Source organism: Tenrec ecaudatus, chromosome 12 (genome assembly GCF_050624435.1).
Source record: "Tenrec ecaudatus isolate mTenEca1 chromosome 12, mTenEca1.hap1, whole genome shotgun sequence".
NCBI classification, from domain to species: domain Eukaryota; kingdom Metazoa; phylum Chordata; class Mammalia; order Afrosoricida; family Tenrecidae; genus Tenrec; species Tenrec ecaudatus.
This window is the reverse complement of record NC_134541.1, coordinates 110568000-110697885: the sequence shown is the minus strand read 5'-3', so window position 1 is coordinate 110697885 and position 129886 is coordinate 110568000. Positions and strand designations below refer to the sequence as shown.

The 129886-nt window shown below is 61.8% G+C and overlaps 13 protein-coding genes and 2 non-coding genes across 34 annotated transcripts in view; 8 read left to right on the top strand and 7 right to left on the bottom strand.

Moving 5' to 3' along the window:
• RPL3L (ribosomal protein L3 like) overlaps positions 1–1088 on the bottom strand; it is an 11578-nt gene extending 10490 nt beyond the window's left edge. The window contains exon 1 of the mRNA XM_075528083.1: positions 907–1088. Coding sequence (XP_075384198.1) covers positions 907–1088 — 182 coding nt within the window. The remainder of the gene's footprint in view (positions 1–906) is intronic.
• Positions 999–4063, top strand: NDUFB10 (NADH:ubiquinone oxidoreductase subunit B10). The gene is made up of 4 exons (XM_075528266.1): positions 999–1234; positions 2795–2933; positions 3555–3694; positions 3886–4063. The coding sequence occupies exons 1-4, from the start codon at positions 1087–1089 to the stop codon at positions 3999–4001; spliced, it is 543 nt and encodes a 180-aa protein (XP_075384381.1). The 5' UTR covers positions 999–1086; the 3' UTR covers positions 4002–4063.
• Positions 4064–4170: 107 nt separating this feature from the next.
• On the bottom strand, positions 4171–5836 carry RPS2 (ribosomal protein S2). Its single transcript, XM_075564488.1, has 6 exons — positions 5621–5836; positions 5443–5532; positions 5145–5252; positions 4556–4889; positions 4385–4476; positions 4171–4297 (listed from the first exon to the last, which is right to left on the bottom strand). The coding sequence occupies exons 1-6, from the start codon at positions 5795–5797 to the stop codon at positions 4217–4219; spliced, it is 882 nt and encodes a 293-aa protein (XP_075420603.1). The 5' UTR covers positions 5798–5836; the 3' UTR covers positions 4171–4216.
• LOC142423614 (small nucleolar RNA SNORA64/SNORA10 family) lies at positions 4956–5087 on the bottom strand. Its single transcript, XR_012779225.1, has one exon. It is a non-coding gene; the product is annotated as a small nucleolar RNA SNORA64/SNORA10 family (small nucleolar RNA).
• A 461-nt stretch (positions 5837–6297) lies between the features above and the next one.
• Positions 6298–6425, top strand: LOC142423714 (small nucleolar RNA ACA64). The gene has a single exon (XR_012779315.1). It is a non-coding gene; the product is annotated as a small nucleolar RNA ACA64 (small nucleolar RNA).
• Positions 6426–7318: 893 nt separating this feature from the next.
• On the top strand, positions 7319–9577 carry RNF151 (ring finger protein 151). The gene is made up of 4 exons (XM_075528082.1): positions 7319–7375; positions 7691–7836; positions 8130–8226; positions 8618–9577. Exons 1-4 carry the CDS (start codon positions 7319–7321, stop codon positions 9119–9121), a joined length of 804 nt encoding a protein of 267 aa, XP_075384197.1. The 3' UTR covers positions 9122–9577.
• Positions 9578–10198: 621 nt separating this feature from the next.
• On the top strand, positions 10199–16099 carry TBL3 (transducin beta like 3). The gene is made up of 22 exons (XM_075564487.1): positions 10199–10347; positions 11841–11892; positions 11980–12075; positions 12169–12216; positions 12300–12441; positions 12513–12597; positions 12668–12838; positions 12928–13003; positions 13080–13173; positions 13271–13452; positions 13537–13678; positions 13758–13816; positions 13897–14000; positions 14180–14327; positions 14409–14639; positions 14775–14845; positions 14939–15095; positions 15167–15225; positions 15396–15499; positions 15583–15654; positions 15732–15890; positions 15970–16099. Exons 1-22 carry the CDS (start codon positions 10307–10309, stop codon positions 16083–16085), a joined length of 2409 nt encoding a protein of 802 aa, XP_075420602.1. The 5' UTR covers positions 10199–10306; the 3' UTR covers positions 16086–16099.
• A 371-nt stretch (positions 16100–16470) lies between these two features.
• On the bottom strand, positions 16471–18182 carry NOXO1 (NADPH oxidase organizer 1). The gene is made up of 8 exons (XM_075528081.1): positions 18114–18182; positions 17946–18026; positions 17714–17789; positions 17456–17630; positions 17135–17316; positions 16947–17051; positions 16653–16770; positions 16471–16573 (listed from the first exon to the last, which is right to left on the bottom strand). Exons 1-8 carry the CDS (start codon positions 18180–18182, stop codon positions 16471–16473), a joined length of 909 nt encoding a protein of 302 aa, XP_075384196.1.
• A 3451-nt stretch (positions 18183–21633) lies between these two features.
• Positions 21634–24230, top strand: GFER (growth factor, augmenter of liver regeneration). Its single transcript, XM_075564486.1, has 3 exons — positions 21634–21944; positions 22199–22395; positions 23615–24230. The coding sequence occupies exons 1-3, from the start codon at positions 21705–21707 to the stop codon at positions 23775–23777; spliced, it is 600 nt and encodes a 199-aa protein (XP_075420601.1). The 5' UTR covers positions 21634–21704; the 3' UTR covers positions 23778–24230.
• A 2300-nt stretch (positions 24231–26530) lies between these two features.
• SYNGR3 (synaptogyrin 3) lies at positions 26531–30360 on the top strand. Its single transcript, XM_075528265.1, has 4 exons — positions 26531–26694; positions 28255–28492; positions 28874–29016; positions 29095–30360. Exons 1-4 carry the CDS (start codon positions 26596–26598, stop codon positions 29302–29304), a joined length of 690 nt encoding a protein of 229 aa, XP_075384380.1. The 5' UTR covers positions 26531–26595; the 3' UTR covers positions 29305–30360.
• A 2597-nt stretch (positions 30361–32957) lies between these two features.
• Positions 32958–39447, bottom strand: ZNF598 (zinc finger protein 598, E3 ubiquitin ligase). 2 transcript variants are annotated; one of them, XM_075564484.1, is made up of 12 exons: positions 39208–39447; positions 37001–37113; positions 36732–36861; positions 36430–36641; positions 36129–36346; positions 35786–35894; positions 35456–35634; positions 35237–35321; positions 34396–35129; positions 34060–34210; positions 33828–33978; positions 32958–33743 (listed from the first exon to the last, which is right to left on the bottom strand). In XM_075564484.1, exons 1-12 carry the CDS (start codon positions 39424–39426, stop codon positions 33405–33407), a joined length of 2640 nt encoding a protein of 879 aa, XP_075420599.1. In that variant the 5' UTR covers positions 39427–39447; the 3' UTR covers positions 32958–33404. The 2 variants fall into 2 exon arrangements, with proteins under 2 accessions (XP_075420599.1, XP_075420598.1); XM_075564483.1 differs by having other exon boundaries at positions 35777–35894; positions 39208–39445.
• Positions 39448–49766: 10319 nt separating this feature from the next.
• On the top strand, positions 49767–61384 carry NHERF2 (NHERF family PDZ scaffold protein 2). Of its 2 annotated transcripts, XM_075564481.1 has the most exons (7): positions 49767–50115; positions 52305–52505; positions 58874–59053; positions 59529–59682; positions 59857–59900; positions 60161–60223; positions 60376–61384. In XM_075564481.1, exons 1-7 carry the CDS (start codon positions 49903–49905, stop codon positions 60532–60534), a joined length of 1014 nt encoding a protein of 337 aa, XP_075420596.1. In that variant the 5' UTR covers positions 49767–49902; the 3' UTR covers positions 60535–61384. The 2 variants fall into 2 exon arrangements, with proteins under 2 accessions (XP_075420596.1, XP_075420597.1); XM_075564482.1 differs by lacking the exons at positions 49767–50115; positions 52305–52505 and adding an exon at positions 54889–55675.
• Positions 61385–62397: 1013 nt separating this feature from the next.
• On the bottom strand, positions 62398–67766 carry NTHL1 (nth like DNA glycosylase 1). Of its 4 annotated transcripts, none has more exons than XM_075564479.1 (6): positions 67605–67766; positions 66048–66292; positions 65356–65529; positions 64494–64653; positions 62701–62806; positions 62398–62608 (listed from the first exon to the last, which is right to left on the bottom strand). In XM_075564479.1, the coding sequence occupies exons 2-6, from the start codon at positions 66120–66122 to the stop codon at positions 62485–62487; spliced, it is 639 nt and encodes a 212-aa protein (XP_075420594.1). In that variant the 5' UTR covers positions 66123–66292; positions 67605–67766; the 3' UTR covers positions 62398–62484. The 4 variants fall into 4 exon arrangements, with proteins under 4 accessions (XP_075420594.1, XP_075420592.1, XP_075420593.1 ...); XM_075564477.1 differs by lacking the exon at positions 67605–67766 and adding an exon at positions 67239–67392; XM_075564478.1 differs by lacking the exon at positions 67605–67766 and adding an exon at positions 67239–67392 and having other exon boundaries at positions 65356–65526.
• On the top strand, positions 67475–93680 carry TSC2 (TSC complex subunit 2). 13 transcript variants are annotated; one of them, XM_075564467.1, is made up of 42 exons: positions 67475–67580; positions 67940–68108; positions 72978–73064; positions 73824–73934; positions 74250–74394; positions 77047–77164; positions 78079–78127; positions 78673–78798; positions 78910–78983; positions 80282–80408; positions 80875–81018; positions 81601–81738; positions 81850–81953; positions 82042–82123; positions 82209–82364; positions 82528–82644; positions 82745–82867; positions 83251–83357; positions 83460–83610; positions 84589–84711; positions 84969–85103; positions 85370–85559; positions 86075–86168; positions 86253–86355; positions 86442–86536; positions 87206–87334; positions 88227–88388; positions 88480–88632; positions 88718–88830; positions 89020–89205; positions 89374–89583; positions 89817–89885; positions 90586–90716; positions 90893–91386; positions 91512–91587; positions 91768–91854; positions 92174–92360; positions 92442–92581; positions 92899–92977; positions 93058–93149; positions 93226–93324; positions 93410–93680. In XM_075564467.1, exons 2-42 carry the CDS (start codon positions 67971–67973, stop codon positions 93566–93568), a joined length of 5403 nt encoding a protein of 1800 aa, XP_075420582.1. In that variant the 5' UTR covers positions 67475–67580; positions 67940–67970; the 3' UTR covers positions 93569–93680. The 13 variants fall into 13 exon arrangements, with proteins under 13 accessions (XP_075420582.1, XP_075420581.1, XP_075420580.1 ...); XM_075564466.1 differs by having other exon boundaries at positions 88224–88388; XM_075564465.1 differs by having other exon boundaries at positions 87173–87334.
• A 2-nt stretch (positions 93681–93682) lies between these two features.
• PKD1 (polycystin 1, transient receptor potential channel interacting) lies at positions 93683–127052 on the bottom strand. Of its 3 annotated transcripts, none has more exons than XM_075564459.1 (45): positions 126712–127052; positions 117117–117188; positions 116943–117014; positions 116602–116771; positions 115727–116392; positions 115374–115557; positions 114334–114557; positions 114013–114128; positions 113779–113905; positions 113367–113605; positions 112146–112907; positions 111755–111886; positions 111234–111409; positions 111011–111144; positions 107294–110928; positions 107034–107183; positions 106647–106790; positions 106234–106513; positions 105950–106163; positions 105720–105882; positions 105403–105555; positions 105047–105191; positions 104220–104843; positions 103970–104126; positions 103635–103887; positions 103343–103538; positions 102695–102865; positions 102322–102465; positions 102030–102240; positions 101818–101944; positions 100469–100518; positions 100148–100332; positions 99969–100062; positions 98153–98271; positions 97794–97996; positions 97530–97724; positions 97224–97363; positions 96670–96782; positions 96390–96534; positions 96182–96307; positions 95864–96038; positions 95481–95771; positions 95275–95409; positions 94861–95139; positions 93683–94770 (listed from the first exon to the last, which is right to left on the bottom strand). In XM_075564459.1, exons 1-45 carry the CDS (start codon positions 126915–126917, stop codon positions 94339–94341), a joined length of 12729 nt encoding a protein of 4242 aa, XP_075420574.1. In that variant the 5' UTR covers positions 126918–127052; the 3' UTR covers positions 93683–94338. The 3 variants fall into 3 exon arrangements, with proteins under 3 accessions (XP_075420574.1, XP_075420577.1, XP_075420575.1); XM_075564462.1 differs by having other exon boundaries at positions 96390–96513; XM_075564460.1 differs by having other exon boundaries at positions 101818–101941.
• Positions 127053–129886: the final 2834 nt, after the last annotated feature.

Here is a 129886-nt window from a genome sequence, read left to right as displayed (position 1 = left end):
ACGTCAAGACAATGGGACAGTCCTTCCCAGAAGGGCCACAGTGATGAACAACACAACTATCCTGTAGTCCTTTAAGATTTCTTCCCCTTATGTGTTATACCTCACTAATCATGTTCGATTTGCATTTGCTCATTTGTATATTTAAGATTGCTTGGTGCGTGGTAGTCAAGATAGATGAGCCCTCAGTCAGTGACAGGAGTAATGGTTCCCTGAGGGTGCGAGAAGTAAGGGGGGCGATGAGGGGAAAGGGGTGTTGGTAGAATAGATGATTGTAAAACTCCACTCAATGGGATTGAACTACAGAACTGTATGTGAATGGATATATTAGACTGAGTAAGTGATGTCAATAAAAAATATTGTGTTTTTTTTTTAAAAAAGACAGGGTAGAACTGCCTCGGTGGGTTTAGAGACTGTAACTCTTCACTGGAGTAGAAAACCCGGTCTTTCTCCAGAGGAGCAGCTAGCAGTTTTGAACTGGTGACTTTTCGACATCTCCAGCCAACTTGTTACCATTACGTCCCTGGGGCTTGGAGTAGGACATCCAGGAGGGCTTAGTGGAGGAGTAGGGATTTCGCTCTGCCTGTTGCGCGTTGACTTATTGCTCGTGTCTGCCCCACTAGCATGTTCACCATATAGGCAGGGTTCCGCCCAGTCCCTGGGTGATTAGCACCCTCCTGTCCCTGGGTCCCTGGGTGCTAGCAAACGGTTAGCACACTCAGCTCTAAACAGGGTTCAAGTTCGCCCTGCGGCACCCCAGAAGAAAGTCCTGGCGATCTACTTCTGAAGGGTCACAGCCCGATTCTGCCACTGACGGAATCATTTCTGGGGTAAAGTGCCCTCTGTGCCCAGAGGAGCGCCCAGAACATAGGCTTTGGGAGGAGGCGCGGTGCAGCGGCGCCAAGCAACCACACGGCGGCGCACGCGCGGCGAGGCGCGTAGGGCTCAAGAACTACAGGTCCCGTGGTGCCCCGCGCCGCCGCCCGCCGACGCGCAGGCGCGTCCGGCCCGGCGTCCTTCGCAGCGGGCGAAGTAGGCCGCGGGAGTAAGCCTGAGACCCGGGAGTGGAACCTGCGCCCCGCCGCAGCCATGCCGGACAGCTGGGACAAGGACGTGTACCCCGAACCCCCACGCCGCACGCCGGCGCCCTCCCCGCAGACCTCGCTGCCCAACCCCATCACCTACGTGACCAAGGCCTTCGAACTCCTCGTGGACCGGCCCGTGACCCTCGTGAGAGGTACGACTCCCAGACGGCCCCGGGCCATGGCGCACCCCGGCCTCGCCGCCCGGACTATGCCCTTGACGCCCCTCCCCGGAGAAGCACGGGTCTTGCGCGGCCTCACTAGGATCCTCCGCCCCGTACCCCAGAATTCACATGACCCCACTGCACTCCCGGATCTCACGCTGCCCCCAATCCTCAGTCCCTGATTTCATGAGGATGCCCCCTGGACCCCGGATTTCATTCGGACTTCGCTACTGCACCCCTTCACATGGAATAGACCCCCTACTGCGCCCTCAGGCACCCCGAACTCACATGAACCCAGTGTACGCCTGACCACAAAGACCCCTGCTGCGCCCTTGATTTCACACAGACACACACCCCACTGCACCCCAGACTTCATTTGGCCTTTTCCCTAACGTACGCCCAAGCCCTTACATGACCCCTTCACTGACCTCATGTGGACCCCTCCCTATTGCACTCTGAGACCTTCCCTCGGCCCTCCTGCTGCACCCCAACCTTCACTTGTACTCTCTCCCTTCTGTCCTTTGACATGCCTGGCCTGTCAGGGGTCTCCGCTGCACCCTGTCCATGCCCAGCCTCACTGTACCCCAGGGCTTTGCCCCTCAGATTCTTCTTACTGTCTGATGTCCCCAGGACTCACCCCTGCAGTCCTGACCCCAGAAATTCCTCCTCCAACTTTCTTCAAACACTGAGTTTGTGGCTCCGAATCGTCTGTGTCCTGGACGTGTGGAGTTTGGGGCAAGCCTGTTGGGTGGGTGGTCCACAACAGAGTATGGGGCACCTGCTAGCTGGCTGCCCACCTTCAAGGTGGTCGTGGGCCCACTTTGGGCCACCATTCCCTGCCCACATAACAGGATGTTCAGCGAGGGTCCCTCGTTCACCCTCCCTCCTTTGTCACCTGTCAGGCCATTTGTTCATTGTCAGTGTGTCGTCCTGCCTAGGGGACAGCACGAGGAGTGGGCAGGCACCTCTTCCTCTTCCGGTGCCATCGAGTCAGCTCATAGCGACCCTGGGTGTAGTGTGGCATAGTGAAACACTGCCCTGCCCGGAGCGCCCTCGCCATGCTCGCCTTGCTTTCTCACTGAGCCTGTGCCACTGTGGGGCATGGTGTGAGGGTGGGCCCAGGGCTGTCCTAGAAAGCATTTTCAAGGCCAGGTTCTCCAACTCATTACTCTTGTTCTGATGGGGGAAGCTGTGGCCAAGCAGGCCCCGAGCTCAAGCTGGTGGCCCCTGGGGCCCGAGGGAGCAGGCCACCGGTCTGGGTTCCAGTCCCTGCTCTCTCCCCAGCTGTCTATAGATCTGGATCCTGTGCATAAGTGAGCTTCTCAGTGTTCATGGGGAAAGGGGGTTAAAAGGGCTTTCCCCACAGACGTCTTAAAGGCCTCTCGTGTAGGGAGACAGGACTTGCCACCCAAGGTAATTGGGACCGAGCCACTTGCTGGCTGGGGGTTGCAGTGCGTGGTGATCTAGCTGCGGCCCCCCAGTCCTTTCAGGGACTGTCTCCCTGCACGTCCCTGCTGAGTCCATGTGCCCGTTTCCTGCCTCTCTCTGCAGACTTCATCGAGGAGCAGCAGGCCAAGAACAAGACCTACTACTACCACCGGCAGTTCCGCCGTGTGCCCGACATCACTGAGTGCCAGGAAAATGATGTCCTGTGCATGTTTGAAGCTGAGATGCAGTGGCGGAGGGACTAGTAGGTACCCTGGTGTCTGCTGGGTGGCAGCAGTGTGGCTAGCTGGATTTTCCTGGGGCCCCCGCTGGCAGGAATGCCTTGCCTGGGCAAGGTGGAGGGGTATTATAACTGTAAGAAAGTTGGGTGGATGTTCAGATCATTTTCCACTCCGCAATTCATACTTGTTTGGTGTCATCTCCTTCATGGACATCACAGATGCCGCCTCACTCGGGGCTTGGTAAATGCTGCTGTCTGAGATCAAGCTGGTTCTGACTCATAGCGACCCTGTAGGGCAGAGTGGAACTGGGCCTGTGGGTTCTAAGACTGGGAATCTTTAGTTGTAGGAAAGCTGATCTTCCTCCCTAGGGGTAGCTGGTGGTTTTGGACTGTGGACTTTTGTTAGCAGCCCAATGCACTACACACCAAGCCACCAGGACACCTATCTACAATTCTGCTCTTAATAGATCTATTCCATTCCACCAACATTTTGAAATGTCCGACTTTACAGCCATGGGAACCCCGTAGAACAGGTCTGTCCAACTGGGTCACTGACTTGCACTTTACTGTGGGCAGTGCTTTGGGGTCTCTTTCCTTGGTGCTATTGAGTGGTTTTTGAGCTGCCCTGCGTGTTATCTTTCCCAGCAAAGTCGACCAGGAGATCGCCAACATCGTGCAAGCAAGGATGAAGGCCTGCCAGCAGCGGGAGGGCGAGAGCTATGTGCAGAACTGTGCCAAGGAGTTGGAGCAGTTTGCTCAAGTGTCCAAAGCCTACCAAGACCGCTGTGAGTGCCACCCCATTCCCTACAGCCAGTGGAGCTAGACTTGGGTCTTTCAAATGGTCACTTATGGGATTACAAGGTTTGCTAAATAACATGCAGCTTTGCACCAAAAATGCTGCCTTCTAGGAGCAGGGCTTACCTGCTTAGCTAAGGATTTCTCCTATGGCCACTGAACATCCTGTCTCCCTTCCCAGACCAAGACCTGGGAGCTCACTACTCAGCCCGGAAGTGCCTGGCCAAGCAGAAGCAGAGGATGCTGGCTGAGCAGAAGGCAGCCAAGGTAGCCGCCCAGGAGGCAGCCGCTGCCTGAGGAAGCCTTTGCAAACCTACTTTGACTACTGTCCTGAAATAAAAGTTCTGGCTCCCCCACTACTACTGTGTGTTCTTCAACACCCCTCATTCCAGTACCGGAACCTAAAAGCCTTTTTCTTGCATTGATGCAGCCGGACCACACTAGTAAGACAACACACAAAAGGCAAAGGCAGGCAGGCTCAATTCACTTTATTACATTTTGTATAAAATTGACTATGTGGTAGCCACAGCTGGAGCCTGGGTCCTCTGCATGGAGACTCTGGTGTGGGTCTTCACAAGATGGTCAGTGAATTCCTGCAAAGACAGATTGGTCTTACACTGCTGCCCCCAACCCTTTCCCAGGAGGCAGGCCAGGACAGCTGCTTGCCTAGCACCCAGTACCTGGTAGGGAGACTTGGTGAACACGGTCTCTTTCCAGAGGTCAGGGGTCAGATAGCTGTACGTCTTGGAGATGGCATCAAAGGTGGCTTTGGCTAGAAAACAGCAGACATGAGGACAGGCTCTGGTTTGGGACTGACCCCCACCCATACAGCCTGTGGGCACCCCACCTACCAAAGTTGCCCAGGGTGGCTGTGCAGCCCCTAGCCGACGTGTAGCAGTCATCAATCCCTGCCATCATCAGCAGTTTCTTGGGCACAGGGGCTGAGACGATGCCAGTGCCCCTGGGGGCAGGAATGAGTCGCACCAGCACAGACCCACAGCGGCCGGTCACCTTGCAAGGGACCGTGTGGGGCTTGCCAATCTTGTTGCCCCAGTAGCCTCGCCGCACCGGGACAATGGACAGCTTGGCCAGGATGATGGCCCCTCGGATGGCGGTGGCGACTTCCTTGGAGCACTTGACACCCAGGCCAACGTGCCCATTGTAGTCCCCGATGGCAACGAAGGCCTGCAGCAGAGACAAGGAGTGAGTGTCTTCGGATCTCTGAGCTGCTCTGCACTAGCAGTTCCCAGGGCCTGTCGTGCCCCCCGGAAGGGACAGGCCACAGGAGGCCTGCCCGAGGTCCTGCGGGCATCCTTTCTCTCTCTCCTCTTTACGAAAGTCACACATGTTGTGGCAGGTGTAACCATGCAGAGCAGGGAGAGTCCCTAGCAGATCCCCCCACCAACACCCCGCCAGGCACACGAGGCAGTAACAGGGTACCTTGAACCTGGTGCGCTGGCCGGCTCGGGTCTGCTTCTGCACAGGCATGATCTTTAGGACCTCGTCCTTGAGAGCCATCCCCAGGAAGAAGTCAATGATCTCAGACTCCTGCAGAACAGTGCAAAGTGTCCTTCAGGAATTCAACATAGGATTCCTAGCTCCCAAGGGCACCCTCGGGGTGTAATGGTCACACACCTGAAGCACCAATCCAGTCCCAGGGACAGCACCCCTCACAAAACCTGGGGCGCTCCATGGGGTCCTACCAGTAAGCAAACCAGGTGCCGAGTGCCATCCATACCTTGATGGGCAGGGAGAACAGATAGATCTCCTCCAGGGACTTGATCTTCATGTCCTTGACCAGACGACCCAGCTTGGTGACAGGGAGCCACTGGCGGAACAACAGGCGCAGGTGAGCCAGCCGTCTGCGCGCCACCTCGGTCCACGGGCCCGCCCCACGCGCGCGACCAGAAACTTACCTCCTTGTCTTCGGCTTTGCCCCCGCGAGCCCCGCGGCCTCGTCCACGGCCCCGACCCCGGCCGCGACCCCGTCCTCGCAAGCCGCTGCCGAAGCCTCCGCGGAAGCCGCCGCGAGCTGCGGCTCCCGGGCCCCCGGGGCCTGCAGGCCCTCCCGCTGCACCGGCGTCATCCGCCATTTGCTAAGGAAAGCGACAGAAAGCAGTGAGAACTCGGCTCTCGCAGCCTTCCGCAAACAAGCCATGATCACCACCGGAGTCCCGACGCAGCGCACTGCCCGATGTCCGCGGATTCCCCTGGCGCCCCCGCCGAGCAAAAGGAACTCACGTGTTTTCTCGGAGAAGAAGACTGGGGCCTGCTGGGACGAGGCTTTTATAGCGCGCTAGGTATCGCGTGATCTCAGAACGAGCCTGGGAGCTGGACGTGCTCTGTGATTGGCTGCCAGAGTCTCCGCCCCCCGCGCTCCGTACGCCTGGGCGCGCCTTGCTTTCCGAAGGCGGCGGCCGAGCGCACGCGTGTGCGTCACGGTGGCGGCGCTATAAGTACACGCTCGCCTCCCTTGCGTTCCTTCTGCCTCGCGTGCCGCCGATGTCCCGTCCTCTGGTACGTGTGCGCCTCGCATGTCAGACTCTACCGACCCACCGCTCTCGGGGCCGGGCGGGGCAAGGGCGAGCCCGGCGCTGGCTGAAAATCACCTGCGGCGTCACCCGTGGCCGCAGGTGAGATTCGGCGCCCAGAGCAACCCGGGGCCTCAGCTCGCCGCCTACTGCCTGCGTGTAGGCGGCCGAAACCCAGGTCCCGACAGGCGCCGCTGCCCTCTCGGCCTGGCCACTGACCCGTCCTCTCCGTAGGTCGCTGATGCCGGAGCCTGCTGGCGAAGACGCCGGGACCCCGCGGAGGAGGGTGAGGAGGGAGGGAGGGAGGGCCAGAACGGACGGCAAGCCCCCTCTTCCAATAAAGCGGTTTGTCCGTTGACAAATTACAAGTTGTGTGCGTGTTTTTTTCCAACCAACCATGTCTGTTAGCTTATACATGCATCTGCTGATGCTGGTTCCAGTTGAGACCGTGGAGGTAAAAGACGACAGGCTTCAGGCTGGGGAATGAATGACCCATAAGTAGCAAATACACATCTGCATACTGATAGGATCAAAACCAGAGGAAGGTGCGCTGGGCGGACCTCTAGCAATGGTGGGAGTATGAGGTGCTCAGCCTTGTTGCAGTGCCTCCCCACTTCTCTAGGTTCTCTCGGATTGGTGGACCATGTACCCTGTTAGCCCTGTGGGGACACCTGTGGGTCCTACAGGTTGGACTTGATCATATGTGGGCATCTCTTGATTCTAGGTGACCCTCCTGTTAGTGCTTTCTGACCCCTAGGGATCCCTGTAAGTCCATTCCTGCCTTTGAAGCTACTACCCTAGGTCCTCAGGTCTCAGCCCTAGCTACCTGAGAAGCCCTGCTGAGGGAGGTTGGGGACATGGCTGACATCTCAGCCTTGGAATAAGATCGGTGTTGCTTGGAGGTCAGTTTTTTACTGTCCCCCAGCGCAGGGGCTCCAGTGGGTAGCTGCCCCACCCCTCCCTATGATCTGACAGAGGACAGCAGGGGTCAGGCAGTGAAGCATCCCAGTAGGTGCTGGGCCAGAGCTGTGATTGGCCTGAGCAGGACAATGCCACTGTGATGTCAGTCCCCTTTCCTGTGAAATGGAGGCCCCCAGTACCCTGTGGGCCAGTGTGGCTGCCGGACTGACACAGAACATGGTAAGCCCAGGCCCTCTTGCCCCTCTGCCCAAGCTCCTGGCTCAGAAAAAAAGGGGGGTGAGGGAAGACTGGGTTATGGGGCAGAAGGTCCCTCCAGGATCAAACCCAGGTTCTCCAGGGGCTGGTGGACTTGGTGAAGCAGCGGTGTGGGGTGGGGAGTCTGGGCCAACCAGCAGATGCTGACCCAGCCTCTCCATCAGAATTCTCTGGTGGCCCTCCTATCTGTCAAGAGCTGGCTGGGAATCTCCCTCTGGGTAGGTGGAGTGGGAGGTGCCGACCCCTGGCTCCACCCTGAGGATAGCCTGCCTTTTGCAGAGTGGAGGGTATGATCTCAACCTCTTTGCCAGCCCTCCCAACTGTAACTTCGTGTGCTCCGTCTGCCACGGGGTTCTCAAGAGGCCGGTCCGCCTGACATGCAGCCACATCTTCTGCAAGAAGTGCATCCTCCAGTGGCTGGCCAGGTGTCCTGGGCACTCAAGGGTTGGGTATGAATGTGCTGGGGCGGGCATGGCAGCCATCTGAGTCCCAGGGGAGGGGAAGGGAGAAGGGGGTTGTCACAATAGACAGGTGGGAGCCCTTCATGGTGCCTGCAGCCCAGCTTCTGGGAGCTCAAAGTGGTCCATGAATGCCTCCTCCCTACTGGGATGGGGTGCAAGGGTCACCCAGTGAGGATTGTTTCAGGGAGGCCCACAGCTGCCACTCTCCCTTCCCACTCAAACGCCCGCCCCTACCTCTGTCTCCTGCCTGCTTCCAGGCAGAAGACCTGCCCTTGCTGTAGGAAGCAGGTGAAGCGAAGAAGCCTGGTTTACGTGAACAAGCTCCGAAAAGCCATTGGCCGCCTGGAAGTCAAGGTAACTCGCCCCGCCCCTCCTGAAGCTGGAAGGGGCGGTACTAGGGAGAGCCCTATTACCAAAATAGAAATGAGGTTTTGTTTTAGCAACTTTAGGGCGTGTGGGTGGGTCTTCGAACCTGGCTGTGTGACTCTGGGCAAGTTGCCGAAACTCGGAGCTCAACATGACCATGTACCCCATGTCCCATGTTCTCCAACACAGACCCAGCCACCTCCTCTTGGAAGTCTAAAACCCCACCTCCCAGCATTGGCCCGCTGTTCCCCCCTCCCCACTAGCCTTAAACTCAAATGAGTTCGCTGGTTGGTGAATGCAGTGGGATTAAGGGAGGGTCTGTCCTGCCCCGCTAGCAATGCCTGGGTTTGACTCACTAGCTGCCGTCCTCTGCCCGCAGTGCAAGAATGCTGAGGCTGGCTGCTTGGTGACCTGCCCACTGGCCCATCGGAGGCGGCACCAGGACTCATGCCCATTCGAGCTGATGGCCTGCCCCAACGACGGCTGCTCAGTGAAGGTGCCGCGCTGGGCCCTAGCGGAGCACAGGCAGTACTGTCAGCACAGAGCCCAGTGGCACTGCCCCCTGGGCTGTGGGGCCACGCTGGGCCCTGACGAGAGGTCCAACCACAATTGCTACCGTAAGCTGCGGGAAGCCTGGGGTCGGCGCCAGCATCGCAGCCGCACCCTGCTGTCCCACCTACTGCGGCGAACACGCAGGGTGCACCATGCCACCAACATCATCCGCCAGCAGCTGGCCCAACTCGCTGACTTCCTGGAGGAAGATGACTCCCTACTCGTGGGCGCCCCTGAAAGGGAGGCTGAGAATGCCCTGGAAGGCAGCAGCAGTGGGGTTGAGGTGTGGCAGGGCCAGGGCCAAGATACTACCGTGTATATAGAAGGTTAAATAAAGGAGTCCAGGCCGGCACCTATTGGGCGCCCCAGTGCTTGGCCACCCCGCCTGCCTCCAGTCTCTGCCCTTCTCCATTTGTCTACCAACCTCAATAACCCACTTCATGGCCTGGAGCACAAACCCTAAACTTAGGATAAGAATCAGTGCAAAGTGGCCCATAGGGAACCCTCCCCTTGACTCTGGCTTCCTGGCTCCCCCTTACTGAAGCCAAACCCCTGTGGTCCCTGCTTACTACCTTCCCAGCCTGCAGCCACTCCAAAGGCCTTAGCACTGACTTCCTCAACCTCTTTCTCCAGGACTCCTTCACCTCCTACCCCCCGTAAAATCCTACCTCCTGCACTCGAGCACCCTTTCACTTCCCACCAAGCCAAACTCAGATGGTAGAACTACCCCACAGTGTTTCTAAGCCTGTCCTTCACTGCATCTTTGACTGGAGCAGCTGCTGATGAATTTGAACCCCATTAGTGGTAGGACACTTAACCCGCTGTGCCACTAGGGCTCCGGTAGACAGTAAGCTTTTTGTTTTCTGGTGTCTTTTGAGGGCCTAGAACAGCACTTTGCGTGTAAAGGGTGTTCAATAAACAACCTGGTTGATTCTGGAAGTGGCTGGTTCGTTTATTTACATATTTTAGATCTCATGTCAGAGTAAGTCCCCTAAGGCAGGGAAGGTCCACATCCTGTCGCCCCATATGTCGCCCCAACAATACTGAAACACCCCCCCCCAAAAAACAACAAAACCCAAATTCACTGCCATGCAGTGTGACTAGACTCTTTAGAAAGCCTCATCTTTCGACGTGGTTTTGAACTGGTACACCCTACGGCTTTGGGGATTACAAATATATCTGGGGGCTATTCGTGTCGTCGTGAAATTATTAAATACACCTTACTGCCTCTAAAGAGTCAGATGCCTGGAGAGCCCCTACTTCCTGCCGGACTACGCATGCCCAAGGCAGGCCCTCCAGACCGGAAACTCCCGTTGGCCGTTTCCGCCCACACCAGAGAGACGGCTTCTACCCACATCAAAGATGGCGCACGCCGCGCAGGTGACGCCGTAGCGGTCGCGGGTGCCGACGTCATCGCCGCGCGCCGGAAGCGTGGAGCCGGGCTCCCTGTGGTCCTCACGCGCTAGCATCTCCGGCGGATCTCCGGCTGGCCGGCGGCTGCCGCGGCGGGGGCGACATGGCGGAGGCCGCGGCCGGAGTGAGCCGCTTCAAGGCCAAGTGAGCTCGGGCCCTGGGAACGCAGGCGGCGCCAGAGCGGGAGCCGGGCGGGGAGGGCTGAGGGGGTGTCCGAGAGCGGGCCCCGGCTGCTCCCGGGGAGGGCGGGAGCGGAGCTGCAGGCCGAGTTGCATCCTGTTTGGGGGCGTGCGGCGGGGACGGAAGAAGATCCCCGGAAGGTGTCCCGAGCACAGGTCGCAGCCCCGGGGGAGGGCCAGCATCCTGTGGCTGAAGCCAGTAATATAAGTAACTAGTCCTGGAACAGAGCGAGCTTCGCCCGACCCCTTCCCCGCCCCCGTGGGGTTTCACATGGGGCCAACAAAACCCAGCCCCAGCGCCGTTCATTCGACTCCGACTCTAGGGTCTCAGCGAAATGCAAGCTGACAGCCTCGCCGTTCTCGTAGGGCCTGGCTTAAACAGCCAGCCTGTCAGTTCTTAGCTGAGCACTTACTTAATCACTGCGCCACCAGAACAACTGATGGTGTGGCCCGTCCAGAAATCACTGCTACCCCAGGAGGGGACTGTGGTTCTAAAAAAAATCCAAACCTGCTGCCATCAAGTTGAATTCATTTTTCTGGCTGTGGATTGCCAGGTCTTCCTCCCAGTGTGGGCTGGTGGGTTTGAACTGGCGGCTTTTGGTACACAGCCACGTGCTTAATTGTTGTGCCACTAGGGTTCCTTTATACTAAAAGCACTAGTAAAAGGGGGTACCCTGGTGGCATAGGGGTTATGCTTTGGGTTGCAGTCCGCAAGGTCAGCAGTTCAAAACCACCAGTTGCTCTGTGGAAGAAAGATGAGGCTTTCTACTTCCATCAAGAGTGAGTGTCTCAGAAACCCATCAGGGTCACTGTGAGTGGGAATCAACCCAGTGGTCTTGAATTTGGTTTGCAGTAAGGAGGGGGCCCAGCGGTTGAGAGCACTCTGATTGGCTAACTGACCTGCTTTGTCTTGGGCATCAGGCCTCCCTGAGCCATATGCCATAGATAGTGATACCAGGAACCATCTGGAAAAACTGAGCCGTCACAACACCTGGCCGGAGCAGTGGGAGAGGCAGGAGAGGCTGACACAGCCCCTGTGGGCTTGCAGAGCTAGAGGAGGGTAAATGTTAAGCAGAGCAGGGACAATGCTTGGGGCGGGGAGGCTGGAGCAGCTGCATAGAGTAGCTGAGTGGAGGAGGTCGTGGGGGGAAGGATACTTCTAGTTCTACATCCAGCTCCAGTCCCTTCAGCCCTCAGGGGCCCCCAAGATCCACTCAGCAATGTGCCTGGGGCTCTCTGGGGACCCTGGGCCTGATCCAGCCTTCTCTTGCTTTGGGAACCCACAGAGGGGTCTCCCTGCTCTAACTGGAGTTTACTTAAAGCCCATCTGGGGAGCTGTCTCTGTGACCCAGTACCCCGCCCCTCTCTCTGTGCCCTGACTGCTGCCCAGGAGCAGAGCTGGGCCACATTGGAGACCAGAGGGCAGGTGCTTCACTTGCTCCCCTGTCCTCTTTCCAGCTATGCCGTCCAGCACAAGATGGAGCCTTTCTACAAGGGCGGGAAGGTGCAGGTACTTCCAGGGAGGCCTGGGAGGGGACGGGAGAGGAGTGGCTGGCAGGTGAGGAGCACTGCCCTGCTGACACTCGTTTGTCCCCAGCTGGACCAAGCTGGTCAGCACCTTTTCTGCATGTGTGGCACCAGAGTCAGCGTGCTGGAGGTGGCCTCGGGGACTGTGCTGCGGAGCCTCGAGCAGGTATGTGGCTGGCCCACGTCAGGGCTGGGGAAGGTGGGCGTCCTCACGGCAGAGCGTACCCTAATGGCCCTCTGCACCCGATCTTAATTCTAGGAGGACCAGGAGGACATCACTGCCTTTGACCTCAGCCCTGATGACCAGGTATGTGCCTGGGGAGGGGAGGAGGCACTGAGTCCAAGCGTGAGGTGAGTGGGCCACCTACACATGGTCCTCTCCTCTCCCAGGTGCTCGTGACAGCCAGCCGGGCGCTACTGCTGGCCCAGTGGGCCTGGAGAGAGGGCAGCGTCACACGCCTGTGGAAGGCCGTGCACACAGCCCCTGTGGCCGCCATGGCCTTTGACCCCACCTCCACGCTGCTTGCCACAGGTAGGGCCTCAGTGGGGCAGGGAGAGGGCGTTGGGAGCACCCGCCCCTCCTCTCAACCACATCTCCCGTAGGCGGCTGTGACGGGGCTGTGCGTGTCTGGGACGTTGTGCGGCACTACGGAACACACCACCTGCGAGGCTCGCCCGGCGTCGTGCAGTGAGTACGGCAGTGGGGGAGCCGGGCAGGCACTGGGGCTTCCCTGAGCTCACACACCCATCCCCTTCAGCTTGGTGGCCTTCCACCCGGACCCCGCCCGCCTGCTGCTCTTCTCTTCTGCAGCCGACGCCGCCATCCGTGTGTGGTCCCTGCAGAGCCGGTCGTGCCTGGCTGTGCTGACGGCCCACTACAGTGCAGTCACCTCTCTGGTCTTCAGTGCTGATGGCCACACCATGCTTAGGTCAGCGGGCTGACCCCTATAGGCAGAGCTGGGCAGGCAGGGGTCAGGAAGGCCCAGGAGCCTCCTGACCCAGGCCTCATGTCCCTCAGCTCTGGCCGAGACAAGATCTGCATCGTCTGGGACCTTCAGAGTCACCAGAGCATGAGGACAGTGCCCGTGTTCGAGGTGCAGTGCCAGGGGCAGGTGTGCTGGGGGAGGGCCTGGTGGCAGCTTCTGATTCTCTGGCACGGTTGGTCCTCAGAGCGTGGAGGCTGCGGTGCTGCTGCCAGACAAGCCCATGCCTGAGCTGGGCGTGAAGTCCCCGGGCCTTCACTTCCTGACAGCTGGCAGCCAAGGTGGGTTGGGCCAAGCCTCTTGGGTGGGAGCTGTGGGGAAGAGGGGTGGTGCAGAAGGGCGCCTGGCCTGCCGGTCCCAGCCCCCGTCCCCTCCCAGGTTTGCTGCGAGTGTGGGAGGCAGCATCCGGACAGTGCGTGTATACGGAGCCCCGGCCGCCTGGTCCCGGGAGGGAGCTGACCCACTGTGCCTTGGCCCCGGCCGCCGGTCTGCTTCTCAGCGTCACTGCCGACCACCACGTGCTGCTCTATGAGGCGAGTTCGCTGCAGCTGCGCAAACAGGTGAGTTTCACCTCCCCCCAGCCTGCCCCTGTCCCCCCGACACACACACACCTGGACCCCACCTTTGTCTCCATCTCCCCCCAGTTTGCTGGCTACACCGAGGAGGTGCTGGACGTCCGGTTCCTGGGCCCCGAGGACTCACACATCGTGGTGGCTTCCAACAGCCCCTGTCTGAAGGTGTTTGAGCTACAGACGTCGGCCTGCCAGATCCTGCATGGCCACACAGGTGTGCAGCTCTCGGGGCCCAGGCTGGACCCCTGACCCCTGACCCTCCTCTGACCACCCCACCCCACCCCTCCTTCCAGATATCGTCCTCGCCCTGGACGTGTTCCGCAAGGGCTGGCTCTTCGCCAGCTGTGCCAAGGTGAGGAGTCCTCGGAGGTGGGGGGTCTGGTCCCCTGGTGGGCGGTCAGAGCTGCCCCCTCAGCCCCTTCCCATCTCCAGGACCAGAGCATCCGCCTCTGGAGGATGAACAAGGCCGGTCAGGTGGCCTGCGTGGCCCAGGGCTCTGGGCACACACACAGCGTGGGCACCGTCTGCTGCTCCAGGTAGCAGGCCGGAAATGGGAGGACTAGGTGGGAGGGGTGGGTGGAGAGAGGTCCAAGTGTAAGGCTGGGTCTCATTTTGGGTCGCCCCTAGGGCACAGTGGCGCCGGGGAATAGTGTAAAGGGCTTGGGTGCTACAGGCAGAGAACTTAGAGGTGTCTGGTCTCCTGCCCCGCCCCCAGACTTAAGGAGTCCTTCCTGGTAACTGGCAGCCAAGACTGCACAGTGAAGTTGTGGCCGCTCCCCGAAGTCCTGCTGTCCAAGAGTTCAGCCCCCAGTGGGAGCCCCATCCTGCTGCAGGCTCAGGCCACACAGCGCTGCCATGACAAGGTGACCGCCCTCGCCACAGGGCCGGACTGGGCAGGGCAGGGCTGGGGTCTGAGCCAACTCTTGCTTTACCCCATTCCCCAGGACATAAACAGTGTGGCCATTGCCCCCAACGACAAGCTGCTGGCCACAGGCTCCCAAGACCGCACGGCCAAGCTCTGGGCACTGCCGCAGTGCCAGCTGCTCGGCGTCTTCTCGGGCCACCGGCGTGGCCTCTGGTGTGTGCAGTTCTCACCTATGGACCAGGTGCTGGCCACAGCCTCTGCTGATGGCACCATCAAGCTGTGGGCCTTGCAGGACTTCAGCTGTCTCAAGGTGAACTGCCCCCCGCCCAGCCGGAACCGCCCCCCCCCACTTGATGGACAGCACCTCATACTGCCCAAACTCCCCAGCCAGCAGCCCCTCCCCCTCCCCATCCCCCAGCACCTCACGCCACCCTCCCACCCACAGACATTCGAGGGGCATGACGCCTCAGTGCTGAAGGTGGCCTTCGTGAGCCGGGGCACACAGCTGCTATCCAGGTCAGCAGGGCGGTCCCGGCAGGGCGAGGTGGACATGCCAAGCTCGGCACTGCCTGCCTCCCCAGCCCCTCCTGCTCCCCTCTCCCCCTGCAGCGGCTCCGACGGGCTGGTGAAGCTCTGGACCATCAAGAGCAACGAGTGTGTGCGGACGCTGGACGCCCACGAAGACAAGGTCTGGGGGCTGCACTGCAGCCGGCTGGACGACCGGGCGCTCACGGGGGGCAGCGACTCCCGAGTCATCCTCTGGAAGGTGTGTGGGCAGGGCGGGCAGGTGGGCTGGGGCTTCACAGGGAGGCCAGTCTGACCCCAGTGTGACTCTAGGACGTGACGGAGGAGGAGCAGGTGCAAGAGCAGGCCAGGCTCGAGGAACAAGTGGTCAAGTAAGCCGGCCCTCGCCTGTACCACCACTACCCTGCCCCTGTCCATGACCTAGCCCATGGCCCCGTCCCTGACTGAGTCACCATGGGGCCTCCCTGGGGCCAGCATCACCCCCCTCCTGCCTGGTGGCACTGAGTCCTCAAGGTCCCTCCCCCTTCCGCCGTCCCCCCAGGCAGCAGGAACTGGACAACCTGCTCCATGAGCGGCGCTTCCTGCGTGCCCTGGGCCTGGCCATCTCCCTGGACCGGCCCCACACTGTGCTGACCGTCATCCAGGGTCAGTGCCACCAGGCTCGGTGGGGCAAGGACCCGGGCAGCGGCTCCTTCCCCAACGGGCTTATTCTCTTTCCTCCCCACCAGCCATCCGCCGGGACCCCGAGGCCTGCGAGCAGCTGGAGAACACGGTGCTCAGCCTGCGGCATGACCAGAAAGGTCGGTGGGCCAGCCAGTAGGCAGGGGCGTGGCTGGCTGGCTAGGTGGGGCTGACCGACTGTCCCTGTCACCTGCAGAGGCCTTGCTGCGTTTCTGTGTCACGTGGAACACCAACTCTCGCCACTGCCACGAGGCACAGGCCGTACTGGGCGTGCTGCTGCGGCATGAGCCCCCCGAGGAGCTGCTGGCCTACGAGGGCCTGCAGGCCGCTCTGGAGGCCCTGCTGCCCTACACTGGTGAGCGGCCATCGGGACAGGGGCAAGGGGCAGAGGGCAGGCAGCGAGCCCCAGGACCTGACCCCTCTGTCCTCTCCAGAGCGGCACTTCCAGCGGCTCAGCCGGACGCTCCAACAAGCCACCTTCCTGGACTTCCTGTGGCACAACATGAAACTCTCCCCGCTCCCCGCCCCCCAACCCTCAGAGACTACATAAAAGGTTGCTCCCCAGCTGGCTCCTCACGTTCTTTGATCTGCGCGCACCCCGCCACCCCCACAGTGAGACTGTCCAGTCAAGGCCGGTCCAGGGCGGCTTTACTCAGGGAAGAGAAATGCGGGCCTTGGGCAGGAGGTGGCACCAGGCAGAGCAGCTGGCCAGTGTCAGGGCCCTCGGGATGCAGGAGGGCTCCAGGTTGCCCGAGGGGCTGGGCCAAGGCTCCTGTGGGGGCGCAGAATCACCAGGCTGCTGGGGCAGGGGACTCCCCATCACCCGGTTCACTCAGCTTCCCCACCGCAAGCAGTTAGCAGACCTGAGCCACGCCCTCCCGGGCTCCGGGTACACACCTTCCTGGCCAAGTATCTTGGTGACGGGTCAGCTGCCCTCAGTTGTGGGCCGGTTCCATCCCAGCAGCCCCTCCCAGGAGGGAGCCCAGCCTGTCAGGCCGTAGGAACACAGCTGGCAAAAGGCCCTCCTGGCCTCCGTACCTGTGAGAAGGGCGGGGTTTGTTTAGGGCTCTACCCACCCTCCTCTTGAGTGGGCAGTGCCCAGCCCCCACCCTCGCACCTGCAGAGCCACCAGCCGCGGTCTGACATCTCCAGCACGTGAATGTGTGCACCCAACGGCGCCGACAGCTCCTCGGGGCTGCAGCCCTCATAGGCCCGGGAGATGTAGAACCTTGGCCCTGGGGGTGAGATGCGGCCGTCACCCTTCGGGCTCACAGCTTCTTCTAATCACCCCTTCTTGGGTCCAGAGACCCAAGGCCTCGACCACTCTGAAATCCATTCGGGGCTCCCCCGGCAGCGGGAACCCCAACATCCCTGCCCCAGCAGTGCTCCTGGGGTGGGGGGGCATGCATACCACTGCTCCCCAGTGGCATGCCCTGCTCCTGGCCCGGGGTCGCCTCCAGGTAGGGGGCAGGAAACCAGGCGGTCCGACTGTCCTCATTCTCCACCAGCCACCAGCCTGTGCGCCAGAGGTGCGGGTTCACTTCCTGGGGCCTGCACGTGGCCAGGAGCCGGTCCACCCCGGGCCCCGCTCAGCCCCACCTGAGGGGTGTCGCAGCAGCACCCCCAGGGCCTCCTGCGCCCGCACATGGAAGGGCTGGCCCCGTGTGTCCTGGGTACTGTAAGGCTGCAGGCAGCGCAGGCTCTGGGCCTCCACACTGCGGATGTCCGGGCTGCCCGCGGCGTCGGGGAGAGACTCCTCGGGGGCGTGCAGGGTCACCAGGCTGGGGAGGACCATAACTGACGGGTTGGAGTGGACCTGCCACCTCCCTGCCCAGATCTGCATAGCCCAGCACTCCAGTCTGCTCTGCAGACCCCTCCAGGAACCCCCACGGCTGGCCGGGAGTTGGGTGGGCCCGGTACCTGCCGTGTGGCAACCTGGACTCCAGGTCCAAGGGTTGGGGCTCCAGGAAGCCGGCGACCACTGGGCTCCGGGACACGTGCTCCACTGCCAGCAGTGTCTGCACATAGGCCTCTAGGAGCCGCAGGCGCTTCAGGCCACACCGAGTGCCCCCGCCACGCGCCAGCAGCGGCACCTCTGTGGGCAGGGCACCGGCGAACCTTGGGACCCCCCACCCAACACACCCTCGCCCTGAGCCCCCCACCTGTGCCCCAGCTGACCCGGAAGCTTGGGGAGAACACGGTCAGATTTACGCAGCCTGCCTGCCTCCACCGGGAAGATCTCACGAAGCATCTTCTGTGGCGAGAAATGGCACTCAGGGCCGCCCTCCGATGGCAGGGCCGGGGCCAGACTGTAGGGGCTGGAAGCTGCCTCGAGGCCCAGCGGGTGGGGGGCAGCCTGTGAGCGGAGGTCACCTATGGGTTATGCGTCCCAGGGGGCCGAGTCACTCACGTGGATCCTCCTGAAGTCCTCTTGGCTCCTGCGCACTAGCGTGTCGCCACCTTCCGCCCAGCACACGGAGAAGACGAAAGTCTGATGGAGGAAAGGGTGGGGATCCTAGCGGGGGCAGTGCGGGCCTGCGCCTTCCTCTTTGGGGCTGCCAAGGGCGCCAGCAAGTACCTGGGACTTCCCAGCCTGCACCAGGGCCACCGCCCTCACTGACACGGGTCGGGCATCCACCCTGGCCATAGCCCTGGTCCTGCTTCCTCCTGGGTGACACCCAAGCCTGCCCAAGTTCCCCAGCGAAGATCCTGGCCAGCTGACCTGCTGCTCTGCCCCTGGGTCCTTGGCAGACTCCTCACTACCCCCAATATTGAGATCTGGGGGGCGGGAACGTATGACTGGAAGGGCCAAACAGAGCAGGTGGGAGGTGCCCCAGAGGAAGGGTTGGTGGACTGGGACTAAGCTGGTTGTGGGAGGAGGGAAGGGCAGGGCTGGCCAGCTCCTATCCTGCTGCCGCCAAGCTCCTCCAAGTGTGTGTGTATGTGGGGGGGGGGGGGGGTTGGCTCTGTCTCCCCAGGCTCTACTACTGAGCCAAGGGCATCCTCACCTAGTTCCGTGCTTTTCAGTCTTCTCACTGTGTTTGTATTTGGAGGGACTTTATGTGACATAGATAACTAAAATTTTTCTGTATCTGTGCTATGAAGTGGGCCCTGACACCCCAAGTTCACCCTGTGTTAGGGGGATGAGGCCCGAAAGAAGAGGGGAGGTATCAACCAGCCCTGCTATGGAAACTGTATCTGAACTTGTGGATTGTTCACATTCACTGCCAAAGGTGCCTCCCCCTTAGGCTTTGAGAGTAGAAGTGACCTGGGCTGTGGGGTGGACAGCCCTGGGCAGAAGCCTGCCTGGAAGCCCATACGTGAGAGTAATTTGTGGACCCCCTCCCCCTCCCAGGAAGAAAACAGTGATTCTACCTGTTGTTGGAGCCCGTCCGTCTCTTTGGGCTCCCTGTTCCCAGGCCCTTTCAGAGGACCTGCCCTGGCCTCCTCAAAGGGCCTTTGTGTGCCTGTTTGCCTGCTCAGACCCTTTGTGGAGCCCTCCCACTTGCCCAGGTAATGAGCACCTGCTGACAGGTAGGTCTGAACTGAAGCAGGCACTCATACCTTCCTTCAGGGATCACGCCAAGGGTCCAAAGTCGGCTCCCCTGAGGGTGGAGGGATGCCAGTGACACAGTGACCACAGTGTGCACCCCGATCCTTCCCATCCACCTTCCCTTTGCCCCCCGACTCCTCCTGCCAGCCTCACCCCATGAAATTCCCTGTATCAGTGGTTCTCAATCTGTGGGTTACGTCCCCTTTGGGGGTTAAACGACCCTTTCAAAGGGGTTACCTGATTCATAACAGTAGCAAAATGACAGCTATGAAGTAGCAATGAAAATAATTTTTTAATCATTTTATTAGGGGCTCATACAACTCTTATCACAATCCATACATGCATCAATTGTGTAAAGCACATTTGTATATTCATTGCTCTCATCATTCTCAAAACATTTGCTCTCCACCTAAGCCCCTGGCATCAGCTCCTCATTTTCCCCTCCTTCCCTGCTCTCTCCTCCCTCATGAACCCTTGATAATTTATAAATTATTATTTTGTCATATCTTACACTGTCTGATGTCTCCCCTCACTCACCCCTCTGTTGTCCGTTCCCCAGGAAGGAGGTCACATGTAGATCCTTGTAATCGGTTCCCCCTTTCCAACCCACTCACCCTCTACCCTCCCAGTATCACCACTCACACCACTGGTCCTGAAGGGATCATCTGTCCTGAATTCCCTGTGTTTCCAGTTCCTATCTGTACCAGTGTACATCCTCTGGTCTAGCCAGACTTGTAAGGTAGAATTGGGATCATGGTAGTGAGGGTTGGGGGAGAAAGCATTTAGGAACTAGAGGAGAGTTTATGTTTCTTTTTTATTATTTATTTTTTTATTTGTTTTAGTTGTATGTTTCCATCATTGCTACATCGCACCCTGACTGGCTCAGCTCCTCTCCATGACCCTTCTGTAAGGGGATCTCCAGTGGCCTACAAATAGGCTTTAAGTCTCCACTCCGCACTCCCCGCCTCATTCACAATGATATGATTTTTTATTCTGATGCAACGAAAATAATTTTATGGTTGGGGGAGTCACCACAACATGAGGGACTGTATTAAAGGGTCACAGCATTAGGAAGGTTGGGAATCTCCAAACAGAAAAGGGGTCCTGGCCTCTGGTCCTTCCCCAAACCATCCAGCGCCTTCCCAGCTCCCACAGAGGTCGGTCCTGGGTGGCAGGGCCTTGCCCACCCCTGTACTTCTCCTGTCATCAGTATCCTGCAACATCTGGCTCCTCAACATCTTCTTCTTTTTTTTTTTTTAGTTCAAGGATCGTTTGTTGACCCTTAGGAGCGTTTTCCAGTCCAGTCTGTTGGGGCACCACACCCTGGCCCCAAAGTCCACTTTCAGCATTCCCTGGGGACCTTGCCACTCCATTCCCTTGCTGTTCCACTGCTCTCCCCCAGTGCTTTGCCTCGGTGTGGTGGGATCAGGTCAGGTGCAATTCCCACACTGTGTCTCCGGTGCTGTCCCCTGTATCGCCCTTGGTCACTGAGGGGCATCATGTCTCATAGTAGGGCCAGCCATGTTGTTCTCTCTGTGGACTGGCTGCTCTACTCAGGAGCATCATCCTCACAGCCTGGTCCTCAGCATCTTCTGCAGGTCACCTCCTCAGAGAGCCTTCTTGGGTTGATCATGCCCGGTACCTCCCCTTCCCCAGCATTCGTGTGCCTATTTGTTGTTTAATGTTTTGACCACCGGACTCGGCCATGAGGACGTCGGGGACAGGGTCTGCGGCAGTGTTTGCTTGGAAAAGTAGATCGGCAGCGGTATTTGCAGAATGACCACAGAGACTGCTCCAGAGGCCGTTGGGACCAAGAGGCTCCCTACAAGCCCCATCTCTAGAGCAGCCGTGAAGTCGCCTCCATGTCCATCAGGGCCCTGCCCCCCACCCCACCCCCTTGCCAAGACTCCAGGGGCCGTGGGTGTGGGTGGGGGCCAAACCTCAGCACCAGGGTCCCGGCCCGCGCACGCCCTCAACTGTGCGATCACGGCCCCGCCCCGCGTTGCTAGGCTCCGGGCGTGCGGGCACCCAGGGCGGTCAGCCCCCGAGTAGCCCGCCCCGCTGAGGGCCCCTGCACAGAACCGGGCCGCGGGCTCGCGGGACAGCCGGGTCGTAGCGATGGGGCCGCCGCGAGCGCGCACCCGAACTTCACCGGCGCGGCCCAGCGCGCGGAGGCGCCGCGTCCTACACAGCACGCTGGTCTTGTGTAGGAGGAAGGGCTCGCGCCCCCCGCTGTGCCCGGGCCCGAGGCGCAGGTCCAAGAGCGCGGGCAGGTCGAGAGCCACCCGTGCCACCGCTGCCGGGCACCCAACGCCCAGCCAGGCCAGCGCGCCTGCGGACTGCACCGCCGCCCGGGGCTCCGAGCCCGCCCCGAGCCCCGCCCCGAGCCCCGCCCACGGCTCCGCCCCCGGCTCCGCCCCCGGCTCCTGCCCCGGCTCCGCCCCCGGCTCCGCCCACGGCTCCTGCCCCAGCTCCGCCCCCGGGGCCGCGCCCGCCGTGCCCGCGCCCGCCACGCGCTTCCCGGGTTCCTGCGGCCGCGCGCTGGCGGCGGCGCGCGCGCTGGCCTGGAGGCCGCTGTGGAGGCCGCGCTGGCCCGGCAGCTCTTGCGCGCGGAAGATGGCGGCGCCCGGCGAGCGCGGGCGCTTCGGCGGCGGCGGCCTCTTCTCCTTCCTGCCGGGCGGCGCGCGCTCCGAAGGGATGGAGGACCTTGCGACCGACGCCCGGGGCCGGGGCGCGGGGCGCAGAGAGGGCCCTGCCGCCGCCCCGGCGCTGCCGCCCGAGCCGCAGAACGCCGCCCGGAGGCGACCCTGCCGGGCCTGCGTGGATTTCAAGACGTGGATGCGGACGCAGCAGAAGGTGCACGGGCGCCCGTTGCTCCCTCGCCGCCCTCCTGAGCCCCCTCACCTCGTTCTCCGGTGCACAGCCCAGACCGCACCGTCCTGCCCCAGCCTAGGCTGTCTGCTGCCCCCAAACGCTGACCTCCCCAGGCCGGCGCGGCTCCGCGCGCCCAGCCTCTCGGCGGCTGAACTGTGTCCGGGGGCAGCGGGCCTCGGGTGGGGCGGGGAGCAGGGGTTGGGGAGACCGAACTGACTCTCGGCTTCCTTCGGCAGCGAGAGAGCAAGTTTAGGGAGGATTGCCCACAGGATCGAGAGGAGCTGGGGCGCCACAGCTGGGGTGTCCTGCACACCCTGGCCGCCTACTATCCCGACGTGCCCACGCCCGAGCAGCAGCAGGACATGGCCCAGTTCATCCATTTATTCGCTAAGTTTTACCCGTGCGAAGAGTGTGCTGAAGATATAAGGAAGAGGTGAGTCCCGTTTCTGCAGGTGACGGAGCAGCATGCACAGGCCCCGGTTCCAACTGAGGGAGGAGGGGCTGAGTGCCCAGCAGAACGGGCTGGGCTGGTCTGGTCATAAGCCAAGCTGCCTGGGCTGCTGCTTGCTGCTTCCTGGGGTGCCCAGACTCCCCGGCTGGCCTGACCTGCCTGCTCAGTCCCTCCTTGAGCCCCAGTGGGGACCCCCGCCCCATAGCAGGACTGTTGCCTTCCAGACATGGGTTTGCCCCCCAGAGCTGGTGTCTGGCCCACACGGGTGCCCTCCTGTGGCCATAGTGTCTGGGGCTCCACCCACCTCTCCCACACCCTGCCAGGAGGTCAGGGCGCCTGGGCCCACTTTCCTGATTGTTACAAGCTCATAAAGGTAACTGTGTCTGCCAGGCTCTTTAATATCCTGCCTGGGGCCTAGGGTGGGGTTTTAGTGTTCTGTTCAGGATATTCTGCTGGTTCGCAGAAACTACCCAAAATTTTTCATTGTCCCCCAAACAGAAACCCTTGCCTCCCTTTATCCCCACTCTTCAGCCCCTGGTGGCAGCCTTTGATCTGCTGCCGGTTTCTGAATGCCCCTGTTCTAGAGGATTCCTGACAGTGGAATTATAACCTTTATCCTAAGGCCAAGTTCTGTTTTGTTTTTAAATTGTTTTGCTGTTGTGATTTGGGCAAAAGTCTGGAGAACAATTTGCACCCCATTGTCCAGTGTTCTCAGGAGGGTCCGTCTGCCTTCTTGAGTTTGACCACGGACCTTATTGTCTGTGGCTGAGTCAGCCTTGGGGGTGAGTCCTGTTCCTGATATAAAGGTTGTCTAAGGGCCACAGTGTCTGGTGTCTACGGTCCCCACCACACCCGGAAGAGCCTTTTGGGGTTTTTTTGTTTTAATGGTTTTTGAATTCTTTTTTTTAAATCATTTTATTGGGGGCTCATACAACTCTTCTCACAAGAATTTTGAATTCTGTTCCACATTTTCTTCTCGCTTTACCCAGGACTTCGTGTTGTGATTGTGATGCTTCTCAGCCCTAGCAGGGGCAGCCAGGCACCGACTAGTGCTTCTGTCTCGGCCTGAGCAGTCTGGAAGCCCACCCCTGCTGCCCCTTCCATGAGGGATACTGTGGGGTATAGTCCGGAAAGGACCAGACGTAGGGCAGGCTTGGGGTCAGCCTCTTCCCAGCCCAGACGCTCTGTGCTCTGCCCCCAGGATATGCCGGAACCAGCCAGACACCCGCTCCCGGGCTCGCTTCTCCCAGTGGCTGTGCCACCTGCACAATGAGGTGAACCGCAAGCTGGGCAAGCCCGACTTCGACTGCTCTCTGGTGGACGAGCGCTGGAGGGACGGCTGGAGGGACGGCTCCTGTGACTAAAGGGTGGGGGGCATTGGGGCCAGCTGGCCCCCACCGCAGGCTGGGTGCTAATTAAAGTGCCTCTGAGCCGGAGCCTGTCCTGTCTCGCTGGGGTGGCCCCAGGATACTGAGCGGGGCCCCCTCCTTCCAGCTTGGGAGGGAAAATGGAGGTGAATGAGGACCCCTGCCCCCCATGGCAGGAACACGGCCTGCAGGTGGATGGAGTAGGAGCTGCCAGACAGGATGAGCTCTCCCACTCACCCCATGGCCTTGGCGCCCAACTGCCGACCCCAGAAGGGCAGGGGCTGCCAGGAGGCCTGGCTGTGCTCCCTCCACCCAAGGAGGCTAGCCTTGTGTCCTACTCAGCTACCTACAGGGATGGTCCCCCTGGGTGTGTCAGGACCTGTGTGCGGTGATGTCCCCTGGACAACGGTAGAGACCAAAATAAAGCAAAGCACTGTGAAGTGACAACAAGGCTACGTGTGCTGTGTGGGACCTACCCTTGCCCATCTGCTCAGCGGCCTCCCGGGGTGCCATTACTCCTGGTGATGCGGCACTAGATGACCCGAGAAGCTTCTCAGGCCAGGCAAGGACTAGCCTTAGTCCAGCCTGACAGCAGGGGTGGGGGTGTGGGAGACGGAACTTGAGGAGCGGTGGGAAGACACCTCCCCTCAGTGCCCTGCTCAGATAAGGGGTACGCAGAGGAGGTAAGTTGGGGAGGACTGGCACCTGGAGCCTCTGCCACTCTGATGGGTTTGTTCAGCTCCATGGGATATGGAGCCTCTGACCCCAGCAAAGCCCCACCCTGTTCCTAGTAAAACCCTGGCCAGGCAGCCAGTGTCCTACCCACCTGCTCCCCCTCCATCAGGCTTTTGCATGGAGGGAGGGACCCCCAAGTGACGCTGGGCTGGCTGGCTGGGGTACGCTGGTTTGATGGGTGGGTAGTGAGGTGGGAAGAGAGCATGGCTTTACAGTGGTGATGGGGCAACAGGAGAATTGGGGACACAGTAGTGTGGGAAACAGAAAAGTTATTCCCCAAAATGCCCCCCCATAATATATGCCAAACCTAAGGTGCTGTTTGCAAACACACCACTGACTATACACTTGGAGGTTAACTGCCTGAAGGTTGTCAACCATCCTAGGCAATCAGACCCATTGTGTGTTGCACCCTGAGTAGGGCCCACTCCCTTCAGATGCTGATATGGATGATCCCCCCCAGGGAGAGCTCATAGACACCTAAGGTCAAGCCATCCTAGGGAAAAAGACCAAGGGTAGGCTGCCATCTTGACTCTAGAGCCGGCCTTGCCTGTTGTACAACCCCTTAGGGCCGCGGTTCTCAACCTGGGGGTCAAGACCCCTTTGGGGGGTCAAACGACCCTTTCACAGGGGTTGCCCAATTCATAACTAGCAAAATGACAGTGATGAAGTAGCAATGAAAATCATCTTATGCTTGGGGGGGGTCACCACCACATGAGCTGTGCTAAAGGGTTGCGGCATGAGGAAGGTGGAGACCCACTGCCCCTAGAGTATATTACAAGCCTTGGCTAGAAATATATTCACGCTCTCTGTGCAGATCTGGTGAACACTTACATGTTTTATTTGTCTGTTGCTTCTTTAATTTTACCCCTCAATTACACAACTGGTCCCATTCAATTGTGGAGGCTGGTACCCCACACAGTAGTGTTACTTGTAAGGAGAAAAACATACCTGTTTGGGGGCTCAAGGGAGAGGGGAATGGATGAGTTGGTGCATAGTGCGGCAGACTGGCTAGCACTGTGGCCGTAGCCCCCTGGCCACACCTGTCCGGTCCACCAGCACCCAACTAAACCTAGGGAGGCATAACCAGAGGTGATGACTCCCCAGGTGCTGGGCTATAATCCTCTCCCTCAGCTGGGAGCACTGGTCCCAAGGAATAGCTCTCTCCCAGTCCCTTTCCCACTCACCCACCCATTTCCCAGGCACTCAAGGCACTCGGAGGACGGAGCTGCCTTTCCCTGGACCCAGCCTTCCCAGTTCCAACAATTTCCAAACGTTGCCATTAACTTCCGTGGTGCGGAAACTACCCCACCAATCATTCCAGCACCGCTGTCGCTGGAATCCTGAAACACCCACACCTGCTTCTCCAGCACGGCGAGGGTCTGGGCTCACACCTCACCTCTCCCTGCAACTACCTGCGAGTGACCCCATCTGCAGAATGGGCACACGGCCAGTGTGCAGACTTACTGTCCTTGGCAGGCCCGTGGGCAGAGAGGAGCCCAGCAGGGCAGAGGGTAGCTAGGCACCAGTTCAAACCCTTCAACCCCCACCCCGCGACCCCCTTCCCAACCAGCTCTGCTGAGCTCGCTACTCCACCCCAGACCAAAGACATTCAGCCACAAGTGGTGGGGCGCTGGCCCCGAGGGCCCCTGGGGATGATACCTCCGCCAATGAGGGCACAGACAGGCCAGTGGGACAAAGGCCCTGGGGGCAGTATCATTCAAAAGCGGGGTCAAGGTCGCCCGTCCATGGCTGTTAACAAAGACTGCCTTTGCCTGCAGGGGTGGGACAGCCCCTGGGGGCTGGTCACTCTCTCCACAGACGGCCCGCCTCTCAGACTCACGCGGTGGAAGGCAAGCCGGGAGGGGCACGGGCGGACTTGGGCTCGCGCGCCTGGACCTGCGGCGAGGGGGGGCGAGCTCGGCCCCGCCCCGCGCGCCCCCGCCCGCCTGGCGCGCTCCCGGGCAGCGGCAGCGGCAGCATCAGCAGCATCAGCATCAGCAGCCCGGGCAGCCTCGGGCGAGGCCGGCGCACAGACAGACGGACAGAGAGCCCCGGGGTGCGCGGCCCAGCGCAGCAGGCCATGGAGGGCGCCTCGTTCGGCGCGGGCCGCGCAGGGGCCGCCTTGGATCCCGTGAGCTTCGCGCGGCGGCCCCAGACCCTGCTGCGCGTAGCGTCCTGGGTAAGCAGCCCCGACCACCTCCGCGCCCCACCGACCACCGTCCTCATTCCCACCTCCCCCTGGCCCGGACCCCTCCCCCGCCCGGCTGCAGGTTGGGGTGACGTCACTGGACGGGGCGCGCCCACCTGCGGTCGGGGGGAGGGGTCTGCCGGGGACCTTGAGAGGTCACCGCCTGCCTTTCCCCTCCCTCCAATTCCCTTTCCTCAGCCCCCCACTCCGTCCCCCCACCCCCCGTCCTCGAAACCCGAACGCCAGGCGCACAGTGGCGGTGGGAGACGTGGAGGGGGCTCCGAGAGCCGAGAGGGACCCAGCAGGGCCTCCCCCACCCACCCCGCACACATTCTGAGCTCCATCAGGTGGACCCCCCCCTCCCCAGGCCTCTAGGTGCAGCTGAGTTGGTGGGGGCGCCCTGGGTGGGGCAGCCGAAGAAGATGTTTTGGGAAAACCTCCTGACGTCGGGGTCAGGGTCGGGTCCGGTCCGGGTCAGCCGAGGCAACAGCCCTAGGACAGGTAGCCTGCTGCTCTCCCCCCCCCCCCCTTCCAGGCACAGGTGCTGAGTAGGTTTACTTCGCCGGTTTAGGCAGCATACGGCAGGCCAGGCATGTGCTGGAGCCAGCTGCCCCATCCAGGGTGGGGCAAGGGAGCAGGCCATCCGCCTGCAGGGACACACTGGACCAGGAAGCAAGGCCATACTTGCGGGGAGGGGTGTTTACTGGAAGGATGTCGTGCCTGGTGCCTCCCTTTCCAGGAGTTGAAAGTGGAGGGCCTTGCTTGGACTTACAGGGCTTCCCAGAGCCCAAAGGGGAGGGTGTGGTTTTACATGGCCATAGGCAGAGCCAGCCTCACACCTCAAAGGGCAGTGGTGAATTCTGAACCCAACCCCCAGTCATCGATGAATCTGGAAGACCTGCTTTCCTCCAAGACCCCCACGTGGGGGATGCTGCCCATCGCTAGGAAGCAGTGTCCTGAGGGCAGGTCCATGCGAGTCCTAGTGGACAGAGATGATGCTGGGCCTGGCCCTCCTTCAGCCTCACCCTGACCAGCCTCCCGTTCCCGATCCTGCTTCCCCCATGCCCTGTGGACTACAGCTCAGGGATCGCAGATCCTGCTGCCCACCGAGGGAGCTTGTGTCAGCCCAGCTGTTGGCCTTATGACCTTGGGCAAGGCACCTCACCTGTTAGAGCCCCAGTTCTTTCTCTGCTTTCTATGTGAGGCGGGGACTTGTGTGCCTTGGACATGTCAGCAGGAAGGTCAGTCGCTGAGGACAGCAGGCTTGGGGGAGAGGAAGACCCTGCACACAGTGGGCCGGCACAGTGACTGGCACAGTGGACTCAGACAGCAAGGGCCCGAGGGGGGGCAGGACCAGGCAGCGCTGCGTTCTGTTGTACATGAGGTCGCTATGAGTCAGAGCCACTCAGCTGCACCCGACAAACTGGGTCAGAGAGGGTGCTAGAAGACCCCCAACTCAGTGGTGCAAGCGCGGGGGCAGCCGGCCTCGATGTCTCACGCTGGGGGGCGGGGGCGCCCCAGGGCCTCTGAGTGACGCCTGCCCACCTGCAGGTGTTCTCCATCGCGGTCTTCGGGCCCATCGTCAACGAGGGCTACGTGAACACCGACAGTGGCCCCGAACTGCGCTGCGTCTTCAACGGGAACGCGGGCGCCTGCCGCTTCGGCGTGGCGCTCGGCCTGGGTGCCTTCCTGGCCTGCGCCGCCTTCCTGCTGCTGGACGTGCGCTTCCAGCAGATCAGCAGCGTCCGCGACCGCCGCCGCGCAGTGCTGCTCGACCTGGGTTTCTCAGGTGCACCGGGGCTGGTGCGGGCGCGGGGTGGGGCTTTCCCAGGGGGTGGGCGGGGCCTAGTGGGAGAGCTGGTGGGCTGGGTCCGAGGCTCGGAGCCCCGCTAGCAGCGGGACACCCCTCCAGAGGGCGGGCGCAGTGGGAGAGCTGGGGTGGGGGGCCAACCGTTGGACACCCCTCACGCTGGAAACCAAGGGGGTGATGGCGGGGAGGGCGTGGCTTGGTGACCGTAACTGGGCAGCCCTGGTGGGCGGGACCGATGGGAGGGGCGGGGCCCGGTGAAGGGGTGGACCAAAAGGGAAAGTGCGCTTCGAGGGTGGAGCCTGGGGGGCGGGGCCGTGTCTGCGCACCCAGCGCTGAGCTGCGCTGTCCCGTGGGCCGCAGGGCTCTGGTCCTTCTTGTGGTTCGTGGGCTTCTGCTTCCTCACCAACCAGTGGCAGCGCACGGCGCCCGGGCCAGGCACAGCGCAGGCGGGGGACGCGGCCCGGGCCGCTATCACCTTCAGCTTCTTCTCCATCTTCAGCTGGGTGAGTGCGTAGCTGTGGATGGGGCCGGGCAGGGCGGGCTCTGGCGGCTCTGGTCCGCTGACCTGAGCTCCCCTGCAGGTGGCACTCACTGTGAAGGCCCTGCAGCGGTTCCGCCTGGGCACCGACATGTCCCTCTTTGCCACCGAGCAGCTGGCCGCTGGGGAGGGCCAGGCCTACCCAGGCTATCCGGTGGGCAGTGGTGTGGAGGGAACCGAGACCTACCAGAGCCCGCCCTTCACCGAGACCCTGGACACCAGCCCCAAAGGGTACCAGGTACCTGCCTACTAGGGAGAAAGCCTGCCCACCAACGCAGGTCCAGCACCAGGGACCCAGGGCGGCCAGTGTGGGCCCACCTCAGCCAGGAGGAGGTGCCCTCCAAAGTCCTTGGATGGAAGGCCCTGAGGAGGTCACAGGCCCTGGTGCATAGCCTGCAGCCTCTAAGGGGCCAGATTGGGCCACTCCCCTCCTGGGCCGGCCAGCCCGGGGCCAGGAGGCCAGCTGTCCTCCATAGAAGGTGCAGGAGCCACTGGCACTAGGGGCAAGGATGCAGCCCCAAACGCCCATCACCGTCTCCTTGCTCCGGTCGTAGTGGTGTTGTGCAGGGCGGTGGGCCCTGTACAGGGCCCCGTCCCCTTAGTTGTCCAGGCTCTCTAGAGCAGCCTCCTGCCCTGTCAGTGTTGTGACTGTGACCCAGTCTTCAGGTTCTCCCCTTAATTCCCCACCAGCTACCCCATCATCTGTGGTCTCTGCCCCAACCCCCATCTGCCTTGGTCCAGGCCCTGCTGGGGTCTGGCCAGTCCTGACGACACACAAGACACCAAACAGATGGCCTGTCCCAGCCCAAGGGAGGCTCAGGACCTGTGGGTGCCTGGTAAGACCAGCCTCGCCCATAAGAGAGGCCTAAAGGTTCCATCCGTCCACTGTTCCCGCGGAGACAGCTATCCCATGCTACAGCACTTTCCTGGACCACGTCTCCTCCCACCCCCGCTCCGCACCCCAGTTCTGTGAGCCCAAGACCAGAGTCCCCATGTGTAGCTGACTACTTATGCACTGCTTGAAGCTAGCTTTTCCATCATGTTGATGCCAAATCCGGTTGCCACCCTCCACCCCTGCAGAGAACGCCTCCTTCCCGGGCTGGGTGCCAACAATGCGACAGACCTGTACATTATAGTTTAGACCAGTCGTGCGTGGTCATCTTCAGTAAACATGTTTACAACTTTTGTATATATTAGAACTTCTTCCTACCACTTCTGAAAGAACAATCCATGATTGTGTATTTTCAGTGTCCTGTACCCTACCTACCCCCCCACTGCACCTTCTTTACAATAAAGACTGGGAATGAGTTTACCGTGTCCTGTACGCTCCTGGAATTGTTTCTGCCTCCGCTCTCCTGCGGTCAGGGGTTGGGGAGGGCCTGAGAGCCAGAGCTGGGGGTCAGAAGAGCCAGGATGAAGCAGGTACTTCCAGCCCCTGCTGCAGACATCACGCTGATCCGCAGCCTCCCTGGCCTGTGGCGGAACCTTGGTGCTTGTTTGCAGGGTCTGTTCCGGAACCTCTCTGTAATCCATACTGAGCCCTCGTGGCGCAGCAGGTAGCGTGCACGCTGGGCTGCCCACGGTCAGCAGGTGGAGACCAGCAGAGGCTCCACAGGAGAAAGACGGGGCTTTCTACTCCCATGAAGAGTTACAGCCGCAAACTCACGGGGAGCAGTTCTACCCGGTTCTATAGGGTTGCTAAGAGTTGGCACTGACTTGATGGCAGTGAGGTTTTTTGTTTTATTGTATTTTATAGGGCCACTGTGAGTGAGCATGGACTGGACTGGCAGGGCGTTGTTCTGTGCTTCGTGGCGGAGTGCTTCCCTCTGAACCAGCCCAGGGGACATCTGGCGTCCACTGCTCGTCTTGTCTCCTTGGGATGTCCAGTTCATTGGGATCGTGCCTTGTCCTGCAGAGGATCACGCTTAGGCACAGGCTTGAATCCTATGGAGAAAGTTGGTATTTGTTTTAGCATGGTAAAGCGTCCTAGTGACGTAGCAGTGGAGTACCGCCTACTAATCAAGAGGTCAGTGGTTCATACCCACCAGCTGCTCTGTGGCAGGAGGAGGCAGGCGGCTTCCGTGAAGAGGACGGCTGACAAGGAAGGCAATCCATACTCCTAGGGAGCTACTTGGAGTCAGGACGGACTGGAAGGCAGTGGTTTTGTAGGTTTTTTTCTTAGTCCTGATCGGTGTCAGGTCACATGTTCCAGCTGGCAGAGGGTGGGGGGTCGGTTGCCAGTCTTTACGGTGCTGTTGAGAGCAGCTCAGAGCAACCCAGTGAGAAGGCATACAAGTGCTCCTGCGAGTTTCAAAAGAAAGCGGCTGGCTGGTGGTTTTGAACTGCTGATCCTGCAGTTAGCCGCCCTACCAGTCTCCCACTGTGCCAGGGTCACTGTGAGCCAGAATTAATTGGCTCAATGACAGCCAAGTCTGGGTTGCTTTTTCTTGGCTCAGAGGGATGGAACGTTGGTGGCGTAGCATGTAATGGGCTTGGCTACTAACCGAAAGGTTGGTACTTCAAACCCTTCAGCTGTACCCAGAAGAGAGGACAATCCTGGAAACCCTAGGGAGCAATGCACTGTCTCCCGGAGCCCTGTGAGTGGTAGCCCGCCTGATGGCAGTGGGGCTCGCTGGATGGAGAGCTGGCCTGCATGGGCACCACCTTGTGGCCAGGCTGGGTATGAATCCAGGAAGTCATCAGAGTCCATTTCAACTTGGATAGGGCCAGGGTAGAACTGCCCCTTGGATTTCTGGGACCATAACTTTTATCTGATTAGAAAGTCTCCTCCGACTGGTGGTTGAGAACTGCTGGCCTTTGAAGTGAGCAGGATAGCACATAACCTGCTGCTCCATGGGGGCTCCTTAAATAACAGGTCTTGAGCTCCTCTGCGCTGCTGCTGCCTGGTCAGGGCACCCAGCAGGGGTTTCCTGGTGTGGCTGTACACTTCCCACTGCCGCCACTGTCCTTAGGAACAAGTCTATCCTGATCACTTTTCTTTAGGTGTCTGCATGAGGATTAACATACAAATGCTTGGGGCTTAATCAGCACCCCCTCTGCTCTTTCTTCGGTGCTAGGAAAACCCTTAGCACCTCCCCAGCACCTGGGGTTCTGGGAACTCTCCCAAGAGGACCTGCCCCAGCTTTAGTCCTAAGGCTCTGTAGGTGCTTGCTACTACATCGGGGGCTTTTGAACTCACCCACTGGGTGCCGCGGTTGACTTGAAGGAAGTGTATCTCAGTAGCTTGCTGGCTTTTTCATTCACCTCCTGGCTCGGTCGTCTGGAGGCCGAATTCGGCCACACTCAGGTCCACCCCCCATGGAATGTCAGCAGCTTCAGTCACAAGGGTGGAGGTGGTGGCGGCATGACAACGCTGGGGGGGGGGGCGAGCACTTGGCACACCGAGCACTGCTAAGGCTGGCTGTCTTCCACGTCTTACTGCCCCTTCGAGGATGGGGACACCCTGACAAACCCTTTCCAGGCTGGCTGTTCTCCCAGGGCGTGGCCTCGTGGGTGCCCTTACGAGTGTGGGTGGCCTCCCCCCCGCTGGCAGGGTGAAGGCTTTCCTCACATGAGGAACACTGCTTGCAGCTCTGGCCCAGGGTGGGCAGGCAGTCCCTGTGCACTGTGGCTCCTGCGCGGCCCCTCCCAGCCATGACCCCCTTCTGCTCCATTGGACACTGGCTCCATGTCCCACAGCCCCATGACTTGGACCTGGCTATGTGGCTGTTTCCTAGTCAGAGGCTCTCCCTGGGAGGCCTGAGAAGTGAGGCTTGGGCTTGGCTGCTTCCTGCAGTGCACTTTCCCCAGGGCCCTCTCCCAGCCCCCAGCACCCACTGGGATAGAGCCCAGTGGTTCCGTGGGGGTGCTGAGGTGGCAGAGAAGTAAGGACACGGGCCGGCTTAGTGCCGTATTGAAAAATAAATTTATTTTTATAAGATAAACTGTCTTATAAAAGGTCAGAGGCAATTTGAGAGCCCAAATTCAGCTTGTATGTAAAAAGATTCAATTTCAAGTAGCACAATTTTGCGTCTGCTTTTAATCCAGAACCTTCCTGAACCATGAAGACTGCCAACTCATCACACTAATGTCCCCCAGCCCCCACCGGCCTCACCTCGGGAGGCCAAAGGTGCTTCCGCCCACCGCTCCAGAGGGCCCACTTCCTGGCCATGCCCTCCGAGGCTGGCCTGGGCCGGGTCTGTGCCCACTCGCAGAGGAAGCCGGATGGCACTTGTATGACCACATGCTGGCAGGGCCGGGCCTCCCTGGGGCCTGGAAAGTGGCCTCATCTGGCTGTCTGGCAGCCTCGAGGGAGAGGGAGGCGGGCAGAGGCTTCTGCCCGCGTGGCGGCGGCTACGTGATGACCCTGGCGATGGCCTGCAGGGAGGGGAAGTCGTCGTCTCGGGCAGCATGCAGGGCCTGGTGGCTTTGGACGTCGTGGTGGGCCAGCACCTGCTGGCAGGTGGGGCACACGCAGCAGTCCAGGCCAGCACACAGATGGCCTCTCCGAGTGCTCTTGGCCTTGGTGCCGGGCGGTGGCTCGTGGCCTCGGAAGTCTGCGTGTGCCGACAGCAGCTCCTGCTGCTTGGCCGTGTCGGGCAGGAGCACCAGCAGCTCGTTGAAGATCTTCAGGAAGCTCTCGCCCAGCAGGTCGCGGCAACTCTGGTAGTACTGGGCGGCGGAGGTCACACCCTATGGCACAGTGCCGCTCACCCATCACAACTGGCCGAGAGCCTGGGTCCCCACCTGACCTCCCACCGTGCACCCCACCCTCACCTGTCGGAACTCCCCCGAATGACTCTTGAACTTGCGAAAACGGGCTTCATCACTCTGAAGGAAGTCCCTGATGGACTGGATCAGTTTCAGGTTCCTCTCCTGGAAGTTCTCAGGGACCAGGTAGGCCCGGGGTGGGGCTGTTGGCTTGGGCCTGTGGCAGGGGTGGGGAAGTGAGTGGGCCTGCATGCTGTCCTCGGGAAGGGGCCTTGGCAGACAGCCCACCCACACTTACGCTTTCGTGCTGGTGCTGGCCACACAGGTCAGCTGTGGACCGGGCAGGAGTCCTGCAAAGCCGGGGGGTGGCTTGCTCATGGGGGGCACCAGCCCTGGTGGGGGTGGGGGCGGAGGCGACACTGGCTTCAGCAGCACTGCCGTGTTGAACCCTGCAAGGTGGCACAGCAAGCGGCACTTGAGACGGGCCCAGGCTGGCAGGTACCCGGCCCCGCCCCCGCGGTCGCCCTCGGTACCACAGGAAGGGGTGACGACAGAGAACGTGGTGGATGGTCAGGTGGCACCCCGGGAGGTGGACGACCCTCACGTAGCCCCACTCCTCTTTCAACACACGAACCTGGAGGAGGTGGCATCCTGGGTGGGCCTGGGCCACCGAGGGCAGGGAAATCTTCCTGGGGTGTGGGGCAGGGCGGGGGCCCTGCGGGTCGCTGGAGCCCAGGGGGTTCCTTGGGGGTGCTGCCACATGCCAGGGCCAGCCCCTCCACATGTCCGTTGAGAGTGACAGCAGCTGCCCCCTCGGCTCTGCCGGCGGGGGGCTCAGGGGGCTGCTCAGCCTCAGGCAGGGCTTTGTCAGGGGCCTTCCCGGTACGGGCAGAGGGTGAGGACAAGGCGGCAGGCTTCTCGGAGCCCACCTTCTTCTTCCGGCCGCCCTTGGTGCTGGCCTGCACAGTGGCCAGCTGAGAGGCAGCAGGGGGCACGGTGGGCAAACTGGGTGGCTCCTGGGGGGTCTCCTCCTCTACAGTGGGTGGGCCGCCCCGAGGGCCGCCCTTACTGCTTGCTTTCCCAGACTTTCTGGCCAATGAGCCCCCACAAACAGCAGCAGCTGGGGCCCCTGCGGGCAGCGCCCCCTTCCTGCTGCTGTTCCAAGCTGAGATGATGCTGGTGTGGGAGGCGTAGGGACGGGCAGCCGAGGAGACCAGGGCAGGGAAGTCATCCTCCTGGAAGGTGCCCCTGCCCTTGGTAGCCATGGGGTAGGCTGGGGTTCTGCCTGCAGGGCCCGACCCGGCCACAGGGGGTGCTGAGCACAGGCTGGGGAAGTCCTCATCCTTGAGTGTGGGTGCAGGTGGCAGGCTGTTGGGCAGGGAGGAGGGCCTGTCAGTGGCATCGACAGCTGCAGGGCCCGCTCAGCCTCTCCCCACCACCCGAAGCCGAGCATTAGCATCCAGACACACACACACCTTGGAGGCAGGGCCCCCACGGCTGGCCCTGATGTTTGCAGGGCTTCTTGGCTCACAGGACCGTTCGCCGCAACTTCCTTGGAGCCTACAACAGAGAAGAAGTCACCTTGGGGTAAGGCAGGCAGCCAGGCGGAGGGACTTGGCTGCATTCCCTCCCAGGCAGGCTGCAGCCTGGAAGGGGAACGGAAGCCTCTCGCCCACAGAGCCCTGGCTGCTCACCTGAACCTTCACCCTGGGGCCGTAGAGGGCGCCGGGTGCCACGTGGCTCTAAGGAGCCCCGCCCCACTGCCTCCTCCTTGGCCCGGGCTCCCTCCTCCTTCCTGCGCTTCTCCTCCTCCTGCTTCTGCGCAGCCACTGAGGCCCGGATGGCCGCCGCCACGTCTCGGTCCTCTTCCTCTCTAGGGACAGGGACATGCTAGTCTGGGTGAGGTGGGGGCAGAGAGGAGAAAGTGGAGAACAAGGAGGGAGGGAGGAGGAGGAAGGCTGCCTGGGAGCCAGACCAGCCTGGTGCCAGGAGACCAGTGGCAGAAAGCTTCCCACCTCTTGTACCTCCAGCTCCCGCGGCGGCTCTGCTGGGCTCCACGCACTCCGGCCCGGCCTGCCCGGCCCTGGCGGTTATACCTGTCCACCTCCTCGTAGTCCTCGCCCCCGACGACGCCTGAGGCCAGCACATGCCCATCACCGCCCACACCGCGACAGAAGGCTCCTTGGCCCGTGCTGTATCCTGACCCTGGGCTCACCCCTCTACTCCCCGTGTGCGTCCTGGGGCCCCAGGGAGGGGGAGGGAGGGAGAGAGTGCCCACCCCACCCCTCTGCCTGCAGTGGTGTGGTCTGGGACCCGGGAGAGGCCCCGCCCCTCTTCCCACCCTGGGTCTCAGGCCGGCTCACTCACCGTCACCGCGGCGTGGGTGCCGGGGCGTGAAGCTGAACTGCAGGTCGATGTGGCGGTTTTGGCGGGCCTCGGCGCGGCTACGGCTGTGGCAGGCAGTGCGGTGGGCCTTGAGGTCGATCTCGGTGCGGAAGGCATGGGTGAATTGCTCCAGGTTGCAGCGGCCCTCCTCACACAGGAAGTGCTTCTCCCGGAAGTGCTCGCGCAGGTAAGTGTAGTCACTGTGCAGGGTGTGCGGGCGGATCAGCAGGGGTGCTGCTGCCCACACTGGGCAGGCCTGGGGTCATGGGTGGCCGGCTCCCACCTATAGTAGTCCTGGGCGCCGTCGGCATCACAGAAGTGGCAGAAGTAGTGGTCGCGGCGCAGGTGCTTGAGCAGCTCGTCGTTGTCCAGGTAGCGCTCGTCACAGAACTTGCACAGGGGATGACCACGATGGGACGTGTCGTCTGGGTCCCCTTGCATGCGGTGCCGTGCCAGGTCCCTGCGTGAGTACCACTTGCGCTCGTGCGTGAAGATCTGCGGGGCGAGAATCGGACGGGGGCTCAGCACGAGGGCTCCGCGCGGGCCTCCCCAGCCCAGGCCGCCCTGCCTCCCGCCGGCCCTGACCTTGAGGTGCTTGAGGCAGAGCTTGCAGCAGAAGAGCTCGTGCTGCCTTCGCATGTGCTGCTCCAGGTCCCCGAAGAGGCCAAAGGGTGGCAATGCAGGGCACCGGGGACACTCATGCTGCAGCAGCTGCCTGGGGACACGGGACCACATCAGGACCAAGGGCCAGCGTCCCACCAGATCACAGCGTCTGCTCCCCCCTCGGCCACAGAGCATTTCTGAAGCCATCAGGTCACCTCCTAGTGCCCGAGGCAGGAAAGGTGGCCCCTCACCTGTACAAGGCAAACACCTTGCTGTCAGTGAAGTAGATGTCATGCCGTTTCTCGTGCTGCAGCTGTTGGAGGACGATGCTGGCAAATGCTGGGAGCTGCTTCCCAAAGACCACCTGAGCAGGAGGGGGAGGCCATGAGTTGGGCGGGGGAGAGGGAGGCTGGCTGTCGCTGTCATGTGTGGGTCAGGGTCGGGGTCCTTCGGCCCACCAGGCTGGCCTCCTGTTCTCACCGTCCAGCAGCACTTGAGTGCTTTAGGATGGGTGGTGCAGTGCACAACCCCACCATCAGGGGGTGCCCAGACCACGGCCCAGGGGGCCACAGCACCCACCTTACCCTGGAATGGAGCCAACAAATGAGGGGGCTCCACTGCAAGGGCCACCTCCAGGGCTCCTTTGCCCAGCTGCTGGCATGGCCCAGCTCAAACCTGGCAGGCCGCTCCAACAAGGCCCTTGAGGTAAAATGCAGCTCCGGGCCCACAGTGCCAGGGAGGAAGCTGGGGTAGGGGTGGGCACAAAGGCCACATCTGGAGACAAGTCACCACTGCCCACTCCTGTCCCAGGCCTCACAAGGCTCAGGGGCAGAGGATGGGCCAGGGCAGCCCAGGCAGGGCAAGACCTAGGGCGATGGGGCCCTCAGCGTGGGCCCTCCCAGCTCTGCCCCAGCACCACGGCAACCATCTATGGGAGGCTCACCGGAGACGGTTACCAGATCGCAGGCCTGAATGCCACTGGGTTCTGCATCAGCCATGGTCCACCGTGTCCCCTCCCCCACAAGCCCCATGCTCCTGCCCAGGCAGAGAACATCCAGGCTTTCCCTATATGCCATCCCCCTACCCCATGAAAGGCCAGGGTCCCCCTTCCACATTGTGTCCTGGTGGACTTCCCTCCAGGCTTTTGGGAAGACAGCTCTAAGGTGGGGCGGGGGCACCAGGAGGGATTGGGGGCACAGCCTTGACAAGGCAGCGAGGAGAGAAAAGGCAGGAGGAAAGGGGAGGAGAAAGCAGAGGGAGCTGGTGGCAAACTTCCCAGCCTGCCCTCCTGTGGCCTCGCAATGCAGGGCAGGCACAGGCACCAGTGCCAAGCCACACCCTGGCCAGCTCATACCCCACCCCCCTGACACAGAGCTCTGGAGGAGGGGCGGGGAGAGAGTCAGCAGGGGGGCCAAAGGCTTGTTACACAGGTGGGTGCCCTGGATGGGACCACTACACTGTTCCCAGAAGGAAACTACAGGTGTGTGGGACACCTGGCCTTCCTTTAGGGAGCTAATCTACATCATGCCACCCAAGACTGGGCGGTCCGCAGGATCTCAAGAGCCCAGGAAACGCCCTCTGAGTAAGCCACAAACCATGGCTCCTGACTCTGGGTAGACTCAGGCTCCACCACCCTCCCCTGGCAGCACCTACTAGGAGCCCCCTAACCAACCAACCGCTCACTGGGGCACCATGTCTCAGGCTCCTTTATCAAGTGCCTCTTTCTCTCAACAATGGCATGTCTGGGCCACTTTTAGGTAGAAAAAAGGCAGCCTGCCCCCAGATGTCACCAAGAGCAATCTCTGACAATGAACCAGTGGGATTTCACAACGCTAGGTGCAAACATCAGCCAGTACACAGCACACCACGGGGCTCCGGGCCAGCAGCTGGCACCTGGGGCACAAGGGGGGAGACGTCTCCCTCCATGGCGCCCTCTGACCTTCCCTGGACTTTCAAGTCCAGGCTGGGCTCGAACCTTCTCCCCTCCGCTTCACAACGGAGGCCTGAAGCCAGAAGAGATGGTGAGGAGGAGGAGGAAAAGTTGCCAACACTTGGATCGCCCAGCTCGAGAAAAACGACCTGCTCTGCTGGGGCCGTCTGAGGGTGACCCCCAGCTGACAGGGGAAAGCCAGGCTCCAGGCCACCCAGTGGGGCGCGGAGGCAGATGAGAGCTGCCCACAGCCTGACGCCCTGCTCCCAAGACTGGCTACTGGAGTCACTTCCCCCGGCCCTGACCCTTCCGCTCCAACGGAGAGCCCTAAGGAAGAGCGAGTCACCAAGTTCCTGATTGGATCAAGCCTCTTCCTGGCGCCGGACTCCCTCCTGGACCCGGCTCGGCCACCTCCCGCCCCGCGGCCCCAGCGTCAGGACTCCGCCCCAGGTGGCTCCATCAGGCCCGAGACGGCCACCAGGTAGCCCAGTCCCCTTCCGGCCGCCCAGACCACGCGGCCCGCCGCACCTGGTGCAACTCCTCGCGGCACACGGCGCAGTAGCGCTGCTCGCAAAGCACCCGCATCTTGGTGGAGCAGCGGTAGCACACCGGGTGGTCGCAGCGGCCCAGCGCCGTGGCTTCCAGGTCCCCGCAGCACAGCACGCAGCTCCCCCCGCCCCGCTCGGCCGCCGCCGCCGCCGCCTCCGGGGCCGTGCGCCGCCCGACAGCGCCAGCCGCCGCCGCCATGACCGGGCTCCGGCCCGCTCCGGGCCGGCGCGGCGCGACCCGACTTCCGGCGAATCCGCCCCTTCCTGGTCGACGTCGGCGTCCCGCCCAGCAACGGCCCCGCCCGGCGGAAGTACACGCCTTAACTTCCGCCGCCGGCGAGAGCCGGGCTAGAGTGGGTACGTCGAGTACTCTGTGCTCTAGCTCCACCCGGCGGCTCGGAGGTCCACGCTCTCTCACCCTGGGCTTTATGCCGTTGAAACACGGCGCTCGGTTAAATTTTAATTTTACTTAATAAGCCATCAGTAGATGTAGTAATTCTGTAAAGTTTGATGTATCTCTTGAAGCATTTGGCGGGAAATCACAAAATGGCGACGTGGCAAAAATGACGAAGGGGAAAAAAGATGGCTCTCAAAGGGAAAGTATATGTAATTACAATATACTATTTGGCTCAGCAGAGCATGACAAGCACAAAGGCATCATGACGTGAGCTCTGCTTCCCAATTCAACCAAAAGTCGTGGAAAAAATCGAATGAGGGCATGGAGGGAGAAGTGGGGGTGATTCAGGTGTGAGAGAGCCAAAATTAATCCGAAGCCACTTGATACTGCCTAACATGGATAAATCAGGAAATAAAACCCATTGCGTTGAGTCGATTCTGACCCTACAGGGCAGAGTAAAGCTGCCCTGGTGTGTTTCCAAGGCCACAACCTTTTTTGTTGTTTAATCATTTTATTGGGGGCTCGTACAACTCATCACAATCCATATGTCCGTCCATCCATTCATGGTGTCAAGCACATTTGTACATTGGTTGCTTTCATCATTCTCAAAGGCTGTAACGTTTTATAGGTGCAAAGAACCCATCTTTGTCTGAGTGGCTGCAAAGATTAGCCAACCCAGGAAGCCCAGGGTTCCTCCCACAGAGTCCAGCCTTGGGTAATCTGAATCTGCAGTTTTGCTCTGTCCTACAAGGGTGCTAGAGGACAGAATTGACTTGGTAACAGGTTTAGATTTAGATTCTGTGATTGTGTCAGGCTCCCACAGACAATCGGTTAATGTCTTTATCTGAACATCAACTGATTCAACACCCATCATCTTTCTCCTTCAGGGCTGCTGGTTGGGTTCACATGGCTGACCAACCAGCCCAGTGATGAAGTACTGGCCTCCTAGAACTTGGTGGTCAACAGATTCTCACTCACTGCCATTGACTTGATGTTGACTCACAGTGACCCTTTTGGGCAGAGGAGAACTGGCCCTTTGAGTTTCTGAGACTAACTTTTTTTTTTTTTGAGACTGTAACCCTTTACAGCAGTAGAAAGCCCAGTCTTTCTCCCAAGGGGCTGCTGGTGGTTTTGAACTGCCAACCATGAGGATCGCAACATAATGAGTAACCACTGCACCACCAGAGTCCTGGTGGTGAGGAATCTTATTCTGCCTACCTTCATTGGGTAGCAGAGGTTAAGGGTGGTGTGCAGAATGGACCAAAATGCCAATAGTGCCAACCTTGAGAAACTCTGATTTAAGGTGATGGATTAGTTATGGTGGTGGGGGTTGTGGCTAAGTGGAAGCCTTTGTCACTGGGGTCTCTGGAGTTGGAGCTGGAAAGGACATAGAGTCCCTTCCCCTCTGCACCCCCCCCTGGGAGCCCCTCCCCCCTCCCAGCCCTTTAACAGTTCCATGGTTTGCTCTCTCCATTGAGCCTTTGGGCCTCTTCCTCACCTCCACCTCCTCCTGCAGCTCCTCTACCTCCATGTACAAGCACCTTGTCATGTGCAGTGACAACCTTTGTGTAGCTCCTCTGTCGCAAGTGGGACCTTGTTAATCCACTCCCACAAAACAAAACGCTACTGTCCAATTGACTCCACTCATAGTGACCCCTGCCAAAACCAAACTCATTGCCATCAAGTTGATGCTGGCTCATGATGACCCTATAGGACAGGGTAGAACTGCCCTGTGAATTTCTGAGACCATAACTACTTCCTCTTCCTCTTCCTCTTCTTCTAGACTGTAACTCTCTGTGCCTGTTTCTGTCTGTCTCTCTCTTTAAACTGTAACTCTTTATGGGAATAAAAAATACTGAATAAAAAGCCCTCTTCCTCATTGTGGCTGGTGGTTTTGAACTGCTGACCATACAGAATGCCTCTGCCGGACCTGCTCCATAGGGTTTCCAAGGCTGCCTGTGCTCTTCATGGGGCTGCCAGCCTCATCTTTCTCCCGAGGCAAAGTGGGTGGGTGCCAAGCACCGACATTTCAGAGAGCAGGTGAGTGCTTTAACCACTGACCACCAGGACTCCTTTATAAACACGTATGCGAAGGCGTGGCAGCATTGAGAAGCCCGAGGACAGCAGCACAGAGGTTCTGTGGTTCTGCAGGAATTTGGTTGTGTCCTTCGCTCCATAAGCTGTCTAACAGAATTATCCTGGCTACTACTTGAGGCTCGATTACAATTCACGGACGACCACGCTCAAAACCACCAGCCTCTGAGAGAGAAAGGTGTCTCATCCTTTAAAGATCGACAGCCTCAGAAATCCTACGCAGGATTGCTGAAGAGTTTGGCTTGGCTTGGGTTTTGTCCTGAAGAGGGGTGGACCCTCCCTGGCTGTGACTGCAGTCTCTAGGGCTCCTGCAACACCCTCCCTAAGCCCCCTTGACTCCAGGGGGCGGCAGCGCCAGGGAACAGGCACTGTCCACCTGGCTCTCAGCCCATCATGCTGCACCGCCCACCCACTACACTCCGGGGAGGGGGCGGCGAGGCTCTTGAAGCCAAGGAGTCCCGGGGGATTGAAAGGGGTGGTCTTTCTGACGTCCCTTTATCCCCGGGGTCCTCCAGGCCTCTCCAGGAGCGGGGGTGGCTTTCCCCTTCCACTGTACCACCCCTATGACTCAATCTTTCCACGGAAGCGTTTTCACTGACACGCTGGGGGAGGAGCTGGTCAGCCTCCACCAGCAAGAATGACAATAATAAGAACCATCTGGGCGCCTACTGTGTGTGCCATTGCAATTGCTCCTCAGCCTCCCTAGGTGCCCCATCTGAGTAGGAGGGAGACCCCAGAACCCACAGGACCCTACTGCCTCAGGGCCAGGTGCCCTCCCCAGGCACCCCAACCCAAGCAGGAGGGGAAGTCCAGAATCCTCAGGACCCCTCCTGTATCAGGACCAGGCACCCACTCCTGCCCACCCCCAGCTGCCACCCCACCCCATGGCCCCCTTGGACATGAGACAGAGGACAAACACAGGCTGTGTCCCATCCTTATGCCCCACAACCACCCCTCTCTCACTAAGTAGACAAGCAGAGGGGCGGTGGAGTCTGGGGAAATTGCAGCTGCAACCCTAAACCTGAGCTCTTGGGCGGGGGGGGGGGCTAGGCTGGCTCTCCCTTCTCCCCAACCAACAGGTGGGCTTGGTAAGTCCATTCTCTGAGGGTCCCAGCATTCACACAGATGAAGTAGGAGCGGTGCTAATCTCACCTCTTGTAGTAGTTTGGAGATCACAATAACATATTTCCTGATGACCTAGAACAAAAAATCGCTGGTGCCTGTGACTGAGAAGTTACCCCCATAAGTTTTGTCATTGCCGGAGGTAGGGCGTGAGGATCTGATGATTTTGAGGGCTGGATCTACCCTGGGCTGGGACACAGGAAGGACTGAGGCTTTGGGGAGGGGGTGGCTCTTTTTAGGGAAGCATAGGGAGGGATATGATCCAGGGGGATTACTCAGAAGAGGGCATTTTAAATGGGGCCTTGAGGGATGAATAGGAGTTTGCCAGGTTGACAAGGAAGAGGATGTTCTAGGTACAAGAGAAGGAAATGAGTTGTTAGCTAAGGAGAGAATGAGAGAGAGAGAGAGAGAGAGAGAGAGAGAGAGAGAGAGAGAGAGAGAGAGAGAGAGAGAGAGAGAGAGAGAGAGAGAGAGAAGGAAGAGGAGAAATAAAACCTGCCTGGAGTAGTGTCTTGGGGCAGGGGGACAAGGTCAGAGAGAAGGCTGTTGGTGGTCAGCACTGGGAGTGTGAGGAGGTGCTAGTCTTTATCCTGGTCTTTAGGAACCACACCAGCCATCTCAGCCAGGGCATGGTGTGATTCAGGGTGCTGGTGTCTACCATCCTTCTGGCTGCAGCTGGGAAGGGGGCTAGTGGGGAGAAGTCAGGGGTGAGAGAGGGCAGGAAGGAGGGTGGGGCAAGGACTAGCCACCCCGGGCATTCCTTAGGGGAGGAGACAGGTCTTGGATGGTACCCAGGGTCCCGCTGAGCCTCTCACCTTCTTTACCTCATAGACGTGGGTCAGCAGTCCCCCATCTACTGCCACAGAAACTTCTCTTGGTCCCACCTCACCCCTCTGGGGACAGAGAGGGGCAGCCCCCAGCTGCATCGCCTCACACTGAGATCCTGCCCCCGCAGCAGCAGAGCTTTCCTCTTCCCCCGCTATCTGGGTCCCCGCCTTGGGGAGCAAAGCAGGTACCACGGGGGCGGGGCGGGGCGGGGCCACCGAGCCCATATAGGCAGGGTGCGCAGCCGGCCTCTAGCGCCCTGTGCTCCCACCTCCCCAGGAGCGGATTCTTCCCGCCCCAGACCCCACGAACTCTGTTTCAAGGCTCCCCGCCGGGGCGGCCACGGACGCACGCACCCGAGCGCGGGCGGCTCCAGGCGGGATGGGCCCGGGGCGGAGGCCCCTTCGGGGTGGTCCGCTGGCCGCGTGGCTGCTCCTGCTGCTGCTGGCCGCACCGGCGCCCACCGGTGCCTGGTACAAGCACCGGACGAGTCCCCGCTACCGCACCGTGGGCCGCGCGGCCGGCCTGCTCTTGGGGCTGCGCCGCTCGTCCCACCTGTGGCGCCGCGCGCTGTTCCCGCCCGCGGCGCCCCACGCGTGGGGTCCCTTGTCGCTAGCGGCCTCCAGCCTGGGCGCACCGCCCCAGGGCCCTTCTGCCCCGGAGGCGCTCCTGTGGTTGCCTTCGGCGGGGCAGGGTCTGCGGAGCGGTGCGCAAGGGAGCGCGGGGATGGGCCGTCCCCGGAGCCCGCGCGCCCGGGGATCAGAGACTCGGCATTGCCGCGGCTTCTGGACCCCTGCGGCGCCGGCCAGGTAGGTGGAGGCGGGGGAAGGGCTAGGACCCTCGAGGCCGCGGACCAGCAGGCTCGGTGTAAACCTGAACCCATCCTTCCAGCTGGGGTGGCGGCTAGCAGGGCGCACGTTGACTCCTCACTGCCCCATGCTGTTCTTTCTAGAGCCTTTCGAAGGACCCTGCCAGCCCAGTCACGGTCCCCGCTGCGCCGCTAGCCTCTTCGACGGCCCCAGCCTACACCCCTGGCCGCCCTGAGCTCCGCAGGAGCCCGCGGGAGCCCGGCTCCTGACCCTAGAGGAGTGGCCGCCGAAAGGTCCTTCTGACGTCTGGTCAATAAATCCTGCTGGTCCCCACGCCCCTGTGTGACCTCCTCTTCTTCAGCGCGGAGTATTTAGTCAGTCGTCTAATAGTATGCAAACAGCTGCTCCCACGCCCTGTCCAATGTCAGGAACCCCGTGGGTGGCCAGGGGAAGCCCTCGCACCCCCAGCCCCCTCACCCCCAGCAGCTACGCTCTTGGGATGCAAAGGGAGGAACAAGGTCCTCCCCTGGCCAGTGCTGCCTACTGTTCAGATGGGCCCCCAGGCCTGGTGCTAGGATCCCCAGGGAGGGGCAAGACTGACTCTGGACCCTACTGCTAGCCACAGCGCCCACCTCAAGCCCAGGAAGCCCACCTGCTCTCATCCCAGAGCGTGGCTTCAAAAATCGGCTCTCCATGCGGGCTCACGCCTCTCATTTACCACGCTTCCCAGACACACTACCTCCTCCGTGCCCCCTAAATCTTATCCTCCACGTGGCTTTGCAGCAGACCCCTCAAAAGCCTGGGCCCCTCTGCACTCCCCCTCCCTCATCAGTCTGGTCTTGGACTGCAGCCCGCTGTCAGGGCCTCCAACTGCCCCAGATGGTGAGCAGCCCAGAGACCGCAGGATCAAGGCCAAAGCAGGGCGAGCAGAGCTGGGTATGGACTAGGCAGAGGTCTCCTCAGTGGTCCGTGGCGCCCCTTATGCTCTGTAGCCCAACTTATTTTAGGATGCCTGCCTCGGGCCAATTTTCATCTTCAAGGCTGGGATGCATTGGGCCAGAGGACCGGAGGCCGCTTTTCGGACGGTGCAATCCGCTAACAGCCCGCAGGTGGCGGTGCGCGGCTGCCAGTCCAGGCGATTGCTGGGCGGGGCCGCGTGGGGGCGGGGCCACGGCGGGCGGGGCGGGGCCAGGGCTGGGGGCGGAGCCGTTTCCTCCCCGCCAGCACCCTTTCGGACCCGCTTCTTTTTGGTTCTCTCCTGTGTCCCCTTCTCGCTGCCTTTCGTCTCCGGTCTCCGTTAATCGTCTTCCCTCACGCCGCTCCCATTTCGGCTCGGAAGAGTACCCCAGGGCCCACGGTTGTCTGAGGGAGGCCTCTTATTCTCGCGGGGCCATTAATGCCCATCAGGGCGGCAGCGCCTGCGGAAGCGCTGGGCCATTACGGCGGCCGGCAAACTAATGGCTCCTCGGCCCTGCAGGGTCCCCAGCTGGCCTCAGGCCTCTGTCGGTCCAAAAGCCACACCCCAACTCTCACCCGGGCCTCAGGCCGGCGCCATCACTGGGGAGGTGGGTCACCCAGGGTCCCTGCTAAGAGGCAAGCCCCCAGTCCCAGTCTCGAATCTGTACAAGGGCCATCTTCAGGCAGAGGGACCCTCCCAAAGGCCAGGGAAGGGACAGAAGCATGTGACAGCCTAGGCCGCCAGGTGGCAGTATGGAGTGGGCCTGGGGGTGGACATTGGAGACTTCTGATTCCCCCACATCAAGCCCCCTGGTTGGAGGGACTGGGCCATACTCCTCCAAGGTCTCCCCAGACACCTCTCTGGCTCCATGCCCAGCAACCTCAACCAGCTTCTGCAGCCCTCCCACTCCCAGGCCTTTGCTTCCCTCCCCTACATCACAGTGCATCCATCCAGGAGCCTCAAGTGCACCTCCCGGCCAGGCTGGGCACAGGCATGGCCAGCGGGGCAGCATAGGGCTACAGGACATGAGGGGCTGAGTGGGCCACTTTCCTTCACTTCTGCGACTCCAGGACCTCCCATCCAACTCTGTTCTTCACTTATTCCTTCAATGAAACCAACCACCCCTTGGCCATTAAACCGAACCCAACCCACTGCGACACCCGTAGGCCAGGATGTCAGTGTTCTAGAGCAGCAGTTCTCAACCTGTGGGTCGCGACCCCTTTGCGGGGTCGAACGACCCTTTCACAAGGGTCGCCCGATGCATAACAGTACCAAAATGACAGTGAAGAAGTAGCAATGAAAATAATTTTACCGTGGGGGGTCACCACCACATGAGGGACTGTATGAATGGGTTACGGCATTAGGAAGGTTGAGAACCACTTCTCTAGAGGGTCTCCAAAGGAGTGCTGGTGGTGGAGTGGGTTACTGATTGGGCTGCAAGGTCTGTGGTTCAAGCTCACCAGTTGCTCCACAGGAGAAAGATGAGCCTTTCTGCTTCAGTGAAGACTCACATACTGAAAACAAACAAACCCTGCTATCGAGTCAATTCTGACTCATGGAGACCCTACAGGACAGGGCAGAACTGGCCCTGGGGGTTTCCAAGACTACAACTCTTTACAAGGTAGGGAAACCTCATCTTCCCCCTCCACTGTAAAGACTTAAAACCTCAGCAGGGTAAGGGGCAGCTCCACTCTGTCCTAATGGACTTCGGTGAGGCAGGATGGATTGTGGTTGTATAGGATTTCTGCAGGTGTAAATCTTTTAAAATTATTTTTTATTGTATTTTCAGTGAAAGTTTACACAGCACATTAGGTTTTCATTGAACAATTTCTATACAATTTGCTCAATGACACTAATTTCTTTCTTGGTTTTGTTTTCACTGAAGCTGTAAATCTTTCTCCCTTGGAGCAGCAGGTGGGCTCAAACTGCCCACCCTTGGGGTTGCAACCAAGGGCTTTAACCACTGTACCAAAGCTCCCCCTTTCCTCTCTGATGTGGCCTTTGTGCCTGGGTTAACTTCCTGCCTCCTTCTCCCTGTGGAGCCCCTTTGTTCTGAGGGGACTGCAGTGTGATTTAGGAGCCCTGGTACCCTCAAGCCAGCAGTTCAAAACCACCAGTCGATCTTTGGGGATAAGACGGGGCTTTCCAGTCCTATAGCGAATGACAGTGTCAGAAACTCACAGGGGCAGTTCTACCCTGTCCTGCGGGGCCGCTGTGAGCCAGCATCCACTCGAGGGCCATGAGTCTGAGTTCAGGCAGTGTGGCTTTGGTTCTTCCTTGGTTCCTGGCCCCCTGCTGTAACCACAGGCCCTCCAGGACTCTCCCTCCTTCCTCCCCTCTGTCACCCAAACCCAAAACCAAACCCACCACCGACCCTTCAATTGCAGCTGAGTGCGTAACCGCTGTGTCACAAGAATGCCTTTCCTCGGGAGCAAAGCCCACTGAGGTTGAGGCGACTCCAACTGAGAGTCCAGCGACCCTCTAGGGCAGGACAGAGTGGTCCGGGGGCTTCCCTGGCTGTCAGTTATCTCTATGGGACTGGCTGCCCCTTCTTCCTCCCACAGAACAACTAGTGGCTTCTCAAAGCCCACCTTTTGGTCCGCAGCCCAGTGCTTAACCGCTGGGTCCCCAGGGCTTCTTCCCTGTGACATAAGCAGGGTCCCGCTGAGTCCTGAGCGCAGAAGGCCAGGGAGGGCCTCAAAGCTGGACAAATGAGACTGGGCCATGAAAGGGGCTTCCTCCAGCCCCCTGGCCCAGGCATGCCTTCCTTATCAGTGCTGGCTTCGGATCTCCCAACCACATACACACCCCACCACCAAGTGAAGCTGTGCAGCTAATGCCCGGGGGTCTTGGTTTCATGGGTATGGTATCTAGTGGACCAAAGCACCCATCCTCACAGACTCCCCGGAAGTTGCTCCACGCTGGGCCCTGGAAGGACCATTGAGAGACCACGTGAGCAAACACAGTCTCTGGGCAGACAGACAGACAGCCATTAGCCAGCCAGTCAGAACCACCAGGAACGTCAGCCAGAACAGCAGAGGGGGTGGGGGTGCGGGGAACAGCTATAAGGCCTAAGTGGCTTTCAGGGGCAGCAACTGGGGTGTGAGCACTCAGGGGCCCTGGTCTCGGGAGGCTTCTCAGGGCGGGTCTTGTGCTCGTGGCTGGCCTGTGGCTGGGCGCTCAGGCTGAGGGCACTGGCTGGAGACGGACAGCTAGGACCAGGCCCAGCCCGCTGCTGCTGCTGCTGCTGCTGCTGCTGCTGCCCCCATGGGGAACTGGCCCAGCTGGCTGTGCCTAACCCCGGGGAACCAGGTATGTTCCAGGGTCCACAGGGCTAGGAAGCGGCTCAGCCTTGGCTCCAGGCTGCAAGGGGACTCCTTAGCAGAGTGTGACTTCCAGCGCCCCCCAGCCCGGGACTGAGTCCGGCTGGGGACCCTGAGCTGGATCTTCTTCCCCTGCAGACATCCGCTTTCTAACCTCTAACATGACCTGGCTCCATGGCTGACACAGGCAGGAACTGGCCTCCAGGGAGGTGGTCATTGTCCGACTGGGTTCAAGGGCACTCTGGCTGGGATGGAGGCAGGCAGGGGCCAGGTCACTGTGGAACTGCTCTGTGGGCACTGTTTGCCCACAGCTGTCTGGGAACCCCAGTGTGTAGCTCAGTATCCTAGGCAGGCCGAGGGTCGCACAGGCCCCCACCCCAAGTCCCAGCTGGACAAGCCAGCGTCACCTTCCCATCCTTGTTCCCGCCACCCACGGCGGAGTCAACCGTCCAGGCTTGGTGTGCCAAGGTGGCACAATTTGGGGAAGGGGTGGTGTATTCAACCCACCTGCGCAGGCTGAGAGAGGACTAGGTTGAACAAACACAAGCATTCAGGGAGTGGCCCTGCCTGCAGCCCTGGGCGTGGAGGGCCACCACCATGTCACGTTCCAGCGTCCCCCCCCCCCCCGCCCCCCGTTGCTCTCCTGGCCCACCCCAGGGCTTCAGAGACAGGGGAGGGGCAGCGGGGAGCACGCAGCAGGGCCGGTGCTGGGACCCGCGCTGGTGGATGGGTCCAAGCCCTCATTTTTCTCCCTGGCCTGTGGGGTCCCTCATCCTAAGCATACTCCGGGAGCCCCCAGCCCCTCTCAAGAAGGCTCCCAGTGCGGGGGGTGGGGGGCACAGACGCTGGCGCCCAGGGGGTGAGACAGAGAGGGCCTAGGGCCTCAGCCGGTGGGGCGCGGAGGCCGGCTGGGGCCTGGCGGCGGGGACCTGGGGGGGGGCGGGGGCCGCGGGGCGGGGACGGGGCGGGCGCGGAGGCGGCGCCGCAGCCCGAGCCCCAGCCGAAGCCCGAGGCGACCGGAGTCGAGCCAGCCGCGTAGCCGCTGAGATCGCAGGTCCCCGCCGCCGCCGCCTCCGCGCCGTCCCCCGAGCCCCGCACGGTGGGCGGCGGGCGGTGAGCCGAGCCCCGCGCCCCGCGCCCCGCCGCCATGGCCGAGCCCCCGCCGCTGCGGCCGCGCTTGTGCCGCCTGGTGCGCGGCGAGCAGGGCTACGGCTTCCACCTGCACGGCGAGAAGGGCCGCCGCGGGCAGTTCGTGCGGCGCGTGGAGCCCGGCTCCCCCGCCGAGGCGGCCGCGCTGCGGGCCGGGGACCGACTGGTCGAAGTCAACGGCGTCAACGTGGAGGGCGAGACGCACCACCAGGTGGGTGCCCCCCGGCCGGCCCCTCGCGGGCGCACCCCATCGGACCGGCCAGGGCTCTGGGTACCGGGGGGCCCGGGGCCTGCGGGCTAGGGGGACGTGGGGACGCGCCACGGAGGCAGCGTCCGCCCGCCTCCTTCCCAGCGCCCCCCCCCCCAGGAAGCTGGCCCCGCACGGCGCGCGGGCGGGGGGTGGGCATCCTGGCAGGGAGGGGCCCGCACTGCGGCTCAGGCAGCTCCACAGGCTCTTAGTGCTCACGGGGCCAGCGCGGTGAGCCCCAGGGGGTCTGCAGGCCCCTTGGAGCTGCTGTCTTTCTGAGTGTGTGTGTGTGAGTGTGTGTGTGCGCGCGCGCTGGGCCGGGTGTTCATGTGAGTGTGCACATAGCAGCCTGCTGTGTTCCAGTGGGTACGTGAACATGTGTGTTTGCCTGCGTCATTGTGTGCCTGCGGGAATGCCGGGCTGTGTGTGTGCACAGCTGCGCAGGTATGCACACCTGGGTGTGTGCACCCATGTCAAGAGTGTGTGTGAGCCGCACTGGGTGTGAAGAGTGTGAGCTGGGCTAGGTTGTGCCTACCCTCCAGGTCCTGCTCCCTGCTGGGCCATGCCTGGCATCGGGCTGTGTCCACACTTGTGCCAGAGCGGGGTGGGGGGAGCAGTCAGCTGGTGTGCCTGGGTCCCAGTGGCAGGACATTCCTTAGCTTCCATGACACTCACCCCAGGGGTCACTTGCCACTTCACCCGCACCCCGGAAGCGTGGGGTGCTGTGTGCGCAGTGTGTCTCGGCCCTGTCAGGTGTCCACCCCCCTGCAGACATGACTGTGTTCATTCCTCACCCCTTCCTCTCAGGGCCCTCTGTGCCCCCAGACATCGGTGAACCCCAGGAGGCCAGAGATGAGCAAGGGGGTCCTTGATGGGCCAGGAGCTGAACTGCTTCTCCCTCAGGGGCCTTTTCTGTCCACCTGTCTGCTGCCCCGTCCCAGCTTGAGCGTCTAGTGAACAGGGTTGTTTGCAGAAGCAGGGTGGAGGCCAGTGGCTGGAGCGTTTGTCTTGGCTGGCTGGGGGCAGGGCAGCTGGGAGAAGTGGTGGCTGGTCTCTGTGTAGTGGACTGCCCTTGGCCCGAGGCCACCACCTTGCACTTGTCTGATGCTAGACCTTAAGAATTCCACCCACAGAATGAGAGGCCCTCTCAACCAGGAGGTGTAGGATGGAGGAGTGTTCCCATTTTACAGATGGGGAGGCCGAGGCTTGGAGGTGTTGAGCATCTCACCTGGGCTCTGGGGTGCCCCCTGGGTTCTGAGGGGCCCCTTGGCTCTGGATCATGGGAGAAGGGCTTGGATCCAACTCACCAGTTGACAATATTCTCCCTTCCCCCTACCTAGGACATGATGGGGTAGGATTGCTGCTCATTTTCAGAGTGGACACTGCCCCACCCCATGTGGTTTTACCCTGGCAGGCATGCCCCAGGCTGCCCACATCCCAAGTTCATGCATAGGCACACACAGGGCTTTACTGAGATGGCGAGATGCCACACCTGACCCACAGGGGTGTAAGCCTCTCCCTGCCTCCACCTGCTGGGGCTGAACCCCCACTGGCCAGGCGGTGCAGGGTGTCTAAGCACCCAGCTGGGAGTGGGGGTCTTGTCACCACTCTGCACCCTTCAAGAAAAGGTCCAAGTTTAGCTTCTGGAGGTTAGCACTCAGTCTCCATTGCTGGGAGAGACAGAAAGGGTCCAGACTGGGGCCTGAGATTACTGCTCCTCCTCCCCACACGGTGAGACAGACCCTGGGACAGATGGACACATGTACACACAGACCCTGGGACAGATGGATGCAAGGAAACACACACACACACACACCCTGGGACAGATGGACACATGTACACAGACACTGGGACACATAGATCCATGTGTGTATACACACACGGATAGATAGACACACAAACACAGGTTCCAGGACAGACGGAGGAACACAAGTGCGCGCACACGCCAACCTGTGCCGTCTCATTCCCAGACAGACTGACACAGCCGTGGGACAAGAAGGAAAAGTGCTGCTGGAACCGGGGGTGGGGGGCGGGGTCACAGGCCTCTCGGTCCAGCCAGCCACCCACACGGGCCGGCCCAGCCAGCCCTGGGTGTTGCCGCCGTCCGTCCGTGTGCTGGCTGCTGACCGGGTCCCGCCACCCGCCCGGGCCAGGTGGTGCAGAGGATCAAGGCCGTGGAGGGGCACACGCAGCTGCTGGTGGTGGACAAGGAGACGGACGCGGAGCTGCACCGGCGGCAGCTCACCTGCACTGAGGATATGGCCCAGCGAGGGCTGCCGCCCGCCCACGACCCCTGGGAGCCGAAGCCAGACTGGGAGGCTGCTGGCAGCCTGGGCTCCGAGGCTGGCGGGAAGGTAGGGCCGGCTCTGCCCACAGGGTCCATGATGGCCTTCGGTCAGGGCCTCCGGACACCTTGGGATGCCTCCTCCCCGGGTTTCTCCTCTGTCCCTGCTGACCTCCTCCTTGGCCACTCGGGCCCATCTGTCTGCCGGGGCTCTAGATGGGGTGGGGTCAGGCCTGCTGGGCCGCCTGTGGCTGGCTATCACCTCTCCCTTTGGCCGCTTACTCAGCGCCCTCAGCTCCCGGAGGGGTCATTGAAGGCCCCCAGCCCCTGCCTAATGGCCTGGCACCCAGGGACATTTGGGACTGAGTGTGGCCAGCTTTGTATAGGTGACGAGTGATTGTCTGTCTGTCTGTGGCTCTGCCCGTGTCTGTCAGTCTGTTTGCCTTCTGCAGAGTCTGTGTGGCCCCTCCCCTGCCCCCAGTAGGGTTGTGGGTGGGGGCAGCTGAGGAGACATTCTGAGTTGGGCATGCTGTGGGGACCAGGGTTAGGGCTCAGTGGCCCCTCCATCTCAAGTAGTCTAGCTGCCTGCCACGGCCTGGTAGGAAGCTGCTAGGGTGAGATTCTAGACCCTGACCAACAGCATCCCCATGGTCGTGCCTCTCTAGAGACCTGGAAGGGAATGGGGGTATTCAAGAGCTGAGGTGTGGTCCCGCCCAGGCAGGCACCCACTTGGGCCACCCAGTACTCCTGCTCCCATGGGATTGTCGCTTATGTCCCTTTTGGTGGATTCAGGATTGAATTGAATCCCTGGTGGAGTAATGGTCACGTGCTGCCCTGCTAAGTACAAGGTCAGCAGTTTGAAACCGCCAATGGGGGGAGAAGGATGGGGATTTCTACTCCCGTCAAGTGTGACAGTCTCGGAAACCTACAGGGACAGTTCTACCTTGTCCCACAGGGCCACTATGAGTCAGCATCGAGTGGATGACAGTGAGGTTGCTTTGGGTTTGTACAGAGTTACAGTGCCTGTCCTACAGGATCGCTGAGTCAGAATTGACTCAATGGCCGTGAGTTTGTTTTTTAGTCTTGGAGTGGGTTCCGGAGCCCTGTTGGTTGGCTCAGCGGGTTAAGCGGTGGGTTGCCAACCACGAGTTCAGTGGTTCGAATCCACTAGTTGGCTCTGCAGGAGAAAGATGAGGCTGTCTGCTCCTGTAAACATAGCCTCTGGCACCCCACGGGGCAGGTCTACCCTCTCCCTAGGGTCACTGTGAGTCGGAATCACCTCACTGGCAATGGGCTTAGTTTTTTGGGGGGTGTGTTCTTAGGGAATTCAGGACCTGAGTCCCCAGACACTGCTTGGGGAAGCACTGACATAGGGGTGGTGGAGGGGACAGATCTGAAGTCCCAGTGAATCTGAAGCCGGCTGGAGGCTCAGGGGACTTTGACACCTCATCATTCCTGCATCGTCGTCCCCCACCTCCAAGACCTGGCCTTAGAGGTTTGGTCCTGGGGCAGGAGGGCCAGCCAGGGCTTGTGGGGCCAGTGCAGGTTTGATTCTATGAAGAGTGTGAGTATGGGGGGGATGTTGGGGTCAGATTTGGGATTGCAGGGGTAGCCTGGAGCAGCAGAGCTGGGATCAGGAGAAGCACTCCAATTCCTGGGGTGTACCCTTCTCCTAGCTGAGGGTTAGAACCTCCCCCCACCCCACCCGCTGGCCAGGAAGAAACCCCAGCCCCAAGACGTTTGTCCCCTTGATTTAGACAAATGGCCGGATTCACCTTCCTGTGGAAAAATCCGCCCCAGGCCTTATCTGCAGGGTGGAGTAACTCTGACCCTGGCCTAGGATGGGGCCTCGCCCTCACCGTTTCAGGCTCTGGGGGCTGCAGGAAGCACAGGAGGGGCTTCCTGTGGGTATATTTTAAGAACAAAGGGAGGCCGATAGCAGGTGGAGGGGACCCCTTCCTCCTGCCATAGGGGTACCCAGGGGACAAGGCTTCCCCTTCTGGCCTTGGTGCAGAGCTCAGGGGTGGGGCCCGCCCCAGGTCTCTGTTCACTGCTGCATTCCCACTTGTGTGCCCTTCACCCCCCAGGCTTGTGCACCCGTCATTGGCAAGGTGTTCCTGGGGCACCATCAGGGCACCTGATGGAGGGACCTTCAGCCAGCGGAGGCTCTGAGCCTGTGTCCCCCTTGTCCTCAGCAGGCGGGACTGGGGGAGGTAGGGAGGTGGGGCCTGGGAGGGCCTTGTCAATGGTGACTCAGCTGGGCCGGGGGTGGCTGCAGCTGCATTGCAGCTGATGCTGACAGTGATGTCAGGGGCCTGCCCCCAAACAAAGATAAGGGTAGCTAGTGGTACCAGGGCCGGGGGTTTTGCCTGCACCCAGGTCCCCGCTATGTTACCCCCTGGCTGTCTCCACACCTGGGCTCTGCAGGCCCTGGGAGCTGAGAGTTGGTGGAAACATGTGTGGGACAGTCCCTGGGGCTCCCTCTCCCTGCCCTTGGACCTGGCAGAGCTGGCTGGTGAATGAGGCCCTCCCTCACCACTCCCACCTGGCTTGCACAGTCTGGGTCCCCTGTGCAGGATGTGGAGCTTCTGAGGGGCCACATAACACAGGGTCCCCTTTCCAGACTCCTTGTCTCACTGTCCCCCAGTCCTGGGTCCTGGGAGCAGGTAGCCTGGGCTTTCACAGTGGACTGCCTCCTGCCCAGATGGGGTCCCCTCCTTGTCCCCCTGCCCTGCTGTCCCCTGTCTTCTGTCCCCTTGTCCCCAGCCCTGGGTCGTGGGAGCAGGTGGGCTGAGCTTCCACAGTGTATTGTCTACTGCCCAGATGGGGTCCCTAGCCTGTCCCTTGTCCTCTCTGTCCTGCTGTCTCCCTGTCCCCAGCCCTGGGTCCTGGGAGCAGGCAGGCTGGGCTTCTAGCTGCTTCCTTCCTTCCTTTCTTGGGACGGAAACCCCACTGGGCGGGGGCGCCAAGCTGGAGCCTGACGGGGTGGGGGGCTCTGTCATCACCCTGCTCCCCAAGGTGACTCAGCCCCCAGGCCCCCACCCATCCCCAGGGAAGCTAGGCATAGTGAGGGGTAGATAAAGGCGGGTGGCCTCCTGGGTCGGCCAGAATGCTCAGACTATCCCAGGCAGCAGTCTGCTGCCACTCTGGTCTCCTGCCATGGCCCGCTTTGGGGCTGCCACGCTGCCAGCCCCAGCCCCAGGAAGCCCTCCTCGGAGCCCGCCTCAAGCCCTCATTCAGGTCAGAGAGGGCAGGTGGGCTAGGGAGGGAGGGGGTGAGGTTCCTGGGGACCCTGGTGCAAGCCGGCTGGACTCAGAGCAACAAAGGGGCCTTTCTCAGTCAGGCTGGTGCGTCAGCCTTGTGTGTATGTGGAGGGGGTGATGGTGGCAACCGGGCATCCCCATGCCAGCCTCTTTGTCCGGTCACAGGCCTGGCTGAGAGGCTGAGCTGGCCCTGCTCTGAGGCTGGCGGCTGCCGTGGGAGCCTAAAGGCTGGCTGGGAGCGGCAGGAAGTGAGCTGAGCCAGAAATGAAGGAATGTCGACAATGCAGGGCCCCCGCTGCCCTGCGGCCCCCTCCTGTCCCTCAATCCAGCGTCCAGCACTGGCTGGGACTGCCCTACCCACTGCAGCCCTCCACTTGAGGATCCAGGGCCAAGTACGCTGCCCCTGGACTTTTTCTCCAAGAGGGGGGACACTAGCTAGGATTTAAAAAGAAGCACCTGTTGGGCCTAGAGGCAGGGGGATGGCCAGGATGAAAGCCCAGTTGGACCAGGAGACTCTGGATTCCACTGGGAACTTGCTAACAGGCAGGTCGCCTGGGTGGCCACTCCCATTTCTTGTTGGGGGACCCAAGCCCCAGAAGCCAGGGCTGAGGTCATAGGAAGAGGTTGGTGGGGGGCGGGAGGCACACGTGTGGTGTGCTCTCCTGACATCCATGGCACGTGGTTGTGTGACGGGCTCCCGTGTCCACGTGTCAGGCATTGTCCCACCATGCTTCCCAGCCCCTTCCCTGTGCCCTTCCTCCCTCCCTAGCCACCCTTGTGTCCCATCTCTGCACACCTCAGAGTGTTCTTGGCAGAGCAGTTGTGCCAGTGTCTCCAGGGTCGGGCACCTTGGGGTTTTGCAGCCCTTTAAGTAGCCCATGTGTCCCGGCCGGCCTCTGCCCCTGGGTTTCAGTATCCTGGAGTGAGGAGCCACGGTGGCATAGTGTGTTCTGCATAGGGCTGCCAACTACAAGGTCAGCAGTTTGAAACTACCAGCTGCGCTGCGTTCAAAGACAAGGTTTCCACACACGTGAAGAGCTAGCGTCAGAAACTCACAGGGCCACTGTGAGTCGGCATTGACTTTATGGCAGTGAGTTTGGGGTTTGCGTGGGGTCTCTGTGAGGAGCACAGGATTGATAGGAAACTTGCACTAGGCTTGAGGGTCCAGGCAGGGGTCCTAGAGGTGGGGCCCAGGTCCGGCAGGGAATGCACTTTTCAGATGGATGGGAAGGAAGCTGGAGCCTCTGTCCTGCACTGGGAATCAGTAGCCCTGACGGCCCAGTGGTTAAGCACTGGGCTGCGGACCAAAAGGTGGGCTTTGAGAAGCCACTAGTTGCTCTGTGGGAGGAAGAAGGGGCAGCCAGTCCCATAGAGATAACTGACAGCCAGGGAAGCCCCCGGACCACTCTGTCCTGCCCTAGAGGGGCCCTCAGTTGGAGTCATCTCAACCTCAGTGGGCTTTGCTCCCAAGGAAAGGCATTCTTGTGACACAGCGGTTAAGCACTCAGCCGCAACTGAAGGGTCGGTGGTGGGTTTGGTTTTGGGTGACAGAGGGGAGGAGAGTCCTGGAGGTCCTGTGGTCACAGCAGGGGGCCAGGACCTCAGCCTCATGGCCCTTGAGTGGATGCTGACTCACAGCGGCTCCGCAGGACAGGGTAGAACTGCCCCTGTGAGTTTCTGACACTGTCATTCGCTATAGGACTGGAAAGCCCCGTCTTCTCCCCAAAGATCGACTGGTGGTTTTGAACTGCTGGCTTGAGAGTACCAGGGCTCCTAAATCACACTGCAGTCCCCTCAGAACAAAGGGGCTCCACAGGGAGGAGGCAGGAAGTTAACCCAGGCACAAAGGCCACACCAGAGCAACCAGGGACAGGGGACAAAGGGGTGTGTGTTGAGGGGAGGAAAGGAGGAGGCTGGGGCGCAGTGGTTAAAGTGCTTGGCTGCTAACCCAATGGGTGGGCCATTTGAACCCACCATCTGCTCTTCGGGGTACAGACATGGCCGTCTGTGTCTGGGAGAGCCGGGGGGCAGGGTCCGCTCTGTCCCAGAGGGTCACTGTGAGTCCCAGCTGACTCACGGAGGGTCCAGCTTCAGAAGAAGGCATGCTTATGACTCAGCTCAGCGCTTGGCTGTGAACTGTGAGTGGTCCTTGGTTCGAACCTACTAGCCACTCTGAGGAAACAAGATGAGTCAGCTTCCTTAAAGATTCACAGCTTCAGAAATCCAATAAAACCCAAACCCACGGAACCAATGCCAACCTCTTGTGACTCCACCGGGCAGCCCGAGACACCCCCTGGGACAGTTTCCCTCTGTCCTGCTGCAGGGTGGCTGTGAGTTGGCACCGACTTGTATCTGCCCATTTGGGTTTGGTAGGTGAGGTGCCATCCCCTGGTGGGAGGCTTGGCGGGGGGGGGGGGCTCTTGGCAGTCGTGGGGATTGGAAGGTGAGCAGGTGGGGGTGCGCTGAAGCCCCCCAACATCATACAAGCCATTCCTTTGTCTGATGGTGGAGGGGAGGTGGGTCTGAGAGAGCACGCCCTGGCCGCACGCTGTCACCTCCCCATACCTCGAGGCCCGGAGTGCTCCCAGGAAACCTGAGCTGCTTGCCTCCCGCCAGCCGGGCTGCCAGCCATGTTTAATTGAGCACAGCGGCCACTGCGGGCCTGGTGACTGGGGTCTGTCCCTATCTACAAGCCCCCTGGGCCGAGTTCTCCGGCAGGATGTCAGAGGTAAATGGAGGCAGGCCTGGGGGACGGGGGGTGTCCGCTGAGGCCCTGAGCCCTCTTGCTGCTCCAGTTCCTATCCTCCAATCCTCCCTTTAGTCCCTAGTCTAGGTGGGGGCAGGGTGGGGGCGGCTCCAATTGCCCTGGAATGTGCAAGCAAATACACAGTCAGCCCTGCGGAGAGACAACTAAACAAGGGCCCAGGAAGTAGCATGCGGCTGGCTGGGGGGCACCCGGGGACACCACACTGGCCTCAGCCCTGTCCTTGTGTGCCTGTGAGGGGCCGGCTCTGCTGTGGCTGTTCCTGGATATGGGGGCTGAGGTTGTTTTCAAGGCCTGCCTGCAGCCTGGTGGGTCCTAGCAGGGTGGCATCCTGGCAGTGAGAACTGGGTCCCAGTTTGGCTTGGGGCAGCGGCTGCTTGGTGGTGACCCTGGGCCCATGGTGCCCCACAGGACGTGAATGGGCCCCCAAGAGAGCTTCGTCCCCGGCTCTGTCACCTGCGGAAGGGCCCCCAGGGCTATGGGTTCAACCTACACAGTGACAAGTCCAGGCCAGGCCAGTACATCCGCTCTGTGGACCCAGGCTCGCCCGCTGCCCACTCCGGCCTTCAAGCCCAGGACCGGCTTATCGAGGTACCCCAGGTTTCTCAGACTCCACTTATGTCGTTACCTGCATGTGTCTATGGGTGTCCTGCCTGTGTCCCTCTTCGTACATGTGCATGTCTGTTTCTATGTGTGTCAGTGTCCATGTGTATTGTTGGTGCCAAGCCCCCCACCCAGTGGGTGTAGGTATCATGAGCCCCCACCCCCATCTATCAGTGTCCAGGTTCCCCACGGAGGTGCTGGTGGTTTCAAGGCCCACCTATATCAATGTCAAGTGCCCCCTGTGTAAGTGGGTGTCAGTATCCAGTCCCCCCACCTCCTTAAGTATCAGTGTCACGTTCACCACATGTCCTGGGGGTGTCAAGCCTTCCTCTGCTGTACGTCCATGTTGAGGCTGCTCCCCTTGGGTTAGGGGAGGGACCCCGGGGAAAGAGGCCAGAAGCTGAGTGTCTGCCACCAGCTGGCCGGGCCGCTCTGGGTGGAGCTGATGCTGGGCTGGTGACAGGTGAACGGGCAGAACGTGGAGGGGCTGCGTCATGCTGAGGTCGTGGCCAGCATCAAGGCCCGCGAGGATGAGGCCCGGCTGCTTGTTGTGGACCCCGAAACTGACGAGCACTTCAAGCGGCTGCGGGTCACACCCACTGAGGAGCACGTGCAAGGTAGGCCCGGAGGCGGGGCCTGAGGGCAGAGGCGGGGCTAGAGAGGGAGCGGTGGGTTGGGCAGGCCTGGCCTGGAGGGCAGGAGCTGGGGTGCCATGGGGGTGTGGGGCTGGAGTGGGAGGCCAGGGCGTGGTAGGGAGACCTGGGGAAGGGCACTGACATTCTGTCCTGCAGGTCCACTGCCATCCCCTATCTCCAATGGGACCAGCCCTGCCCAGGTGAGAGATGAGCTCAGCAGTTGCCAGGGCGCTTTTGGGGTCTGCACACTAGGAGAGCCCTGCGGGAGGAGGTCACGGTGGGGATGGGCCGGGGGAAATGCAGAATGTGCAATCATCGCAGCTGCCGCCCCCCCTCCCCGGCTCTGCCACTGTGGTTAGGATGGCAGCCTGGGAGGCGAGTGTGTGCGCGCGCGCGCGCGCGCGCGGGTATGTGCACACCTGCGGGTCCCTGAGGCCACCCCATGTCCCTGCTTTCCCAGTTCAACGGCAGCTCAGCATGCTCTTCTCGAAGTGACCTGCCAGGTGCAGACAGGGACGTGGAGGTGAGTGGCCCCGCCCCTACTATAGTCCTTCATGCCTCAGACAGGGGTCTGGGCAGGGGTGGGGGGCACGGCCTCCAGCAGGCAGAGAGCCAATCAGCGGAGGCAGCCGAGCCGGGCTCTGTGCACGGCTCACCTGGCCTCCCTTGCCCCAGGACGGCAGCGGCTGGAAGCGGGACCCCTTCCAGGAGAGTGGCCTGCACCTGAGCCCCACAGCGGCAGAGGCCAAGGAGAAGGCGCGGGCCACTCGCGTGAACAAGCGCGCCCCGCCCATGGACTGGAGCCGCAAGCGAGAGATCTTCAGCAACTTCTGATCTCGCCGCCGCCGGGCCGGGTGAGGGACCTGGAGAGGAGAAGGCGGCTCCCAGCCCTGCACTGTGCTCCCTGAGCCTTGGAGGACTGGAGGGGTCACCCTCACCCTGGAAGCCATGGCGGCTCTGCGCTGCCTTCACCAAAAAACCAGCCAGCGAGTCCCCGCCTCCGCCACCCACCCGCCCACCAGCCCGAAGGGTGCTGAGACCATGTTGTAGCAGGATGGGGAGAGGGAGGAAGGCAGAGAAGAGAGACAGAGAGGGAGAAAAGACAGACAGAGAGGGAGAGAAAAGACACAGGGAGAGAAAAGACACAGGGAGAGGCCAGAGGGGCCAGGTGGGACCTGGGGCTGAGTAGCCAGGGTCTTGCTGGTGGGCACCGGCTGCAGGCGCTGACGAGAAGGAATTTATTTTTGCTTTTCCTCCAAGTGTTCCAGCCGGCACATGTTTCCACTTAGCTGAGCCCCCTCCCCGCCCCGCCGGGACTCTCCGTGTAACTGCAATAAAACAAGCAGTTCTCTGCAAACCATTTCCTCCCCAGCCCCCAGGCTGCAGGAGAGGCCCAGGCACTTCCGGGGGGTGGAGGGTGCTGGGTGTTGGGGCGAGGGGCTCTGGGGAGGCAGTTGGGGCTGGAGGAGCTGGCCCCCAGCCCTGTTCTTGCACCAGAGACCTTTGAGGGGCCGGAGGATAGAGGCCCTGAGCCTCTGACGGGCAGGCTCTGGACAGGCCCCTCGCTGTGCCTCTGCCTTCCCCTGCCCCGCAGACCCAGTGACCAGCCCTTGACCGACTTCGCTGTCTGCCTTGTAAGCCATAGCAAATGCGCACACCTCGGGAATAAACAGGCCTTGTTTGACCCTGCCCCCTTGTTTTCTGTGACCTCGTTGGGGGCTGCAATCAGGGTAGGCGGCCTTCCTTGCCTGTGTCCATTTGCTAAGCAGCCCTGTGTGGAAGGAACCTGGCCAGCCCTGGGCCTTGCACCTCACCGCTCCATCTGGTACCTCTGGTGTCCGCACCTCCCCTGGGGCAGCCCTGGCTCGATGGCACCAGCTGGTGTCCCTGTGCTGCAGGCCTGGTGACTGTGTAAATAAGGGATGGAGCTCTGGCAGGGGCAGGCTGGGGTACACAAGTTCAGGAGGGGGCAGGTCTGAGTTCCAGCCAGCCCGGGAGGCTCCGGGAAAGCTTCCGGCCTTTCACAACTTCCTCCCTGGTTCCCGGGGTCCTTGGCCTGGGTTGTCACATGCCACCCTGGCCTCCCGTTCCAGAGCACAGCGCAGAGTACACAGCCTTGAGCATAGGGCTCACGCACACACAGATAAATGCTGACACAGCTCACACGGATACAACATAGCCATACAAGCCCATGCGGCTCCATGCGTGGGCACACACAGATGTACACAGCCACAGCTCACATGCAGATGCATGCATTTATGTACACACCTCACATACACTGACACAGGCAGATGCAGACACGCACAGATCACACATAGAAATCAGCAGAGCCACACAGGCACATGCAGGTCTCCTGGGCACACAGAGATATATGCAGACAGCTTTCGTGGCTCACACGTGTACACAGACAGGCACACACTGAGCTCACGTGTGCAGATATATGCAGACATGTACACAGCTCCCACATGCAGAGGTAGATCCATGCACACAGCTCACACCTGTGCATGACTCACATAAAGCCCACATGCACACAATGACATGCAGGCATGTACACAGCTCACAGGCTTACAGATACCGGCAGACATGCACACCACACATACACACAGAGGGAGGCACACAGGCCAACAACAGACACAGGTATCCCTGGGGTCAGGCAGACACAGATGTGTACTCCCCTCAGGAGCAGAAACTAGCTAGGCCTGAGAAAACCCCCAGAACTTTATTATAAACAAACTGCTGGTTACCAGCAAAGGCACCGGACACATGTGACTGGAGCTGCCACCCTCAGAAGCCCTGGGCCGAGGGACACAGTGTCTGGTTGAGGCAGGCCTGGCAGCGTGGGTGGAGGGGCAGGCAGATCTGCTGGCCAAAGCCCACCAGCAGAGCGTTGATCTCACCCCACAGCTCCCTGCAGGGGTGAGAGTTTGGGGTAGGCACCCAGGGGGCAGGCCCTTCCCTCTGCTCCAGCACCGCTCACATGCACAGCCCCACCTGACGCACCTGGGCAGCCAGTCCTCCAGGGCGGCACGCGTCTGCTCTGGAGCCTTGGTTGGCCGCTTGGTCCATTGGAGGCGGTTGGCAATTCTGTGTACATGTGTGTCCACTGCTGTGGGGCCGGGCCAGGAAGGTGAGCAGGGGCCAGCCCTACCTAGCCTCCAACCCCTCTCCTCGGTAGCAGGGTGGAGCCTGGAACCCCAGCTGCCCACCAGCCTTTTGTGCTTCGGTCCCCTGAGCTGCCGAGTCCCTTTAGGCAGCGGTTCTCAACCTGTGAGCCGCGACCCCCTTGGGGGTCGAATGACCCTTTCACAGGGGTCGTCCAGTTCATAACAGTAGCAAAGTTACAGTGATGAAGCAACAAGAGAAATCATTTTATGGCTGGGGGATCACCACCACATGAGGACCTGTATGAAAGGGTCTCGGCGTTGGGAAGGTTGAGAACCGCAGGTCTAGGCCATGGCTGGAACACTCCACAGAGGGCGGATTCTGAGTTTGGGGGACTCCTTGCTTCTTTGTACCCTAGTCTCCTCCAGGCCACTGACACCAGCAGGGAGAGTACTGGGGGCCTGATGAGAGCCCTGATTTGGGGAGAGGGGCCACCCAGGGAGCTCAGCAACTTGGGGCCTGCCTGGCCTCCTGTGGAGTCGCCAAGAGGGGCCAGTGCTGGATCGCAGCTGGACCGCTGCACCACATCGGGTCCCTGTCACCCCGAAGTGGCTGGGGCATTGGGAAGTTCTGGCTGACTTGTGCCAAGTGATGGAAGGGCATCCTGCCCTGGGCTGCTGGCAGGCAGGGGCGGCGCAGTGGGGTTCTGGGGGGCAGAGCTCAGGCTAGGCCTTGGCTGGCTGCCTCGGCACTGGAAGCTCGTAAGAGGCATCCGTACAGCGGTGACAGTTGTGGACACTGATGTCCAGCTTGGCCACTAGGGGTGAGGTATTTCTAACTATTGCAGCTACTCCATCTCCTGACCCTCCTCCCAAGGCCCCTTCAGGGAGGTACTGGCGTGGGCACCAGGCCCAGGTGACAGTTCAGCTCAGTGGGATGTAAAGGAGCCACTGAGTGGGCAGTACATGGCCAGGCCAGCTGTGGGTGCTATCTACCTGCACATGCCAGTTCTGCTGGGGCGCTAGCACACCAGGGCGCTCCTCTACAGCTGCAGTTCCCACTCCTGTCTCTGCCAACTCACAACTCACACCAAACCCACTTCCATCGAGTCAACGCCGCCTCAGAGCACTTCACAGGACAGGGTAGAACTGCCCCTGTGGGTTTCCATGATGGTGACTCCTCCCAGGAGTAGGCAGTCCGGACTTTCTCCCGAGGAGCAGGTGGCTGCCCACTGGGGATCTTGTAGTTAGCAGCCCCAGTCAAACAGCTACCCAGCAGGGCACCACGCCTCCACCAAAGGGAAAAGAAAGCAAGTCCCTCCGGCCAGCTCCCTCCCCCCAAGGCAAACCCCTCCCCACTCGCCCCCCATGGGGCTGAAGGGCCTTGCCAGTTCTCTGACAACTCCAGAGGAACAGTGGGTCCCCAGGGGCCCTTTACACTGTGACCTTGGATGTGACTGCAGGTGGTGACTTCCTTGGGAAAGGCCCCCCCCACCTCAGGGCGGTGCCCACATGCACCCCAGGCACCTCGCCTGCAGCACAGCCCCGAGGCTGTCCCTGGGAGTTGTGGGGGGGCAGCACACAGTAGGTGCTTCACAGATGTGGGCCTGGCCGTGAGACCAATGTTGGGGTGGCGCAGGCTTAACTTGGTGCCGGGAACCCCTTTCTCCTGAGGAGGTGCTTACAACTCACCGATTCCCGACACGGTGCCCCAGGCCACAGCCATAGCTAAGTGTGCCATTTTGGGCCCGACACCTGGCAGGGCCACCAGCTCAGCCACAGAAGCGGGAATGTCCCCGTCGTACTGCTGCTGCAGGATGGCGCTGGTCTGTTTGATGTACTTCACTTTGCTCTGAAAAGCTGGGATGTCAGTCAGGGGACACACAGGTGCCTGGGGCTACTTATCACATACCCAGTCATGGGGGGGGGGGGGGAAACGGACTCGGTCACTTCTCCGGGCAGAAGAGGCATGAGGGAGGTGAAAAGGGTCCAGGATGGGCCAGGAACCTGGCCAATGAGGTGAGCGTGGGATCTGGTTCAGGCCACTATTCTGTTCCTGTGGAGCCAGAACCTGGGACGGTTGTAGGAGGGGAGGCGGGTCCTGGGACTCCCCCACCAGCTTCCAGGCCCAAGGGAGGTTCCCATCCTGTGCAGATCCAAAGTCTATTTAAAACCCAGCCAAGGAGCTGTGGCCCACACTGATGCCAAAGGGAAGCGCCCCACCCACGGAGCCGCCCACTGGCTACCCTGAGTCCTGCTGGGGTGGGGAGGCAGCTGTGCTCAGGCTCCCATAGGGCGTGAGGCTTCTGAGAGAGGCGGGTGATGCACTCCAGGGAGCCTTGGAGTCAACAAAGAGAAAGCGGGGTGGGCGGCCAGAGCGGAAGGGAAGGGCTGGGCGGGGAGGACAAGGAAGGAAGGGGCTGCAAACAGGAAAGATCCACAGCTCCCAGCTGGTCAGGCCCACGGGCTATGGGGCGGCTCAGGCAGGCCAGGTATCTGACCCCATGCGCCTCAGGCAGTTTACGACACCCCCCCCCCCTGCCTCCAAGCTCACCCTCCAGAAGCCCACAGGGTAGATGAGTGCTCCCAGTGTGTGGTCGTCCATCTGCAAGATGCTGTCCACTGTCAGGCCCTGGGCCCGCAGCTTCTGCATGGCACTTGCCGTCACTTGGTCCTTGGTCTGGCTGGAGAGCATCAGGGAAAGCAGCACCTGGTACCTCCGTACCTGCTGGCAGCGGCGGAAGCTCGGCGAGGGTGTGGTGGCAGGGCCCCTCCCTGTCCAGTCCTCTCTCACCCCACCAGGGCCACTGCCTGGCAGCACTGCTTTGAGACTCAGGCGAGTTGTCCCCGACAGGCAGGGGCACTCCCAGGCTTCTGGCTTAGCTATTTTACCTTTGCTGCCCTCTGCGAGTCTGCTCACCCATGTCACAGACAAGCAAACTGAGACTCAGAGAGAAATGTTCTTGTGCACAAGTCAGCCAGAAGACGCAGAGCTGAGATCAGAGCGACCCAGCTAGGCAAACGTTTGCCTGCACTATGACCAGCCTAGAGGCTAGCGGGGAGACTCAGAGCTGCAGACACCCGGACATGCTGGGGGGCTGCAGATGAACCCCTAGGCGTGCCTGTAGGGGGTGGTGCTGGTAAGGCCGCCAGTTCTTAGGCTGTGCCCTGCCGGAGGCCTGAAAGGATGGAAGTGTCTGGTTTGGGGGAAGAGGGGTCACCTGGGCAGGTAACACCCCTGCCTACCTTCGGGGATACTGTGGAGTCGTAGCAGTGCTCGGCGCCCAGGTGGTCCACAGGCGCATCCTTCCCGCTTCTCATGGTTCGGATGTTTTCCAGTTGCCGCTGCCAATCTTGGGGCTCCCAGGGTGCTACCTGGAGAGGCGCGGCCCTCTTGCCTTCCTCACGGGCGCCATCCACAGCCTCGTAGGCCACATGCAGTCTCCTTGCCTTTCTCGGGCGCTTCACCGGGCAGTGGTGTGGCTTGCTTCCTGCAGGAAGTGCCACTAGGTCTCCTTAGCCAAGGCTAAAGGTGAGGGTGGGCCTCATGGTGCTGCCCCACCTGCTATCCCAGTCTCACTGGTTCAGAAGGTCACTCTTCCCACATACCAGCAATATTTGTCTTCTGTGGCTCTAGGGCAGCCCAGGGCACATGCCACAAAGGATCACGTAACCCCATGTGCCCTGAGCTGCCCTCACCTTCCCCGTGCCCCCTTTGTCCACCAGACAAAGTCTACATGAAGATCTGGAGGGCGCCCCCAGCCTGCTACACCACACCTGACACTTGCATCAGCTTACACTGTTCAATCTTTACCCCGATTCCAAGACCCTGACAAAGTGCCTGCAGATCCCCCTTTCCCCCCACGTCCCTCCCACCTCCCAGTGGGTCTCCTTGTCTGGACTGTTGCTGGGGACTGCCCCTCTGGCCAATCCTGCCCAAACCTAAGGGATTCCCAGTCCCCCTTAGAGCCAGATGTGGGATACCAGTACCAGCACCACTGCCATCAAATCGGGGCAACTCCACATCTTAGTGAAACACCCCCCTCCCACTTCCTTCCAACGTGCCTCTGGTGGACCAGATCGTCCAACCTGTGGGCTAGCAGCCTGCCTCAAGGTCTCGCTTGAACCAGGCGGTGGCTCCACCCCTTCCCCTGGTCTCTCTGTAGCAGAGAGGAGGTGCGTCTGGGAGCCAGTGAGGCAGCTCCGGCCGGGTTGGTTGCCAGGGAACTTTCTTGCTCAGAGGCGGGGGAGCCCAGAAAATACAGCTGTGCGCAGGCCCGTCCTCATGTCCTGAGAACATGCTACTAGTGCTCAGGAGCTCGTACGCGGCTGCGGGGGCACCGACCCACGTGCTTCGGAGCCCTGGGCAGCGGCTCTGGACCCTGCACGCCCCTTCCTCGCTACTCCGCCCTTGGCTTGGCCCAGGTGCTGCGCTACCTGAAGCCGCTTCTTCTCTGCAGCGCACCGCGACCTTCTCCCCGTCCCCTCCCGGCCCGGTGCCCGGCCCGCGGCTCCGGCTCCGGCTCCGGGTCCACATCCTCAAGCCCACCAAAGCATACCAGCCACGAGCGGACCACATATCCCGGCAGGCGTCGCGGCCCGCCACGTGACCAGACGCACGCAGCCCGGAACTACAACTCCCAGCAAGCGCAATGCGGCCGCGCGTCGCGTCGCGCCGCTGCCGGAAGTGTGGGTTGCGCTTCCGGCGGTGTCTCCGGGCTAGGGGTGTGGGCCTTGCTGGAGGCGGGGCGGGCAGGCGCGCCCCGGGCTTGGCGCGGGGTGAGTGGCTCCCGGGGCCCCTACCTGCCAGGGTGGCCTGGGCTGCGTTGGGGCCGGCCCGACGCGGTGTCCGCACCCGGCCTGATCCTCAGGTTAAAGTCATGGCGGGTGCGAGGGCGTCCCCGTCCACCTCGGGGTTGGAGAGATGACCAGTGTGAGGATGCCGTGGCCGGCCCCGACCCACTGCCTTCCTTGACCGCATACGCAGAGCGTGGGGCTGCGGCACCGCGCTGCGCCAGCGCTAGTTCTGGCGGTGGGCGGGAGGAGGGACAGGAGAGCTGACCGAGCTGACTTGCGACCTGCAGACCTGGGGTAGCCGCCCTGTCCCTCACCTCTCTCCGCCTGTCGCCCCTGCACAGAGGAACCTCCCCCGGTGCCGCGCTGCCCACCATGGCCAAGCCCACCAGCAAAGACTCGGGCTTGAAGGAGAAGTTCAAGACGCTGCTGGGCTTGGGGCCCTCACGGCCGCATGCCAGGTCCGCAGAGGGCAAGCACACGGACTTCGTGATCACAGCCGAAATCCTGAGAGTGAGTGTGCCGCCCGGGTCGTGGAGGTTGCCCTGAGGCAGGTGACCCACAGCTGGGTTCATCTGCCTCGCTGTCAGTCATCAGGCCCCGTGGGAGGTGGGTACGACTGGCCCCCCAGCAGTGTGGACACTGCACCGCCCTTTGGAGACTCAAGCAAGTCTGGACCTTGATGACTTGGTCCAGGAAACTAGATAAACTAGATAAGGTGCAGGTGGATGGAAACAGGGCCCTTATGCCTCGTCTACACAGGTGATTAAATAGGGCCCATTCTCTTTTGTTCTGTTGTGGATGTGGCCCCGCCCTCTCGTGCCCGTTGGCATGCTTCTAAGCAGGTGGATGCCATCAGCTGGTGAACAGAGCCACCCCTTAGTGGGCATGTTTTCCGGGGGGGTGGGGTTCTGGCCCAGGCACACCTGGAGAACATGATGACAAGTGGCAGAGCAGGACACGTGCTCCCACTTGAATGGTTGCCAAGGGCTTGGGGAGGGTAAGCTGTTGGGTAAGCTTCAGGCTGCTAGCTGCAAGGTCAGCAGTTCAAACCCAGCACCCACTACTTAGGCAAACGCTGAGGTGGAGATTGACAGCTTCGGAAGCCCTGAATAGGGCCACTGTGAATCAGAATAGACTCAACACAAGTGGGTTTGGATTTTAGGGTGAAGGGCTGTGGGGCTGGAGTGTGGTATGGGGAGTGACCGCTTTTGGGGGGTAATGAAAACATTCTGGAATTAAAAAGGGGTGATGGGTGCAAGGGAGCCTGGTGGCACGGAAGGTTGAGTGTTGGGCTACTACCAGAAAGGTCCATGGTTCAAGCCCACAACCTGTCTGCAGGGACAAGTTGAGGCAGTGTGTTCCCATAGAGATTTACTGCCTTGAAGTGCCGGGGGTGGGGCAGTTTTACTCAGTTTTATAGTGTCCTGGTTTATACCCATTCCAAAGTAAGGTGACCCAACAGAATGCTCAAATTATGCAACAATATCATTGATATCACATGCAAATCATCTAACGATGGTCGCAGCCCGAACTGCCAGATGTTCAGGCGGATTCAGAAGACGAGAACAAGGGGCAGCACTGCTGATGTCAGATGGATCTTGGTTGAAAGAGAATGCCTGAAAGATGTTCACTTGTGTGTCCATCGACTGTGTCAAGTTGAGTAACTATGGGGATCAAAACAAACCATGGATTACTAGATTCTCCAGCCCCAGGACCTAAATATTGGTCTGAAAAGAGAGTAAAAGGAAAATTGCAATGGACTTGGAGTCTTTAGTGACCTACAAGTTCATTTCAAACTTATGAAAAAGAGGGGGAACCCACCACAAGGTTGGGTATATAGCGCCCTCCCTACCCCCCACCCAGGGGGACGAATAACAGAAATGTGGGTAAGGGAGACATGGAAAAGTGGAGGTATGAAATAATATGTAATTGATCAAGGATTCACAAGAGTGGGAAGGTGCGGGAGGGAGGGGGCAAAAAGAGGAGCTGATACCAAGGGCTCAAGTAGAAAGAAAATGTTTTGGAAATGTTGATGGCACCATATGAACAAGTGTGCTTAATACAACGGAATGATTGTTACAAGATTTGTAGGAGCCCCACAATAAAATGATCACTGAAAAAAGAAAACAGACGAATGAGCAAACCGGTTAGCCTCGAGAAGAATCAGAATCCCAGAACACTACATGGTGCTCATGCGGGACCTGCAGAGTTCAAGAGACAGTGGTGCAGACATAACAGGGAAATGTTCCCTGGTGGAAGATGAGGGAAGGCGTGTCAAGAGTTGTACCCTCTCACTGCACCACATTTATCCAATCTGTGTGCTGAGCAGACAACCAGAGGACTGGATTATAGGCAGATGAATGCTGCGTCAGGACTGGAGGAAGGTTTCTCAGCAACCCGCGGTGTGCAGATGACCCAACCTGGCTTGCTGAAAGTGAGGGGGACTTGAAGCACTTACCGATGAAGATCAAGGATGGCAGCCCTTGAAACCCAGGTGGGGACGGAGCATGATAGTGGGACAGGAGGAAAGTCAGGGGAAATAGAGCAAAGAGCTGGGAGGCAAAGGGCATTTATAGAGGTCTAGACAAAGGCATGTACATATGCAAATATATTTATACATGAGGATGGGGAAATCTATGTGCATATATTTATAGGTTTAGTATTAAGGTAGCAGAAGGACATTGGGCTCTACTCAAGTACTCCCTCAATGCAAGAATACTTTCTTCTATTAAATTGGCATTCTATGATGCTCACCTTCCCAACACAAATGCTGAATACAAAGCAGGTGAATAAGCAAATGTGAAGAAAGCTGATGGTGCCCGGCTATCAAAAGATATAGCATCTGGGGTCTTAAAGGCTTGAAGATAAAGAAGAGGCCATCTAGCTCAGAAGCAACAAAGCCCACATGGAAGAAGCATATTGGCCTGTATGATCATGAGGTGTCGAAGGGATCAGGTATCAAAGAATGAAAAATCAAATAAATGTGAATGAGGGGGAGTGCAGATTGGGGAATCAAGACCCATCTGTAAGCAACTGGACATCCCCTTATAGAAGGGTCTCGGGGAGAAGACGAGCCAGTGGGGGTGCAGTATAGCAATGATAAAATATATAACTTTCCTGTAGTTCTTAAATGCTTCCTGCCCCACACCCCCACCCTACTATCACGATCCGAATTCTACCTTGCAAGTCTGCCTAGACCAGAGGATGTACACTGGTACAGACAGGAACTGGAAACAGGGAATCCAGGGCGGATGATCCCTTCAGGACCAGTAGTGTGAGTGGCGATACTGGGAGGGTAGAGGGAGAGTGGGTTGGAAAGAGGGGACCGATTACAAGGATCTACATGTGACCTCCTCCCTGGGGAACGGACAACACAAAAGTGGGTGAAGGGAGATGTCAGACAGGGCAAGATATGACATAATAATTATAAATAAGGACTCATGAGGGAGGGGGAAAATGAGGACCTGATGCCAGGGGCTTAAGTAGAGAGCAAATGTTTTGAGAACGATGAGGGCAATGAATGTACAAATGTGCTTTACACAATTGATGTATGTATGGGTTGTGATAAGTGTTGTATGAGCCCCTAAAAAAACGATTAAAAAAAAAAAGGGATTGCAGCCTTCAGTAGGGTTTACAACTCACTGTGAAGAAGACCCCAATCCTTAGCTGGACCAGTACGTAACATCCCGATAGAAAAGATTGGTGTTGTCAGGGATTTTGTCTTGCTCGCATCTCCAGTCAATGCTCATGGAAGCAGCAGCAGTCAGGAGACGAAAGGACACATTGCATTGGGTGGAACAGCTGCATGACGCCTCTTTTAAGGTGTTGAAAAGCAAGGAGGTTCCTTTGAGGAGGAAGGTGCCATGGTCTTTGCTGTGGCCTCGTGCATGTGGAAGTTGGACATTCAGTATCGATGCATCTGTGTTCTGGTGCTGACAGAAACTGCTGAAATTACCGTGGGCTGCCATCGGAACCGACACAGCTGTCTTGGAAAAAGTGCAGCCAGAGTGCTGCTGAGAGGCAAAAGTGACAAGACTTCATCTCTCATACTTTGGACTTCATGCTTAGAGAGACCAGTCCTTGCGTGGTAACTTAGAGGGGCAGTGAAAAAGAGGAAGACTTCTGACTAGATGGAGTGACACAGTGGCTGCATAGAAGCAATGCTGACGATGGCGTGGGGCAGAGCAGGACTTGGTTTCTTTGAACTCGGTCACAATGGGTCGGCACTGACGCCGTGTCACTGGGAGCACATGGGCTCCAAGGGCAGTGGGTTTGGTGTTTCGGTTTGCTGGATGCAGAACCTTGTAACCTCACCTACCAACCGAACAAAAACTCTGCCGTCCAGTTGGGTCTGACCCGTTGCAACCCCATCGCACAGTGTAGAACTGCCCCCTGCGGGTTTCTGCCACGGATTCTTTTTTATCTTTTCACCGTCTTACCGGCATGTAACGTACGTGCCACACAGTTTCATAGTTCAAGCGCATCAAGAAGAGTTGTGCATCCATCACCTCAACCAATTTTAGGACATTTTCTAAATGTCCCCATCTTTATTCGCTCCCCATTTCCCTCCAGCCTTCCCTGCCATGCCCCCCAAGGAACCATTGATCCAATTACCGGCTCCATAGATTTCCCTATCCTGGACTTTATGTACAGGAAAATAATGGACATGTATATGTATTTTAAATCAACTAGCAACAATAACAAAGTAAAAGAGACGAAAGCTCCCATTGAAAAAAAGCAGGAAAAGCTAAAAACTGTAACAAAGTTACAATGGCTCAGACGGGAGATGAGATGGCGATGAGGTGTCAGTCTTAACCACCTGCAGCAAGGCTTCCGCGTGCCGCCGTCCCTGTGCGCCAGGTCCCTCGTGCCCTGCTCTGTGGTCAGAGGCGATGCCCCGAGCCTTAGTCCACGTGTAGTTCCCATTCCCTTTTTTAAACGGACACAACTTTAACAGGAGTCCAAAGGGAGACCCCATGGTAAGGCACTGCATTTTCACCTAACTACGTCTGCCATATGGGACTTTACAAAGCTCTCTGTCCATGACGCGGCTCCCTGTTATCAGTAACTTTGTTTTTTCCTGAAGTGCTCTTAGGATTCTTGGCTTGTCTCTGCTTTTGAAAGTTTAGTTATATGTCCCGATGTGTCCTGACATCATACGACATGCTCTGTTTGTCTCGGGGGTCGTGTGTGTGTGTGTGTGTGTGTGTGTCGGGGGGGTGGTGGTTGGGGGGTCCTTGGGTGGCTCCCAATCTCAGAGAGATCTGCTGCATCTCCATCCTGTCAGCAGCCGGTTGGGTTCTTGGGGGGTTGTGTTCGCCATCGGGGAGACCTGCCACCCACGTGCAGGCCTGTGTTTCCCCCGGCCTTCGCCTGCAGGAGCTGAGCGTGGAGTACGGGCTGAACAACCGCATCCGCGTCATAGGGCAGATCTGCGAAGTGGCGAGGACAAAGAGGTTTGAGGAGGTAGGTGCGGTGACCGCGGCCTTCCCTGTGGCTCCAGGCCCCCCCTCGACACTGACGCCAGCCCCCCCCCCAGGGCACTCTGCTTCTGGGCTGCGTTCCACGCTTCATTGCAGTGGTCACGCACAACCCATAGAGGCTACTCGCGGTTCAGGGGGTGCATCAGGGAAGTCCAGGGGTTACCACAGTCAGGATCAGCAAACAGGACAGTCCTTGGTCTCCTCGGCCAGTAGCCAAGTTTCTCTTCCATCCTGTCCCTCAGCCACGTGGTCCCGTGGCCTCTGCCTCCGTGTGGGTCAGAAAGCCAGCCTGTCGCTTTCCCTCCCACCCCCATAGTCTTGGGCCCCATCATCTCAGAGTTGCTCCTCAGAGTCTCCATGCCACAGTCGGATGCCTCTGTTCACAGTGACCACTGCCACCTCAGACAGATCTCGGGTATCCCCGGGCAGCCACCCAGTGCGGGCCTCCTCGGTGGCAAGGCAGGCAGTGCCTGGTGTCGGCTGGCCTGTGACTGGCTTGTGGAGACAAGCGGCAAGCAGGGTCTTGGGGTCAGGCTGAGGCTATACCCTCTTTTTCTAAGACACTCACTACCCAGCTTCTGACCTGGAGCAGCCTGGAACCTCAGCAGGGTTTCCAGGCCCTCTGGGAGCTGCTGCCCTTGTCTAGCCTGGCATGGCGTGGCCTGGCTGGGGGAGCAGTGGTGTGTCAGAGGCCCACCACCTTGTCTGTCTTTGCTGACTGTCCACCCCCTTGCGCCCACAGCACGCCGTGGAAGCGCTATGGAGGGCCGTCGCTGACCTGCTGCAGCCCGACAGGCCGCCAGAGGCCCGCCATGCTGTGCTGGCCCTGCTCACCGCCATTGTGCAGGGCCAGGTGAGGTGGGGGGGGGGCTGCCCACGGGCCGCTCCTGCCCTGCTCCCCGTGGGCTCTGGTTTTGGGCAAGGGCTGAAGGGCTTGGCCAAGGGATGGGGTCAGGTGGACTGGGAGGTCAAGCGAAGGGCGGGGTTAAGGTTTGGGGGTTGGGGGAGGTGCTGTGGAAATTAGTCACCTTTCTGGGCATTTGTGGGACTCTCTGAGTCTCCAGACCCTTGCCTAGAAGAGGGGGAGGGAGTGGCCCTGCCTGTGTCAGGGCAGCCTGTCAGGACAGTGGAGGCCAGGCTGCCCGGCTGAGCGCGGTCGTGTCTTCAGGGGGACCGCCTGGGCGTGCTGCGAGCGCTGTTCTTCAGGGCCATCAAGGAGTACCCCTCCAACGAAGACCTGCACCAGAGGCTGGAAGTGTTCAAGGCCCTCACAGACAACGGGAGGCACATCACCTACTTGGAAGAAGAGCTGGGTGGGTTTTGTGCCGGGCAGGGGTGTGTTTCGGGTGAGGCCGCCTGACCTGCACCAAGTGTCTGTAAGGAACTAGGTCTCTGCTTGTTAAAAATGGAGCTGCCTGGCCCTTGTTCCCTGCCTGGAGACTACATTCTTGGGGCCCCGAACCGCACATGACCCCTGTGGGTTAGGAGGGGTACCAAAAAAAATCAAAATGGATTTAAAGAATTTTAAAATTTTTTTACAAAACAACCTTATTGCCTTCAAAGTACTCCCCATTACACTTAATACATCTGTCAAATCAGTGATTCCATCCTGGGAAACGTTTTTCTTTTTTTTAAATTTTTATTTATTTATTTTTTAAGACTAGTAAAGTGCAGCAGTGAGGGGGGGTAGACAAATAGGTCGACCAGTAATTGACTGTAAGCAATCGTTGTGAGATCTCACTACCTTCGGACCAGCCTGGGAAACGTTTTTCAAACTCATCCGTTTGGATGGCTGACAGCACCATCCTCGTTTTTACCTTCACCTCCTCTACGTCTGCAAAACGCCGCCCTTTCATGTCCCTCCACCTTCACGGAAACAAAAAGAAGTCTCACAGAGTGAGGGCAGGTCAGTAAAGTACATGGGGCAAGAGAGGCGTGCTGTTTTTTGCCCCAAACCGGCTCACTGAGATGGCTGCGTGAGTAGGTTCATTGTCGTGGTGGTAAAACCAGTCCCCCATCTGCCAGCAATCAGGCCTTTTTGGTCACACACGGTTATGCAGTCTTTTCAGAACCTCTAAATAGAAAGCTTGATGAATGGTCTGACCTGGTGGAATGAACTCCAAATGCAAGATCTCCCGCATATCAGAAAAACAAACGAGCATCGTCTTGATCTGTGATTTCACTTGACCTTTTTTGGGGCAGGTGACAATGGGGTCTTCCAGTGGTTCGATTGATGTTTGCTTTCGGGGTTGTAAGAAGAGCACTCTGTCTTGTCACCTTATTAAAAAAAAATCTGTGTCAGGAAACAGGAAGTCTGGCTCACTTGGTAGCTGGTTTTTCAAAGCACGGCCGGCATGTTTCAGTGGAAGCGATTTTGCTGGTCAGTCAGAACCCAGGCACACGTTTTGCAGCCACCCTTCTCTTTCCCAAGTCTTGTTGAGAGTCGCTGAACTGAGCTCCAAGTTAGTACAGATAACTTTCCCATTCCTTCAGTGGCCTGTCCGTCTCTGTCGATTTTCAAGCACAAGTGCATGAATTTTGTTGACTTTTGTCACAACGAGGTTTGCCATCAATTGACATTTCATTTTTTCTGAAATGAGAAAATCACTTTCTGCGCCATTTTTCCCAAGCAGGAAACAGAATTTTGTAACATCACGCTGTGCTCTTAAGTCGGCCCTCACAAAAAACGAGTTTTGAGTGAAACTGCTTTTATGAAAAAATTCACTGTGACCAGAGGGAACCCACTAACTCAGAGTGAGTTGCTCAATGCTCACCTAGCAGGAAAAAATGCATACTATGAAAGCTTGGCCCAGTGGAGCTTTTTTCTGTTTGTTTGTTTGTTTTTGGTGGGGGGGGAGGGTACCACCTCATATGGGCCCCTCTCCTCCTCTTACGTCTCCTTCCCCTCCTGTGGGGTAGTGGTGGTGGTGGAGCTTAACTAACCTTTTGGGGAAGGAGAAAGCCAATCTGACCCAGCCACCTCTCCCAGGCATGGGCCTCCTGCTTGCTCGGCTCCAGGCAGGCCTGGCTTGGGGGTGGGGAGGCAGGGGAGCCTTCTCAGGTGTCCTGTGGAAGGCTGGCTGGCTGGCAGCCAAGCAGTTCTTCCTAGAAGTCATCAGAGTGAATCAGCCTTCTAGACACTGGCCCTCGCACTCACTGGTCAGCCCTGGGCTGGCCCCCTGGCCCATCAGCCAGGGGCATGCTGCAGTGGGTTGGGCGCAGGCTGTTAGCAGGCTCTGACAGCTCCCCTTTGTGTTTGTTTTCAGTGGTTAACTTCTTACCATGATTGAGATGAAGGTTGACCGAGCAGGTCACCAGTGAGACATGCCGTAATTCACACACATCCATTTCAGTCCCTCGGTGGACCCGCACTTGGTCCACTTCCTCCCTGTGTGTGCCGGTTCCTTTCCACCTCTCTCCCGACTGGCTCAGTGTCCTCCTCGGGGAAGTGCTGCCCTTTCAGTCCTACGTGGTTGGCTATCTTAACGGGCCTGCGCCGTCCCAGAGCTGCAAGGTGACTCAGGGCTGTAGTCTTGGTGTCTCACCAATCTCTGTCTAACCACTCAGTCTGCTCTCTCACGATGCCGAGCCCTGTTTCAGTGTGCCCCCACTCGATTCAGGGCCTTGCACTGGGGTCCCTTCCAGAGCAGTTGGTGGTGGCTGGGCAATGTCCAGTTCTTCTGGCCTCAGGTGGTGGAGACTGGGGCTTGTGTGGTCCATTCATCCCAGGGATGAATCATTTCCCACGCACCTTTCGATTTCATCACTTCCCTCCGGATGGAGAAAGACTGATCCCTCCCCCTTAGATGGCTGCTCACCAGCTTTTACGACCTCACTGGCTGGCTGCTCCCCAAAGTGGGGCATAGAACCTTGCATTTTGGTTAAATGACGTGTTCTTGAGCTTGAGGGTGAGTGGGGCTGCTCTGGTGCTAACCTCTCCTCCTCCCTGTCCCTCTCTGCCCCAGCTGACTTTGTCCTGCAATGGATGGATGTTGGCTTATCCTCAGAGTTCCTGCTGGTGCTTGTAAACCTGGTCAAGTTCAACAGCTGTTACCTGGACGAGTACATCGCATCCATGGTTCAGTAAGACAGAGACCCTGCTACTGCCGCTCCCTAGGGGTCAGCCCACAGTCCCACCAGTGCAGGAGCGGGTGGAGGACAACATACACATGGAGACACTGCTGCCGCCGAGCGGCTGACCCTGTGGGACTGAGCAGAACCGCTCTGGGCGCCGGGTCCCCTGGGCTGTCACGTTTTTGTGGAAGCAGACTGCCCCATCTTTTTCCCAGAGCGGCTGGGGGTTCACACTGCCACCTTTCTCTTCAGCTGGTGCTTAACTGTTTGCGCCACTAAGGCCAAACCCACTGCTGTTGAGCTGGTCCTGACTCACAGGGACCGCTGCTGCCTTCGGGTCTTTATCAGACGGGCAGTGTCAACGGCGTCCCTCTTCTGAGGAGCAGCTGGTGGGTTTGAACCGCTGATTTTGTGGTTTGCAGTCAAGTGTACCATCACTGCCCCGCTAGGGTCCTTGGACATGGCAATAACTTCCCCCAAAAAACAAACCCTGTGCCATCCAGGTGATGCCAGCTTATGGCGACCTATGCAGGATTTTAGGGTCTTCAAAGCTGTGCGCTGTCAGGGAGCAGTGCTGACCGGGCAGTGCCCCCGGGCTCCTGGGAAATGGAGACAGCCACCCTAAGTGAGAGCGGGTGTCTGGAGGCATAAACGCTGGCTGTGGGGCGACCTGCTCAGTCGCTGCTGCGCTGGGTTGTGTGGGGCTCTGGTCGGAGAGAGGCTCTGGCATCCCCGAAGGCCAGGCCTTGGTCTCACTCACGCTAAGCAGACCACGTGGTGGCTGGCAGACGGGCCAGTGGTCTTCTGTTGCTTGGGGGTGGGGAGTAGCCCCACACGTGCTGACCGGTAGTGCCCCAGGAGGGAAGCGACCACCGGCCCTCCAGGCAACAGGTCCCAGCTGACCGTGACGTCCACCCCCCCAGGATGATTTGCCTGCTGTGCATCCGGACCACGTCGCCTGTGGACATAGAGGTCAGTCCCCTCCGTCGCTGCTGGGGATGCTGAGTCTCACTGGACCACCCTGAGAGCTTTACTTGGTGGGCCGGGAGCGGGAGCTGTCTCTGACTTAGGGGCAGTGATATTTCAGGGCCACTGAGCCCTTGTGATGGGTTGGGGAGATAACCATGGTGGAGCCCACTGAGAAGGACTGCCGTTCTGGTAGCTGACGTTGGAGAGTGTGGTTGTCAGCCACCAGCCAGCAGGATGAGAAAGACAGGGTTCCTGTCAGCCCCAGACACGAAGTGCGTGCAGGCTTGGGGGAGGGGCATTGAGAGGTGGCCCGGGCCCGGGCTGGGGCTGCCACCTGCCTCCAGTCCTCCGAGGAGCAGTGGGAGGACCGTGCCCGCATCGCGTTGGCCAGTGCTGGGTTGTGTTTTTACCGCACTTCCACAAAGAGGAAGGTAGCGGGGCCTGGGACACCCTCATCTTGTCCCTGTTTCATCCCTGGTTCCCAAGGGAGGGTCTGCACCCCATGGGCGGTGCGTGGTGTTGACTCCCCCTGGGCGCCTCCCACCCAGGTCTCCCTGCAGGTGCTGGACGCCGTGGTCTGCTACAACTGCTTGCCCGCCGAGAGCTTGCCTCTGTTCATTGTCACCCTCTGCCGCACGGTCAACGTCAAGGAGCTGTGTGAGCCCTGCTGGAAGGTGGGGCTCTGCAAGGGTGGGGCGGGGGTGAGGTGGCCAAGCCCCAGTCAGGGTGAGGCTGTAGAGGGCTGGAGGGGGAGGACCTGAGTGCCGGCCTGTTGGATGTCACAGCTCATGCGGAACCTGCTGGGGACACACCTGGGCCACAGCGCCATCTACCACATGTGCCGCATCATGGAGGACAGGTGAGTGGGCAGGGCTGGACCTTCCTGAGGAAGCAGGCCTGCGCTGGCCCCTTCTCCCTCCTCCCAGCCAGGGCTGCCCTGTTCTAGACCCTTCCCAGGCCTTCCATTTTCCCCTCCTCCCCCCGGCATATCCTTGAGGGATACCCTTGGCAGATAGGCCTGGTGATCTCATTCTGAGCACTAGCTCTGGAGAAGCCTGTGCCGTGCGCCCACGCCTGCTGTGACCCACAGCACCGGCTATGGCCAGTGGTGCCTGGGGAGTGGACGGGGCTCCTCCCCCAGGGGGGCTGCAAAAGCCAATGCCCGTACCTCCTGGAAGAAGGGCTGTTGGACAGATGTTCTCCATCGTGGGGGGAGGGGTGCTGTGTCGTGCTTTGTACTGGGGGGGACAGGCCATGTGAGTTTGGAGTTCTAGGGGCTCTCTGTAAGTCCCCGTTCATGTTGCCTGCCATCAGCGTGGGCCGTCGATGCCTGGCGCTTACAGCCCACGCCTGTCCTCGCTAGCGCAGGCGGTCTTCCCGTCAGGCTCGCCTTGGGGCGTGGGTCTGTGATGTCCTGTGTCCTCTGAGACTGTCCGTGGGGAAGTGCCCTGGGCCCCCGCCTTGTGCCCATCTAGGGACAGTCACGTGGTTGGAGCGGCAGTGTGTAGACGGCTGGGGAGCCTCCTCTTGTTACTGCCCAGGAGCTCCCATCGTGGGACTGGACCAGGGCTCTGTAAACTCCCACTCTGCAAGGCCGCCCTGGGGCCTTTGAGGGCTTTGAGCTGCTACGTCAGAGCCCTGGTGCCCGAGTGGGTCGGGAACGTGAGTGTCTGTGTCTGAGGGGTGCTGGGTTTCTGTGTCTGCCGGCTTGCAGTAGCTCAAGGTCAGCAGTTCGACCCACCAGTTGTTCTTCAGGAGCAAGATGAAGTTGTCGCCCCAGTAAACACCGACAGCCTGGGGACCCACAGGGCAGTTTTGCTCCGTCCCATGGGGTTGCCGACAGCCTGAATCGACTTGGGGTTGGGTTTGTGCTCATTGCCTGGCTCCATGGTGGGAGTCTGGACCTCTGTCCTCTGCACTGTGGGCTGGCCTGAGCAGAGTAGCCCGGTGCACCTGTGCCTCTTTGGGGTCCTGGGTTATGTCTGTGTTGAGCAGCTGGGTCTGGGCCTACCTGGACGGGGCTATCCTCCCCCATGGCCCGGGCCCAGCATGTCACCAACAAGTGAATAAACACGTCACTTGTTAGCCGCAGCGCCCCCGGGCCTGTGCACCTGGCCCCTGGGGCAGGGCTCACCCGTCTTCCCTGGGTGCTTTCAGAGCCTACATGGAGGACGCCCCGCTGCTGAGAGGAGCTGTGTTCTTTGTCGGCATGGCGCTCTGGGGGGCCCACCGGCTCTATTCCCTCAAGAACTCCCCCACATCTGTGTTGCCCTCCTTCTATGAGGTACCTACCGCATCAGCTGGGCCACAGAGCCAGGGCGCTGGCCGGTGGGTGGCTGCCAGCTGCTTTGTCACCTCATGTTTGGTTCCACGAGCTGTGCTCCCTGCTAGTGAGCACTGGGACCCTGCAGGCCTGGGCACCGCCCTCTGTGCCCTAGGAGCTCGGCCAGCAGCCAGCCCTCCCCACACATCAAGGAGGGTGGCTGGACACTCGGTCTCGGGGACCCCCCGCCTGGGGTGCTGGTAGCGGCACCAGGAATCTGGGCTGGTGCTGTGGGGGCTGCGCACTGGGCCAGACTGTGGAGCGTGAGGGTTCGGCCACGTCCGGCCCCCTCTGGATTTGGAGGACCCACCCCCTTGGGCAATGCGTGGGTACTGAGGGTGTTCTTGCTGCCCTCGGGTGGCTCCTGGGGCTTCCAGGGGCCTGGGGCGCAGCAGCTGGCTGAGCAGTGTCCCTGGCTTGTGTCCAGGCCATGACCTGCCCTAACGAAGTGGTGTCCTACGAGATTGTGCTCTCCATCTCCCGCCTCATCAAGAAGTACCGGAAGGAGCTGCAGGCCGTCACCTGGGACGTGCTGCTGACCATCCTCGAGCGGCTGCTCCAGCAGCTCCAGGTGAGCACTGGCTCAGATGGGACCCCGGCGGCCCCTCTCAGATGGATCTGTAGGGCGGAGGGGCATGTCCCTGCCCGACAGTGCTGCATGGCCTCGCTGCCTGCTCAGGTGGGCCGCAAGCCAGAACACTCAGGGAGCTGGGCTGGGCTGGCCTACACCGATGAGGCTCCAGGTGGCCGGCCAGCTGGGCCAATTCCTGGTTCCCCCAGCCACCTGCGCCGCATTACATGCAGGCTGGGGGACGCCGGGGTGCTGACTGAGTGTGTGGGTGCCAGGGGACGAGGGTTGGTGGCGTACAGGTGCTGAGAACAGTGGAAGGGAGTGACTGACTCCTTGTCTCCAGGGCCGGGCCCAAGCCGCAGCAGGCCACTAACTGTGTGCACTGCTCAGCCGCCCTGGGGTGAGAGACGGGAGCACTTGGGGTTCGGCAGCCTCCGTCCCACCTGCCTTCTCCCTGGGCCCCTGGGGCAGGAGCGAACTGCTGGCTCGGTCACCCTGCACCCCTGTGTGGCACAGAGTGCACCTCGCCCAGCAAGGGCAGGGGACAGGGAGAGCGTGCACTGTGGCCCCCACCCACTGCAGACCCTGGAGAGCTCGGGCCTCCGGGCACCCGTGCACGACCTGCTGACCACCGTGGAGGAGCTGTGTGACCAGAACGAGTTCCACGGGCCACGGGACAGGTTCTTTGAGCTCGTCGAGAGGCACGCCGAGCAGAGACCGGTGAGCCCCTGCCCGCCACGCCACCCCCTGCCCCGGAGAGGAAGGTGGACGCCGGCAGGGCTGGGCCTGTGATTTCTGAGGGCTCCGTGTGATGGCCCTTTCCTCTGCCAGGAGGCCTCCATCCTGAACCTGATCTCGTACCGGGCTCAGTCCATCCACCCAGCCAAGGACGGCTGGGTCCACCACCTGCAGCGGCTGATGGAGCGCTTCTTCAGGTAGGCCAACCCAGGCTCTTCCTCTCCGCGAACTGAGGGCTGGGGCCCAGAGTGCCCAGGTGGCACCCAGCACTCCCTCTGCCCCCAGGAGTGAGTCCCGAAGCGCCGTGCGCATCAAGGTGCTGGCTGTCCTCTCCTTCGTGCTGCTCATCAACAGGCAGTTCTACGAGGTGCGGGGTGGGGCAGGGTGCAGGGGGGCCTGGGGAGGGGGCCGGCCCGACCCACTGCCTGCTCAACCCCCTCCCCCGCCCCCAGGAGGAGCTCATCAACTCAGTCGTGCTCTGCCAGCTGTCCTCCATCCCGGAGGATAAGGACCCTCAGGTCCGCAAGCTGGCTACCCAGTTGCTGGTGGACCTGGCAGAGGGCTGCCACACCCACCACTTCAACAGCCTGCTGGACATCATCGAGAAGGTGAGCACCTGGCTGACCCTCCAGGCCGGGCTGGCCAGAGCCCGGGAACCCGGCCAGAGCCTTCTGAGAGACACGGGGGCATGCAGCACCAGTGACCTGGGTGACTGGTGGCTGCAGGTGCCACCCACTGGTGCTGGCCTGAGAACCAACCTCTTCCTCAAAGGTGATGGCCCGCCCCCTGTCCCCACCCCCCGAGCTGGAGGAGAGGGAATGGCCTGCCTACTCGGCCTCCCTGGAGGAGGTGAAGACCGCGGTCCTGGGGCTCCTGGTCATCCTGCAGGTGAGGGCCGCCAGTTGGCCTCGCACTGGGCTGTCCTCGAGGCCTGGAGGCCTGGTGCTCAGGCTGCCACACCAGCCACCACAGACCCCACTTTTCTCAGACCAAGCTCTACGCTTTGCCGGCCAGCCACGCAGCCCGGGTCTACGAGACGCTCGTGCACCACCTCCAGCTGCACTACAAGCACGCCTACACCCTGCCCATTGCCAGCAGCATCCGCCTCCAGGTGAGTGACTGCCACGTGCAGGGCCACCAGGGTGGACCTGTCCTCAGTGTCAGACTGCTGCCCGTCCCAACCAGGACAGCCTGCCGCCCTTGCCTGGGCACCCTGAGGGGCCTGGCCAGGCAGGGCAGGTGCAGCAGCTGCCCAGGTCTCCCATGCCTGTGCTGTCTCGGCCAGTCCCAGTCTCGTTCCCGAGGATGGACCCATTGCCTCTCTCAGAGCATCTGCCTCTTGGGTGGCCACACCCCAAGCAGAGGAAGGCACCCCATGGGTGCCCTGTGCTGGGGCCTTGCTTCCTTGCTGCTCACCTCCCGGGGTGCAACCATTTTGCTGGAAAGTGCTGGGGCCACCACGGCCCTGCTGCTGACCTTGCCCTCTGTCTACAGGCCTTTGACTTCTTGCTGCTGCTGCGGGCAGACTCGCTGCACCGCCTGGGCCTGCCCAGCAAGGACGGCGCCGTGCGCTTCAGCCCCTACTGCCTCTGTGACTACAAGTGTGTACGCTGGCCAGCCTGTCCATTCGGGAGAAGGCCCCCCTGGAGGGTAGATGGAGCACTGGGGGTGCTTGGCCTCTGCAGCTGCTCTGTCTTCCCCAGAGAGCCCGAGCGTAGCACTGAGAAGAAGGCCAGCGGGCCCCTCTCACCACCCACGGGACCTGCAGGCCCAGCTCCCCTGGGCCCGGCGGTGCGGCTTGCCTACCTGCCCTACTCTCTGCTCTTCCGCGTCCTGCTGCAGTGCCTGAAACAGGTGAGGCTGAGCATGCTCCTCCCACTGCAGACAGCCCCAGAACCTCTCAGGTCAGAGCCGGCAGTGGCCCACTCGCCAAAAGAGCCTCCGGTCCTAGTGGGACTGCTGTCCAGGGCAGACGGGGCTGCAGGCCAGGCCTCTTGGTGTTGGAGCTCTGGGTGCATGGGCAGCGGCTTTGGAGCTGCCTCTAGACCTGTGCTGCTCACGCCCAGGTTGGGGCAGCCGCGTGTGGCCAGGCGCCTGGGAAGGGTACGTGAGGGCAGGTGGAGCGAGTCTTGCAGGGCAGGGAAGGCTCTTCAGGAAGACCGGAGGGCTCACTGGCGGCACTGTGAGCTCTGCAGGGCACGGAGAGCGGAGAAGTGGGCAGGGCTGAGCCAGTGGGAAACGGAGGGATGTGGGGAGGGTGTGAAGGGTGGAGGCGCTCCCCAGGATCCTGTTGTGCAGACCCCTGGGGTTGAGGATGCAGGATGGGGGGGCATGTGTGTCCTGGGCCCCCCTCCCCCTGAGTCCCTAGGGGTCTAGGCTGGTTTGGGTGTGGAGGGCTCCCTGGTGACTGTCCTGCACGGGGCCTCAGCCAAGGAATGAAGTGGCCTCCTTCCTTACAGAGGACCGAAACCGGGCCTTGACTGGCCACTTGTCAGGAGGCAGGACTGGACTCCCTGGACATCACGAGGGAAAGGCCAGGGCAGGGAGCTGTGGGTCTTGAATGGGTTTGGGGGAGCAGAAAATTGGGGGTGGCCACGTATGTGGTGCTGAGAGAGCGGCTTCCTGGTCACAAGGAGTGGATGGAGGTTCCTTGCGCGCTCTGGGGCTGTGGAGATGCAGGGCTGAGCCCAGGGTGCGCCTCTGAGTCTGCTCCAACCACATAGGACTCCAGGATGCCCACCTGGCTCAGAGGCCCCCTTCCCACTGACCCAGGCTCAGGTCCCCAGCCCTGCACCTGTGCCCAGTCCCCACGCTCAGCCCCCGCTCCCGCAGGAGAGCGACTGGAAGGTGCTGAAGCTGGTGCTCAGCAAGCTGCCGGAGTCCCTGCGCTACAAGGCCCTCATCTTCACCTCCCCGTGCAGCGTCGACCAGCTGTCTTCCGCCCTCTGCTCCATGGTAGCGCGGCCCCTCAGGCCTGGGGGCTGGGGTCCCGGTACAGCTCAGGGGTGACAGCTGAGCCCTGGGGTTTCCAGAAGGGAAGCTAGGATCAGAAAGGTCCAGGGGGCAGGCTCAGTTTCTGTTCCGGGCCTAGGGCTTTGTCACTTCCTCCCCGTACCTGCAGGGGGCGCGCTCCCACATCCCGCAAAGGCAGGGAGGGACCTTAGCTCCTCCCTGCTGGGTCCTCCTGACACCTGGGGCCTTGTGACCACCAGCTTTCAGGCCCCAAGACCCTGGAGCGGCTGCGAGGTACCCCCGAGGGCTTCTCCAGAACTGATTTGCACCTTGCCGTGGTCCCAGTGCTGACGGCACTCATCTCCTACCACAGCTACCTGGACAAAGCCAGACAGGTGCGTGCCCCTGAGGTGAGGTCTGAGAGGCCTCACCGGGCCTCTTGCCAGCAGGTAGCAAAATGCCCAGGGCCGCTAAGTGGTGGCTGCCTGTTTCTAGGGGTGGCTGCCTGTTTCTAGCCGGCTGTGCCGGGGCCTGCGGGTCCCTGCAGGAAAGTGGGCAGTTGGCCCCTGGCAGGGTCGGGATGCGGCACTGCTGCTGCCAGAGTGGGGGGGCTGCATGCGTCCCACCGAGGTCAGGGCCTGAGATGCCTGTCGGCCCCCAGCGCGAGATGGTGTACTGCCTCGAGCAAGGCCTCATCTACCGCTGCGCCAGCCAGTGCGTGGTGGCGCTGGCCGTGTGCAGCGTGGAGATGCCCGCCGTCGTCATCAAGGCCCTGCCCGTGCTCATCGTCAAGCTGACCCACATTTCGGCCACCGCCAGCATGGCCGCCCCCCTGCTCGAGTTCCTGTCCAGTGAGTGTGGCGGGGCGGCATGGGGGGGGGGCACGTGGTTCTCTGCAGGGTAGGGGGGTGCTTCTGAAGCGCACGTGTACACGCGTGTGCATCAGCACGGACGTGCGTGCACAGGTGTTTGTGTGGGCCCAACATTGCCCACATTGGGTCCTGTCTACATCTTCTGCCAACCTCCCTGCCCCCTGGTTGGACCCTCTACACTTGGCATGCTGGCCCCAGCTGCCTCAGAGCCCCTGCCCTTCTGGGGTTCCTGCTGGGTGCGCCCCATCTCTGAGAGGCTCCCTCCCTTCCTCTCAGCCCCTTATGTTTCCCACGTGGGGCCTGCTCCACACCTGCTCTGGCCGTGGCAGTCCCTGCACGCAGCCTGTAGTGGCAGAGGGCAGGAGCTGGCTTGGGGTTCTTGGCCTCTCCTGGTTGGAGCTGTTCCTGGGGGTGGGGTGGAAGGTGGTTGTTGGTGGTCACTGCGGCTCCTCAGGGAGGCCTGGGCGCTCCTGACCAGTCTCTGTGGGGCCCAGCTCTGGCGCGGCTGCCGCATCTCTACAGGAACTTTGCAGCAGAGCAGTACGCCAGCGTGTTTGCCATCTCCCTGCCATACACCAACCCGTCCAAGTGAGTGCTGCCCCCGCCCGCTTCAGCTCCCCGGGCAGCTCTCCCTTGGGGTTGGTGGGCATCCCAAGCCTCTGCCTCCCTCAGGTTCAATCAGTATATCGTGTGCCTGGCCCACCACGTCATAGCCATGTGGTTCATCCGGTGCCGCCTGCCCTTCCGGAAGGACTTTGTTCCCTACATCACGAAGGTGTGACTGGGGGTGGGGAGGGGGGGAGGGCTGGGAGCACTGGGGTGGGGCTGGTGCCCATGGTTCTGGTGCCCACCACCCACCAGGGCCTCCGCTCCAACGTGCTCCTCTCCTTCGACGACACCCCCGAGAAGGACAGTTTCCGAGCCAGGAGCACCAGTCTCAACGAGAGGCCCCGGAGGTGCGGGGCTGCTGGGGCGGGTAGGGGGTGGGGCTGCGCCGAGGGCAGGAGGGGCCAGGCGCACTGGTGGTCACCTCTGCAGGGCCGTGGCATGGGGGCCGAGGCTGGGGGTTCATGGAACAAGACAGGCCCCCATGGGCACTTGAGCTAGGTGGGGTTGGGGTACCGTGTGCCCACAGACCAAGGTTGCCATCAGGCCACCCGGGCTTCTGTGCGTCTGAGCTGAGTGGGGCTGACATGCGTCTGAGTGCTGCCGTCCCTCCCCGTCCGCCCCCCCCGTCCCCGCAGCCTGCTGTGGCTTTCCCCAGGTGGGCGGCTTCTCCTGAGGCCGGGCTGAGCAGAGCCCACTGTGCAAGTCCCTCTGGGGCATTCGGAGGTCGGGCAGGGAACGGGGCCTCGTGCCTGGGGTTCTGGTCCTGCAGCCTGGAGCCTGTCATGCGGGGCCCTCTTCCCCCCCACCTGAGGCCCCGCCCTGCCCCTTCCAGAGACGAATTTCACGCGTTTTGTTTTCTTTTCTTTCCCTGCGCTGTCCCCTGGCATGGTGTCTCGCTCTCACCCTCGGGACCTCTCCATCGACCCTGTGGCCTGTGACCTCCCCTCCTTACTCCTCCACTGGCTTGCCTTCCCCCCTGGGAGGGGCTCTCCGGGGCGGCGCGATCCCCCTGGTAGTTTAAGGCCGGCCAGGTCCCCCAAACAAGGCTCGAGTCACTCTCGGCCCGTGAGAGAGCGCCCGGAAAGCAGTGCAGCCCAGGCCTTCCGCTGCCGCAGCGTCAGTGTGTCTGAGCAGGTGGTCCGCAGGTAGTGAGCGTGGCCGTGGGGCGCACGGGGCGGGGCATGGGGCCCGCTTGCATGACCCCCGGGTCTGGGCGAGGCGGCGGCAGCCTGCGGTGGCCCCAGCCAGGCCTCCCGGGAGCAGCTCTGGTCCTGAGGAGCCTGGCGGCGCGGGGTGAACAGGTTGCATTCTGCCCCCGAGCCTGGTGCAGCCAGGGCTGGCTGCAGGCCCTGCTGCCTTCCTGGAGGCCCGGCCGGCGGCCACTCTGGGAAGGGGCCTCGCCGGCCCAGCTCAGCGGTCGCACTGGCCCCGGCCCTGACAAAGAGCTCTGTGGGCTCTTCCCGAGCTCTCAGCTAGACACATCTGCTCGCTGCCACATCGCAGAGGACAGGTAGCTGGGGCTGGGCCTCTGTGAGCATACGTCCCTGAAGGGGCTGGCCTGCAGCCCTGCTGGCACTGGGGCCCTCCCCGGCACACTGGTCTCCACGGGTTGGCCGTGGCGGCTCCCCCAGGTTCGCGTTCCAGCCAGTTCTTTATCGTGTGTGTCCGTATGAGTGCCGGCCCGACCTCCACACACCTACCCCCCTCGGGGTGGCATGGCCGGCTCTGTGGGCAGAATGCAATCTCGCTCGGTGTCTTGGGTCTCACTCTGCATGACTAACCCTCTGCCCCGACGGCCGGCCTAACGCCGATGCCTGCTTGGGGGCCGCCCCCCACCTTCCCCCGGCTCTCGTAGCTCCCATCTCTCCTCTCGCGGTGTCGAGTGGCCTGGTCTCCCCAGGAGGCACCCTGGGGATCTTAACGCCGGGTGTGGGCGAGGCCTGGCCCCGGGCATCTGCATGTGGTGAGCTTTGGCCTCGGTGGCAGGTGGCTCGGCTGGGCTGCAGCACGCTGACCCACTTGGCCTCCTCCCAGCAGGATCCAGAGCTCTCTCACCAGCACCAGCCTGGGCTCTGCCGATGAGAACTCCGTGGCACAGGCCGATGGCAGCCTGCGCAACCTCCACCTGGAGCTGACCGAGACATGCCTGGACATGATGGCCAGATACGTCTTCTCCAACTTCACCGCCGTCCCCAAGAGGTGTGTCAAAACACGGCCCCCCCTCCCGCCAGCCCTCCCCAAGGCAGCCCGAGGGGCCGCTGTCCTGGGCTCACCAGCCTCCCACCTGCAGGTCCCCTGTGGGAGAGTTCCTTCTGGCTGGAGGCAGGACCAAGACCTGGCTGGTGGGGAACAAGCTCATCACCGTGACGACCAGTGTGGGCACAGGCACGCGGTCACTGCTGGGCCTCGAGCCTGGCGAGCTGCAGGCTGGCTCCGAGCGCAGGTGACCGTGGCTCCCTGGCCTCTTTGGCATGGCTAGCCAGCAGCACACGGGGTCCCCTTTCACCGGGCACTTCCTCTGCCCTCAGCACCAACCCCAGCCTGCTCGTGCGGCAGACCAAGGAGGCGCCGGCCAAGCTGGAGTCCCAGGCAGGCGCGCAGGTGTGCCGCGGGGCCCGTGACCGCGTCCGATCCATGTCAGGTGGGCCTGTGCGAGGCGCCCCTCCTGCTTGCTGTTGGGGCGGCCTCCTCACAGCTCTCAATCACAGGCACTTCACTCAGCCCCGGGGCCCCGAGGGCTCACCCCTGGCAGAGCATTAGCTCCTGGGGGGGAGTAGGGGGGCTGGCCATGGGTAGGTGGTCACTGGCCCTCCACACCCTCTTTCTCCAGGGGGCCACGGCCTGCGTGTGGGGGCCCTGGAGACCCCACTCACCCACTCCCCAGGAGGCCCCAGTGCCTCGAAGCCTGAGAAGGCCTCCACCGGAGCCCAGACGCCAAAGGAAAAGGCGAGTCTGGCAGCCTGCGTGCCCCTGCTGACCCAGGGCTGGGCTGAGATCCTGGTCCGGAGGCCCACAGGTACCCAGGGACAGGCTCTGCACATGTGGTGAGGGGCTGTCGGCAAGCAGGGGCCCTGTGGGTAGTATAGATGGGATGGTTAGGAGGGGTGCTGGCCAGGAAAGAGGGGGTGACAGTGGAGACGGGACCTGTTCCATTGTGCTCAGGCTGGCTGCGCTGCCCCCTTAGGGAACACGAGCTGGCTGCTGAGCCTGGAGAACCCGCTGAGCCCCTTCTCCTCTGACATGGACAACATGCCGCTGCAGGAGCTGTCCAACGCCCTCATGGCCGCGGAGCGCTTCAAGGAGCACCGGGACACCGCCCTGTACAAGTCGCTGTCGGTGCCGTCCAGCAGCGCTGCTGCCACCACACCCTCCCTCCTGCCCCGCTCCAACACAGGTGAGCCTGCGGCCCTAGGCCTGCTCTGCGGACCTGAGGCACGGGCCCTCTGCTGTGCGATGGCGGTGGCACGGCTCCCCAGGGCCCCTCGGCCCAAGGCAGCAGGTGCAGGCAGGTCACCGAGGGCCGTGGCCAGGTGCTGCCGGCCGCTCTCTCTCTGCAGGGCTGGGGCCTGGCGGGGCTAGTGCTGCCTGGCCTCCTGTGACGTGGCCGCTCATGGGCCTCCCTTGCAGTGGCCTCTCTCTCCTCCCTGAGCCAGTCCAGCTGCCAAGGAAGGCTGCACAGGAGTGTGTCCTGGGCAGGTACTGGCGCGGGCGGCTCAGGGGAGCGGTGTGGCTGCCCAGACGCTGTTGTCATCGCCCCATCCGCTCGCCCTCCGGGGGGACCCGCATGAGGGCCCTCAGGGAGCAGGCCAGGCGCGAGTGAGGACGGTGGGGCGGCTCTGTCAGCCCACGCGAGCCCAGCTCCCGAGCCGCCTGTCTCCCTGGCAGCGTGAGCCACTGAGCCCTTCGTGGCCCGGCTGGGCTGACTCTGCCCTGCCTGGCCCTGCGATTGGCTCTGTGGGCTGTGCCTGCTGACCCTGCGGTCCGGCCTCTGCCCACTGCCCTGGGTATGGAGGCAGTGGCCAGATGGGTCCCAGGGGCAGCTGGTAGACTGCGTGTGCACGTGGGGGGGGGGGGTTGCCACTCGCGCTGTTGCTTGTCCTCACCAGCACCCGCTGAAGACATGCTGCGCTGCCACTCCCGTCCCTTGCGGGTGGTGCCTATTGCAGCTTGGCTGGCACTTGAGCAGGCCTGGCTTCTCGTGTGTGCAGGGACGTCTCAGCTGCCAGCCTTGTCCTTGGGGCCACAGCTGGGGGACAGCCCAGCCCCTTTCCTAGCCCATCTGGGTGCTGCCCCACTTCCTGGGGCTAAGCCCCTGCCTGCCTATTGGGCAAAGGCTGGTGCCTGAGACGGCGTGTCTGACTGTGACTCCCGTGCTCACAGCTGTCTGTCCTCCCAGACTCCCCAGAGGTCTTGGAGGAGGGACGTGCAGCTCAGATGAACATGTCCACTGAGCCCCCCGAGTTGGACGACTTTGAGGCTGCCCCTGGTCCAGACAGGCGCTGCCGGCGAGCCAGGACCTACAGCAGGGTGAGTAGGGCACAGTGCCCTGGAGACAGGGTCTGAGGCCAAGGCTGGGCATTCCAGGCAGGAGAGGCAGGGACACTGGGGGACCAGTCAGGGTGTGGGGGGTGTGAGCAGGAACGTGGCAGGGTGGGGACAGTGGGCACATGTTGATCAGGATGCCCCGGGCCTCACCCCTGCAGTCATCGTCCACCTCCAGCCAAGAGGAGAAGCCGCTGCGTGTGGAGGAGCGGGGGGCCAGCAGCAGCATCCCCATCTTGAGGGCTGGGGGCGGCCCACCCTGCGCAGACCTCCCCTTCCAGCCCTCGCAGCCCCTGAGCAAGTCCAGCTCCTCCCCTGAGCTGCAGACACTGCAGGACGTCCTTGGGGATCCAGGCCACAAGGCCGACGTGGGCCGACTGAGCCCGGAGGCCAAGACCCGCTCGCAGTCAGGGACCCTGAACCGGGAGAATGACCCCTGGCCAGCCCCGGGTGAGGAGGGCCGGGCCTGTGGCCCCTCCCAGCATGATAGCCCACCACCTGCAGGCTCCCCCCGCTCCCCCAGTGGCCTGCGGCCCCGGGGCTACACAATCTCCGACTCGGCCCCCTCGCGGCGGGGCAAGAGAGTGGAGAGGGACGCCTTCAGAGGCAGAGCTGCCGCCTCCAACGCCGAGAAGGTGCCAGGCATCAACCCCAGGTGCGCTGGGGTAGAGTCCCCTGGGCGCCGACCTCGGCTGTGCTTGGCAGCGAGGGGCTGGGGGTGAGGGGTGGTGGTGCCACGTGGGGCTGGAGCCCAAGTTGCCTCGCCTGTCTCCCCGGCAGCTTCGTGTTCCTGCAGCTCTACCACTCGCCCTTCTTCGGGGACGAGTCCAACAAGCCCATTCTGCTCCCCAACGAGGTGGGCGGTCGCCCTGGGCTGTGCGCGGTGCCCAGGGGTGGGGTGGGTGGGCGCCCTGGGGCCGTGCGCGGTGCCCAGGGGTGGGGTGGGTGGGCGCCCTGGGGCCGTGCGCGGTGCCCAGGGGTGGGGTGGGCGAAGGCAGGGCTCCGTCCGACACGGCTCTGCTTCGTGTGCTCACAGTCCTTTGAGCGGTCAGTGCAGCTGCTCGACCAGATCCCTTCCTACGACACACACAAGATCGCTGTCCTCTACGTGGGCGAGGGCCAGGTGAGGCTCGAGGGCCGTGGGAGTAGGAGTGTCAGGTAGGGGTGAGACTGGGACCTTGACGGCAGCGAGGCAGAGGCCCTGGGCTGCTTGGGAGAGGGTGTAGGTCAGTGGCGGCCTGACTGGCTCTGTAGGGCAGTGTGCTGGGCAGCGGGCTGGGGGCGCCGACTGCTGGGGGGCCTTGGGTCACTTGGGGGTGGAGCCAGGAAGGGTGGAGGCGGCGGGGTCCATCGCACATGAAGGATGCAGAAGGAAGCAGAGCTGGGGGAACACTGGGCTGCGCCTGGTGTCCTGGTGCCAGCACCCTCGTCTCCCTCCACAGAGCAACAGCGAGCTGGCCGTCCTCTCCAACGAGCACGGCTCCTACAGGTACACGGAGTTCCTGACAGGCCTGGGCAAGCTCATCGAGCTCAAGGACTGCCAGCCCGACAAGGTCTACCTGGGCGGCCTGGACGTGGGCGGCGAGGATGGCCAGTTCACCTACTGCTGGCACGATGACATCATGCAAGGTGTGGACCACTGGGAGGGGGAGGGGCCAGGTGGGCGGGTGGCCCTGGGGATCCGCGACATCTGACTGGCTCCCCCTGCAGCCGTCTTCCACATTGCCACTCTGATGCCCACCAAGGACGGGGACCGACACCGCTGTGACAAAAAGCGCCACCTCGGCAACGACTTTGTGTCCATCGTCTACAACGACTCAGGGGAGGACTTCAAGCTGGGCACCATCAAGGTGCCTGCTGCCAGGGCCCCGGGCAGGGCGGGGTGGGCACCAGAGCCCCGCCCCTCCTCGTGCTGCTTGGGGGCGGCTTTCTTCCAAGGTGGGGCAGTGAGTGTGTGCCTGACACAGGGTAGGGGGCGGCTCTGATTGGTGAGGCTGGCCCCCACCCAGTGTCCCTTGAGGTGGGTCCACTTTCAGGTGGGAACAGTGACAGTGTGTCACTGCCCTGCACCAGCTGAGGACTGACCTCAGGTAGGGGAGGTCGGAACAGTGTGAGGTGAGGGCTTCAGCCCCGCGAGCCAAGCTGAACCACCTCTGTCCGTCCGCAGGGCCAGTTCAACTTTGTGCACGTGATGATCACGCCCCTGGACTACGCGTGCAACCTGGTCTCCCTGCAGTGCCGCAGAGGTGGCACAACCTGGGGGGGCTTGGGGGGGCAGGGGGCGGGGCCTGGGTTCTGAGCATCTCTGAGCTTCATGTCCCCCCAGACATGGAGGGCCTGGTGGATACCAGTGTGGCCAAGATCGTGTCCGACTGCAACCTGCCCTTTGTGGCCCGCCAGATGGCCCTGCATGCCAATGTGAGTGACACACCCTGGGGGGGCCCAGCCACAGGGCGGGCAGAGACTCAGTGGTCTCTCTGCTTGTGCTCCCCAGATGGCCTCCCAGGTCCATCATAGCCGCTCTAACCCCACTGACATCTACCCTTCCAAGTGGATCGCCCGACTTCGCCACATCAAGCGCCTGCGCCACCGGGTAAGGGCCGTGGGGCCACGGGACTCCACCCACTGGATAGGGGCCGTGGGGCCACGGGACCCCTTATAGACCCCTCTGCCTCCAGATCCGGGAGGAGGCCCACTGCCTGAACCCCAGCCTGCCCCTGGTGCAGACACAGCCCTCGGCCTCCACTAAGAGTCAGGCTGAGCCCACGCCCACCTACGAGACAGGCCAGAGGAAGCGCCTCATCTCCTCCGTGGACGACTTCACTGAGTTTGTCTGACACTGGGGACAGACCCCCTGGTCCTGCCTGCACGACCCCATCGTTCCTTCTCACGTGCAAATCAATAAAGGTCGTGTGGTCTGCCTCGCCCAGGCACACGCTCGGACACATAGGTAGCAGTCAGCTGACGCCTTTATTTGACTTTGTCGGCTGGGGGGGAGGGGAGGGGTGGGGGCGGCTGTAGCTGCAGCTGTGCCCACAGCGGGCACGAGGTTCTGGTGCAGGCGGGGGCCTGCCTTCACAGGCACGTCCTGCTCAGTCCCAGGAGCCAGCCCTGGGCTGGGCCTTTCCTCCGTGGCCTTGGGGACAAGGTTCCCATGGCGGGCAGTTGCCCTCCTCGGGCCTCACACCCACTGCATCCGCCAAAGCCCATCAGCTGTCCACCCCGTCCCCACGTCCCCCAAATGCAGCGACCCAGGCTTCAGCCCGAGCGGTAGCGACGTACAAAAATACCCATTTTCCATATAAATTACTGACGGTAGACAGGGGTGCGCTTGCAGCAGGTGGGGCAATAACTTAGGGGAGGGGCCGGACCGGGTACAGCCCGCTGCACCTGTACCTGAGGACTGGGAGGACTGGGCGCCCAGAGGCTGTGCGCTCACTCGTCCAATACTGCTGTGTCCTCCCACGGCGATGGGAGGGGACCCTGTCCGGGCTGCCCCGCAGCCGCGATAAAGTGCTGACACCCACAGGCAGGCTGGGGCTCCCGGGGGGCTGCGTGCAGTGGGCAGGGACACTGGGCTGCGGGGGCAGCGGCAGACCGCCAGGCCCTACGTGCTGCTGGGACGCACCTTGTTGGCCCTCAACGAGGGTCGGGGGGCACGGGCCAGCCCGATGCCCCTGCTGGCCTTGGTCAGGCCACCGGACAGGGCCGGCTGGGGGCCGGGGGCAGGCGAGGCCAGCGGCCTGCAGCTGTGCAGACCCTGCAGCCTCCGCTCCAGCTGGTACACGTCCTCCGTGGCCTGGTTGAGCCGGTCAAACTGCGTCAGCAGAGCCTCGAAGACGGCGGGCAGGCGGGAGGGCTCTGGCTCCCCGCGCGGCCCGGGCCGGCCCAGGCCCGCCTCCAGCTGGCTGGAGGAGGTAGAGGGGCGCGAGGTGTCCGAGCCGGCGCTGGGCAGCGGGGCCTCAGGTGGGGCCTGGGAGTCGTGTGAGGAGCGGGAGGGCAGGGGCTCCACGCCCTCGAAGCGCACCTTGTGGCGGAACTGGGGGCGGCACAGGGGCTCGGTCGGTCCGGCTGCACTCAGGCTGGTGGGGCCGGGGTGCGTCCCTCTGCCCCCCTGGGCCGTACCCACCTCCTTGACCTTGCTGAAGCCCATCCACAGGCGCAGGCGCCGTAGGAAGAGCTCCACCATCTCGTAGTCCTGCGGCTCCCAGGCCGGCCGGTAGAGCTCGCCGCGCAGAGCATGGTAGCGCCAGCACAGGAGCACAGCGCCCAGGCGCAGGGCGCCCCACAGCCGCAGTGCCCACAGCCCCGAGCACAGCAGCGCTGAGAGACGCCAGGGCTCAGCGGGGCACAGCAGCAGGAAGGCCTGGGCAGCACTGCGCAGCGAGTCCATGCCTGAAGAGACCAGCTGCACGGAGGGCAAGCAGCAGGTGTGAGGGTGGGCGCGTGGCGTGCGGGAGGAAGTACGGGGGAGGAGGACCAGGGTGGGCACCAGGGCTTGGGCGGCCTGCCTGCCCCTCCCCTGGCCACACCCAGCACTCACCAGGATGGCCAGCTGGGTGTAGGCTGCGGCGAGTACCGCCAGAGCCACAGCTGCACCCGCAAGTTCTGGCAGGGCCTGGCAGAACGTCTTGCCAAAAACGGACCACTGGCGGATGAACCGCAGTTGCTGCGCGGCCTGTGGGCGGGCGAGGGTCAGTCTGTGTCCTGGCTGGGCAGCGGCAGCCTCACCCCCGCCCACCCGCTCACCTCCACCAGCAGCACAAACAGCAGGGATGCGGCCAGTCCACGGGCTACGGTGCCGAGCTGTGCCACCTGCTCGAAGCTGGTGAAGTGGCGTGGGCGGCCACCCAGGAAGCGGGCCCACTGGCGGTCGGCGGCACCCAGCTGGGCCAGGCGGACAAGTGCGGCGGCTGCAGCCAACACCACCAGCAGCCCCCGTACCCAGGCTCCTGGCCTGGCGACGCGTCCACGCCCTTCTCTCCGCCAGGCACGGGCCTCGGCCACCAGGAAGTGCAGGGCCAGCAGCAGGAGGCTCGCCTGCGGGGAGGGGGGTTCCGCTCAGCCCCAGGACGAGCCGGGGTTGTGTGGGGCTCGGGCTGGGGCTGGGGCTGGGGGGCTGGGGTCCTCACCGAGGCGAGCAGCTGCAGGGAGAGGCCGGTGCTGAGGCGCTGCAAGGAGAAGGGCCGCACGCTGAGGGCCGCGAGGGCCTGGCCGGCCACGGGGAACTCGAGGCGCAGGGTGACGGCCGCGTGCAGCCCCACGGCCGGGCTGTAGCGCGTGAGCTCCACAAACACGGCGCGGCTCCTGCAGGGCGGGGCGGGGGTGGGGTGCAGGCTGGGACCGACTGCTGCAAGAAGGCAGCCCAGCTGGACGGGAGGTGGGAGCTCTGGGACCGAGCCTGCCGGGGGTGGGGGCGCCCACAGGGGCCAAGGCGGGCAGGTCTCCACCTGTTGTCCACCCAGTGATGTTGCCGCAGGAATTCCAGCTGTGCCCTGCTCTCTGCCAGGCTCTGTCCCAGTTCCTGCACGTAGCCACCGCTATCATACACGGCGCAGGCCCCCCAGTGCCAGACTCTGCAGGGGTGAGGGGCCGGCCGTTAGAGCCCCGGCAGCGGGCACACACCCCACCAGGCGCAGCCCACACTGCGCTGCTCACCCAAGCGCCTCGGGTGCTGAGTAGGCCCATGTCCCAGAGCTGTTGCTGGGGGCGTGCTCCCAGCCAATGCCGTAGTCACTGGTACTGAAGCCGCCTGCCGCTGAGCAGGGGCGGGTGCCTGAGCCTGGGGGGTCGGGACAGGGGGCTGAAAGGCAGAACAGAACGCTCACCAAATGCTGGGCTGCACCCATCCCGCCCACGGGGCTCACTCACAATGGGGACGTGCAGGCCCAACTCGGGAAACGCCAAGGAGGGTTGGTGCCGGTGCCGCCTCACTCACCTTCCTCCAGGCGCACCTGCCGCAGCCGAGGGGGCCCCAGCTCCGGGCTGGACTGTTGGCCGTGGGTGTAGGGGAGCAGCACACGGGCCATCCACGGCCATAGCTCGTCAGACCTGCGGGGACCACAGTCACTGGCTACACTTGCAGGGGTCCTCAAACTTTTTAACCAGGGGCCAGTTCACTGTCCCTGAGATCCATTGGAGGGCTGGACTAGTTTGAACAAATTCCTATGCACACTGCACATATCTTACTTTGAAGTGAAAAAGCAAATGGGGCAAAAACACCTGGTGGGCCTGATAAATGTCCTCAGCAGGCCGCATGTGGCCCTCGGGCCGCAGTTTGAGGACCCCTGAGCTACAGCTACAGCCGCTGGCTGGCAGGGAGGGTCCATGCAAGAGGGGATGAGGTGCATGCCCTCCCAGGCCCAGTAGACAGGGTGGGCCTGTGCAGGAGGGTACCAGGTATGTACCCTGACTGCCCATTGGCCAGTGGGCCCACCTCGCAGGGCAGCATCGCAGTAGGACCCAGCCCAGCAGGCAGGCCTGCAGACGTACCGGGTGATGGCCAGGAAGGCCCGGCTGTCGAGCTCCTGCTTGATGGCACTCTGTAGGCGGTGGGCGTGGCCGAGGCACGAGACGTCCCCATAGTTGGCCAGCAGTGTCACCAGCAGGAAAAGCATGTATACCAGCAAGTTCTGGGGAGGTAGGGACCCTCAGCCGTGTGCTCTCAGTCACCCCAGCTACCCCAGCTACCCCCCACCCCAGGACCCGACTTTGGCAGTGGGCTGGGCAGCAATAAGAGAGGGTGAGGCTCCATAGTTGGGAGGGGCAGGGTGCTGGGCGGGGCCGGGGCTGGCTTACCCGCAGCACCGCGTGCAGTCTCTTGACCTTGCGGGCCTCCTCCTTGGCCAGGAAGAGGGCGAAGCCATGGGGGGGGCGCACGCGGGGCACACGCTCGCTCACGGGTGTCACGGCAGGACTCTCCACCAGTGTGTCGTCCTCGTCTGGGTGCAGCCGCTGGACCACCAGCGAGAAGTACAGGGCCTCCAGCAGGACCTGGGGTCGGGGAGCTGGCATCGGGGCTCTGGGCAGGGGGCAGTGCCCCTCCCCCCCCAGACCACTCACCTTGAGGGGCTCCCAGCCCAGGAAAGAGACCAGGAGACTGGAGCCGCTGGACAACAACCACATGACGCTGACGTGAGGGGCAAAGCCGGAGCCAAGCCAGCCGGAGAGGCCCACGCACAGGGCCACCAGGAGCAGGCTCAGCCCGTGGGCCAGGTGGGTGCACCAGGCCGGCAGCAGGCGCTTCCGCAGGCCCTCCATCATCCCTGTGGGGGAGGGGCTGTTAGCTGCTGGGAAGGACTGGGGTTGGGGGATGCCCATGTGGGGGAGAGAACTGAGAGAAAGTGTATGTGTGAGAGAGAGAGGAGGGGGACTGAGGGTGAGGGTGGGCGTGCATGAGGAGAGCAGGTGGCACGGCATACCTGTACCACAGCATCTGGGGGCTGGGAGCTGGTCCCAGCCGGGGCCCGGGGCGGGCGGTCCTCTCTCCCCCAATCTGTGCAGCACCAGCGCCTCGGTTCTTGCCCCAGGAGTTCCCGACCTGAACATAGGGGGCCATGAGTGTTGTGCCCTCCCAGGGGGCATGCCAATACCTACTCCACTCCTGGGACACAGGGCGGGGGGGGGCACCCCAGGGCAAGAGGCCAAGTGGAACACAGATGACCCAGGAAAGCCTCCCTTCTCTCCCTGCTCCCTTACTGACCGACCCCTCCAGTACCCCCACCCCAGCCCGGGTTCTGAGCCTAAGCCCTGCTGGTGTCCTGCCCAGCTGACCCAGGCCTTTGTGCCAGCAGACTGGCAGCTGTCTCCTCTCACTGCCCAGCTACAGAGCCCTGCCTGCACCCCACAGTCTGTCTTAGCGCCTTCCATGCCCACGCCCACACATTCTGCAAGGCCCCGGGTGCCCTGTGCAGCCTGAGACCAAGGAACTTGTGCGCGCCTCTCGGATGCCGTCCCCAAGCACGCACGGCCTGTTCCTCGCTGAGCCACTGGGCCAGGGCATGTTGGCGGCCAGGTGCCACCGTGAGTCCAGAGCCTTAGGTGAGAGAGCAGGGGAGGAGGCTGCAGAGTGAGAGGAAACAGAGGTGAGAGAGGGAGACAGAGAAGTGGGGGCTACTCACCATGGCCGCGTAGCCCCCAGAGAGTGAACATGGTAGGAGGCGGGGTGGGGGCAATGGCGGCTCGGCTGTGGAGCCCCCTTCCATTTGGTGGGAGAGCCAGTGCTCGGCCACCACCTGCCTGGCCAGTCTGGCGGACGAGAGAGGTAGCAGGCCAGCCTCAGCCACTGACCGCCCTCTTGCCCAGGGCTGCCTTGGAAGGCAGGGCAGCAGCATTCCCCTGTGAGGGGTCGGACCTGCCAGCAGCTGAGGGCCCTGGGAGAGGAGGAGCGGGCACTCCACCGTGGAAAGGGCCCTGGCAGTTGAAAGTGGGGTGCTGTGTTGTGCAGAAGGGAGGAGAGGGTGAGGGGGAAGGAGAGGCAGGGAGGGGCGAGCAGAGGGGCATGGACACAGGAGCAGAGATGACAAAAAAGGGGGTGAGCAGAGGGGAGCCGGGTGCCCCAGCCCACCACTGTGGGCCATTAAATTCCCACAGCAAGGCCGTGCCAGGAAACAAGATCCCTGTGACCCAGCAGCCCTCAGGGTGCACCTGGAGGCTGTGAGGAGGGAGGCAGAGACCCCAGCTCCCTGCAGCGCTGTCGCAAGGGACAGGAGGAAGCAAGCGAAATGTCCACCTGTGATCGGCACCCGGCACACGCAGAGAGAATTGACGCAACTGACGGATGGACACGCACACACACACGGAGAAGCCAGGCTGCCGACTGCTACACGCTACATGTGACACAGGCACACGGCATCCACACATGGAGAAACAATGCAGCCAATCCATGACCACAACACATGGAATATGCGCAAGCACACGGAGGGGCAATGCAGCTGGCCCACACACATGGGAGAAACACAGCCAACACATGCACATAGCACACACACACACACACACACACACACACGGTGCATGGCACATGGAGGGCCAATGCAGCTGGCCCACAGACACACACATAGAGGGACAACGTGGCCGGTCCACATGACAGTCTGCTGCTAGGCCTTATAGCCCACCCCACATGCCCACAGCTCCTCAAAGGACAGCTGTCCAGAGGCCAGCCCCCAGGGCAGTGCTGCTTCTGGCTCCTTCCCCAGAGGGCAGAGATGGGTGAGCCAGCCCGTTGGGCTGGGCACTCACAGGCTGGTGAGCAGGTCTGCGTCCAGCTGGGGGCTCTGGGTGGCAGCCAGGCTGCTGGCCCCTTCGGCCAGGATCTGTCGGATCAGGTCCTCATCTGAGGGCGGGCAGGGACATGGGCAGCTTCAGCGGGGAACCTGCAGGCACGGCTGCAGCTCCCGTTGCTCCCCCAGTCCACTCACCTGAAGCTGAAAAGTATTTGGCAGGGGAGGGAGGGCTGACCAGAGACAGGCTGTCCTCCTCCTGGTTCAGGGGGCGGCCCGGCAGCCCCTGAGCTAACTGCTGCATGGTGCTGCCCATGATGGATGGGTCAGCTAGCAGGTCCGGCCAGCTGAGTGAGCCCTCACTGGGCGGCCAGCACACCAGGCTGGAGAAAAGGCAGGTCAGAAGGAGGCCCGGGCAGACAGGGTGGTCCCTTGGGGTTTACATGGGGGTCCATCTGTGGGTGGAATCTCAAAGCCTCCAAACCGCCAGGGGAGTCCCTGAAGCCCCCAGAAACCCACCTTTTAGAATCATCCAGAAACAAATCGTGCATTTGCTCAGCAGCAAAGACCTGTTGGGAAGTGCAGAGAGGGCCTTAGGTTTCCCCGGCAACCCAGAGGCCGCTTGACCGCCCGGTGGGCTCCCAGTCAAGCTGGCCCCTCAGCAATGGAGCCCCAAGGTGAGGCAGGAGCTATCCGGCATGGAGTTCAGGTAGCTGTCTGAGTCTGCCACCTTGCTGCCTGTGGGGGCTGGGGGCCTCAGCAGGCAGGGCCCAGACCAAGACCGTCCATGGAGGTTCTGGGGTGATGGACACTGGGTGGAGTCACATATACTTGGCACGTGTGGGTGCACAAGCCCAGAAACGGAGCCAGGGCGACCCGGGGAGGGGGGCGTTCCCATCTGTGTGCTGTACCCGCAGGTATAGATCCTAAGTGCTACTGCGGCAGGTTTGGGGTGAGGTGTTTGTTTTTCGTGTTCTTCCCTAGCGGTTCCAGACACCCTGTGGGGGCAGTTCTAGTTTCTGTGAGTCCATGAGACGGTGCTAGCCCGCCTGTCCCACAGGGTTGCTGACATGCTGAGCTGGGAAGCGGCAGATTTAACTACGGCGTGCCCTGACATTTCCCCATGGAATGATGTTTATTAATTAGACATAAGAAACAAAAAACACAAAATGTGTGTCATTGAGCAAGCCGGGGTCCCTGAGTTCCCACGGGGTGAGCTGGGGCCTCTGGGCCTCGAGTTTCCACCCTGCTGACGTGCTCTCTCCCTGTGGCATCTCTGTCCAGCTTTGGTGCCTGGGCAGTGTCAGGTCCTGGGGTGAGCTGGAAAGTGGTCCCTCCTCCCTTAGCCTTGGGCAGAGCGGTGGTGGCCAGCCGTCTTCTGAACGTTTTGGGGGACTTGGCGGGCAGAGGTGCAGAGGAGTGATGGGTGGCGGCATCTGGCCGGGGGTACCTTGATGGCCTGCCTGTACTGGCGGCTCATTTCACCTTCCTGGGCTGACCTGTTGGTCTGCTGGCGCTTCCAGCCTTTCTGCTTTTGGGGGCCAGTGGGGCACCCCCTAATTTTATCCATGGTTCTAAGTAACGTATGTCTTCTCTTCCTTCCCCTGGGTCTGGCTAGTAAAAAAGGGGCCTTGGCAGTGCGGTGGGTTAAGCACAAGTTTGAGCCTGCCAGCCACTTCCGGGGAAGATGAGGCAGCCTACTTTCTGGGAAAGCCCCTGGGTTGGTTCTGCTGACTCACAGTGGGCATTGTGGTGTGGGGTCTCTGGTTGACCTAGAAGGTCCAGTTCTTGGTTCCCAAGGCCCTCTCTGGCTCTGTCCTACAGGGGCACCCCCCCTTCATCCCATGCATCCCTCGGTCCCTGCCCACCTTGCTCCTAGACATCCGGAAGAGAAACAGGATGGCCAAGTAGACAGGGTAGACGACCACGCTGGACACGAGGCCAACAGCCACTGTGTCCACACTGAGAGGGACCAGCATGGACACGGGTTTCCTGCTGGAGGGAGAGCAGGGGCCGTGTGAAGCTGGGGAGCAAGCATGAGGAGAGGAGGTGGCTGGCCTGGTAGAGCTCGGCCACCAACCTGTAGGCTGTGTCTCCTACGACCCCGTACCACACGGCGTTGGCGCCCAAGAAGAGGCAGAGCAGGAGGACGCAGCAGGTGGCCCTCTGTACGCGGGTGAAGCGGCTGCGTGGTGGCCGGTCCCACAGCGAGAGCCAGATGTGCTTGTCGAAGAAGCCGCGCTGCAACTCGGCCACCAGCAGCCGCCGGAACCGCCGCAGCGCAGCGTCGTCTGGGTGGAGAAGGCAGGGCTGCAGGAGGCCGCGTCCAGGTCGTCCCGCCCGCCCCGCCCCCAGGAAGGGAGGAGCCCTACTTGCAGCCAGCACCTCCTTCTCCACCAGGCCCCCGTTGGCCTCCGTCTCTACCGACAGCCAGTCATTGACCAGGAAGTAGGTGCTGCGCGCGTTCTGCAGGTCCCGAACGATGACGTGCTGCAGGAACCAGGCTGGGCTGAGCCCTGCAGACGGGCACGCGGGCAGGTGAGGGAGGGCAGGCCTGGGCTGGGGGCAGAGCCCTGGGGTGTGGGTAAGAGGTGGGCGGGCCAAGCCCCCAGGGAGCGGTTAGGGCCTGGATGGGGCGTGGCTGAGCCCTGCGGGCGGGGCCAGGGCCTGGATGGGGTGGGGCGGAGCCCTGGGAGAGCGGTTGGGGCTTGGGCGGGCAGGGCTGCAGGGGGGGAGCGCCCTGACCCTTGTTGTCATGCCACACGCGAATCTTCCACAGGCTGCCCAGGCTGTGGGGCGTGGCGATCTGGAAGATGTCCAGGCTGTTGCGGTGGAAGGCCCCACTGCCGTCCAGGTGCCGGTGGCCACTGCGGCTCTCCGCCCCATACAGCATGATACCCACATGTGCAGTGGTACCTGATGGGTGGTGGTGGGGGCACAGGACCAGTCATGTCACCTCACTCGCTGGGTACAGGTGACCTCTACCTGGGTATGCAGGTGCCAGCCTAACACCCGCACACATTCTGCCACTGCCCTAGGCAGCCATGGCTGTTGTTCTCCCACCTGCCACCGTGGACCAGGTGTGCACCCTGGCCGGCGCCATCACCTGGCTGCTCTCGGAGTTGGCTGTGACCAGTGTGCACACCGCCCTCCCACTCCCATACCTCAACTCCCCGCGACCTGTAACCAGCATCCAGCATGTTTCTAGAGGGATCTTTGTAGGAACCCGGGCGCTACAGCCCAACCTTCGAGGTGTGTGGTCTCATTCAGTGGGGTGCTGGCAGCCACTGAGGCCAGCTTCAAGCTCAGCCAGGTCAGGGTGAAGACGGAGGCCCTAACACTTCCCACTCGCCGTCAGGAGAGGGCGCCCCAGAGAGCCACCGCCCTGCTCACCAGAGCCTCGGCCCCAGCCGGTCTTGACCAGGATCTCGTACTTGAAGCAGCCGCCCTTCCCGCAGAACGGGATGACGCGGACACGGCGCACATCCATCTGGTCCAGCTTCCGCAGGAGCACCGCCATGACTGCGTAGGTCAGCAGGCTCACGGCACACGTCAGCAGGACGACGTAGTTCATGCCCGCCGACGGCTCCTGCGAAGAGGGAGGCAGGAGAGCATCAGGTTGGGCTCCCCTGGGACACCCTTCCTGCCCAACAGCCCAGCCTGGAGGCCTTCCATCGTCACTCACAGGAAGGACGAAGGTGATGCGGCTGGGCGGCACCAGGAGGCTGGCACCAAAGGCGGTGAGGTGGCGGGTGAGGCAGACAGCCTGCTGGGGCGAGGTCTCCTCCAGGGCCACGATCCCCTCCGTGCGCCAGGCCATGTCCTCCTCGCTGAAGTACTGGCACAGGGACGTGTAGAGGCCCACGGACACCTCCAGGGCTGACCAGTGGAAGTGGCTGGTCAGGTTCAGGTGGTAGCTCCCTCCGGGCTCTGCGGTCCTGGGGGGCAGGGAGGGGTAGGGGAGGCGTGTCACAGCCCGATCTCAGTGCCCCGCCGCACCCACGGGCCCTCTCAGCTCACCCGGGCGCGATGAAGAGGGTGTAGAGCCTGTGGTCCTTGCTCGCCAGCTCCTGCAGGCTGATCCGCCGGCTAGCAGAGCAATTGTATTGGTTGGGCCGGGCCGCCACATGCAGGTACACAGCCAGGTAGGGCTCGGGCTCCTCCGACAGGTAGGTCTCTGGGGGTAGTAGGCTGGGTCAGCGCGGCCTGGGGGAGCCCCACATTGCAGGCCAGCCCTCCTCCCCAAGGTGCCCCCTCCTCTCCAGCGCACCATCCAGCACGGAGAAGGTGAGCTGCAGGTGCAGGGCGGCTGCTGGGTTGCTGCTCTCAGGGACCACCTCGGCGCTGACGGAGGCCCGCGGGGGCACTGTGGTGATGGCGGCGGCGGGCACGCTGCGGCCTGGGCCGGTGTTGCTGGGCACTGTGACGGTGATGGCACGCTCGGAGGCCAGGCGCTCGATGGGGATCTGGTGGCCGGCCTGCGTCTGGAAGGCCATGGAGGCCACCTTCGTGGAGACGGTGTAGTTGCCAATGTAGCCGAAGGGGAAGGGGTTGGAGTCCACCAGGAGGATGAGCTGCACGACCTCGCTGCGGCCGGCCAGCGCCCCGCTGAAGGCGGCCGGGATGGAGAAGTGGCAGGCGGGGCTCACGGCCCGGCCCGCGCACAGCAGGCTCAGAGGATCCGAGCGCTTGCCCTGGGCCACAATCTCCTCGCCAGCCAGTGTCAGTGGCTCCTCGTTGAGGACCCGTGAGCGCGTGAGGATGCACATGAGGGCGGACGACAGGTTATAGGCCCGGGAGGCCACGAGCAGCGAGGGCTGCGCCGCTCCCAGCACACCCGGCTCTCCTGGTGGCCGGCCCTGCACATCTGCGCTGGCCAGGTGGATGAGGTCTCCTGTGGAAACCAGTAGAAGGCTGGGCTTAGAGTCAGGGCGGAGCTAGGAGGCGGTGGCTAGGGCAGTGGAGGTCCCTGAGCGGGGAGTGGGCGGGAGGCAGGCTGCAGGGTCCCTGGAGGTGCGAAGTGGGAGGAGGCTGTGCAGACAGCGGGGTTGGAGAGAGCAGGGCCGCATGTCCTCAGGGGCGGCGGGGAGCGTGTACCAGTGATGTTGAGGATGCTGTCGGCGATGGTGGTGGGTGTCTCAGTGCCCTCAGTGGTCTCGGCCTGTAGGACGCCCATCATGGCCTCCAGCTTGTGCAGCGTCTTCTTCAGGCAGGGCTGACACACCAGTTCCCTGCGGGACACCTGGGGGAAGCTGGCCTGGGTCCCTTTGCCCCTGCTGAGCACCCCCAAAGTTCCCACAACCCTGGGCCCAAGAAGGTCTGATGGGGCCCCCCCATCTGCCACCGACAGTGACCCTAAGCCTGCCTAGGTGGTAGGGGCACCGGGAGCTGGCGTGGTCCTCATGCCCTGGGCCTACACGCCATGCCTCCGGAGGGGTAGGGTGTGGGCGTACCGTGCACTGCGCCAGCGCGGCGGCAACCTGCTGGATGTCGTCCACCGTGTCCACACGCAGGGACACCAGCGTCTCTGTGACATTCCTGCGTATCTGGGCACGCAGCTGCCGCTCCTGGGCAGGCTCTGCCACCGCTGCAGGAGTCTGCTCGTACTGCAGGATGGGGACAGCAAGCAGGGCTGTCAGTCGCTCCCAGGGCCCTTGCCAGCAGTAGGAGTGCACGTGCAGCTCCTGGCAGTGGGACCCCAGGCCCCACCCTGGACAGCTGTGGTCAGGAGGCTCCCTGCCCATGCCCAGCCCCGCCCTGCTACACTGACCTCATTCAGCACAGTGACCAGGGCCAGTGAGTACTCGATGACGTGCTGGGGGTCGGCCTGTCGCAACAGCCCAGGGAGCTTGCTCTCTGTGAGATCGTGCAGCCAGCGCGTCAGGCCCATGGAGCCCCCCCCAGGGGGTTCAGGTGGCATGATGGCCAGGGTCCTGTAAGGAGGCTGCCATCAGCTGGGGAGCTGCCGCAGCCTTGGTGCCCGCAGGCCACGTGGCTCACCTGTTGAGGGCGACCACAGAGGCACCCAGCTGGTCCCACACGAGCACGGCCAGGTACACAGTGAACTGCGGGGGGAACCCAGGTGGCAGCACTGCGCCATAGGCTGGCAGGCTGCCCTTGTAGACACAGAACTCCTCACAGTGGCCCTGGCGGCAGCGCCGCAACAGCAGCGCATACAGCAGCGGGGCACCTGCGTCCTCCGCGTCGCGCCAACCTGCAAGGCAGAGAGCGTCAGCAGGGCACAGGCAGGTCACGTCAGGGCCCCACTGGCCGGCTGCTCTCACCTGAGCATGCGAAGTGCACCTCGGTGGTCAGGGCGTGCACGCCATCCAGCGGGGAGAGGTGGCAGGAGCCACCCAGCGGTGGGCGGTTGGGGGCTAGGCGGATGGACGCACAGCCCTCCTCCCCGCCCGACTGGCCCAGCACGGTCAGCGTGAAGATGTAGCCCTCGCCGTCGCGCAGGGCGCCGCGCCGCACCACCAGCCGCATGCCTGCGCCGCCCGTCGATGTGCTTGCCTCGTCCAGCACCAGCGTCTGATTGCTGAAGGTGCGCGCTGCCCAGCGCTGCGGGGGAGGGAGGGGCGGTGAGGAGTGGGCCGAGTGAAGGAAGGGGGCACCGCGAGGGTGCTGGATGGGCAGAGGGGCTAGGAAGTGAGGGGCAAGGGCCGGGGCTGTGGGGGCCCGAGGGCACACTCACCCCCTGCTTGGTGCCGGGGCTACAGTTGAGGCAGTGGCCCTCCAGGTAGAGGTGGGAGCTGCGGCTGACCTGGTACACGGCCTTTGCCTTGCAGGACACACACTCCAGGGATACAATGGGCACCCGCCCACTGCGGATCAGCACCTATGGGGCAGGGAGACCACGGAGCTGACCTTGGTCCTGGAAACAGCCCAAGGGCTAGAGCCTTGAGCCCAGAGCAGGGTCTGTCCTGGAGCGGGTCCATGCTAGCCCCTCCCCAAGGGCCCTTGGAGCCCTACCTGGAGGCAATGGTTTGTCCACACCCCCCCACCCTCATCTAGATCCTAGCCAAATCCACCGACCCCCCCAAGGCACGTCCACACGTGTACAAACACAGCCAGCATCTACCGTCTGGTTGGCCACCTCCTCCTTGCGGCCAGCCTTCCACACAGTCAGGTCAAAGGTGTACTCCACGCCGGCCTCCAGCCGCTCTCGAGGGATGGTGACCACAGGATTCCCTCGGGGCCCAAAACTCAGGGCACACCCACTGGCCTCGCTCTGCAGATGGGGCACGCGAGGAGGGGTGGTGAGAGCCCATCTCGCTGCCCACCCGCCCGCCCGCCTGGGAGCAACTGGGGGCCCTCCCCTCCCGCTGCAGGGGCAGGGACCTGGGAGGCAGTGGTGGAGGTGCAGGCCCAGTGGAAGCTGAGTGGCGTCTGGTCGCCGTCCTCCAGGTTGGGATCGTAGGAGCGGCGGCCGTCCAGCACCAGGTCCTGTGTGTCTGGCCACACGCGGTAGGAGCCACCCTCGATGATGGGCACCAAGCGCTCGGGGGCCACCGTCACGTTGGCCTGCATGCTGCGGGACAGTGGTGTGTCCCCAAAGGACACCACAAACACAAAGCAGTATTGGCCCACGGGCAGCACCAGCCGTGGCAACACCAGCTGTGGCCGGCTCACGTCCACGCCAGGGAGAGTGAGGGGGGCAGCCTGGGCAGGCCGCTGGCAGCTGGTGGCGCGGTACACTTCCCATCGGTACTCCGTCTGGTAGGTGACACAGCCACGCAGATCCACGTGGGCCTCCAGGTAGTTGCGCTGTGAGCGGCGCATGAACACCTGCGGGGGCAGAGCCACGTCCACGGTGGGCTCCTCGCAGGCCAGCACATGCACGGTGACCGTGGCCTGCGCCACCATGAAGCTGACCAGGTTGGATGCGTTCACCTGCACGCGGTAGTCCCCCGGCTGCAGGTAGGCGTGAGCGGCCCAGGGCTCTTGCATGGCCTGTGTGGGGGCCCCATCCCCAAAGTCCCAGCGAAAGGCCACCCGGCGCGGGCTGGGGCTGGTGTCGGCCTGGAAGCGGGCCGAGCGGTTGGCGAAGAGCCGGCCGGCGTGCAGCGCCACGTGCTGCAGCACGTCCTGCACCTCCAGGCGCCGGGTGACATTGACGCCCCCCAGCTCGTTGAAGGCGCGCACCTGCACCTCCAGCAGGCCGGCTGCCACGGGCGTGTAGGTGACCTCGCGGCCCGACAGGATGACCAGTGAGTCCCCCTGCACCTTCTGCAGCGAGAAGTACCAGGCGTACTGGACACGGGAACCACGCAGCACACGAGCTGTGAAGTTCTGCTCCGTCCCTGTGGGCACGCCTGGCGGGCAGCAGTGTGGCGTCCACAGCCCGGCCACAGCCTCCAGCACGGCCACGCGCACCTGTGCCTGCGCCCGGCTCACGTGGTTCTCGGCCCGCACGCTCACCATGTAGTCCCCGGCATGCGGGAAGCTGCGCCAGAACCGTGGCCCGGCCAGTGGCTCGGCCTCAGCCCCACCCACCTGCAGGCGCAGCACCACGTCCGAGCCGGCGGCAAGCAGCACCTGGAAGTCCACCCGCTGCCCAGGCTCCACCACTTTGCTTCCAGCCCACAGCACCAGTCCCGCCACCGGCTCCTCCGCCGTCAGATTGTGAGTCGCCACCGCCCAGCTGACGGCATTGGAGGCGTTGAGCTGCACCAAAAAGGTGCCGGCCTTGGGGAAGGCCACGGTCACCTGCTGGCCCTGCAGCCTGCGCCCCCCAGGCACCACCCAGCTCCAGCTCACGTCGGTGCCGGCAGCCAGCTGGCCCCGGAAGGGTATGGTGGTCCCAGCCACCACAAAGCCTCCATTCAGCTCGCCAGCCCCGATGGTGAGGCCAGCCACAGGGACCTGCACCAGCACCGCCACAGAGGCGTTGACCGCACCCAGTGCATTCTCAGCCGTGACTGTGACCAGGTGCAGGCCAGGGCTGCCAAAGGCGTGGGTCGTGGCAGGGTCTGTGGTCACCCAGCTCGGCCCGCCCTCGAGGCCCCAAGTGAACATGATGCCACTGCCGCCCTCCAGGTGGGCGGCCAGGGTGACGCTGGCATGGACGGCGACAGGGTTGGGGGTGGCAGCCACGGCCAGAACCCCCACAGGGTCCAGGAAGCACAGCGTGCGGTTGGCTGTGGCACTGCCCAGTAGGTTGGTGGCCCGCAGCTGGATGAGGTAGGCCCCCGGCTCGGGCACGCTGAGGGAAAAGAGGCGGCCGGCAGCAGCCAGCATGGCACCCCCGGCGCGCTGGGCGGTCCAGCTGTAGGAGACGTTGGTGCCGTCGCGGATAGTGGCCTGCAGCGGCAGCGTGTGGTTGGTGGGGAAGCAGCCACCGCCGCTGCCGCCGCCGCCCGCCACCTGGAGCCCCTCGATGGCCTGCAGCACATAGACAAAGATGCTGTCCTGGGCAGCGCCCACTGCGTTCTCCGCCGTGACGATGATGTTGAAGGTCCCCACAGAGCGGAAGGTGTAGGAGATGGTGGGGCCCCCGGGGATGGGGGTGCAGCGGTCACACAGCACCCATGAGTAGTGGGCGTCGCTGCCCGCCTCCAGGGCCGTGCTGAAGCTCACGCTGCCGTTGAGCGGGACCACCGTGCGGCTGGCGTTGATCCGCAGCCCCTGCACCCGCCGCGCCACCGTCACATTCAGCTGCGCCTCGCCCCGGCTCACCTCGTTCCAGCCCGCCACCGAGATGGTGAATCGGCCCGTGCGGTTGTAGGTGTGGGAGACCTGGGGGCCCTCCAGCCGAGTGCCATCCCCCAGCTCCCACAGGTAGTGTGCGGGGCTGCCGCGGCGGCCCACTGCTGAAAACCAGTAAGGCTGCAGGGCCTCCAGCATGCGGGAGCCGTTCACGCAGATGCCCTCGAGCACCACGGGCTGCTGCACCTCCACCAGGGCAGAGTCGTTGCCGGCGGACACATTGTTGGACGCAGTGACTGTGGCCAGATAGGAGCCCGTCTCCTGGTAGGTGTGGGTGGCCTCAGGGGCCCCCAGGCGGGCGGCCTCCTCGGTGCCCCAGTCCCAGGTGTAGCGGTAGGAGAAGGGGGGCCAGGCACGTGCCTCCAAGCGGGCAGCCTCCCCAAGCCGCACGAACTGGTGGTCTGGCCACAGCGTGACGTTGCCGAGCCCGGGCTCCACGCACACGCTGGTGAAGTAGTGGGCCTTGTTGGCGTGGCTCGACAGCACCAGCACCAGCGGGAAGGTTCCGCTGCGTGTGAAGTTGTGCGTCACCACAGGGCTCCCTCGGACGGTGACGTTGGGCGAGCCGTCCCCGAAGGTCCACTCAAAGACGTAGTGGGCGGGGTCTCCAGTGACGTGGGCCGTCAGCGAGGCCATGGGCTGGGTGGGGATGCAGCCGGTGGGCTCCAGGCGCAGCACCTCCAGGACGAAGACATGCATGGGCTGGCTCAGGGCCAGGCGGCCAGCAGGGCTGGCTGCCGTCACGGTCACGGTGTGGTTCTGTGCCCGCAGGTATACATGCTGGGCGGTGGGCTCGGGCCCGGACAGGACGGTGCCATCGCCCATGTCGAAGGTCCAGGTGATGTTGTCCCCGGCCTCCAGGGTGGCACTGACCCTCACAGGTGCGCCCTGCTCGGCGGCAGGGCCCAGGTTCACACGGAGGCCACGTGGTGCCTCCAGGACGTGGACCTCAACCTGTGCCACTGAGCAGCTCAGCGTGTTGTTGGCCTCCAGGCGGACGTGGTACGTGCCCCTTACAGAGAAGGTGTGGTTGGCGGCTGGCTCACGCTGCAGCCTGGTGGGTGTGCTGTCCCCAAAGTCCCAGATGTACAGGATGCCCCCAGGCATGGGTGTGGGCAGAGGAAAGAAGATCACGGGCTGGCCAGCCACCAGGACATGGCTGCTCACCCCCACGGCCAGAGCAGGCAGGGCAGCCCGCACACGGATGGGGACCTGCTGGGTCAGGTTCTCGAAGGTGTTGGACACGAGCAGGGTCAGGTTGTAGTCACCTGCAGGGACAGATCAGTCCATGAGATGGTGGTGAAGTGGGGGACCCCACCTATGGAGGAGGTGATGCGGCCCCGACCTCACCTGGGGTGACGTAGGTGTGTGTGGCATTGTGCTGCACCAGCACCTGGGCCAGTGTGGGCTCCGGGACTGGGAAGGACTCGTCATATGGGGGCTGGAACTGGCCAAGCACCTGCTCCCCATCCCCAAAGGTCCACCTAGTGGGGCAGGGGCAGGCAGTCGGTCGAGGGTGGCATGGAAGCCCAGCCTCAGCCCACCCTGCGGCCCCCCAGCCCTGCCCACTCACAGGAAAGCCACCTCGACAGCCGAGTCTACCAGCACACTGGCTGTCAGCGCCAGCGTGGTGTTCTGGGGCAGCACGGGTGGCAGGGCCGACACCCACAGTCCCCGCATGCGGTTCATGCGCTCGACAGAGACGTTGTAGTGGACGGTGACATGGCTCACGTGGTTGGAGGCCGTCAGCTGCCAAGGTGGGCACCAGTGAGCCAAAGGGTGACCAGGGCACCCCAGCCCACAGCCCATAGGTACCCCATGGATGATGCCATGGGACCCCCACCCATGCCCTCAGCTGCCACCACGAGTCCCAACATACATCCCTCAGTCGCCACTGACTGTCCCCCACATAAGCTCCCAAGCCAGCAGCATCACAGGGTCCCTGAGGCTGCATCCCCACACACCCCCAGCTGCCACCTCAGAGTCCCTGAGGCCACCGACCCCAGTCATCATCCCAGGGTCTTTAAGGCCACAGCTCCCCAGCCCCTGGCCACCACCCCAGGGTCCCAGGCACAGAGCGGGGCGCTGCCGCACCGAGAGCTTGAAGGTGGTCGCACTCTGGTAGATGACATTGAAGACGACGTTGTGGAAGGTCAAAGACTGCTTGTCATCGATGGTCCACTGGAAGGCCACGTCCGAGCCGGCTTCCAGCGTGGGGCTGTACCTCTGTAGGCAGCAACTGCTCAAGACCTGACACCCCTCCTCCCACCGGCCCCTCCACTGGGCATGCACCCCCACTGCCCTGTGACTCAGGTGGCAGAGTCTACGTCTCGGGTGCCCTCAAGCAGGTGTGGACACCCGCAGGGCCACACGGGAGGTGGGAGTTCTAGGGAAGGGACCTGGTTCTGGGTGTCACAAGGGGTTTTAGGTCGGGTCAGAGTCAAGCATGGGGGTTCTGGGCCGGTGGGAGGGCCACCCCACTCACCACAAGGACGCCCTGCAGCACACGGGCCTCTGGGCTGGGTGCAGCTCTCAGGCCTCGCACAGGCTCCTGGGCTGTCACCCGCAGGCTGAGGTGGGCCTGGCTGTCGCCGCTCTGCACCAGCACCTCCACGGGGTGCTCACCTTCACTGAGCCCTGGCAGTGTGAGCACCGAGAAGAGCGTGCCGTTGGGCTGCTGGGGACAGCTGGGCAGCAGGGCGTCCACCGCTGCGGGGCAGGGAGCCTCGAAGGGAGCACTGGTGTTGCCCCCAGGCCAGCGAGCCGTGGCCATGGCTGTGGCGTTGCCATCCATGTCCACAGCTAGCACCACGGCTGAGTGGTTGGTGGGCACATAGAGGTGGCCGTCGAGGGTGGGGGGGTGCACAACACGCAGCCCGGCCACAGGAGAGCCCACTGTGAAATTGCAGGAGAGGTTGTACAAGGCCACGCCACTAGCCACTGTGGCCCGCACTGCGTAGAGCCCAGGGCGCTGCAAACCAGGCTGGGGGCTTGAGCCCAGCAGCGGCATGAGGCGCTCCGTGGCCCCCAGCAGGCGCAGTGCACAGGCTGGCCCAGCAGGGGCCTTCTCCAGCTGGGTGGGTAGCCGGGTCAGCCAGGTCGAGGCGTTGGCCGAAAGGTAAGGGACTGAGGGAGCCGAAGGACTGAGGGCCAGGGGGCAGTGCAGGAAGGCGCCAGGACCAGCGTCATGCTGCAGGGCCAGGAGGTCCCCTGGGAGCAAGGACACATCCAGGCCACGGACAGCAATCTGTGGAGAGGAAGGGAGGTTGAAGGGCATCCTCATGCAGGGCTCCGGTGCCAGGGGCGGGTGGGGGCAGATAGGCAAACAGCCCCCGCCCCTCCCCATCTACTCAGGCAGGACAGCACTGCCACGCAGCACCCTCAGCCCCAGCAGTGCCTTGGAGACACGGCTCACTAAGGGTGTCTCAGAACTGGTTGGAGGTGGGGGGGCTCTGGGAGGGCAAGACAGAGAGCTCACAGAGAGGAGAGTCACCGGACAGAGATGGCTGAGCCATGCCAAGGCCCCAGGGAGCAGGGCTGGGACACAGGCCGGGGGGGCAGAAGGGCGCCCAGGGAGACAGGTGAAGGGGGCTGGATGCCAGGTAGGGAAACTATCGGGGGGCCGAGGGAGATGGGGCCAGGTAGGGGCAGGCACCGAGTAGTGTGGGAGGCCCATGGGAGGCCGAGCCAGGGGTGAGGCGCGCACCGAGTACTGTGTGGGGGGCCCCGAGGGCACAGTCAGCAGCAGCTCCCTCCACAGGGTGTAGTCCAGCCCGGGTGCCAGCGGGGTACTGTTGGCACAGGCCTGAGGCACGTGGGGTGGGTCCAGGGTCTTGCTGGTGTTGCCCAAAGGGCACCAGCTTTCCTCGGACACTCGAGTCGGGGCCAGTGTGGTGCCATTCTCCTGGGTGCCCAGCTCAGGCTCACTGCTGTTTTCAGAGGCCCCTACATGGAAGAATGGTTCCCTGAACCCCAGCTCACAGATGGCCCACAGCCCAAAGTCCAGGCGCACCTCAGCAAGACAAGGCAGCGCTGTACAGCCCCCCACCCACCCACCGGATACTAGCCAGGGACTCAGATGGAAGGTCAGAGGGGTACCCGGGGCCCACAGCTCCCACCTGCAGCTCCGGTGGGCCGGAACACCTGCAGCCTCAGCTGGGCGGGCCACCTGAGCACCTGGGTCCCCACCTCAGCCACCGTCAGGAAGGCCTCGTGCCCCAGACTCAGGCTGGGAAAGACCATCACCTGCGGGCAGGGGTGTCACTCAGCCAACCTTCCTGGAGCTGCCCATGTCCCCCACCCCCATAGCTGGCGGGCATGGTCAGGAGTCAGGGACCTGGAGTGCAGCCTACCTCCACAGGTGCCTGGGGGCCCTCCAGGGTCTCCTGCTGCACCAGGGGGCTCAGGGGACCTTCTAAGTCCCCACTGGGCGCACCCACGAGGATGGTCTCGGTGTCCCACACAGGACCTGGGGGCGAGTCTGCAGTGAGGCTGGTGGATGGTGTGGGCCCCATGCCAGGGTCAGAGCCAGGGGTGGGAGGGTAGGGTAGGCTGGGCAGAGGGTGGATGTTCTATCACCCCACCCCCACCTCCACACTAGGGTCAGTAGAGTCTGGGCCGGGGAGCAGGCAGGATTGGGTGGGAGGCTGCTGTCAGGCCGGTGGCCCGCTTACCCCCAGGCCGAAGCTCACAGACATAGCTGTGTGGCACCGAGCACAGGTCTGTGTTACACTGGCCGGCGGGACCCAGGCGCACGCAGTGCTCCGCAGTGGCGGGGTGGGGCTCCCCAGGCAGCCAGTTTTGGCAGCTCTCCAGGCTGAATGCTTCACCCCGTGGAGATGCACCTGCCTCCTCGACCCCCTCCACAGCTGAGAAGCCAATCCACACGTCCAGGCCCCTGCGGACATATGGTGGTGGGCAGGGGCAGAGGACACAGGCTTCCCAGGACCTCTCCTCACCCATCCTACCTTCTGGGTGCAACCACCACCATCCTGAGTGCCAAGCGGGGAAACAGACTCAGAGGTGAGGCCTGGAGAGCCAGACCAACCAGCCTGGCTTGGGGCCCAGAGCAGCACCCCACCTGCCACACACCTGGCGGGGGTGTGCTCTCTGGGGGGCCTTTATCGGAGTAGACACACTGCTCACCTTGCAGACACCCCTGGGCCAACCTGGGGGATCAAGAGTCTCATACCAACCCCTAACTATAGGAGTCCTCCACCCTACCAGCCCTGGGTCCCCATAAGGGTGAGGTTTGAGGCTAGGTGTGAGGCCAGAGGCAGGTGTAGATGAAGGTAGGGGCATGATGGAGGCAGGTGTCAATGGGGCACATGTGGAAGTGGAAGCATGGTGAGTGTAGACTAGGGTGGGGACACGGGCAGGTGGAAGTTGGAGCAGGTATAGGCACAGGTAGGTGTGGGCAGGTGAAATGAGGGTGGGGGCAGAGTGGAGGTGTGGGTGTAGGTAGAAGTGAGGCAGGCATACATGTACATGCCAGTCAAAGGTGAGGCAAGGGTGAGCATAGGTGGGTACTGAGGCAGGGGCTGGCGGACAGAGGTGCAGGTACAGGTGGGGGAGAGCAATGGGCACAGGCGGGACAAGCCCAAGTAGGAGCAGGTGCAGGGCTAAAGGCACAGGTGGTGGTGGGTGGATGCAGGGGCAGGGCTGCTAACAGATCTGAGCTCTGGGAGGAGACTGGCTTCCAGGAGGGGCGCACCTGGTGACCTGGGAGACGAGGAAGTGCTGGACGTCGGGGCTGTTGACCATGGCCAGCGCGGCCCCGGCCCAGGTGTGACACAGCTCCTGGGCCTGTAGCCAGGGCGCCTTCTCAGCCACCAAGCGGTAGCAGTGCCCGTTGCCAGGGTAGATCTCTGTGCCCGAGGGGCAGAGGGGGTGCACCGCTAGACCGCAAACAGAGCGCAGCTTGAGGTCATGACACAGGCTGAGGGGCTGCCTCCCCGGGAGCCGGGGAGGTGCAGGAGGGAAAGAGGGCTCCCAGGGGCCCAGCTGTGCGTGGGGGGGCGGGAGGGCCAAGAAGTCAGGATGGGGCTCCCAGGGGCACACCCACACCTCGGGCAGGCTGCTCGTCCAGGGCCACGATGCTGTAGGTGACCTCCAGGCCGGTGCCACCTCGATTCCGAAGGCTGAGCTCCAGGCCCTGGTGGCTGCGCACTGAGGCAGGGCACAGGAGCTCCAGGACAGCAGGCACAGCCTCCACCTGTACCTCAGAGGCCAGCTGGGCTGAGGCAGCCCCCAGGGCCAGCCTGGCCTTCACGGAGTAGTGGCCGGGAAGCAGGTAGCGGTGCATGGCTGTGGCCCCGGCCATGACCACCTCAGGGGAGCCGTCGCCAAAGTCCCAACACACGGAGCTAACAGGGAGGAGGGCAGTGACACGGAAGGCTGCAAGGCGACCAGCAGCCAGGGCCCCTCGGGGTGACTCCAGCGTGGCCCCTGGGGAGGCGGGGAAGACATGTGGGAGCAGCTTGGGGCCCCCACAGGTGGGGGGCAGGGGGGAACCATTGCAGAGGGACAGGCAGGCTGTAGAGGCATTAGGGGACTGGGCTACCCCACAGAGACACGTGCCCTGCTCAGAGAGTGCAGCCAGGCCCTGGCCCGTGGAGAAACAGAAGGCGCTGCAGGCCTCAGGCGCCAGTGGGTCCTCATGGGCCACCGAGAAGGCCACCAGGGTTGAGGCCCCCGAGCTGTTGTCAGGGAGGCAGGCAATGTACTCCTCACCTGGGGACAGACAGGCAGGGGCTGAGCTTCAACACACCCTCTCCGGCCCTCTGCCACCTGGAGCCCAGGCCCTGCTTAGACATGGTGGCGGTCGTCCCTTCCCACAGGGCCCTGGCTGCTGTGCCCCCCCCCCCGCCCCCATCCCAAACTGGGTTCTCCAGGAGCCCGAGTACAGGCCAAGTCAACCAGCTACTTCTTGCCTGACTCACCACAGCCGCTGTCCAGGAAGGGAGCACTGAGCAGGGGCTGCCCAGCCAGGGGGCCCGGCCCCGCACAGATGGTACCTTCAGGCTGGCCCAAACGTACCCCCTGCGCCCGCGCCCAGCGCGGCAGCCAGGCCAGGCCACAGCCACACTCGAGCGGGTTCCCGCTCAGGTCTCTGTATGGAGAGGCAGGTCCATGTTCAGGGACCTGGGCCTGGGCACCCCCTCTCACCACCCAGGGCCCTCCCATCCAGGGTCTGGAGTCATACTTTAAGGAGCACAGAGGCTGGGCAGGTAGGCAGGGCAGGACCACAGGCGTACCCCTCCCCCCATGACCCCAAACTCACATGTCACTTAAATTAAATAAATTAGCAAAGGTTCCTTCTTCTAATGCAGAAATCTTGTTGTTGCTCACGTCCCTGGAAGAGAGCAGCACCAAGCATGTTGGGGGGAAGCCCCCAGAGCCGGGGGGGGGGGCATGAACCCTGCTCAGCTCACGGTCCCCTCCCCCAGGCACTCACAGCTCCGTCAGGCCCGAGAGGTTTGCCAGGAGCCCCATGTCCAGTGCTCGGAGGAGGTTGTGGGAGACGTCCCTAGGGGCAAGAGGCCTGGTCAGTGCTGGACCCCAACTGTCAACCAGAGGCACACTTAGTCTTCAGCTGTAGCCCAGCCCACCCTCCACACGCCTGGGCCTGTTGTGTGTGTGTGTAGTGGTGGTGGTGGGGTCTCTCCTACCCTCCATACAGGCTCACAAAGGCCAGTCCAGTGGCACCTGGATGGGCATGTGCCCCCTGCCCCGCATAGGATCCTAGATGTTTCAGAGGTTGTCAGGCAGCCAGGTCGCAGGACCAGGGCCCACACATGCAGGAAGGCCCCTGGGCAGGGTGGATAGGGACTGCCTCACTATTCCCAAAACAGCCCAAGATGCTCTAAGTGGGAAGGATGCTACTGGCTGACCCCAGCCTGGCTATGATGGTGGTGGGTCAGGTGCAGTTAGACCCTACTGGACCAACAAGATCATTTGAAGCAAAAAGCAGCAAGAACGGGCCAAACATAACTTTGTGAATTTACAGAATTTTAAACTGAGCAGCGGGCTGTTGGGGGTGGGCTGACTGGTGGAAGAGAGGGACAACCCCCCCTACATACACACACACACACACACACACGCACACACACACCACCCCCCCATCCAAGAGAGGGGCAGGGCCTGAAAAGCTACCAAGAAGCAGAGAAACAGTGTATCGATTTATCAGAGATTAACAGATTCCACCGGTTACAAACTTGTCTTCCCACCCAAAATAACCACACTCAAGATGAGAGCCCCAACTACAAATGAAGGGCAGTTCTCACGGAGAGGATAGACTGGGGGTCAACAAACCCCATACAGCTTCCCCAAACCAAGCCTGCTGCTAGCGCATCAGTTTCAACTCACCGCCGACCAGAGGACTGACCGGAACTGCCCCAGGGGCTTCCAAGGCGTCAGTCTTTATGGAAACAGACCAGCGGAACAGTTAGCAGTAGGGCTGCCCTCTCCAAACAAACAAAAAACTTGCCACCACCCCCCAAAAAACAACAGAACAAAACAAAACCCAGAGACAAAAAATGAGAGCAACTGACCAGAAGTACAAACGGTCATGGTTATGTAAACAACTACTCCCCATTTCAGTAACAACCGAAGAGACCCTGGTTTAAACAATGTAGCAGGTCTAGACACTGTAAATCCCACTGTGAGCCCAGCACGCCCCCTGGTGGCCAGCCCTGACACTGCAGCTCTTTCAACCCCGCTTAGGTCTCAAAAAGATTTTCAAACTTACAATCCGTTCGTTCCTGATCCAGTATTTACCACTGGGGGGGGGGGAGGGGCTGGTGGTAAGGAGGGTGAAGGAGGGGTACGGGGTGAAGAAAGCACGCCCATCCCCAACATATAAAAGAAAAGAAAGATCCACGGGCGCTGACGTTCATCTCCCTGGTAGGCATGACTTGGGTCCTCCCTGTGGCCAATGCAGGAAGGGCAGCAGCTAGGAGCCTGCGGGCCCTGGGGTGAGGCCCGGGCCCTGGGGGTTTGGGGAGTTTGAATAAATGAAGGGCGGCTCAGATGCTGGGGGCAGGAGGGCAGGACGCTCTCGCTTCAGTGTCCCGCCTGTGACAATGGAGGGTCCCACTCTCCCCACTTGGTCTCTCAGTGCCTAGAAAACACGCAGGTTCCAGGGCCTCATCCACCCCGGGCACTCTCAGCCCCATGTACTCCCAAACCCTAGTGGATTCACAGGGACTCCACCCAGGGCAGACTGTCCTGGGAGGGTCCCCTGCACCCCAGCCCAGCCCCAACACACTGCTGCAGCACTACTCTCCCCACTGTGCTCGGTCCAGCATTCCCCAAGCAGGACGGCCCACAGCATCAAGCCCTGGTCCCGGTAAGGGCTTCCCGGACCTGAAGTCACAATGGCTATGCATCTGCCTCTAAGGAGGAATCAGTGCGCTTGCGGGGGGTTAAGGAGATGATGGGGGAATCCCTCTCTGCAGGGCACGGTATGGGGCTGGGGATAGTGAGAACATAGGGGTGAAACGGGGGACAAACAAGGCTGGGGTCTACCTGGCCCACACCTGCCTCCACATAGCCACGAGGTCACCAGGGGCCAGCTCCAAGCATGGCTCTGCAGGAGCAGGAAACAGGGGAAACCAAACTCTTACGATGCTTTCTTTCCACGCCCCGTTTTCTGGAAAATTCATCAGAAACAGTAGCCAGACGAGCACCTGAAGGGCAGCTCGACCTCGATGCAAGCAGCACAGTGCCCACCCAGGGCTCTAGCCCTTGGGTCCCAGAACGCCTGGAGGGATTGGTTTTATCCTTATAAAGTCTGGCCCCCACCAAGGTGCCTCCCTGCCACCCAAACCTGGCCACAACCCCCAGCCTGACCACAGAGGGGCTAGGTGGCGGGACTGGGTCAGACCTGCGTGGGAGAACCCAGGGGTAGGGAGGGATCTTGGGGTGGATCCTAGCCACCGCCTGCAGTCAGCCGAGTTCTTTGTCTCCATCTGCTTCTGCCATCACGATGTGTGTGTGTGGGGGGGGGGGCACCGAGGCCTGGCCAGTTCTCCCCCAGTTCCCATCATCTCAGTGTGCTAACCCACCCCCACATGTAGGAAGCCCGTGGAGCCCAGGATGGGGGCATGGTCAGTCTCCCCACATCAGGTGTCCTCAAACTACGGCCCGTGGGCCATACGTGGCCCGCCGAGGACACTTATCCGGCCCACCTGGTATTTTCCCATTTGTTTGTTTGTTTTTTTTCCACTTCAAAATAAGATATGTGCAATGTGCATAGGAATTTGTTCATAGTTGTGTTTGTTTTTTTTAAACTATAGTCCGGCCCTCCAACGGGTCTGAGGAACAGTGAACCAGGCCCCTGTTTAAAAAGTCTGAGGACCCCTGCTCCATATTGTCCACCTCAACTGGGCCACTCTCTGGGCTGGTCATGCCCCCAACTGAGGATACCCATCAGGGGCCCCACAGCCAGGGTTGGATGGGGAGCAGGCCAGCTTGGGGCAGGGGTGACCAGGGGACTCACTAGAGAACAAGCATTTCTCCCAGTACCCAGGGGATATCATTGGAACCCACCCACCCAGCCCCTCCTCATCTTTCCCGACCCACCCCCCAAGTCCAAAGGACTGCTCTGCCAAGACAGTGGGACCAGGATGGCCCCCTCTCCACACAGTGCCCACAGGTCTGCCCCCTTCAGGGACCTGACTGCCCTTGCCTTTCAGGCACCAGGAGCTACTGAGCTGCTCCCTCCAGGTCCCCTTGTGCCCATTCTCTGACCATGCCTTCCGGCATCAAGCAGAAAGGGGGGAGGGTCCCCATTGCTGCTGCCAGGAGGCCCCCAAGGTTCCCCGTACCCCATATGGGCCAGACGATGCTGGAGGGAAGGTATGGAGTGGGGAGGGGGCGGCTGCAAAGGCTAGTGTCCAGCAACTTATCAGGGAGAACTTGGAAGCCGTGCCCCTCCAGCACAGACGTGGGAGGGGCCTGGGGGCTGGCCGAGCCCCCAAAAGAGACGCCTGCACATTCCAGACACGTGCGGTCAGAGGCCCGGACGGGTGCCAGTCGGCCTCGCACCCCCACCCGCGCTGGCCGCCACTCTGGAAAGGACCAGGGCTGGGCTCCGCCGCCAGCTCTTATGTAAGGGCTGCTCTGGGCCAGCAGAGCCTCCGCCCTCTGGCAGGATGGCCTGGCACCCTCCCCAGGCCCAGGCTCCAGGGGCTGCAGTCTCCGCCCTCTGGCAGGATGGCCTGGTGCGCCCCCTCGCCACCCCCACCCCCCACTCTGTGCGCCCCCTCACCACCCCCCACCCCCTACCCCAGGCTCCAGAGGCTGCAGCCTATTTTTGCTGCTGAGAGTGGGCCAGCTTGCCCACCTTCTTCTTGAGGGAGGGTCTGACAGACCCTGGCAGTAAGGACCCACCTCCTCCCGAAGCTGGGGGCAGGAGGCAGAGGGATTTGTCCTGGGCCCCAGCAGTTGGTAGTGGGGGGGGTCAACCCCCACAGGCCTGTTGCCTTTGTCCCCAGTGACCATGACGTGTACACCCTGAAGGTAGGGGTAGCGGAACAAGGCGCTGTGAGGGGAGATCCAGGAAAATGAGGTGGTCTCAGGGCACAGGAGGGTCCCAGTATCTCCAGCATCCCTCCCTCACAAGATCCTGTGCCAGCCTTGTTGGCGTTACCCCACCTGCCCCCCGGCTCCTCCTGTCTGTAGTGTTCCAGCTCCAGAGACAAGCATGTTTCCATCAAGGGAGGTGGAGCAAGAGTCGCCCATTCGAAGGGCAAAGCGGGGTCCACACGCCCCCCCTGGGAATATGCTGACTGGAACAGGAGGGGGCACAGGCCTCAGAGATTGGAGAGGATTTCCACAAACTGACCAACTTAGGGTGATGGGTAGCCAGAGACCCCAGCCTGGACTACTAGGGGTATGTAGACCCCTCCACCTACAGGGGCCCCAAGTCCATCGAGCCATCTGGACCTGTGTTGCGCTGACCCTCCTGGCCCCAGGCTGGCTTACCTGCCTGCCTATCCAACATAGAAGGTCATGGGGGCTCCCCAGCAGGAGCTGTGCCTCCAGGCTCCTCCCGCCCTCCCCTGCCACACCCAGCCCTCCTGCACTATGCCAACCCCAGCCATCCCATGGGGACCCCTGCCCTAGGGCACACACTGACCCCTGAGCCTGTCCCCCTGGGGACAGAGGGGGGAATGAGGAGGGCGAGGCCAGGAGGCAGTCCTCAGGCTGATGCCTTTCCCAGAGCTGCCAGCTGCCAAGTCTGGGGAAGGAACAGCAGTTCCGGGAAGAGTACTGAGTCCGATTTTCCAGCTGCATCTTGTTCAGCAGCCGCCGCACGCAGCCGTGGGAGCCAAGGCCCCACCGCTGCCAGCAGCCACCCAGGGCCAGTTGAAGACACTGGGCACCCCAGATGGCAGGGCAGTGGGCTCTGCCATTCCCCAGGAGGTCGGGTCGGCCATTGGATGCGCCTGCTGGCAACCCGACCCGCCCAGTGTTCCCAAACAGACCACGTGTCCCCAGCCAACCTTTTCTGGGCTGAAATCAAACCCAGTGTGTTCCCGCTGGGAGTGGGGCAGCCACAGGGATACCATTCTAAGGGCAAGCCCAAGAGGTGGCGTGGGCCTGGGCCTCCACCCAAAGAGCAGCCCCTGGACCCAAATCCCAGCAGGGGAAATAGCCACCAAGAGCCGGTATCCTCAGGAGGGGAAACAGAGTCACGCAGGCCTGGCACAACCCGAATGAGCATACCCCACCTTGGGTGGTGGTCAGGCCGTGCAGGCAACCTCAGCCACCCTGTCAGGTCACACACAGTAGCAGAAGTCAGAAGGCTCACCCAGGCCCAAACGGAGGTCAAACACCGGAGGAAAGGTGCTGATAGCACCCAGGCCCCAGGCAGGACCCCATGGCCCTGGACAGGACCCCATGGTCCTGGACAGCAGCCCAAGGCTCGTTCCCAAAGGCCAAGCCACCCTGCACTTCAAATGGTCTTAGGGGGGCTGCCCAGGTCCCCGCCCCTTCCCCATCACCAGTGGACAGGAGTTGCGGTTTCCCCACCTTGTCCTTCTAGAACCTCTGGTGGTTGGGGGTTGGCGGGCACTGTGGGGCCACATCCCTCACATGTCAAACACTGAGGGGTCCCCGTGGTGTTCGCAAAGCATCAGAAATAAAACCAACTAGGGAGAAAGGCCTGGAGATCCACATTTTCTGCTGGAAACGCAGCAGCGGGATCACGTGGAAAACTGGTCGGAGCCAAGGTGGAAGCAAACCCCCTGGGGTGGAAGGTGGATGGGGCCCTGGTGGACCAGCAGTTAAGCACTTGGCTGCGCGCTGAAAGGCTGGCAGCTGGGACCACGCCAGTGAGTCCTTGGGAGAAGCGCCTGGTGCTCAGCTTTCCTGAAGATGCCAGCCTGGAAGTCCCTAATGCTACACGGGGAGGTCATGAGCATGCCCCACCCCTCAACTCTAGGATACCTGCCCTCGCCCTACCAGGAGAGCCTCAGGCAGCTACAGTCTCTGGTTCAAGGTTATCTTCTCGAGGTCCCTTCCTGTCACCTGCTCTGTATCCACAGGGGACCCACGAGTGTGGAGATGTTACGTGGGCCCCCCACGTGGCAGCCGATCTTGAGAGCAGCCTAGACGTGGCTGGGCCTTGCCAATGCCTGGCACGGGGCTTCCTGGGGCCTCCCTGGCTCCTGGCTCCCAGGTCCCAGCATGTCACACCCACACCCAGTCCAGGAATTCCCTTCATGACAGGTCGACTCTCTCTGACCATATCTCAGATGCAGAATGCAACCAGGGGCCTCTCCTAGACCCGCCCACTCATAGGGGCACAGGCAGGGAGGGGCAAGGTCCTGGATGCCCCCCCCCCCCTGCAGGCCCCCTCACTGTCTGGTCCTTTGGGTCAGCTTTAACACACAGCTGCTCCACAGGGCAGAGGGCTTCAAGGCTGCGAGCCATGGGAGCAGGTGGCCAGGTCTTTTCCACCCCCGCACAGCAGCCAGTCGGTATAAACCACCAACCTTCTGCTTGGCAGCTGAATGATCAGTGGTCGCCCTACTGGGGGTCCTTATAGAAACCCCCACAGCCCCTGAGGCAGGAGCTCCAGACAGCCCCCAGCTCTGGCAAGCCTCCGGTGAGCACCTGGTATGGACGTGTCTCCCCAAAAGCAATCAGATCTGAGGCTGACACTGTCAGTCACACTGAGGCTGAGAAGGCCCCAATGCTCCCCCTAGAAGGTCGGGTCCCAGGACAGTAATCACAGGCTGCACATGGCCACGGGGATGACACGTGGCTTGCCACGGGGCGCAGCTCTGGAACCGACTGCCAGCTTACAGGAAATCCAGAAGACGGAGGGAGTGGATGGACCACAGACCAGCGGAAAGGGAGCGGGGTGGGGCGATCTGTGGCCAGCACCAGCTCCAAGCCCCTGCCATCTGGGCAATCTTGTCGCATCGGCCCCTAGGACAGGAGAGGACGGGACGGTCCCTCCAGCGTTCCCAGGCTGCAGATCTTTATGGGAGCAGATCGCCCTCTCGTTCTCCTGAGGAATGGCTGGGGGATTTGAACCCCCAATGCCGGGGTTAGAAGTCCCACACATAACCCTCCGTGCCCTCGGGTCCCCTTGAAGATGTTGATGATGACGACATCATGGGGACCTTAGTTAGGAGCAGATGCAGGCTGACGCTTCTTTAAAAATGAGGCACAGTCAGCTGTTGCCGGTTCAAACGCACTGAGGCTCCAGGGAAGTTGCAGTTCTAGCTGGGAGACCCTATGGGGCAGCTGTGCTTGACCACAGGTGGGTTCTCCCAAGCAATCAATGGCCACATGAAGGTCTCAACAGGGATGGAGGGGAGCCTGGCCTGGCACTGCAGAGGGTGGCTGTGACTCGGTGCCCAAGATTCTGCATCTCTTCTGCCCACTTTCTAAGGTCCTTTAACTCCCGTCACTTGGGCGAGCATGCCAGTCTTCCTTGAGCGACACTTTGTCTACCCACTCAAGTCTCTCACCATGAAGCAAACAACCTGGCTTCCCAAGCAATGTCTTTTCTTTCCGTTCCTCAAACCACTCTCACCCATGGGCACCATTTAACCTGGGTGGCTGTGGTCCCCCCAACAGGCCAGCTGCAGGGGTCTGGATTCTGCTGCCCTGTGGCACCTCAGCATGGCCAAGGAGCCCCAAATGGAAACATCCAGGGCTGAAGCCAGCCCAGAGGTCCAGGGGCTCCAAACCTTCTGAGAAGGAGGGAGTCTGAAGGGTGAGCTGCATGGTGGTCAGCCTACAAAGGCACTAGCTTCTACTGGGAGCCTCAACCCCAGCCAGCAACCTGGGAGGGATAACCCACCTACTACTATGAAATTCCTGATACTTGGCCTTGAAGGGTCTGGGGACACACCTCCAATACCCAGGTCCAGGGCCCTAGGGGGCCACTTGCCAGGCACGAGGCACAGGCTCTCTGTGTCTGCCTGGCCCAGATTCCACGGCCCCAGGACCCCTGATGTCCTGAGTGGCTCCTGGGCCTGCTCTGTGCCAGCCCAGTGGAAAGCCAGGTGTGAGAGGACCAGCCCTGACTAGGGTCCATCTCCACAAAGACTGAGGGCAGCAAATGCTCCAGTGGTCAGTGCAGCCGGCCTCCCTCAGGGCCCGCACGCTTCCCACCCACCGTCCAGTAAAGCTCCAGGACCCCAGGCAGCTTCTGAGAGGCCCTGTCCTGCTGAGGGGCCACCTCAGCCCCCAAGATCATCTCCACATAGAGGATGGGGGGGGGAGTAGGGGGGCCATGTGCTGAAAGATCAAATTACCAAGCCTGGTACCTGGCTGCCAGGGCCTGGGGACAAGCAGGCTGCCCCACAGCATGGACTCATGCGGCTCAGAACTGGGGTGCCCGGCAAACCCACATGGTCCTGCAGCCAGGACCTGTTCTGAAAACTGTGTGTACACCTGTCCCAAGTCCTTTCTGATCCAACCTGTATTCCACGAACCTCACAGGCATGGGGGGGAAACACAGCTGGCCTGGTTCAGGGCTTGGGGCTGGGCGTTCGGCAAGCCAGGGCCTGTGGTAGGACCCCAGGTTCCCACCCCATTTTGCTACGCAGTCCTGAGACTCACTTTTCTGTTTGCCCAGTAGGGGTGTGCCCTGTAACTTCAACTCCAGGATTGGGGCAGGAGTTGGAGGAAACACCAGCAATGGGTCACAGGGCTGGGCTTGGGGCCTGTCTGAGGTACGCACTCACCAAAGGCAGCCTGTCCAGAACCCGACTCCTGTCCCAGGGAATCCCAGCCGTCAGGACAGAGAACTGCCCCATGTGTTTCACCAGCCTGTAAATCTTTATGAGAGCAGACAGCCTCATCTTTCTCCCAAGGAGCAGCTGGTGGGTTTGGATCACTGTCCGATTCACAACTCAACTCTCTGTGATGGTGACCAAGTCCCCCCAATGCAGAACTGAGCATGTCTTGACGTCCTGTTTCTCTCTCTCTCTCTCTCTCTCTCTCTCTCTCTCACACACACACACACACACACACACACACACACACACACACACACAGGATAAGGTCCTCAGTCTTGGCACTTATCTCCCACCTTGTCCCCCTACCTCCTCATTGGGGGTGCTCCCTAACCCACCACTGGCTGCCCAGGCGTTTCCCTTCCCTACACTGGACCCACCTTTCTGCCCTTTGATGTGTATCAGGCTAACTCCTAGGTGCCCTTGTCCAGTCCCGGGAAGCCCTCCCTGTCCCACCTCCTGGCTGCAGCACCCCTTCACAGGTCCTGGGTATCCCATTAATTCCTAATTAGCATCGGGATGTTTCTCGGCAGCCTGAAGGGGCCTCCTCTGTCCACAGGACCTCTGTCTATGGGACCTGGCGGCTGCCGCGGCCCAACTCTTCCAGCCGCTGGAGCCTCGCCCTGGGAGAGGCCTGGCCGGCGCTCCGTTTCCCCGGCCCCCGGCCCGGAACGCGCCCACGCCCTGCGAACCCGCCAGGCCTCTCCTGGCCGTCCAGCGCGGCGATGCTGGTGCCCAGACCCCGGGCCTCCGGCACCATGGCAACCGCCCCCCGCCGGTACTCACAGCGCGGTGGCTTCGGCGGGGATGCGCAGCGAGGGCCCGAGGGTCCGCAGCCCGCGGCCCGAGCAGTTGACGCGGCAGGCGGCGCCGGGCGCCGGGCCGCACTGGCAGGGGGGCGCGCACGGCCCGCAGCCGCGCCCGGGGTCCCCCGCCAGCGCCCCGAGCCACAGGCCCAGGCCCAGGGCGAGCGCCAGGCGGCCGGGCGGCATCGTCAGGGCGTCGCGCGCATGGCCGCAGCCCGCGCCGGGGAGGCCGCGGCTCAGGCGGGGCGGGCGGCTGGCCTGGCTGCGGGGACAGCGGCGGCGCTGGGCCAGGCCGTACTCTGTCTCCGCCGCCCGCTCGCCCGCTGGCGCTGCACTGCGGACCGCGGCGCTGCTCCTCCTCCAAGCTGTGCGGGCGGGCGCCCGCGGGCTCCACCCCCTGCGCTGCGGGCCGCCGCGTTGCTCCGCCCCCAGACAGCGCGGGCGAGGCGGGGCGGGGTGGGCGGGGCGCCTTATGGCTCCACCCCCTGCGCTGGGGGCCGCCGCGTTGCTCCGCCCCCAGACGGCGCGGGCGGGTGGTGGGGCGGGGCGCCTTATAGCTCCGCCCCCAGACAGCGCGGGCGAGGCGGGTGGTGGTGGGGCGGGGCGCCTTATGGCTCCACCCACTTCACTGCGGGCCGCCGAGTTGCTCCGCCCCCAGACAGCGCGGGCGGGGCGGGGCGGTGGTGGGGCGGGGCCCCCGCCTGCTGGCTCCACCCCCTGCGCTGCCGAGCCGTCCCCCTGCAGGCTCCTCCTCTAGCTCCGCAGAATGTCAGGAGCTGACTTCAGGCGGAGCGTCGGAACCTCAGCCCTGCGGCAGTCGGGTTCCATCCCGGCCCGGACTCCTCCACTGGCGCCAGCTCGGCCCTCTCGCCATTTCGTCGCGCGCGGGGCGGGGCGGACATCAGCCCCGCCCCGTGGGTGGCTCTCCGCACCCAAGGAGTTTGACAAACACCAGCTGTAAAGTGCAAGGTCTTCCGTCCGTCCCGCTCAGCGCCGTATCCGACAGCCTCTCACCCAGCTGGCGCTCCCTGAAAACACGACGCAGTTCCTCTGGAGCCCCCGCACAGACAGAGCCAGGGACGGGGGCGCCGTTTGTGCAGGCTGTCAGGGCAACCGAGAAGCGAGGTGTCTCTGGTGGGACTTACCTGGCAGGCAGGTGGCTGGCAGCCTGCGTCTGCGCTCACTTGTGCTGCGTGTGACCTTCTCTGTCACGTTGCCGTGCCACGGGGCCTTTTGTTCCTCTGTGCGCGCAAGAGTGAATCAGAAAATAGCAAGAATTCAAACCGTACAACATGGCCGAATCCCAAAAACATGCTACTGACTGAGCGAGAGAAGCCAGGGACAGTCACGCATTGCTGATGACCTGACGTGACCGCGTGTTAAATGAACAGCCAGATTGAGGGAGGTGGGGGTGAGCGTGCAGACGTGGCCAGGTTCAGAATAGACAAACCCATAGGGACAGAAAGCAGTTTGGCGTTGCCAGGATCTGGGGGGTGGGGGTGGGGGGTTAAGGAGGAATTCTGGAAGGCGTGACTGCTAAGGGGTTTCTTTTGGGGAGTGCAGAAAATGTTACCTGGAACAATTGCACACGCTAAACAGGCGTGTTTTATGGCAGGTAGATTATATATTAAAATAAACTAAACAAATGATATGTAAAATAAATAATAAAATTGTCTAATGAATTTGAGTCAACATTTTCAAAGAGCAAAGAGTAGATGCCGGGTTCTCACCCTCATCACATCAGCTTAGTTTATTGTGAGATCTCTCCTATTCTCGAGTCAGTTAGTGCTCCTTCTGCTGGGTTGGTCTCAGGTGCACACAGACACACACGTACAGACACACACACAGGACTGTGCTATGGTGGTGCAACTTCCTCAGGGAGGTGACCCAAAGTCCCGCCTAGAATGAGTGCCCCCTGCTGGCCTCCTCAGGCCTCCGCCAGGCCAGCACCAGCCTTTGCCTTCATCTGGGATCTGCCGGCTCGTCCCAGACCCCTTCCTAGATGTCTGTCTGCTCTTGGTAGCCCTGCTGGTGACCATGACCAAGAGCCTGAAGGAGGGTGAGCCAATACTCCTAGGGGGCCAGATTCCCACTGCTTCCAAAGTCAAGGGTATGACCCCCATTCGCCTGAGGCTTCTGCCTCCAGCTCCTTCCCCAGGCCTGAAAGCTTCCTCCATTCAACAGGTGTCTGAGTCCCCTTCCATTGCAGTTTCCATGAGAGCTGCACCCAGAGGGACCACAGTGGGCCCACCCCATACCTGCATTCTCCTGGGCCTGGGATGGCAGATCCTTGTCTCCTTCCCACCTGTGTAACGGACACAACCGTGCCCACATTTTGTCCTGCTTTTATTGAGAATTAGGCGCAGGTTTACCGAGCAGGCCATGGCTTCAGATCCAACAATGCACACACATTTTGTTCCAACTCACCCCCTGCAGTCCCCTCAATGTCATTCTTCCCTGTGTTTCCTGTTTCCCTCCTTCCTTCCTTCCTTCTTTCCTAAGCCTTTTTTGTACTGTTGTCCTTGGGGAAATGTCGCCCTTTTGATTAAAAAAACAAAACAAAACCAACAACAACAACATGATTGACTCTTCTCACATGGGAGTAAGTTCAGTCCCAGACCTGGAGGGTGGCTGAGAGACATAGCCTCGGGGACTCCACCAGTCTCTCTGACCTGTCAGCCTGGTCAATTTTATGATATTGGGTGGTTGGTCAACATTTGTCTTCTGTTTGCTCCAGGGCCTTCTCATGTGATCCCTTTCAGAGCACCTGGTGGAGGTAGCCGGGCACCATCTAGTTCTTCTGGTCTCAGGGTTGTGGAGACACTGTTCAATGCTGTCCAATGCCCCACTAGACTAATTGTTTCCATGTCTCTTTTGATTCGTCTCAATCTTCTGTCCTCCAGATGAGAAAAGGGAGAGACCAACAGTTACACCTTAGATGGCTGCTCATGATCTTTTAAGACCCCGTTGTTATCACCACAGAAGGATGTAGAAACCTGTGAACGATATCATGCTAATTGATCTTTGTGTCCTGGGTCCTGAGACACCCGCACCCCCCCCCCAGACGAACATCATCTCTGCATTTTAGTAATGAGGGAGGAGCTGAAACCCAGAGGACACCCAGTCCACCCTGAGGGCTCCTGGCACAGGCAGAC

Coding starts and splice junctions, on each gene's coding strand:
- RPS2 (XM_075564488.1), bottom strand. CDS start 5,797: ATGGCGGATGACGCCGGTGCAGCGGGAGGGCCTGCAGGCCCCGGGGGC. Junction 4,890..5,144: donor GCCAGCGCACCAGGTTCAAG/GTACCCTGTTAC, acceptor TCTCTGCTGCAG/GCCTTCGTTGCCATCGGGGA. Junction 4,477..4,555: donor AGCCACCCTGGGCAACTTTG/GTAGGTGGGGTG, acceptor GCTGTTTTCTAG/CCAAAGCCACCTTTGATGCC.
- NDUFB10 (XM_075528266.1), top strand. CDS start 1,087: ATGCCGGACAGCTGGGACAAGGACGTGTACCCCGAACCCCCACGCCGC. Junction 2,934..3,554: donor ATGCAGTGGCGGAGGGACTA/GTAGGTACCCTG, acceptor TATCTTTCCCAG/CAAAGTCGACCAGGAGATCG. Junction 3,695..3,885: donor CAAAGCCTACCAAGACCGCT/GTGAGTGCCACC, acceptor CTCCCTTCCCAG/ACCAAGACCTGGGAGCTCAC.
- SYNGR3 (XM_075528265.1), top strand. CDS start 26,596: ATGGAGGGCGCCTCGTTCGGCGCGGGCCGCGCAGGGGCCGCCTTGGAT. Junction 28,493..28,873: donor GCTCGACCTGGGTTTCTCAG/GTGCACCGGGGC, acceptor CGTGGGCCGCAG/GGCTCTGGTCCTTCTTGTGG. Junction 29,017..29,094: donor TCTTCTCCATCTTCAGCTGG/GTGAGTGCGTAG, acceptor GCTCCCCTGCAG/GTGGCACTCACTGTGAAGGC.
- NTHL1 (XM_075564477.1), bottom strand. CDS start 67,380: ATGTGGTCCGCTCGTGGCTGGTATGCTTTGGTGGGCTTGAGGATGTGG. Junction 64,654..65,355: donor ACCCTGTGGGCTTCTGGAGG/GTGAGCTTGGAG, acceptor CCAGCTTTTCAG/AGCAAAGTGAAGTACATCAA. Junction 62,807..64,493: donor GGGCACCGTGTCGGGAATCG/GTGAGTTGTAAG, acceptor CCGGCCCCACAG/CAGTGGACACACATGTACAC.
- TBL3 (XM_075564487.1), top strand. CDS start 10,307: ATGGCGGAGGCCGCGGCCGGAGTGAGCCGCTTCAAGGCCAA. Junction 15,096..15,166: donor CCCGAGTCATCCTCTGGAAG/GTGTGTGGGCAG, acceptor GTGTGACTCTAG/GACGTGACGGAGGAGGAGCA. Junction 15,500..15,582: donor TGTGCTGACCGTCATCCAGG/GTCAGTGCCACC, acceptor CCTCCCCACCAG/CCATCCGCCGGGACCCCGAG.
- PKD1 (XM_075564459.1), bottom strand. CDS start 126,917: ATGCCGCCCGGCCGCCTGGCGCTCGCCCTGGGCCTGGGCCTGTGGCTC. Junction 112,908..113,366: donor GGCCCCCCACACAGTACTCG/GTGCGCGCCTCA, acceptor TCCTCTCCACAG/ATTGCTGTCCGTGGCCTGGA. Junction 97,725..97,793: donor TGGGCTGGGAGCCCCTCAAG/GTGAGTGGTCTG, acceptor CCCCGACCCCAG/GTCCTGCTGGAGGCCCTGTA.
- ZNF598 (XM_075564483.1), bottom strand. CDS start 39,426: ATGGCGGCGGCGGCTGGCGCTGTCGGGCGGCGCACGGCCCCGGAGGCG. Junction 37,114..39,207: donor GCCGCGAGGAGTTGCACCAG/GTGCGGCGGGCC, acceptor CCTCCTGCTCAG/GTGGTCTTTGGGAAGCAGCT. Junction 35,130..35,236: donor GTGGGGGCCCTGCCTCCAAG/GTGTGTGTGTGT, acceptor CCTGCCCAACAG/CCTGCCACCTGCACCCACAC.
- NOXO1 (XM_075528081.1), bottom strand. CDS start 18,182: ATGGCCAGGGTGGATGCCCGACCCGTGTCAGTGAGGGCGGTGGCCCTG. Junction 18,027..18,113: donor TGCAGGCTGGGAAGTCCCAG/GTACTTGCTGGC, acceptor TTCCTCCATCAG/ACTTTCGTCTTCTCCGTGTG. Junction 17,631..17,713: donor TGTTCTCCCCAAGCTTCCGG/GTCAGCTGGGGC, acceptor CCCTGCCCACAG/AGGTGCCGCTGCTGGCGCGT.
- RNF151 (XM_075528082.1), top strand. CDS start 7,319: ATGGAGGCCCCCAGTACCCTGTGGGCCAGTGTGGCTGCCGGACTGACA. Junction 7,376..7,690: donor CCGGACTGACACAGAACATG/GTAAGCCCAGGC, acceptor TGCCTTTTGCAG/AGTGGAGGGTATGATCTCAA. Junction 8,227..8,617: donor TTGGCCGCCTGGAAGTCAAG/GTAACTCGCCCC, acceptor CTCTGCCCGCAG/TGCAAGAATGCTGAGGCTGG.
- NHERF2 (XM_075564481.1), top strand. CDS start 49,903: ATGGCCGAGCCCCCGCCGCTGCGGCCGCGCTTGTGCCGCCTGGTGCGC. Junction 50,116..52,304: donor AGGGCGAGACGCACCACCAG/GTGGGTGCCCCC, acceptor CGCCCGGGCCAG/GTGGTGCAGAGGATCAAGGC. Junction 59,683..59,856: donor CACTGAGGAGCACGTGCAAG/GTAGGCCCGGAG, acceptor TCTGTCCTGCAG/GTCCACTGCCATCCCCTATC.
- TSC2 (XM_075564463.1), top strand. CDS start 67,971: ATGGCCAAGCCCACCAGCAAAGACTCGGGCTTGAAGGAGAAGTTCAAG. Junction 80,409..80,874: donor TGTTGCCCTCCTTCTATGAG/GTACCTACCGCA, acceptor GCTTGTGTCCAG/GCCATGACCTGCCCTAACGA. Junction 81,739..81,849: donor GGCACGCCGAGCAGAGACCG/GTGAGCCCCTGC, acceptor TTCCTCTGCCAG/GAGGCCTCCATCCTGAACCT.
- GFER (XM_075564486.1), top strand. CDS start 21,705: ATGGCGGCGCCCGGCGAGCGCGGGCGCTTCGGCGGCGGCGGCCTCTTC. Junction 21,945..22,198: donor GGATGCGGACGCAGCAGAAG/GTGCACGGGCGC, acceptor TTCCTTCGGCAG/CGAGAGAGCAAGTTTAGGGA. Junction 22,396..23,614: donor GCTGAAGATATAAGGAAGAG/GTGAGTCCCGTT, acceptor CTCTGCCCCCAG/GATATGCCGGAACCAGCCAG.